The 121,294-nt window shown below is 38.7% G+C and overlaps 4 protein-coding genes across 13 annotated transcripts; 2 read left to right on the top strand and 2 right to left on the bottom strand.

Moving 5' to 3' along the window:
• Positions 1–2,712: 2,712 nt before the first annotated feature.
• LOC576516 (heterogeneous nuclear ribonucleoprotein K) lies at positions 2,713–11,273 on the bottom strand. The gene is made up of 2 exons (XM_776816.5): positions 11,161–11,273; positions 2,713–6,338 (listed from the first exon to the last, which is right to left on the bottom strand). The coding sequence occupies exon 2, from the start codon at positions 6,285–6,287 to the stop codon at positions 4,944–4,946; it is 1,344 nt and encodes a 447-aa protein (XP_781909.1). The 5' UTR covers positions 6,288–6,338; positions 11,161–11,273; the 3' UTR covers positions 2,713–4,943.
• Positions 11,274–16,829: 5,556 nt separating this feature from the next.
• Positions 16,830–81,882, top strand: LOC580601 (cytosolic carboxypeptidase 2). Of its 10 annotated transcripts, none has more exons than XM_030973687.1 (25): positions 16,831–17,188; positions 26,761–26,876; positions 27,502–28,041; positions 28,922–29,023; positions 32,045–32,207; positions 33,233–33,816; positions 54,044–54,236; positions 54,691–54,845; positions 55,696–55,853; positions 57,018–57,204; positions 58,211–58,329; positions 59,055–59,243; positions 60,005–60,145; positions 60,665–60,813; positions 61,526–61,624; positions 62,271–62,395; positions 63,072–63,261; positions 63,873–63,996; positions 64,277–64,321; positions 69,234–69,365; positions 74,375–74,500; positions 76,581–76,649; positions 77,740–77,899; positions 78,763–79,610; positions 80,329–81,882. In XM_030973687.1, exons 3-25 carry the CDS (start codon positions 27,897–27,899, stop codon positions 80,353–80,355), a joined length of 4,230 nt encoding a protein of 1,409 aa, XP_030829547.1. In that variant the 5' UTR covers positions 16,831–17,188; positions 26,761–26,876; positions 27,502–27,896; the 3' UTR covers positions 80,356–81,882. The 10 variants fall into 10 exon arrangements, with proteins under 10 accessions (XP_030829556.1, XP_030829547.1, XP_030829550.1 ...); XM_030973688.1 differs by having other exon boundaries at positions 16,832–17,188; positions 28,925–29,023; XM_030973690.1 differs by lacking the exon at positions 69,234–69,365.
• Positions 81,883–86,945: 5,063 nt separating this feature from the next.
• On the bottom strand, positions 86,946–103,406 carry LOC592705 (nose resistant to fluoxetine protein 6). The gene is made up of 16 exons (XM_030973686.1): positions 103,227–103,406; positions 102,474–102,583; positions 101,368–101,536; positions 100,510–100,682; positions 99,813–99,885; positions 98,892–98,979; positions 97,607–97,944; positions 96,949–97,116; positions 96,152–96,245; positions 95,194–95,473; positions 94,137–94,216; positions 92,910–93,023; positions 91,822–91,966; positions 91,246–91,429; positions 88,702–88,844; positions 86,946–88,214 (listed from the first exon to the last, which is right to left on the bottom strand). Exons 1-16 carry the CDS (start codon positions 103,348–103,350, stop codon positions 88,092–88,094), a joined length of 2,406 nt encoding a protein of 801 aa, XP_030829546.1. The 5' UTR covers positions 103,351–103,406; the 3' UTR covers positions 86,946–88,091.
• Positions 103,407–105,163: 1,757 nt separating this feature from the next.
• Positions 105,164–120,231, top strand: LOC587932 (nose resistant to fluoxetine protein 6). The gene is made up of 16 exons (XM_787639.5): positions 105,164–105,351; positions 107,182–107,291; positions 108,038–108,206; positions 108,823–108,986; positions 109,935–110,004; positions 110,321–110,408; positions 111,318–111,658; positions 112,252–112,419; positions 113,095–113,188; positions 113,871–114,150; positions 115,217–115,296; positions 116,280–116,393; positions 116,839–116,983; positions 117,760–117,943; positions 118,333–118,475; positions 119,059–120,231. Exons 1-16 carry the CDS (start codon positions 105,228–105,230, stop codon positions 119,179–119,181), a joined length of 2,397 nt encoding a protein of 798 aa, XP_792732.4. The 5' UTR covers positions 105,164–105,227; the 3' UTR covers positions 119,182–120,231.
• The last annotated feature ends 1,063 nt before the right edge of the window (positions 120,232–121,294 follow it).

Genomic DNA, 121,294 nt, shown 5'->3' with positions numbered 1-121,294 from the left:
ATCCAGGAAGGTGAATATTCCTTAGCCTTCTTCTGTTCTGTGATGACATCTTGACGACATCTTGACGACATCTTGATGCTACTGTTTTCCAGTCATCTCATCCTCATTGACTCAAGTTGCTAGGAGGCTCCTCGGCAGTGCATAGCGACTGTGTTGGACAGAAAGCTGTAGAAGGCTCCAGAATGCCCATGTCAAATCTGCTGTAGAAATGGGTCATCGTATATTAGGAAGGATGAGAAATATACAGAAAGAAAAAGGATTAGTGTCATGTAGCATCTACCAGAAAACTGTCGAGTTGAACAAGTAATGACCAAATTTGGATTGGTGAGGTAAAGAAATGGCGGATAGAAGAACATTGAATGGCGAGTGAGAGTAACTCACTGAACTGTAGGAGCAGGCATAATGCACATCTCATGGAATACTGTTACTGGAGAAAAACATTTTTCATAAAAATCTATAAAAAGAATTTAAAAAATATATCTCAATTGCCCGAATTCATCCATTAAAAGAACAAACATGTGCAATGCAATCTGGAATATGGGGAAAATCTGAAGAAATAACCAATTTGGGAAGAGGCAGGCAAAATATCACCCCTTATGACCTTCTTATGACCTTCTTCTGAAAAAAGTGAAAAGAGTAGGGGATGACTTTGATAGGGTTGCTGGTCAAATGTAGATGGGACTCGTAGGGGAGAAGAAAATTGTATTTTCTTCCCAGAAGGGTCACTTATGTTGTTAAGGAATATTCTTTGGCTTGGTCAAGTTAAGTACTATTACTGAGGACCATCTTCTTGGACCTTTTGTTGAGGACAACTTGAAATGCTGTTGGAAATAATATCCTCAACTTTTGATGGTTGAATATTTAAGGTATGTACAAAAAAGCTCCCAAGAAGGTGACATTGAAGTGGATTTAAAGTCTATTTGGAACAAAGTATAGGGCATACATACGCATCCAGGGCACGGCAAGTGCAGATGGGCCAATTTTTGGAATGGGCTCATTGGACCGGACTGGAGTGGACTGGACTGGATCGGGTTGGAATCGGACAAGGTCCCAAATGGCATGGACAGGTCCACATGCAGAGAATGAAGGACGTGGACCTGAACCAAATGGTAATCCATGGGAAGGACGGATGGACGCATGGACTGACAGGCGAATGGGTAGATTATGTAGATGGATGGTCAGATCAGACTTGGGCCCCCTCTGTGGTAGCGGAACTTCACAGACCACTCGGCTTGGAGTGAGTGGCCTGTGAATGGACGGACTGGAAGTGGTAGAGCATTGTTTGTTGGACAAGAAGATCACGGTAAGGTTGGACAGTTCAGTGATGACAAGAGTCCCATTAACTGGTAGTTTGTCAAAGGAACCTTTCGGACAACCATAGAGCTCTTAGATGTTTGGTATCATGTAAAAGGAACTCAAGTGGACAGTTATTAAAGTTCCTCATAATTACAAAGACCCTTGGGCCGTTCTGGACCAAATATCCATGTCTCGATTTTAGTTATTGGGTGGAGGAATCAATGGCCTTTGGAAGCATGGAACAGGGTCAAAGAATTTTTCATCGGCTTCACCAAGGTCTGAATGGACGGCGTAGCTACAGTAGCAAAGTTCTGGACTCTGGTTGGAAGGTCGAATGGGTCTCTCTCGGCCTATACTATGGTACATGTAGTCTTGGGACGAACGTTTGGTAGGAAGTCGGTAGTGGTGAACTACCTGGACCACCAATGCTTCAGGTGACTCTGGACCTAGGGGAAAGAGAACCTCCCAACCATCCCCACCTCACCCTCTAGCAACCTTGGACAACTCACATGCATTCACACATTTAATCGTACATCATGCTGCCTCTACCCCAACCCCCATTTCAATATCTATCATATCATCCACCCCCCTAAGCTAAGGTGCAAGTGGGTGTCAGATTATGGTTGGAAGAATTCGTCCAGAAAGAAATTAATGACAAGCAGGGGCTCTAAAGCTATTTGAAAGTTTTGCAGGGTATCAATAAAAATATATGTATCTGACTAATTAAAGATCCCTTCTTTAGGGGGTACATGTAGTTACTCTAATTTTATGTACCGGTACTGTAGGCTCACATAACACACCAATGCATGTACATCACAAAGAACTCCTTCACCACACAATCAGTCAGGCAGTACAGTAGGTCACATCACAAAGGCCAAGGAATATGTAACCCCAAGCAGTTGAAGAATTGGCAAGAATGAACTTCAAGAATTCTGGGTATTCTTTACATTTTGACTCGCAGTGCTTAGTCCATAAGAGTTCAATTGGGTATAAAATAATAGAATATACCCCATGGGAATTAAATAACCCTCACAATGAGGTTTGGATGTTTCTTTTTCAGGTAAAAAGTTCAGCTTAGCTGCGCTGCAGTGGTTAGGCGACAGACGACAGCATAATATCTTTAAACCCGATAGCAGAAGTGGGAAATTCCTCTTACAGAAAGGTGTTGATTTCATCTAAAGGGATGATGATAATGGGCCTTTGACAACACAAAGTGATGAAGTGAAATTACGCATCCTGTACGTGAATTAAACCAGCAGGATTATAACTTCATTATCATAAAGGATAAAATGATAATTTGGGCTTGTATGTGTATGTCCCAAAATTTCTTTTGAAAGGATTTCCTCCCCCAACACAATGTTTTCCCACTTTAATACAGTGGACTCGAGAGTGGAAAGGCACAGAGTGGGAAGGGTATAGCTTGTTAAAGCAAATGGATATTTATTGGATTCAAATGTTTCAATACAAAACAGCAACAAAAACAAAACACATTGGGATAAAATGGATATGGTTATACAAGATGAGGGACTGTCAGCCTTTAAAGGGCAAATTTGTAGTTAAAACTGCTGACAAAGTCTTTGACATTTAGGTACTGGAATTCTGGAATCGTAGATGTTCGTTTCCATAAGTCGGGGCTTCATTTAGATAAGCCTGTACTTCTGCCAGCCGAATCATTCCCATCGAACAATTAATTTAAAGGTTTAAGTGGGATTTACTCATATTCACAATCATGTCACAATAACTATGTCACAGGTAGCAAACAACTGCCCATGTCTACCTTACAATTGGACTCAACAATTTAAAACATGTAACCCATTTTTTAAGCAAGATATTCAACACCAATTACAACCACAAGACTAATTTACACCATCATAGAGAATTCAGAAGGAAATAAACTTGCTGACATCTGCAGAAAATATTTCAATAGTTTTCCTTTTTTTTCCCAACTGTGTTTCAGGATTCCTTCTCATATATATCTAAAGTTTTCTAAACACAACTTTTTAGCTACCGTACTTATGTTTTTAAAACTGTAAATGTAGAATTTCATGAAACTGGATTTAGCATACTTCTAAATTCCAATTCCTAGCTTCCTTCTACGTTTTACTGATTGCATAACACACTACATGTAACATCAAATACCTAGATTTCTAACAATTACATTTTTGAGATGTCAGAATAATGTTTAGTAATGTAAGGAAATATTTCTTGGAATTACTATTTTTTTGTAAAAGAATAAAGTACATGTATATGACAAGCTAATGAGAGCACAGAGCCACGAATGTTAAAGATAAATGCACAGTACTGTTGATTTCCCCTTTAGTCAGGCATGACACCTGCCCTCTAAAAGGAATTGGCAATCTAACCTTTGTATTAAACACTAACACGTCAATTTTGAGAAAGCAGAAAAATGAGAGAAACAGGTTGGTACAAGTACAGTGTCTGAACAAAATCTGAAAAGGGTAAGTAATGTATGGGAACTTTGTAAGTGTGAACTGATCATATAATGTGAATCTGAATCTGAAAGTTTGTTATACGACAGACATGTAACTGGGACAGCTCTAGCATTAAGCTATCCTCAATTTCCAACACTCCTTGTCCTCTAATTATCGTTTCCCTTGGAGTTAAACTCTCTCAAGATATATTGTGGATTGCAACCAATAAAATACCCCTAAAAAAAATCCTGCTCCTACTTGGTGATGCAGTTTTGAAAGATTATATTATATTCTATTGAAAGATAAAGTCGAACTACCCAACAATGCTCGAGATAGACATTACCAAATTTGTAATCCCAAAGTCTGTGATCTAAATTTTGAAAATATTTGAAACTTTATTTTTGTTAATCAGATTTTGTTCAGAATGCAACCAATCTTGTTATATTGATTTTTTATTATTGATTTTTTTTTTTTGCTTTCCTTCAAAGCAACTTGAAATCAAATTGAAATCAAATTGAAATCAAGGATGGATTTCCAATTATCCCAAAAGGCCATGCAGGTGTTGTGTTTCTTCTCTCCAGCTCAAAGAATATTAAGTTTCTGCTTTAAAGAGATTCTTTCTTCAAGTCGGAGATGACACCAAATAAGAAATCCTCATCTCTACATGTACATTCATCAGTCTGTACCATTTTGTTCTGTCAAAAAAATGCTTTTACCATTCCAATTTGTTGGGGGAGGGGGGAGCCCCATTTTTTAAAAGACTTTTGCAATTTAGTTTTGAAAACCTCAAAAATTATGAATTCTAATTTGATTTAAGGAAATACCACGCCGGTCTGCGTGGAAACAGTTGAATTATTAATTATTTACATAAGCATAAAATAACTACAAAAATGTGCATTACTTTTAATTCAAAAGTGTTAATATCTAACTAAAATATTGATGAACAAATTAAATTATTAAAAAATTTAATAGGCACATGGTTTATAAAAGGAAAGAAAGTCCTTGTCAATTTTCAAGTCTTATGCACAAAACTAAAATGCTAGAAAGCAATAAGAATTCCACAGGTAAAAAAGGGTAGATATTAGCTAGGTTCCCCAGAGCAATTTGTGGCATAAAAATAAATGATGTGATTTCACCATCACCTCCACAGATATTTACAGTTTGGACCATAGAGATCCTCTGAGGAAAGCCTTTTTCTAATTATTAATTTTCTGATTACTGAAGTGCTCCTCCACTATTTTGATACTCCTTAACACTATTTTGTAACAAGAACTTGGCATGAGCAATGTCATGTTGCGTACCTGTTATGGTGATGATTCGATCCTTGGCGCCTGAAAGAGGGTCGTCAATCTTGATCTGCGCTCCAGACTGCATACGGATACGCTTGATACGCTGACCTCCTCTGCCGATGATGGAGCCAGCAAGGTCATTGGGAATCGTGACCTGTTGTGACTGGGATGCTTCCCCGCCAGCACCAGCGCCAGGACCGCCTTCAAAGCCGCCAGCACCAGCACCACCACCTCCTCCGCTACCGAAGTTGGATTGGCCACGTCCACCAGCATCCCCACCAAAATCAAAGCCCTGGGCGCCGAACTGCTGATCTCGATCAAAGCGGGGTCTTCCTCCTATGCCGCCACCGTCACGTCCTCCTCGTCCCCGTCCACGGCCACCTCTATCTCCTCGCATACCTCCTCCTCCTCCTCCCCCTCCTCCCAGGTGTCCGCCACCGCCGCCGCCACCACCACCACCAACGTACGGGCTGCGGCTAAAACCACCAAAGTTATCATTCCCACCACTCATACCTCGATCAAAACCCATACGACCTCTGCGACCCATTGGTGGACCTCTGTTCCAATGGCCACCACCACGTTCACCTCCAAAGCCGCCACGTTCACCTCCTCCATGAACCTCCTCTGCTGGATCAAACAGGTATCCCCCGTATTGGTTGTAAAAGTCCAGATCATGGCAAAATGGGTCATAGTCCTGCACAGGTCCCTTGACTGCGGTCTCAGTACAGATCTCGTAGACCTCACGAGCAGCCTTGGCGATTACATCTGGGCTACCGGTGAGTTGGACAACACGGTCGGTGGACTTGGGGCAGGTTTCTGTGTATACCTTGAAATGAGCACCGGTTTTCTCCCTGAGTTCTTTGATCTTAAAACCTGCCCTTCCAATGATGGCCCCAGCATGACTCTGATGTACCATGATCCTGATGAAGGAGTTGTTCTGCTGATCTTGTGAATGCTTCTTCTCACCGACACTTGGAATGATATCCTTGATACAGTCAATAGCATTGTCCACATTTCTGGTACCTATCTTGATGATTCGCTCTGGCCCATTGCAATCTGGAATGGACACCTTGGCATCATAATCAACCCTGAGGCGCTTGATGTTCTCACCACCTTTTCCAATCACCCCTCCAGCATTGATGCTCCTGATCATCAAGCGGAATATGATCTGGTTGTAGTCTCCTCTTGGACGCTTATTTTGGTTTTGCCTCTGATCTTCTGCTGACCGCTTTCCTCCTTCTCCACTCCCATAGTCTTGGTCTTCAGACATCTTGGTTGACTTGAAATACAACTGATCGGCTGATGCAGACGCTCAAACTTTCTACATGTGACATGAAAATAATTATAGGGACAAAATTAATCACAGGAATAAAATTAAGAATACAAAGAAACACCTTAGCCTAGGGGTAGGCAAACTTAGGCTAAATAATTTCATTTGCGCCAAGACTGGAAATAATGCAGTCCAAGTCTTATTATTCATCAAGGACACTCAATTTAAATTTAAAATTTTTCAAATTCTGTATAAGCTGATATTTTTTGCGTACAGATGTTTTTGCGAATGACAGTCTAAGAGACATTTTGTGAGTCACTGCTTTCGCGAATAGCAGACAGCAGAATTAATGAATGGGCATGACGTGTTCACAAACTCTCTCATGCCAACACATACTGTACACACACAGACTCAGTACACGTAAATACACACACAAGTTTGAGCAGCCCATCGCACCACATACAGCGGAGTGCTGTCCCGGCATAGATTAAGAAGGCTGATTGATTTTAAGACAGGTGCGAGTGTAATGCATGGTGATTAAATACCAAGCACATATTCTGATTGTTGACATCGACTAAGGGTTACAAAAGAGTAAGAGACTTTTGAAAAATGATAACTTCCCCCCTTGCTGTTGCGAAATGTGGTATCCCAGAGTGCTACACAATATGCGCGCCCTGTGTAAAGAATGCTTAAAGGTAAAGACCAGTATTGGAAACGCCCCAATTTCAAAAAATGAAATGGAAGCTCTCATTACCATTAACCAATCATGTGAAAGAATATGTTTTGACTAATACACGATGATAAAAAATTTGCTGGGAAACCGCCTACTAATTCATATATTTGGTAAATTTGTTTCTCTCATGGTTTGTGAGAGATATAGGGTAGTCCCATATACATCTTTCTGTGTATAGTGCTTGTAACTTTACGAAGAATGGGCCAAATTTCTTATCATTTTGATGATTCCAGAACCTTGCAGATGCTAGATGCTAGATGATCAACCTTTTCTGATCGATTCCACAACGTTTCTTTCACAATGCAATCGCTTGACAATATAACTGGTCTTTACCTTTAAAGATAAAGACCAGTTATGGTCATGTGACTGCATTGTGAAAGAAACGTTGTGGAATTGATCAGAAAAGGTTGATCATCTAGCATATAAGTATTGGTGTGTACTGCAAGGTTCTTGAATCATCAAAATGATAAGAAATTTGGCCCAGTCTTCGTAAAGTTACAAGCAATGTACACAGAAAGATGTATATGGGACTACGCACACGTGGGCGACACGTGCGTTTATCTCTCACACACCAATAGATAAACTAATTTACCAAATATATCAATGAGTAGGCGGTTTCCCGGCAAAATATTTATCATCACGTATTAGTCAAAACATTTTCTTACACATGATTGGTAATAAGAGCTTCCATTTAATTTTTTGAACTTGGGGCGTTTCCAATACTGGTCTTTACCTTTAATGAACGTGGGCGCGCAAGTACGTACATAGTATTTGCAGTGGCCAAGCAAATGGCGCTGGCTATGGAGATGTGAAATGCATCAAGGAGCATCATCGCAGAATCCTTTTTTCGCATCGTCAACGAGCAGATCGGAAATAAACTCTCGCTGCCGTCAATCTTATCCCTTCTAGTCTACGCCGAAGGCAAAATGATTATGAAGGAAAAACTGTGGTAACGCCATTACGAACGTGTAGATGGCGCACAGTTTTTCCTTCATAATCATTTTGCCTTCGGCGTAGACTAGAAGGGATGAGATTGACGGCAGCGAGAGTTTAACACGGCTTGCAAGATTTTCAACATGGATGTCGATTTTGACCCATAATTTCCTTAAAAGGGACCATTAAACAGATTATTTCAATCAAGTTAGTAAGTGGAACCGATGTATTATAGCCTAGGCCTAATTTAAAATTGGATATGGACGAGGTAAAATGACATTTTGGGGGATTTTGGGGGCATAACAATACGGCCGTGGCAAGTTTGTCATGTTTGTGGGAGGGGCCTAGCGGCTAAAATCTAGCCGTGATATCTTCAACATACGATGGTATAGGCGATCGTTCAGTCTCTATAACCGGAGGTCTAGTGGAGCCAGACGTAGTCTCAGTGGAACAACCGACGATTATAGAGACTGAAGCTTTCGGTCTACTTCAGGATCACAACAGATAAAGGTTTGAATCTCGATTTGAAAAAAAAAAATTGACTTTTTTTGCATGGTCGCGCAATACACGTAGGCTGCATAGGGATGCGTGTAATCTCTATGGGAAGAATTTTAGCACACAACATCGGGTGCGCGATCAGACACCCTACTAATGTACTATTAGGGTGTCTGATCGCGCACCCGATGTTGTGTGCTAAAATTCTTCCCATAGAGATTACACGCATCCCTATGCAGCCTACGTGCATTGCGCGACCATGCAAAAAAAGTCAATTTTTTTTTTTCAAATCGAGATTCAAACCTTTATCAGTTGTGATCCTGAAGGTGATAATCAATGAATGAGGTGTCATATGAAAGAGCAGGTGAATTCCAATATTTCCAAAGGGGCGTAGCCCCCGAAATTCTAAAAATATCTTGGTCAAAACAGCAATTTAAACATTGTGTCCTGGCTAACTCTGAGGTTTGTCACTTTTGAGATATGACGCCCCGATCGATAAGTAGTCCCAGTCCTAAGGAACAATTCTATGTGATTATATTTTCGCTAGCCCCCAGGGATCACAACTGATAACAGTTTAAAAATACCCTTCTCGCTATTTGGTGGATCAGCTAATTAGGGGGCGTGCGCTCCGCTCAGTCCAAACCATGGTTACATCGCGTAACATCTCCGCGCACGAACGAAACCCCAAATTCAAGTGACTGAAATTATGGTTGGAAATTCCCTCGATAAACCCGGAAGTGAATACACGTTATAGTCAATGGCAATATCGCGGAGACAACGTGCGTTGTCTCCGCGATATTGCCATTGACTATAACGTGCATTCACTTCCGGGTTTATTGTGCGACGAACGCCAACCATACTAGTCAATCGCACATGTCGCGGAGACAGCGTAGCTCAAGCTGCAAGTCGCGGATTGGCTTAGCAGCATGCGTACGATATGCATACGCTTGCATATCGCGCGATACAGCTGTTTGGCTAAATTTAGCAAAACAACATCACTCTGCGTGGACGTCTTTTTCGACGATTTTGACCAAAATGATATGAATATACCAGCGTGTTGGAGGGGCTGTAACTTTTGATAGAAACATCGGTGAGACTTGAAATTTGAAATGTATTATTCTGATAACATTTTTTATTCAAATTTCAAACAAAAATGGTGAAAAACGATCCCAAATTGAAAATTGAAAAATCGTTCAGACACCCTAGTACTATGATTATAAGATTAAGAACGCATTTTGTCCACGTTTGTGAGGATATCCTCATTTATGACGATCCTCATTCTCGGACCAGCACCCCTACTGCACATAATAAAGCCATCAACCACACTTCACAGATTACCATTATTGTTAAAATTTTAATTTACAGCATGCAGTAGTAGTAGGGTGTCTGAACGATTTTTCAATTTTCAATTTGGGATCGTTTTTCACCATTTTTGTTTGATATTTGAATAAAAAATGTTATCAGAATAATACATTTCAAATTTCAAGTCTCACCGATGTTTCTATCAAAAGTTACAGCCCCTCCAACACGCTGGTATATTCATATCATTTTGGTCAAAATCGACGAAAAAGACATCCACGCAGAGTGATGTTGTTTTGCTAAATTTAGCCAAACAGCTGTATCGCGCGATATGCAAGCGTATGCATATCGTACGCATGCTGCTAAGCCAATCCGCGACTTGCAGCTTGAGCTACGCTGTCTCCGCGACATGTGCGATTGACTAGTATGGTTGGCGTTCGTCGCACAATAAACCCGGAAGTGAATGCACGTTATAGTCAATGGCAATATCGCGGAGACAACGCACGTTGTCTCCGCGATATTGCCATTGACTATAACGTGTATTCACTTCCGGGTTTATCGAGGGAATTGCCAACCATAATTTCAGTCACTTTTTCGTTCGTGCGCGGAGATGTTACGCGATGTAACCATGGTTTGGACTGAGCGGAGCGCACGCCTCCTAATTAGCTGATCCACCAAATAGCGAGAAGGGTATTTTTAAACTGTTATCAGTTGTGATCCCTGGGGGCTAGCGAAAATATAATCACATAGAATTGTTCCTTAGGACTGGGACTACTTATCGATCGGGGCGTCATATCTCAAAAGTGACAAACCTCAGAGTTAGCCAGGACACAATGTTTAAATTGCTGTTTTGACCAAGATATTTTTAGAATTTCGGGGGCTACGCCCCTTTGGAAATATTGGAATTCACCTGCTCTTTCATATGACACCTCATTCATTGATTATCACCTTCAGGATCACAACTGATAAAGGTTTGAATCTCGATTTGAAAAAAAAAAATTGACTTTTTTTGCATGGTCGCGCAATGCACGTAGGCTGCATAGGGATGCGTGTAATCTCTATGGGAAGAATTTTAGCACACAACATCGGGTGCGCGATCAGACACCCTAGTAGTAGGCCCATCATCACCTATGAGCCACACGCACACGTACTTAATGTAGGCCTACTGAGTCCACACGTACACTGCACAGTACACGCTCGCGAGTCAGGCAAGCTGTTCATGCATGCACCTGTGCACGCCACCCAACCAACATGCCCAAACATATGTTGTCTTTCCCACTCACAACAACTTAAAATATTTAATTTTACAGCTTGATCTGCAACATTTTTATACCTTAAGTCTCACTTAAAATGACCAGTACACTTCATTCAATTCTCATGCAGTATGAAAAAAGCTTTAACTACATTACTTACGATGTTTTTCAACGGTAAAAGTGAACAAGCCAAACAGATATCAACGACAAGTGGATGGGAAATTACAAGGAAGTAAAAAAAGATGAGAAACAATTTGCTAATTTGGTAGTGCTTAAAAGACTTTAAAAATAAAATCAAAGATAAAAATATATTTATCATAACCAAATCTTTTTTAAATATATTTTATTATTTCGAAATTTAAAAATGTGCGCTTACTCATATAATTTATGTAAAAAGAATATTTTGGTTAACTTATCTTTAACTAAACCTAGAAATGCCTGGCGTGGGTTCGACACGCACGCGCACGCGCGTACAGTACGTACGTACGATCTAATGTGCGGTTATTTTTGGTCGCTCGTAATAATAGTAGCTCGTGGAAATAGGGGGCCAGGGGGCCCGTTTCACGAGACCGGTATAAGTCTAACTTCTTGACTATATCACAATGTAACATGTGTCAATGGGATAGTCCAGAAGTTAGACTTGTGACGGTTTCGAGAAATGGGCCCCAGTTTCTCCAGCTATCGCCCAAGAACATGAAAAATGGGGAATCGGCCCACCCCCGCCCCCCCCCCCCCCCCACTCCGGGGATGGAGGGACTGGATTCATGTTCCCCAAAACTCCAGTACTGAAGAGATACTTTTCACGGAACAAAGTCCGGCTCGTAATACACAAAAAATCGGCACGTAATGACTTTACACATCGTCGTCACCGGACTTATAGTAAAAAGTGAGGGAACATGCATACGCGTATTATTATTATATGGCATTCTATGAAGTTCAAAAGAGCATTATTTTAAAGGATGACGGTTGGGAAAATGCGTCTTTTACCAGTTTAATTATGCCATGGTAGTTTAAAGGGACAAGCGTTTTACTCTACAATTAAAGGACACGTACAGTGGCACACTTAGTTAACACCAGGGGCGGCGATTTCTTTTCATGACCGGGGGGGGGGGGGGGAGGGAGGAAATGCGAGGGACGAGGGAGCAGTGGCGTAATGAGCATGAACAAAATTGGAGTGGGGTCCAGGGGTCGGAGCCCCCGGAAGCTCGGGCGTTTTAGGCATTTATTTACGGTCAGATGAGCAACCAGGGGCCCGCCTTCGGGCCCTTGGTGAGGTCCAGGATGCAGAGCCCCCGGAAGCTCAGGGAAATATCATGCCATATCAGCAACATTTGTAAATCACTGGTATCGAATAGAAATAAATAACGTTTAAATTTCTTTGGGGAGGGGGAACTGCCCCCAAAGCCCCCCCCCCCCCCCCGCAAATGCGAGGGAGCAATAGTGAATAAGAGCTTGAAGGTGACGGAAGAAACTACCCCCTCACAGGTTTTTTGTTGCATTGAAAAAATACAGTCTTAGCAAAACTATAGTATAAAAACAAGCAATATACTTTTTTCACACTTCACTTTTCTTGGTATTTACTTGTACATTTTGAAGAATATTATGCGAGGGAGCGTAGCTCCCGAGTGAGAAGATTTGTGCATTTTTATTTGTCTATAAACACTGCGCTCTTGGGCCCTCCAGAGCCTAAAAGTGTGTTGCAGTCTTTAGTCCGATTTGCTATACATTTGTATAGTTGCACTTATCAAATTTTGAGGGGGACGATCCCCCCTAAAAAAAAAAAAAATTTACAAAGGAAAAAGGGCACTTATCTGATGTAAAATTAGGGAAGCTCTCGCACCTGAAAGGGGGCGCTTATAAGAAGGGAAAGAGGGCGCTTGTCGGAGTAAAAGAGACACCTATCAGATTATAATAGGGACACTACAGGGCACTTTTTTACACAAAAGTGGCACATTTGCCGGTACTCGAAAAAGTGTGGGGGCACCGTGCCCCCCCCCCCCCCCCGGAGCGCCGCGTCTGACAAAAAACCCAATATTTTTGATAAAACTGATAAGACTCATTGGAGAGTTTTGTATGTATGCATGATCTATAGATTATGGCCCGAATTCACAAAGGAGGTTTGTCGACAGAGACCAAGGTTCAGACAAACCTTGGTCTGAAAAGCGTCAAAACGCGTCATAATATAGAAACCTACTTTGTGAATTCGGGCCTATATAATTATGTTTCAGCATTCAGATTAAATTCAATTCCCAACAATGTTATTACATGTATCGACTTCATATTCACTGAATTGGGATGAAACCAATTGGGATAAACGTAAACCCCGTTTCCACTTTTTGAAATTCATTTCTGAAATTTTGGCTTCAATGCTCGGTGGCGGATCCAGGGGGGGGGGGGCGAAACGGCCGACCCCCCCCCCCCCCCCCCCATTGGCGGCGCAAAAATAAAAGGAAAAAACAAAAAGAGGAAAAAACAAAAGAAAATAGAAAGGAGAAGAGGAAAAAAAGGAGAAGAGAAAAGAAAAGAGAAGAGAAAAGAAAGAAGAGAAAAGAAACAGAGAGAGAGAGAGAGAGAGAGAAAAAAAGCCCCCCCCCCTCCCATTTCGGGGTCGGAGGGACCGAATTCGTGTTCCCAAAATCTCCGGTAAAGGAGTATTTTTCACGCAACAATGTTCGACCCGTAATACACAAAAATCTGGCCTGTACTGACTTTACACACCGGAGATAGAGGGGTGCTCTCAAAGAGAGGGAACATGACTTTATACGCGTATAGATAACACTGAGTGTGGGGGGGGGGGGGGGAGGGGGGGGGGAGTCGGGTGAGAAAGGTGGAAAACAAGGAAAAGGCGCTTAGTGACAGTAACGACGAATAAGGGAAAACTGTAATCGGGAGATTTGGAGTCATTCCAGAAGGCTTGGGAAACTTTATTAAATAGAGGGGGCCGGCCGCATAAAAATTTCGAGCCACGGATTCTAAAACCATGCAGCCCCTGCGCTACAAGGTCAAATTTTTAATTAACGGAGGGTCCGCTTCACAACTCTTATTTTGCATGCCCTTCATTTGGATTCAGCTCATACCAACTCGCTTGAGCTTGTATTTGAGCTCATGTTAATAGTAATCTTGGACAGGGGCTAGGGGCTTGGATCCTAGGCCCGATAGGGGGACACGTCCCCCAGGAAATTTAGTATGGGTGGGGGGGGGGGGGGGACTGAATTCAGACGAGGAATACGAGTCGAGAATGATACAACAATCGTCTTTTTTCTCTTAAAAAATTAATGAAAGGTCAAAGCTTCCGCGCTTTGCGCGGGCGGGGGAAAACTGAATATTCAGACAATGATTAATAGTCGAGAATGGAACAACGAATCCTCTTCTTTCTCTAATAATTTAATGAAACATCAAAGCTTCCACGCTGCGTGCGGGAGGGGCGGGGCTGACTTCAGACAAGGATTAAGAGTCGAGAATGGAACAACGAATCATCTTCTTTTTCCAATAATTTCATTAAACTATGAAAGGTCAAAGCTTCCGCGCGAAGCGCGGAAGGGGGGAGGGGGACAGATTCAGACAAGGAAAAAGGGTCGAGAATGCTACCACGTATCGTCTTCTTTCTCTAATAATTTCATTAAACTATGAAAGTTCAAAGCTTACGCGCTTTGCGCAGGAGGGGGGGGGGGGGGGGGACTGAATTCAGACAAGGATTAATAATCGAGAATGGCACAACAAATCCTCTTCTTTCTCTAATAATTTAATGAAACATCAAAGCTTCCACGCTTCGCGCGGGAGGGTCAAACTGAATTCAGACAAGGATTGAGAGTCGAGAATGGTACAACGAATCGTCACTCTTTCTCTAAGAATTTAATGAAACGTCAAAGCTTCCGCGCGAGAGGGGGGGGGGGGAACTGAATTCAAACAAGGAATAAGAGTCGAGAATGGTACAACAGATTGTCTTCTTTTTCTAAAAATGAAAGTTTAAAGCTTTCTAATAATGACAATTTAAAGCTTCCGCGCTTCGCGCTAGGGGGGAGGGGGGAACTAAATTCAGACAAGGAATAAGAGTCGAGAATGGTACAACAGATTGTCTTCTTTTTCTAAAAATGAAAGTTTAAAGCTTTCTAATAATGACAATTTAAAGCTTCCGCGCTTCGCGCTAGGGGGGAGGGGGGGAAAACTAAATTCAGACAAGGAAAAAGAGTCGAGAATGGTACAACGAATCGTCACTCTTTCTCTAAGAATTTAATGAAACGTCAAAGCTTCCGCGCGAAAGGGGGGGGGGTGATTGAATTCAAACAAGGATTAAGAGTCGAGAATGGTACAACAAATCGTCTTCTTTCTCTAATAAGTAATGAAAGGTCAAAGCTTTCGCGCTAAAGCTTCCGCGCTTAGCGCGGGCGGGGAAAAACTGAATTCAGGCAAGGATTAGTATTCGAGAATGGTACAACAAATCCTCTTCTTTCTCCAATAATTTAATGAAACATCAAAGCTTCCACGCTTCGCGCGGTAGGGTCAAACTGAATTCAGACAAAGATTAAGAGTCGATACCAAGTCGATACGCTAGCGCCCTGTGGTTAGGCATTAATCCTCATTACCAATTCCCTCGGAGAGGACCATAGAGCCATCGGTCACCGTGCTTGCTGCTTATAGTTAATAATGCTTTCTTAGTAGTCAGGTAAAATGAACCATCAACCCAAGAGTCGGTACATATGACCAGGCGCGTACGCAGGGGGGGGGGGGGGGGGGGGGGAGGGGGGAGGGGTCGAACTCCCTCAATTTTTTGTGTGTGTGTTTTGAAAGAAACCCCTCCCCCTCAATTTTTTTTATTTTTTAATTTTTTTTTCAATGTGCTTTTACCCCCCCCCCCCCCTCCCTGATTATTCAGTGGCTGGCTGAGTCATTACGAAATTTTTGGCGCGATTTTCAAATTTTAACCCCCCCCCCTTCGAAAAAATCCTGCATATACGCGGCTGCATAATTATGACCCCCACCCCCTTCCTCAACTGACCTCAAGAGGAGTTTGCATTTATTACATTCATCAGATATATCTCACGCTCGATGGCCTATACAATCATGGTACAGTTTTATGTAATTTGTGTTGTGAAAATTATGTAGAATTAAAACTTGAACCAAATATAGTGGGGAGGTGCCGGGGGGGGGGGGGAACTCACATATTAGGACATACGGGGGTGTGCCGCTCTAATGGGTCACTTTTTCAAAAAAAAATCCCGAAACATGGGTCCCACTTTCAAAAATACCCGAAAATTGGTCTTTTATAGAGAAAAATGACCCAAAATTATCTTTACTAGACTTCAGCGGCACACGCTGCCCCGTCCAAACCAAATCTTAGTGGGCCGGAGGGGGGTGGGGGGGGGATGTGGCGGAGAAACTTTTCGCTCAATAGGCAATCCAAATCCTAGGGCTGACCTATCCTATCCACAGGCGCCTATTATGCTGCCACACCTTACCCATTAGCGCCGCGGGCACATTAATTCCAGGGTGGGGTGTGGCTAAAGACGTTTAAATATAAGTGTGGCGGCCCGGGGGCTGTATCCCTTTTGCCCAACTGAATATCAGCGATTTTCATATATTTTTAGCAATTAAGTGAGCGAGCAAAATTGTTGACACTCTCTATTTAAAACAACAAACGCAAAACGCAAAAAAATAAAATTGAATGTCGAATTTGCCGATTGGAAAGTCTTTCCTGATCCCCACCATAGCCCTTTCCCCTCCCCTCCCCCTAGCCCTACCCACCATCGCCGCCATGGAAATGAGCTAGGATCCGCCCCAGATAGCTCGATCGCTTATACTTCACTTAGCTAGATTAACTGCACGCGCCATCTAGCGTCTGCTGAAAGATTAGATGTCGAGTGAAGAGATCGACCTAACATTGAGAGGACTAAAATTCATTATAAATTTGTTTATTGTAAGTTACCGGTGTATTTATTCGACGCTTGATCGGTGCTTAAGTGTTTATGTCATGCCGGGTTGGAATGGAGAATGGAGAGTGAGTAATAATATCTAACTCTGCCTGACTCGTCCATCGTGATCGTCATTTTTAGTTTTATGCAGTTTGGACTAGGGTAGATCTAGGTGACTTTTGCACCGGCGGCGTTCCTCAGTGCCTAGCGACCCACCAGCTGACCGACGGAGCGGAGCAACCTACCCTGGCCTGGCCTAGCCTGGGCTGATTTGACAAGGTATGTAGTCCAGTCCGGTATACTCGTTTGTTTCAATCATGTGGTACAAATTAATTAGTTCGAAATGTGTATGGTAGGAAGATTGTATGGATGACACCTAAGGGCAAAGGGAAATAAATTTCTTCTACATTTTACAATGTTGTTAAAAAAGTTGGAACAAATTTGTTGTCGGACTCGGAGCTTGGAATGTTGGAGTCTTCAGATTTCATTAAGTTCAGACAAATATTGCCAATTAAAACAAGTGTTGGCTAATATTTTAAGACAAGTTATGTGCAGTTCAACCACTATGATGCTGATAGAATATTGAATAGTATAACTTTGAATTGTTAATATTTATAAGACAACAAAAATTATGAATGTGTTTGCTAATTAATTCAGACAATTGGGGGTACATGTATGTATGTTCCGCTCAGACTACATGTTACATCTGGCTTCATGAAATGTCTTGGAAGAGAGTGTCGATCGTAATTCTTTTGTTAAATCTTTAAAAGCGCTAAAAACATCAGTCTTTAGGTTGTTTACAGTAACTAATCTGGTTTTTTTATAAATAATAATAATATCCTCAAACTGTCATCAATCTGTTACTTCATTTTATGCTCTTGCCCAGGTAGAATTTCCTTTAAGTGGACATTATTTTGCAGTATCATATTTATTATGGTCATTGATACACATTCCATTTGTGTATGATAGGGGTTGTGTGTCCCAATGCTTGACAAAATATAAAGCCGTCACTTTTTCCTTTGAAGTTAACAAAAATTATGCATAAAACCAACAACAAAGGACAAAACAAAAATCATAAACATATTTATCCTTTTTCATAATATATAACATAAAAATTCATTTTAAAAAAAGACAGAAATATTGCAAATAAGTTTCTTGAAATAACAGATTTAAAATCAACTGTCGGGATAACCAACTTGTCCCGACAAACAATGGGTGTGTATATATTTAATCAGGGTACGGTTTTGACAAGAACTGAAGATTTGCAATCCAGACCCCTGTGAAAAAAAGTAGTGACGTACAAAATGTACATACCGGTACATGTATAGCGTGGAGCACTCGGGCCCTGATATAATAGTACATGTATTTGTAGCAGTATATTAGTGATTGTAATAGCGCTATATAAAAAACCGAGTATTATTATTATATGTAATTGGATTTGAATGAATCTTACAATGAAGAAATGGCCTTATAACTATCATTAATTATGAGAGCATGCTAGGCCATTTCCTAATCATGAACACAGCCTAACAATTCTGCCTTTTACTTTTTTTTAATGTTATTCATGAAAACAAAAATTGATAAAGAGGTTCCTTGAGTGTTTATGTTACCATAGCAACCAAATATATAATGCACACTCCATCTGTAGGCTGTTATTTAAACCGTATAGACATGCACAACCTGTATATATACAATATACATGTATATTGTATATTGTGTAAACGCAATTGCTCTTTGTGTAACCTATTACAGGAATTCAATCTAAAACCTTTTATTACCTATCTAAGACCCTATTTAGGAAGTTATTTGACTTCTCCCTGGGTTTTTTTTTTCTTCAAATCAATCTCTCACAAGAATATAAATAACAACGGTGTGTTCATATAGTATTACTATATGAACACACTGTTGTTTTGTTGGATACACTATTGAGGATAAGGCTACTGGTAGGTTAAATTGAATCCTATTTTCTTGTCTGAATTGAAAACAAAAATAAGGAGTAGAATTGTCCATGTTACATGATATTTGATATTTTCCTCCCTACATTAATAGCACAGGGTTAAATTTCAACTCATTTTGAAAAATTGTTTATGTTCTACAGATGTTCAAATCAAGTTTCAATTGCATATTATGATTTATTGTTTTTTTCTTTATTGTTCAATTAATTCAAATAAACCTTTCTTTAACAATAACAAAGTTATGAATTACCCTAGATCTACAGTGTGATGAAAAAATGGAAGCAGAAGGGGCAAAAAAACTTTTTAAAATTTTGCTTTGAATCCTTAAAGTTAACAACAATATAGTTACCAACATACATCAAAGTAGGTGGATATCAACAGATGTCATTTCTTAAAATACACCTGTTACCATTTTTTGCAATACATACATATTCAATATTATGTTTCATTAAATTCACCCAGTAGCCGAGGGTATAGAAAAGGCGGCTACTTTGTGTCAGCGATGTTAAAAATCAATAGCTCCTATTCACCGGGTCCTAAACACTGTCTGTATCGTGTTCTTCGCCTTTATCCTATTGAGTGTAATGGTGAAGCCCTTTTGTAGCACTTGGTGCGGCTATAAGTCTTTCCCCCACCGGCTACCATCATTCTGTACCTTCTTATCGAATGCACAGCTCCAGACAATACTTGGCAACTCAGTATCGCATGCATTGAAAGTGTATGTCTTTTGCATTGTCGGAGTAGGTGCAATGTAAATGTAAAAACTTTTTCATAGACAAAATTTGACACTTTAATCATACACAGATTGTAATCTAAAACTGTAGGGCCGTATTTCTATATATATTACCCCAGCTTCTTGAAGAGTTAAACTCGGAAGCTATACTTTTAGTTCTCTCATTGATTAATGTCAGGCATATGCCTTACCGGTAGTCTTATTCTTTTTTACAAAATTGTTCATACAAGAGTTTTGTAGTAGAATATGGCATAAATTGATATATTCCATGTAATTTATCACACTAGGTTTTCAGATTTATATGCTATTCGAGATCATATTCAATTTCTTTTTATTGTAAAAGAAATTTAAATTATAAGTTGTATATTAAACTGTACTCATTCTTGTCCAGCCTTTCTTAGATTTGTGATTACATTTAATAATAATACAGCATTTATTATGCGCCATCGATCTAGTAAACTATTCTGAGGCGCAAAGGGATAGAAATAGAATGAGATACATAGAGAAATGAGAAGGCTATTTCACTTGAAGAAGAGATTTCCCCCTCTTAATTATACTTGTACTTTGTACAGAATGCAAATGGTAGTAACTACTGTATGTACAGCTATAAAACTGCAGCATCTATCATAAAGCACTAATTCACAGTGGACCATTTATAGTTTGAGATTTAGTATTGAAGTAGTAACTAGATGCCTGTGGCTATAGGATTTATTTTGGAGTGAGTGAATCCTATTAGGACTGTAACCCTGCTGTGGTCCTTGCGCTGATCAATGAAAAGATTCATTCAAAACTCAAAAGTAGGATTTAGTTTATTTCCATGTGAATGTATGATGCCAAACAATTGAACGAGGGAGATGCCTTGAAAGTGCAGCTTATGAAGAAGGTTGAGTTCTGGGAAGAGGTGAAAAATAATTATCCACAAAGCTACCTACTTTAACAAATTTAGGATACAGCAATGTGCAGCAATATGCTTGCAAGACTTATTGATGCTTGACATATAAGAATTTGAGAATTTAATTAATGTGAGCAAGTGTCTGCTACACTCTGCTCTTTGCTCAAATACATTTATCTTGCAAGTAGAATTCTTTGCACGACTTATTATTTGGCCTTCTTGTTTGATCTGTGTGATTAGCATCTCTGTAATGAAAATTTGTAAGAGATGATGAATGACAGCATCTAAGTGCAATGAGCATGTCAGGTAGGTAGCCTTGGATCACAATCACTCTTGAATGGTTGCATATTCAGTGCCAAATAGATACCGGTAATCATGTATTGTTTACAACCTTTGTTATAGGGTGCGTAGTGGAAAAAGCAATTACTGCATTTTTATGATCATGTACATGTAATACACTGAAAATTGGTTGTAATGTAAAGGTAATGCATCAAGAAAAGTGCATGCATGCACTAAACTACTTTTTAGGTACATCTGAGGCTTTCAACAACATACACTTGTACTATTTCTGTTCAGATTATTTCACTTGAGAGAGAAGTAGTTTACTTTTACTATAATGTGGATCAATGCCCTTAGTTTTTATAAAGTGTGTGTAGTGTGGGGGGGGGGGGGGACCTTGAAGCTCAGGGGCAGCTTTTTCCCCCTTATACATAATTATATGTACAAGAAGGGAGAGATCAAGAATTTGTTGATTACACATAAAATGCTCATCCATCATGGAGAATGATGTACATGTATATCAGAAAATAATCAACTGAATCCGTTCCCTAAGGAAATTTATGGTCACTTAAGTTTCTCCGACATTTAAGTACCGGTACTCCTGAATAATGAATCCCTGTTGGATTTGTTTAGAGATAACTTATGTAGTTATCCACAGGCACACTTTTTTCAGAATCTATTTCAGCTCGTTCAAGCACATTGTAGTCACAACACTTTCCCTCACCTACTGTAGTAGTAGATTGGGGATTAAACCGTGATATTTGTACAGCCTAAGCCTGCCCTTGGTTCCTACCGATTGTCTAAGCCCTAAGTGCGATAGAGAGGGGGATGTTGGTTTTTTCGCTTCCAGTCGTTAATAAGAAGAATCGACAGTACGATTGAAAGACATCTGTTTGCACAGACTTGTGGGTATGTTAAGCATGGGTACCACTTATAAGCTACAGTCTTCTGTGCGATTCAATTAGTGATAGGTATTCTGCAATTGGTCGAAGAAGGGGACGCTTTTGAGTAAGTCTGAATTGATGCTTATGATGGCTTCTTTCCAATCTTTTGATCAATTAATTGATGTGTGTTTGATTGCGTGGAAGTGCCTTGTTTGCAGCAATTGCAGAATTAACCATCACTCTCTGACATCAACTCTAGCATCCATAAAGAAATTACGAAAGTTCAGTTGTTTACATGTATTTAAAAAAAAGTAGACCTCATGACTGAGGCAGTTTATGATCAAAGCATAAATTGAGAATCGAATTACAGAACAAACAGAGAGTGACATTTTTTGTAATTTGTATAAAAATACAAACAATAATTTCCTTGCGGCTCTGTATTTATTCTTTATTCTTTCTATTAGTGATTTATATACATGAAAATAGACTTCACTCATTTTGTAAATTTTAGAATTTTTAGAGGCCTTTGTAGTAATTATATACTACTCTGACTGAATATATATTTATAAACAAAGGTGCATTCATCTTTTTGAAACAAACATAATCTACAGTGTATGCACTTTCTATGTAGGACTACTACACATGTAAGTTATATCATGTTTACAGTGTACATAACCACTTCAAACAAGACTTCAATATGTCAGTAAAAAGAGTACCAGGTAGTTGATTGATTTATACGTCTTTTGGAACACTGAAGGCCTGCTTGTACATTGCACTCTGAATGGTTTGACCTTAGACACCTATTACCATGGTAACTGTATACAGTCCATCTGTGGTCTACTTGTCATGTGAGTAGCCATGCTGTTGCCTTGGTAATGGTACTACTACTATAGCCAAGCCCAAGTATACATGTAATGCACTACCAGAGTCTTGGTAGAATTAGAAAGCAATACAAAATTGACACCTTACATGTATGCAACTTTGTTTCTAGAACACATTATGGGGCATGATGCAGCCATGGAAACCTTGATTGATTCCATTCTTGTAAAAGAAGGAGGGAAAAGGATAGGACCATATACATGTACATGAGAAAAATATATGTGAGAAATGAAAGAGAAAGAGAGAGAGAGAGAGAGAACAACTCTCGTCTATAAGGTTTCTGGAGAAAAGGCTTGAATAAGGGTCTATGTCTATTCAACAGCCAGAAAATCTGTTGTACATGTTGGTAGGTCTTTTAAAGGGGGGGGGGGGGGGGGGGGAATAATGCCTGAAGAAAATGGAGAAAGAAAAATTAAGAATAGTTTGTGGATGGAAGTACATCCAACTTTATGGACTACAACATTAGGGATTGAATAGAATATCAAACTTGATATATTGAAGTACAAAAGCACTATTACTGTACATTTTCCCTCATTTTAAAGAGATGTTGTTATCAAATGCTTGAAAAGATTGGATGCCAAATAAAATGCCACCAGCGTGGTGTGTTTTATTGTGATAAGGAGATGACTGGATAGACAGGATTATGTGATAGAATTTCAAGTTCATTGTTGATCAATGGGCAGAGTGGCAGATATTATGACAAAACATTGTACGTGCCAGAATTTGAAAAGTAGATGAATTAATTCTTCATATGGAAATACTGGTGTTCTTTTGTGAATTAAAAGAGCTGCATGCACTGTACGCATGTACTTTAATATAGGTCTACACTGTACATGTCCATCCATGTCCACAAATTACATCAAAGATATTATTCTGAAATAGCACATGATTCTTAATATGTTTAAATAAGCCTGCACGCCCCCCCCCCCATTCTACTTTAGTTTCCATTTAATTGTAAGCCTACACTGTCTATTACATCAATAAGATTTTGTTTCTAAACAATGAACATTTGTAAAGTCTTTTACTTTTGTTTAATGTAAGTTGAGTCGTGTATTATTAATCCCAACATGTTTCAAACCATTTTATTTTGATTCAAAGGTACTTAACAAATAAATGAAGAATAAATTAAATAAAAAATCACTTGGTTACATGTAAGTAATTAAGAAATAAATTACTAAATAAATAGATTAAAGAAACAATAAATGAATGAATAGATGTGAATAGATAGATAAATAATTAATCAAAATCTAATTGAAAGATTTGATGAAGTAAATTACAAACAAAAGGAATTAGAAATACAGATGAGTAGCTGACAAGTTGAATGTCCAGCTGATTTATTCCCACCTCTAATATTCTTTTCTAGACAGAAATTAGGCGAAATGAATTATGTTTATCTTGCCTTTTTTCACCAATCACCGAAGAATCTTTATATTTATTCTGTGCGCTCATCAAAGCTACACATGGACAAAGCTATTTAAATGGATCTAATCATCATGGTATTTAATAGATGATTGAAATTTAATGGGGTTACGGGAGATTAATGATGCTTTGAAAGTCCCAGCACCCTTCTTCGTTTTGTGGTTTGTTGAACAAGGCTGTGGTTTCTGAACGCTCAAAGCATGTTGATTTCAATTAATGTTGAAAGTTTAAAACCTTGATGTTATTGAGCTTGTTGACTTGAGATCTAACACAAATGATCCTTCCATTGATTTTTCGCCTATTGTCCCATTTTTTTCTTAAGAATGTTACGTGAGTTTGGGACTCTTGTCTCTGGCGAACTCTTTGTCATTGCTCAGTTATAAGACGTCCGTCTTAATCAATATAAATGTTTGGATAATCATGTTCATAAACACATCTTGTTATTGCGAGACCTTGCTTGTGACAATGTACTTTGACTGGGAATTAACCATTAGGCATTGATTTATCGTTCATCAATTGATGATTTGTGAACTTTGTTTCTGACACTTGTCACCGTTAGGCCTAAATTGCTCAGCCTTGTATTAAAGCCATTCTTCAGATTACAATGCAAATTGATGTTTGTGCAGAATTTGAAGGAGTATGTGAGTCAAATGTGGAATACATGTTTATAAACAAGGTTTTGCAGAGCCGTTCAAATGGCTTTTAGTACCTCTGGAAATGTACATTGCACTACCATTAAGATTGCAGAACTTTGTCTTAATATTGCAGTGATGACAAATGAGGGTAAATGTAACATTTGGCAGGCGCGGATCCAGGATTTCTTAGGGGAGGGGGCCCAACTTTTTTTTTTTGCTCCCGAAAATTTGAAAATCGCGCCGGCCGAAAAGTCGCTCAGTGGGGGGGGGGGGGGGGGGGGGGGGGGTAAGCGGACATTTTTTTTTTTTTTGGAGTCCCAAAAAAAATCACAACGAGTCTACGACTCAGCCAGCCGAAATGTCGCTCAGTGGGGGGGGGGGGGGGGGTTATGAGCACAATTTTGTTTTTTGGTCCTCGAAAATTTTAAAATTTGCACCCCCCCCTTGAGCGCCAGGGGGGGGGGGGGGCCCAACCCCCAAAAAGGTAAAAATCGCATGATTTTTTTCTCAAGGGGGGTTGGCCACGCCCCCCGGGCCCCCCCCCCCCCCCCCTGGATCCGCCACTGACATTTGGTATGCCATCTTCTGAACTATATTCTAGACTTGAAAATAACATGAACATGAGAAGTATTTGATAACAACAAATTTGGTTTCATATGTATATGAAAAAACACTTGATTTATATCAAATTACCAAACAATTACCAACAACTAGCAAATATGATTCATTGCGAGTTTGAAAATGATGCACACATGCATGCTTTCATACATACATACATTGTAGCTTACTTGTCGAAATTATTTTTTGGGTCTCAATTAAATGTCAATAGGCCGGTTTATACAGTGCAACTGCAGAACAAAATGGGTATCATTATACAGTGATTATAAAACGTACAGTGTTTATTTATTATGCAAATGTGATTTTTATTAAGTTTGGAGAGCTGTATTCTCTGTATACTGAATTTAACGAACCTTCAGTCATATTAGCTCTACTAATATAACGCTTAAACTATTCCCTTGTGTACAATTTGAGCAAGCTCGTTAAAGACTGGTAGCTTGCTGTACCTTAGCAACCAATTAGCATCTAATCAGCATGAATCAACACTCTATACTTTGTTATGCACATTGTATTAAAGTGGACGCAGGATTGTTGGTTTCAAACAATTATATGTACTACATTTACTTGTGGTGTATGTTTTTTAATTTAATTGTATTGTAATATTTCAGAGGTTTTTTTTTCATGAGCTGTACTATATGCATGTAGCCTTTACAATGTATAAATACTGCACACATTTCACCCATCCTGGTAGGATTGGTTGCCAGTACACTGAGAGAAAGCATACATGCATAGTGTTGCTTAGCAACCAAGTATGTATATTTGCATGCAATGTACTAAATTCCAACATTCTGTTTGCTGTTCTGATTTACAGTATTGCTTATTGAAATATAATGCCACTCATATAGGTGTACACATGATCTTGTGCGAAGCGGCGCATTCAGCACATAGTTTTTCTGATGACTCAATATCAACATGCAATTTGATTTGCTTTATAAGCCCTTAGAGCACCCATTCAAAGTTGGAACATGATGATGGCTGGTATTGTTGTTTAGAAATGCTGGAAGATTGTATTCCATGTGGTGGAACATTTGATATCGAGTCTATCAACCCCCATTGTCCTCAAATACCAACTGCTATTTGCGAACTTCGAATTATCATCTTATCATAGCCTAGCTTGCTTCCGGATGTATTGAAACTCACTCATGTATTATTTATCAGCTTTCCGTTCAAGGATAAATGCATAAAACTCCTTTTTTATTTTCATCTGTTTGTGATCACAAACAGTGTAATGTATATTTGTCATTGTGCACTACTTCTTTGTTATGCATAATTCTGCTGTTTATTGTTCGACCAATGCAGGCGCGGATGCAGGATTTCTTGGGGGGGGGGCCAAATTTGAAATCAATTTGAAATTAAGTAAGCTTAAATTTGAAAATCGTCCCGGCCGATATTTCCCGGGGGGGGGGGGGGGAGGGTCAAGGCTTATAATTGCTAAACCCAGCTCTGCATACACATGTATGTACATGGAAGTTGGACAATATTTCTTAGAAGACAGTACTGTATTTTATTTTTAATTGGTTTATCATTTTTCTTTTCTATTTTCATCTTAATCTACAGATTTTGGAGATCAACAAATCCTATCATCAGAGGAGATGTAACCACCATCTATATTATGTATCCAGCCATCAAGAACAAACCTGTATAAGAGATTAACTGCAGCTTATCCTGGAAAGGTAATAGTCAGACATGTATCTATGTTTTGGAAATACCTGTTGAAAAATCGGTCCTAAATTTCCTCGGCAACAAGAATTTATGTAAATGATAGGAGGTGGAAACAATCTCATATAATTTCTTTTGAAGTTTTTACAGTGTATGATGACTTCAATGGTCAGAGAGTTATTCATATTTTTGTGCAAGTAGAATTACTATAATTTTGATTGAAAATAAACATTAATTATCCCTTACTAAACATTCTCCAATTTTCTTATTCAAATTTCATTATTGGGCATTTTTGTTTTTAAAGAAAATCATGAAATTAAATAATTTTCAGTCACATGATTGCTCATGATTATATTCAACCTGTATCACGAGCGATACAGGTTATTTATACTTTTAAGAAAAAAAACAGAGATTTTAATTTCTTATGTTTTATTCATTCAACTAAAATTGTGATTAAATTGAATATTGCAAACCTTTTTGATGATTTCGAATTCGATATCAGTGTGGTCTTTAAATACAGATTAAATTACTTTAAATTGTTTCATTTTTTAAAACATTTACAGGTATTTTAACTACATGTACATCAGGCTTATGTTTTTGTAATGATTGCCCAACATTTTCTTCTCCTTCTTCTTTTAGGAGTCATCCATCAGGAGCTGTATGAATGCTTTCATGCAAACCTGCCCATGTCATCAAAGATCAAATGTTTATACCAAAAAGTGATCGATCAAAGAATTCATTACAGCAAACTTGCACACATGCTATAATTATTTATTGTCACCAATTGGGCTTTCATTCCATGATGTTCTTTTGAAATGATTACAAAAGTGAATTTTAATGGACAGTATTAATAACATGGTGGACGTCCAAAGCTACTGAATTCTAGTGGTACAAATGTATACCATGTCATCTTATAGTCTGATAATCTGCATGTAATATAAATTTGAGCCAAAGGGAGATGAGAACAAAAATCATATATGATGCACTTATTGCATTGTTGAGTATGAGAAAGTGATCTACATAATCTTCCTGAGATGAAGGAAGATGAGAGAGGAGGAGGAGGAGGAGGGGATGGAGAAGTAGGAGATAGGATGAGCAGTGGAGTGACAGAAGAGCTGAGTGATAGTATAGCAGGGGAGATGATACAGAGCAGAGGAAAGGAAGCTGTTTCAAAACCATGTACAGGTAGTCATTTTTATTTCCTTTTTAATGCTTGTGGAAATGTGGACACCTAAAATGATGCACCTGTGTGCTTATGCTTTTCAATCAGAAAACTTCATAATCTTTTGGTACTCTTTAGTCCTTGAAACCCATACTGACAAACATTGTGTAGAATTGTTTAAAATGTTGCATGTCTTCTCATTGAAGATGAACAGATTTCAGTAGAACAGTTGGATTTTTGTTGAAGCTAGTGTGTACTGTTTTGATATGATTGCATCAGAGGCAGAGCAAAACTCACCAGCTCTTATGCTATGGTCACATTACCCAAAAGTAGCCTGCTCGGCGGCCCGAGCGGCGAGTTTTTAACCAATTCTGCCCGTCGGCTGCCCGGCCACCGAGCGGCGGCCGCCCAGGCACCGCTCGTTTTTAGGGCATCGCTCGGTCGCCGCTGAAGTTTTAGCACGGAGTTAAAATTTGGGCGGCGCCTGCTCATTTTTCACTCGCTGCCCAAAATACGCTCGGTGCCTGGGCGGCCGCCGCCCGGGCACTGGCCTAAGTGCTAGGCGATGCTTAATTCCAGCAGCGACCGAGCAGACTACTGATCGGTCGGTCGCTGCTCTGATTTGTGACCATAGCTTTACATGTTGGTCATATAGGCCTGAACTAGTAGTAAGACAAAATATTTTCTGTTAAGGTTATATAAGCAGTCTTTTATACTAGTTATCACAAGTATGCTCATACATATTTTCTTTATGTGCACTAATACAGAAGTAACATTTCCTGACTTGGAAGCATGGAAACGCCTTGAATTAAAAAAAAATTATATGAATTTATATCAGTTGTATTAGATGTTAACAAATTTTCTGGTATTTGTGCGTGTATTTTCTTTTGTTTTGAGCAGCTAAAGAAAGACCCTACTCCTGCAGAAGTACAACATCCTTGAAAGATGAAATAGAACAACTGTCCAACAAGAAGAAGGAGTTGCTCATGAAAGATAAAGGTAAACCAACTTCATGTCTTGTTTTGTTTTGTTTTTGGGGGGCGGGGGGGGGGGGGGGGCACCCCCTCCCATAGTCTTTCCCTGCTCTGTTACTGTATTTCATCTCAAAGCAGATTCCTAATTTGGTCCTTGAATTTTGGCTGTTTTGTCCTTGGAATGTCTTTATCATCTTTCACCTTCAGAAATATTACTGTGATGAGCTGCTTGTATGTTAGATGCTCTGATTCCTGGGTATTGAATAATCATTATTTACATCATTGTGATAAAGTAGTAAACATACACATGACTTTTATTCAAATCTCCTTTTATCTTGTTCCTCCCTGCTATGTTCTGTTGTCATCAACTACTGATGCCTTTGCAAATTGTAAACTGTAGATGGCGCTGTTGAGATATCTGTCCCTTTTCATCATTGTATACCAATCTTCTTCTTTCTTTTTTTTTTGGGGGGGGGGGGTGAGGTGGTTTCACTGATTTCAATTGTGAGTCTAATTTTCTCAGGCTTTTTATGTACCAATTCTTTTTTTTTTAGAACAGGTTGTACCCCTCTGTCTTTCTTTTCTCAATTTTGTATAACATAAAATTATTGAGTTTGTAGTTATATTAAGGTCATCCAAGCTAGTTAACAAATCTTTTCTATTGTCTCAGTTACAATATGATTAAAATCACTTTAAATCAGTCTTGCAGTGCATAATATGCTCTATTCCATACATATAGGAGAGCACAACTGGCATATATAGCTGTCTATTTACTCCAGGCACTCAGTCTCATTGTCCTTGGAAATGCATATAATTTGGCCCAGAAATAATAATAATAATAGTGTAAACTAATATAGATCGCATACACCGTCCAGGGACGCTCATGGCGTAAGCCCAGCAGCAGTTCTTATACCATCAGGCTACTAGAGTTTAAAGAAGTTTGATGAATGTGACAGTGTATACCTTAGCCATTATATCTATCCCTTCACATTCTTCTGCCTTGGTTTAGGAATGGTCCAGGGCTGGTCTAATCCAACATTGAATCCATTTTATCTCTACTGCTAATCTCTTTCCAAACAGAATGTATACACTGAACAGTCACAGCTCACACAATTTAAGAATCGAAACCTCTTTTCTTCCCTTAACCTCTATTCTTTCCATGACCTGTTCTAATATTGACACTTACTTGACTGACCATCAATGTGGCTTCTGTCTCCTCTGAAACATTGTATCATTCTCTAGATCCAGAAGGTAAACATTACTTGTAGACATGTCAACAGTGGCTTGACTTGCAGTGTTCGTGTAGAAGGGGGGTTGAGAGTTTTGAAACAAACAGTTGCGGTTATGTTACGACCAGAAGGAGATCTGCAAAGGAAGATGATGTCTTTGGTTTTATAACTGTTGAAATGTGTGACCGATTTCAGCATTGATGGACGTTCATGTAGTTTGTGCAGTTATCTGTTTTGTGACATCGGCCTGTCCTGGAAGGATTCTGTATGAATCCCTTATTGTTCAAGTACTTCTAGACGTGTTCTTTAATCTTGTTTTCATTGCTTTGAGTTTGAATCCAGAGTGACTTGATCATCATATATGTTCAGTGAAGTCTTTTGCGAAGGAGTGCAGTTTGTGATGAAATAGCTACAATATTACCTGTGGGTATAATGTGTTTGTTGTGCTAGCTAGGTCTGTAATATATCTTGATAGGACATACATTTACATGGACCTTTAACATTTGATGGACCCGATACCATCAACATCATCAGGAAACACCTCTCTCAACTTTGCAGTTGGCCGCCTTCTAGATTGTCGGAGTAATATATTTGCCTTGCATCTGATTTTAATGCTGTCAGTGTTGTTTTGGTTTCTTCTTCTTCTTCTTCCGGTTAAGTACAGACCGGCGTTGGCGTATTATAGTACTTGTGCTTGTCGAGTGCCCAGATGAATAGTGCAAGTAAAAATCTCACTACACGTTGATACTATGTGGGGCTAAAAAACAGAACATTTGTTGCACCCCCTGCTTGAAGATCACTATTAAAGGACGTGCTGTTGACTATACTCGGTGGGAGGGAGTTAATTCCATAGTCTGATCGCATCAGGATATTGTTGTGAATTATCAAGGGGATTACAGTGTACAACTACAAGATGGAATAATTATTCTTCAAACTATTGCAGTATCTTGTATCTGTTAGATACAACTTTTTGTCATCAGATATATGACTGAATACAATATTTGAGACTTCACAGCTGAGCAAAACAGATCTTCCAAATAGATTTCCGCAGCACACCAGCTACAGTCAAACCTGCTTTAGTAACCACCTGTCTACAAGGACCACATTTTTTGTTTCCCTTGAAAATGGTTTCTCATTGAAACATGTACTAAAGGAACCTGTCTACAAAGACCACTTTTTGTGTTTCCTTTGGGCGGTCGCTGTAGACCGGATTGACTGTAGTTCCTTGATCAGGTTGTTCCAGAACTGATACAGCTGATACAGCTGATATGGCTGCTGACCATACATGCAGTAACTTCCACTCTTGGGATGAATTTGTCACCATTATAGGAGACCTTTCCAGTAAGTTTGATGAACACTGCCACAAAGCTATGTTCGCAATTTGAATGAAAATGGTCTCAATACCAGAAGGTGGATGTTTGCAGGACTTTACGCCCATATTTTTGCATAGAGGGTCCAGGTTGCAGTTTTTAGTTTAAATTTCAATCTTTTGTGAAGGCCTCTGCAAGTGTCAAGCTTTTTTGTTTGATGTCTGTGGAATGAAGTTAAATTGTTTTCTGTTGTGATTTGAATTGATTTATTTGATTTTTAAAGAGTTGAATTTCACACTAGAATTATTTAACCCTCCAAAGGTAGTGCTTAGTACACAAACAACCTGGTTCCTTTGGCAAAGAGTTGATAAAAGCTTCGCAAATGTTCAGACAATTTTACTTGATGTCGATTTACAATACTCTGTGTTAAATTTTCCTCATTTTGTGACTTTTATTTGACTGTGTGATCATATCAATAATCCTTTGTGTGGTTTGTTTATGATTCAGAACCAGTTGTATGGAAGCAGAACATCCAGGAGCAGATTGAGAAGGAGTTGGAGAGGAGAGTCAGAGATGCTCTGGAGACTCCGCCCCTGGAGAGGATGAGGAAAAATAAACATAAAGCTCGTCTCAGAAAACAGCAGCAGAAGAAGAAAGAAGAAGAGAAAAAGTGATATATACATGTATATTGTTTTGTGTTCAAATCTTCCTTATTGAAGGAAGCTGGCTAAAAATATAAATATATTCTTCTATTATAAAGAGGTGGCCATGGTGCTAGAACAAACTGAATTAATCATTGTAATCCTGGCTAAAAGATTGACTCACAAACAATTAGTTTGGGTAAAAACTTAAAACTTAGGGAAAAATAGGAAGAATGGGGAAAATCTGGATTGGACTTCACATTTCCATTTCAAAATAATTGATTTTTCATGTACCCCTTTAAAGTTGCAATTATTTTATTATGCACTATATGTTGGAATTGTTTGTTTGTTTCATTTTTATGCAAAGTTTTCTTGTGATAAGCAAAGAAAAGGCCAACACTGTACAAATTGTGCATCTGGAACTATCCCTTAAGTGTTCAGTAGGGTTTTTGCTCAATATCTCCTGAAAAATACTGTATTGTATTGTATTATTTATTTGGCACTTTCAAGAAATATAACAATAAAACAATATAATCATGGTAATTACAAAATTAGAATGACAAAAACTATGCAAATACAAAGTTTTGTAGCAATATTCTGAGTGCAAAAGATGGCGGCCAGGGAAGAAGAGAGCAAACTTAATCACTGTTAATGTAAAGGTCCCTCCGCCCAACCAACTGATGCACTCAGAAGACTGATTAAAGATAGCATAAGGACAAATAAGAGAGTAACAAATCAAGGATAAACAATAAGAAAATAAAGAAAGGCGAGGCACAAGCAAATGTAACGCCAAAATAGTAATCAAGTACACATTATATATGGGTTGTTTTACAATCAGGGTACACAATAGAAAAAGTCACTTTGATGGTCGTTTGAACAAAAACATGAACAGCCAAGGAAAATTTTCCTTGGTCAACTATTCGGCATCATTAGAACCTACAACAGCAAAGAAATTGTTTGAAACTACTTTTCAAAATATGTAATTATATGCCATTTTTTCGCATAATTTTCACTTTCTCAGTTCATTTTTTGCAACACTGTTTTGTTTCTGCAGATCCCTGTCCCTAGAGGAGTGTGATAGCCATGCCCAAGCCTTGCCATCTCTCAAAGAGAAATTCCCCTGGAACGACGTCAACTCCCCCTTCACCTACTTCGACGACCCCAACAGCCCCACGTGGTTCGAACGCCAGATCTACAACAACCAGTACAACGACTGCGGCAGCGAAAGCAGCGCCGGGTACCTGGATGTCAACGGCAACCACAGGACTCAAGAGGAGAGAGATGCATCGTCTCGTAATTCGGCAAGGCCTCGAACTCGAAGTGCGGGTGTCGCGCTGACCAGAGAAAGGCAAAGAATCGCGGATGATAAAGGTGGGGATACAGACGCGGAAGAGGATAGAACTATTGCGGAGATTAGACGGAAGACCTTCCATCGCTTCACGAGCGCAGGGTTCAAGGAAGCGATGAGGAAAGGCAAAGGGATGCTCAAGAAGATTGGAGACGGAAAGTATGTGGATAAGAACGGAGTGATTCTTTCAGTGGATGGCCCTTTCTGGCCTCAGGAGTGCGGACCTCTGTACCCCAAACCTGACCACATCAAGAAGGTACCGTCTTCTGCAGAACCCCTCTTTGATAAGGGTAAGAATTACTTGATATTGTTATATTTTCTGTGTCTGTGTGCATGTGTTTGTGTTCTTGTCTTTATCTGTGAACAGTGTACGTGTCTTTAAAATGCTTTTATATTTTTACTGGTTTGTGTTTCTGTGTTTGTTCTTTGTCTGTACACAAAACACAAATAGAATAGAAAGTAGATGTAGACTTTGTCATACATACATGTACAGATCTTTTCTTCAGTATATGTACATGTACGTTGTGACCTTGGATGCTCGTTTTGAGGAGAATTTGAGAATCTTTTTTATAAAACCCATTTAATATTAGCAGAGAAATCTGTTTTTTTATCAACTTTTTTTTCAGTTACTAAGCAATTAGGAGATGGAAAGGTATATTTGTGAAGATGACCAATGTTTTGTTTCAAGACAAGGATGTAATGATCAGCGGTCTGAGATACAGAATAGGAGTACATGTACTGGACTGCAGAAAGGGGCTCGATGCCATCAGAATATTAAAGACTGCAGACGAGATGTTACTTGCAAATTCTTGGAAAAGGAAAGACCCCTTTTCTCAGAGTGACAGACAAATGAGACAATGGTTGATTATTAAATGTAAAGAAAGGTTTATTGAAGAAGGTGATTCAGTGACACGTTAAACCTACACTTCCAGATGGCCTCATTGGATAAATTTCAACTATTTAGTAGCTAAAGTACAAAGTTGATCCTATCCAAATAATACTCAATTCCAAGATTTTTTTTTGTTTTATGGCCTTCTCTGGAAATATTTGTGGTTGAGAGAATACACTTGCTGAATTTTGGTTTTCGTGATCCACTCGGTATTGGAACAAAAATAAGTGGTAATTTATTTAACATTATTTTAACATTCCAAAAAGATAAATGTCAATAATATTTCTGGCAATGGCATTCTCAACATTTTCTGAGAAATTTGTATTTTACCAGTGGTTTTTTGATCATGAGCATTGTTCAGAACTTTCCCCTATATACAGTAGCCTTTGAGAACACTAGATAATACATGTTAGATGTGTGTTGGAATATGTGTGGAAAAACTAAGACATATTGGGCATGTTTAGTTATTGATGTACCACTGCACACATTCTCACATTTGGCATCACAGATAAACCCTGAAGAATGTATGGTAAATTGTCAACAGATGGCAGCATTGTAAATATGGTTTAGGACACAGTGAAAATATTCTGATACAAATGACTTATGTCATAAACACTACTGTGTTACAAAGAACAAAAATTAACAAAAACAACAAAATAGAAATTTATAATTATATCTTGGCTTTCTTCGTCACATACATGTGTCTTCTTAAATTAAAATTCACCCAACTGTGCAACTGAACCCCAGACCCAGTGTAATGGATTAGTCCTATGTGAAGTAGCTTGACAAAAAAGTCTTGAAGTGGTGTTTGCAAACACAGAAATTTGTGTTTTACAAGGTTTTTAAACACACACAAAAAACAAATGAATGTACTTTAATATTGCACTATATTAGGCATGGCCTCAATACATGTAGCAGTAATAACTTTGGCATATATATTTCACATGTACATCATTCTCAAACATAACTGGCAGAAAAACCCTGTATTGTCTTGGGGTGTTAAAATCACATCACAAGTGCTTGGCCGGGGCTTCTTTAAAGTAACCTAATGTCCAGAAGCCTCTGACAAGGCGGCTTGACTGAAGAAGAAACGAGAAGTGTTAGAATGGTGTCAGTTTTAGTTTAGAATCTGACGCATCAAGAAGTCATCTGACCAAGCAAACATATATTTTTCTAAGGATTCCCATTCAGTACTTTTGTAAGAGATTCAGCATAACAACTTTTTACTCAGAGCTTTCCCTCAATAACAGAAGGAAGTATACAGATGATTACATGTACATTTCGTGCTTTAGAAGTTCTTCACTGTCACTCTGACTTAATTGTTGCATTTTCCCAATATATGTGATATGCAGTAACACCTGGACGATAGTTCATTTAATATTCCTCTTAAGAAATATGCATTCAACCTTTTCAGTGCACTTCAGAAAATGTGTTTCACTGAATTTGATTACAATAGTCTCTTTTTTCATCAAACAAAATAAAGTTTTTGATTTACACAATTACAGGTCATCTTGATATTACAAACACATGGAACGGATGCTTCATCAGCCCAAAAGATGTTGAATAATTATTGATTGAATATACAGGTAGTCATTTTGTAGTGTATAAGTTGGTCAGTTATCCTGAAAGGTACTTTTTCTTGAAGTTGACAGTACTTGAATGAACCTCTATACAAAAAGTAGCCCTATTCATGAGAAGTGGCTCATACAGTGTATCAAAGCCCACAACTGTTGCGGAGGCAGGCCCCCTATTGTTCAGGAGGGCGCAACGAATAGCAATGGAACTTCATTCATGGTCCGCCTACCGCGAAGCAGAGATGCCTGGTAATGGTATGAGTGGCCCAAGAAGGGAAGGACTGGATTAAGAAGTTCATTTGTAGTAGGACCATTGTGTAAGGTCTCATCACGAGAGTTAGCTGTATGGACAAGGAATTATCATGGATAACTCACTGGTATGGAGTAGTATCAGAGGAGGATTAGAAGTACATGTGCGTGTATGTGTCTGAGCTCATCTTTTGTTGCCTGGATCCATTTCTGAAAAGCTGGAAAGCTCTCCTCTGATAATCTTGTAGATGGCAGCTATCTAAGCTAACAGTGAATGTATTTTGCAGGTATTTAATTGGAGTTTGAAGCTATCAGAAACTGTGTCTCAAGTGATGAACCTCTTTAGCTCTCATGAGGAGGGATGAATTTATGCTTGTGTGCTTAAATAATACTGTATTTGCATCAGTGGCAAACCGAGAGGGGGTATTAGCTCTTTCTTGGGAATGCCTTCTATGTCAGCCAATTCTTTTATGGGAAAGTTTTAAAGGATTTAGCATTTCAATAAGTAGTTGTAAAGCTAGTGGCACTATAGCAATACTTGTACAATGCAAGCTGCTAACAATATGAATATAATTTACAATATTGGAGGCTGAATTTTGTTTTCTTCAAAACCATACGTTTTTTTAAAGGTACAGTCAAACCTGTCTAGCAACCGCCCAAGGGAAACATGCAAAGTGGCCTTTGTAGACAGGTTCCTTTAGTACATGTTTTAGTGAGAAACAATTTTCAAGGGAAACAAAAAATGTGGTCTTTGTAGACAGGGGGGCACTAAAACAGGTTTGACTGTATAACAAAAAACTTATATTATTGTTTCTTTGCACATGTATAGAAAGCAAATATGGACCCAAGGACCATTAGGAAAGTACAGTTTATTTCACATATAAATATCGTCGCTGTTTTTCACGAAGTGACGGTAGTGAAAAAAAATTGCATTCACTTTGCGTTACGATTTTCCTCACTACCGTCACTTTGTGAAAATAGGGACGATATATACAAGGTTGTGGTATATTACTTGAATTTTATGTAGAAATGGACTGAATTTCTAATTTCTTGATGCATGTACAGTGTATTTCAAGCATCATTAGATACTTTAAACCTTTGTTTTGAATTAATTTGAAGAAAGGATTTACATTTATATATAATATCAAATGAACTAACCTAGAATTGAAAGAATAGAACTTCATAGCAGAAACTAAACATGATACAAGTAGGAAAATAAGATATGGAGTCATTAAACAATTGTAGTTCACTTTTGTTGAAGACGCAATTTCAAGCTTTGGGAAAATGTCCCGAGTGGAAATTTGTAATAATAATAATTGATTGCTAAAAACAGAAGTTGATAATGTTTCTGGAACAGAATTTCCTTCAAAGCTGCATTTTCTCAAAGACATACATTTACAAATGTACCTTGTTTTATAACATGTGCACAGAATACTAAGAGACTGTTTGCTGTTAGAACATATCTTCTATTCTTTGTTGCCTCAATTTTGTTTGTCAAATGCTCCTTGAGTATGTCTATAAAACTATCAAAGAGAGCGATATCGGGACAGATACTGTATGTAGAGAAGAATACTGGGGTCTATTGAAAGAACTTCCATTGATTGTGAAATGTGCCTTTCATCTTGAGATATAATCAATCTCTTCTTTTCTTATGTAGCGCCCACACCCCGAGGGAGGGGGCATACCTATTAAAGGAAGACAAAATAAGAAAGGTGTTGACTAGGATGCATGGCAAAACAAAGTCTTTATTACTTAATCTTCTACAATAACAGTCTTTTCTTACAATAACATATATACGATCAAATGGCATAATACTCTTCAAGTATTAAACACAAATAAATCTACCTGTTCGCATACATTGAATTCATTAGCTCTCCGTGTTCTCTTACTATATCACTAAGAACATCATCTGGTTAGTTTCATTACTTTACTATCTCTAAACGAAACTATCCTTACTTCCATGCTTTATGTAAAAGTGCAACTCTTCATCGATCTCATAATCATAACTTGGCTACTAATAAATAACTTAACCCTTATCAAATGTCTATAACATTGCGGTATCAGTCAATCTACTTTAGCTTCTAATCATATAACTCTTCACTTAGCGTCTCTTTCAAGAAATCACATATATAGACCTAATACAAGAATGTTGGCATAATCATCCCTATACTATTGCCTAATAAGCTTTCTACTCTTTACGCTCCAAGACTGAGGATCCACTGTGCACATAGACCCTTAGAATGTAATTCTACTCTCAGCCTTCACTAATCCCTAAATTCACAAGTTACTTCTTGTCTCAGGACTTCACATTAATACTGAATAAACTTATAACTCTTCCTTAACTATAGCTCATGTATTTTCCAATAGTCATCTGCATCACTTTGATCTAATACTATCTTTTTCAGCGAGATTGCTGAGCTTGAAAAGATACATCTTCAACAACTTATAACTCCTTACAATATTCACAGCACTGGCAAATAGTCTTAGTCTGCAGTCTGTACTAATAGCTCTAACAAACTTACAACCAATATTACAAATTCCTCTTACTGTATAATCTCATCTTCACATACAGTTCATATTCTAATTCTAAACAACAACCAATAGTTTTACTAAATACATGTATATTCATTTCATGGTTATAAACAAAGCAAAGTGAGAGTGAAATTAGAGAAAGGGTGAACCATACAGAGAGAGAGAGAGAGAGAGAGAGAGAAAGGGGGAGAGAGAGAGAGAGGGAGATATATATATATAGAGAGAGAGAGAGAGAGAGAGAGAGTAATTCCCAATAACATTTAACATGAATTATCATTCCTAACAATATAATACAATGAATTCCAGACAGTGATTATGCAAGTCTTCAACTACAATATTTCATCAACCCATCCATCACTAGCTAACTTTTAGACAATTTGACCATGTGTTTCTCAACAAGTGTATTCCCCAACTCAAATCCTTTGTCTTCTCATTTTGCTGACTCTACCAAACTTTCATTCCCGCCTAAGATACCATTTCCAGCATGGGTCAAAAACAAACACATTCTATCTCTAACACTTCTCAACATAGCATTTGGGTATAGCATATACTCTATCTACACTGTGTGCGTGTAATGCATTGCAGTGGATGGTCAAGCTTGGGGGAGAGGGGATTAAGAACTCTGATAAGAAGTTGTGTTCACATTGCACGCACTGCCATAACCTAATAACACACTAATATTATACACATGGTGCGTCCACACTCACTCATACCATAATACTGTAAGTTAAAGATAATCTGGACTTGAACAACTCATTTCGCTATTCAAACTGTATCTAACTCGAACTAGAATATATAAAAATGTGCTTTGGCATAATGCATAGTAAATGGCACCATGTCCTTGGCTAAGAATATATATATACACATGAATATCGAGCAAAAGACAAATATACTGACAGTAATAAAGTATATTCTCTTCTCAAAACTTACTTAAAATGTTGTCTAAATCAAACAACATAATCATCAATCTCACATACACACAGTAATAGTTTCCTATCATTACTACAAGTAATTACTATGTACATCAATGACATTATCTCTTCCCACATGGCATCTCTTCCCACATGGCATTTCTTATATTTCCACCCATAGTCCACATGTCATATAATCTAACATCTCATAGCCAAAGACCATTAATATCTCTTTTTATACAGTAATAGAAGATATATGAATAGTGAAGCTATAATAGTTTAGAAATACACATATTATGGAGAACAAGAATATAACACAATTGAATAATAAAAGATTCTTTCTTACCTATTAAAGGAAGACAAAATAAGAAAGGTGTTGACTAGGATGCATGGCAAAACAAAGTGAGAAGCCACTCCTGGTATCCCAGCTGGTGTGTTTAGGTTAGTTGTGGGTGAGGCCACTCTCGCAGGAGGGGGTACCTAATTAACTAAGAGGAGGGACTATATGGGGGCTAGAAATATACTTGTGTCATACATACATAGTCAAAGATATACAAAAAAATAGGGGGGGGGGTATTCTGTGGGGCTCCACACCTTCCCCTCCAAAAATAAATGTCTCCTGGACATTTCAACTTTCAAACATTTTCATCAATAATTCATGATTATAGTATAACATTTTTAACGTTCATATAGTTCTCGTTCAATGTCGTCATGAAGTACAGATGTAATGTATCAACGAAGTCCATGATTGTTTATAGTCCATGTCAATCCTACGCTCACAAATCATCGTGCTCCAATTCCTCTTTGAAATACATGTTGCACATAGAGTTCATCTACGTGTTGCGAATCGGTTTAGCGACCTAATAGGCTCTCGAAGTCTCGGCATTACCTATCATAAAATCATATCATAACTATGTGGATTTTCCTTTCCATACAAATCAACTTTGCGAAACATAAACATCACAAGCAAAATCCATTCCATGGACACATCTGACATACGGTGAGGGTTTCTTGGGAACGTCGCGAGTCATTCCAAAGACTTTATCACTTAGATCAACAGATCACAATCGCGTGTCATCGCTTGTTTGTTTATACTACACCACAATTCCTGAAATGATTCACAACTGGTTTCATCCTAATCCTTCGCGTCACTCCTATATCAGGTTTTACTAAAAAGCACACATGATTCCATAACAAAGCATCTAATGTGGTAAAAAGGGGAATCCGTTTACACGCATAACAAAAATGGTGTATTGCTAGCGTTCTCCTTCGTCATTATCTGTTCAGCATCGCAACTGGTAGGGCATTCCTCGCGGGTCGAATGATTGACTCGCTCGCTGTGAAAAGTGAAGTTGGTCATCCGTCATCTGACATTGGTAGTGAGCTCGCTGCTGGTGGGCTATCGGCGTCTGCATCTGTAGAGGCATTTGATGAGGGTAGAATGGTGGTAGGTGTTGGTATTGGAGGGGTGGCATAGGTGGGTGATAAGTATAGGGGTAAGGTGCAGGTGGCTGGGCTGTTGAAGGTGGCGGCTTGGAGAACCACTGGACAGATGCTTCTTGACTGGGATTTGGTGCATCGGTGGGGTTGTTGCGGCCTTGAACCATGGAAATATTCGGAGTAAGTATGCTAGGCTCACCCAGGGATTCATAACTGAATGTGGTGGGAGCTCTGCGTCGTCGATTCCCTCTCCTTGGAGCATCCTCTATATTGGACTGGGGATCGCTATCTGGACTATTCCCTCCACTCACTGCTTCATCACTTAGTTCTGGGGTTGTTGGTGGTATAGAATGGTCGTCAGATGAGCCGCTAGTTTGGGTGTTGCTGGCCTGTGTTAGGTGGTCAACCTCGCTCACCATTTCTACTCTGTCCGTGTATGGAGTACGAGGCCTCATACCTGGTCTATGGTATGCTGCCCGGAAGTACCCATCCTCGCCTGAAGACGTCTCGTCGTCATCACGGATAGGTGGTTGCCTCTCCCGCATTTTCGTTGGGCGTCTCTTTCTTAGTGTCTTTTTTTCGATGAACTCTTCTGGGGGATCGTCTATGGGTAGGGAGTCGCATGGTAGGAGGTGGTTCCTATGTAGCGTCTTAGTGCGACCTACCCCCTTTTCCGGTGCTACCACATATACTGGAAGCGACTCATCCTTTTGTTTCACCACCTTGTACACTATTTCCTCCCAGTAAGGGTGAAGCTTCCCTGGGCCACCTGGAGGGGCCAGACTTCGTACCAGAACTCTATCTCCTTTCTGTAGCACAGTGCTGCGTACTGTACGGTCGTAATAACCTTTTCTCTTCTCTGCAGCTTGTCCCATTCTCTGTGATGCTAATGTGTAAGCCTGTTGCATCTTACTACGCCACTTCTCTGCATATTCCTTGGGGTCTACTGCAGCTGCATTGTCTTCTGTAGTCTTCAACCCAAATGCAATGTCAACTGGGAGACGGGGCGACCGGCCGAAGAGGAGGAAGAAAGGAGAGAATCCTGTTGAAGTGTGCCTGGTGCAGTTGTAGGCATGGACTACCTTCTGCAAATGATCCTTCCAACGTGTACGCTCCGTGGTGGTGAGTGTTCTTAGCATACCCAGCAACGTCCTGTTGAATCGCTCTACTTGTCCATTCCCTTCAGGATGGTATGGTGTGGTGTGCGATCTTGTAATCTTACTATGCTGGCATAAGCGTTCAAACAATCTGTTCTCAAATTCTCGGCCTTGGTCATGATGAATTCTTCTTGGGAATCCGAAGCGGGGGATGAAGTCGTTGAACAGGCGGTCTGCTGCTGTCTTGGAAGATTTGTTGGTTGTTGCATATGCCTGGGCAAACCTCGTATAGTGGTCCATGATGACAAGTATATATTCATAACCACCTACACTCTGCTCCAGATGCAGGAAATCTAACGATACCAGTTCAAACGGTTGAGTGGTAAGAATTGGGTTCAATGGCGCTTTGGTCTTTTTGGCTGGTTTTCTTTGTTTGAGACAGTGACATGCTGAGGTTGTATATTTCTCGATGTCCTTCTGCATGTGAGGCCAATAGAACCTATCTCTGACAAGGCTGGTCACTCTCTCTGCTCCTTGGTGTCCCATCTCATCATGCAGTTGCTTGAGAATTAACTCTTGGAACTTGGCTGGCAGAACAAGCTGGGAGCGATTCTTGGTGCATCGGTATAAAATACCATTCTCATCTACCTTTAACAGGTTCCATTCATGTAGCAAGCACTTGGAATTTTGACTGAGCTCTTGGCGGTCCCTTCGGGGAGGGATTATCCCCTGTGTTCTCTTGTCCCGCACCGGGCCAATAGTTGGGTCATCTTCTTGGGCCCTTCTTATTTCTGCTTTGGACCATTGGTGGAGGGGTGTTAATACCATCTCGTGTTCCTCAGCTGCTGTTGCAACATCTACTGATGCGGATGCGATCAATATGTCAAGTTGCGGGTTACAATGCAGGATTGCCGCTTGTGTGGCCTTGACAGCTTGTGGGTCAACTTCTTGTGTACAGTCCTGCTGGTACTGCTCCAAATCAGCAGGAATTCTTGATAGGGTGTCAGCCACTCGATTGGTACTTCCTGGTAGGTACCGTATATCAAATCGGAAATCAGCCAATTCACCGACCCATCGTTGTCCAGTTGCGTTCAACTTCGCTGTTGTGAGGATGTACGTCAACGGGTTGTTGTCCGTGTACACAGTGAAATGCTTGGCATAGGCAAGGTAGTCACGAAAGTGTTCAGTAATCGCCCATTTCAATGCAAGAAACTCTAACTTTCCAGAGTGCAGATTGTAGTTGTGCTCCGCTGGAGTTAGTGTTCGTGATCCGTACCCGATGACCTTGTTTTCTCCTTCTTTCATCTGGGTGAGGACTGCACCCAGGCCTTCTTGGGAAGCATCAGTGTACAAACAAAATGGCGCTTGGAAATCAGGGTATGCCATCACTTGAGGGGATGCAAGTGTGTCTATTAACCCATCTAATATATCTTGATGGTGTTCTTGCCACTTGATTTGGGTGCTGGAGGGGACTGAATTCTTCTTCTTGGATCGAGTTGAATTCTTGGGCTTGTCAGCAGTTGGGGCAGGACTCTTGAGTAGCTCATATAAGGGCTTGGCACGTTGGGAGAAGCTTGGAATGTACTTGCGGAAGTATCCGATCATTCCTAGCAGTTGGCGAACGTCACCCACTGTCTTTGGTTGTTTTTCCCTCAGAGCTTGGAGGGCCTTGGTGTCTTTTGGATCTGGAGCATGTCCCTCTGCAGACACTATCTTCCCCAAATACTTGGCTTGCCGTTGGAATAGCTTGCATTTGCTGGGCTTCAACTTAATGCCATGTCTTTGCATTCTCTGCAGTACTTGCTGGATGTGGCTGATATGCTCCTCAAATGTCCTACTATACACAAGTATGTCATCCAAATAGACCACACAGAAATCATAGGCAAGTCCCTCAAGACATCCTTCCATGTGTCTTTGGTAAACGGCGGGGGCATTCTTGAGTCCAAACGGGATACGTTTCCATTGATACAAGCCCCAAGGAGTGACGAAGGCAGTAAGTTCTTGACTGTCTTGGTGCATATACCCCTGGTGATAAGCCTTTCCTTGGTCAAGCGTTGTGAACCAGCAGCTGCCTCCAAGTCCATCTACTACATCTTGTATCCTGGGTATCGGCTGTCGATCATCAATGGTTTTCCTGTTTAGTTCTCTGTAATCAATGCATAGCCTCAGACTGCCATCCTTCTTTCGTACACATACGATAGGTGATGAATATGGGGAAGTGGATTTGGTTACCCAGCCTCTACCAATCAGATCAGCCACATACTCCTTTACCTCAGCATACAGTGGTCTTGGAATGGACATGTATGTCCGACTAACAGGGGTGTCGTCGTTCAAACGAATCTTCATCTGCAAATCTTCTATGCACCCGACGTCTTTATCATCTCTGGCAAATGCATCGCTTTCTTCTCTTAGCATCCTCCTGACTATGGCTTGTTGATGCTTCGTTAGCTCAGAGAGGTCCATGGTTGAGGTAATGTCATCTCCGTCATTATTCTCACTAGAGGTAACTCTCTCATTCTCCTTGTGTACCGACAGTTCGTCTTGGTCTTGTTGATTTTCTTGCACTATTGACTGGAAATGATGTAGTGCACCCAGTACCTTGCAACCAAGAATGACGATATCATGTCCAGTGTTATTGGCAACGGGGATAGTTACCCTACTGGATGTTCCTCTTCGGAGCTTCACAAGACTTGGGTCAATCTCGAGTCCTTCTATTTGGTGAGTACTCTCGGGTTCAAAGAGAGCATCGGTCTTACAGGATAGGGGTCCTGTGTGTACAGTGCAAACCACTCCTACGGTCTTCTTGCTGGGAATCGTGATGGTTGCCCGCCCACTTCGAACTACACAGATCTCGTCTACTTCTTCTTGGCGAAGGAGGTGTATCAGGTCAGAAACAACATGCGTCTGAACCCCCAAAGAATTTACCATGGCCTGCCTCAGCTTTTCATCTCCTATCTCTCCTGGACTTGCTTTCACCACTTCTGTGATTACATTGGTTCCTATTATCGGCATATCCAAGGTATCTGGTGTCACGAGAGTAGGGACCTCTATGGTTTCATCCCCAGTGAGGCTGAAGTGGATACAAACCCATCCAAGGTATGGGATGTCGATGCCGTTGGCCGTATTCAGACTTAACTCCCCTTCCAGCAAGTCGCTAATCGGTAACATAGCCAAATCCGGCACATTTATCCGTCTCCAACATTCTGAGATAATAGTCACTTGAGCTCCTGTGTCATACAGAGCTTCAGTCCATGCTCCGTTAAGAAGGCATTTTATTATACATTTACCTCCTATAAGTTTTGCAATCTTTCTGGCTTTGGTACTTGGGTTGTTCAGTTGTAGGGAACTTATCTTTGCTGCTGTTGTCCGGGACTGTGGGTGTTGCCGGGGAAACCTTCGCCCCTCTCGGATGCCCCTCCGGCGTTTCCCGCTTGAGTTGGTCGGTTATTGCACCCACGTGCGAAGTGTTCACTACTTCCACACCGGAAGCAGTGGTTGCAACTTTCCCCATTTCCTTGGAGGCGGCATTCTCGACAACCCCAGTCTGGTCGACGAGCCCTCCTATACCTCTGCTCAACTGTTGGTGGCGTGAGGGTAGCTTGTGGTGCGGGAGCAACTGCTGCAAGTTCTGATCTGACAATCGTCCTTATGCTTTCATGAATCATCTTCATGTCCAAATTTGCATTTGAGGCTTGGTTGTTGGGGTGACTCTCTTTGACCTTTGTAGTGCTGACCTCGTTTATCTTGGTTCTCTTTGCTGTCCCTTGCTTCAGGTTCCTTTCACTTTCGTTATTTGCAGCAATGTTTATACGCTCAAGTAGAACCTCGTCACTGGTATTAACGTTTTGAAGCAGGGGCTTGAGGTCACTCTTAATGTTTTCACTTGTCACACCTGTCAATAAGGAATGCAGAAACATTCCTTGCACCAACGTAGCGTCATATCTAAAGGTGGCATCGGCTTCTTTTGACGCAAACAAGATCTTCTGGCGTAAAGCCAGCATTCGTAGAAGGAACTCCTGAGGGCTTTCTCTTGGACTCTGGACTGCCCCCGTCAAATCATGGTATAACTCCGTTGCTTCCTTCTCTTGATAGTGACTTCGGAGTAACCGGCGGAGTACCGGCAAGTCCAGTTCAGGCTTACATTCTAGATAAGCTCTGAGGGTGAGGCCCGGAACCATGGCGTTGATGATTGCGTCTACCACCTCCTCCTCAGCGTACCCTCGTGCCACTCCCCTGTCAATCTGGTGGACCAGGCTAGAAAAGGACAGCTTGTCCTTTTGCCCAACCTCTCCAATCTGGCCTTTGATGCGGAACTCCTTACGAAGAAGGGAATCGAACCGAGGTGCTTCCTTCTCTGTGGGGATTGGACCTGCTTTGTCGGCAGTCCAGGCTGGCGTGACCGTAGCTGATTCTTCGGTTTCTGCTGAACCTGTTCCAGCAGCTGCCTCTCTTTTTTCAACTGAAACCACAACCAATCTAGCCTGCACCTTCTTGAACAGTTCTAATCCACCATCTTCCAATCCCTCGACTTCATCTCCTGACAGGTACGACATTAGGAGGCATCTTAGACCCCAAACACCTTTCTGCTCTGCCTTCTTCACTTTCTTCTCGTCAATTCCACTCAGGGTCACTAGGTTACGTAATTGGCTCTCCCCTAGGTGTGGGAGGCTCCCAAAAACTTCCTCGCTAACCTGGGCTAACTCCATTGTCAATTAGGGATGGATCTCACTGGCACTCTTAATTCAGGTCTTCTATCTTTTCATCACTGCACTGCTTTCAGCTTTCCAGTCTGTTCGTGGTTATATAGGACAGCACATCGCACTCATGTCTCTTCGTTGATGGCCGTCCTGGCAAGGTCGCCAAATTTGTAGCGCCCACACCCCGAGGGAGGGGGCATACCTATTAAAGGAAGACAAAATAAGAAAGGTGTTGACTAGGATGCATGGCAAAACAAAGTCTTTATTACTTAATCTTCTACAATAACAGTCTTTTCTTACAATAACATATATACGATCAAATGGCATAATACTCTTCAAGTATTAAACACAAATAAATCTACCTGTTCGCATACATTGAATTCATTAGCTCTCCGTGTTCTCTTACTATATCACTAAGAACATCATCTGGTTAGTTTCATTACTTTACTATCTCTAAACGAAACTATCCTTACTTCCATGCTTTATGTAAAAGTGCAACTCTTCATCGATCTCATAATCATAACTTGGCTACTAATAAATAACTTAACCCTTATCAAATGTCTATAACATTGCGGTATCAGTCAATCTACTTTAGCTTCTAATCATATAACTCTTCACTTAGCGTCTCTTTCAAGAAATCACATATATAGACCTAATACAAGAATGTTGGCATAATCATCCCTATACTATTGCCTAATAAGCTTTCTACTCTTTACGCTCCAAGACTGAGGATCCACTGTGCACATAGACCCTTAGAATGTAATTCTACTCTCAGCCTTCACTAATCCCTAAATTCACAAGTTACTTCTTGTCTCAGGACTTCACATTAATACTGAATAAACTTATAACTCTTCCTTAACTATAGCTCATGTATTTTCCAATAGTCATCTGCATCACTTTGATCTAATACTATCTTTTTCAGCGAGATTGCTGAGCTTGAAAAGATACATCTTCAACAACTTATAACTCCTTACAATATTCACAGCACTGGCAAATAGTCTTAGTCTGCAGTCTGTACTAATAGCTCTAACAAACTTACAACCAATATTACAAATTCCTCTTACTGTATAATCTCATCTTCACATACAGTTCATATTCTAATTCTAAACAACAACCAATAGTTTTACTAAATACATGTATATTCATTTCATGGTTATAAACAAAGCAAAGTGAGAGTGAAATTAGAGAAAGGGTGAACCATACAGAGAGAGAGAGAGAGAGAGAGAGAGAAAGGGGGAGAGAGAGAGAGGGAGATATATATATATAGAGAGAGAGAGAGAGAGAGAGAGAGTAATTCCCAATAACATTTAACATGAATTATCATTCCTAACAATATAATACAATGAATTCCAGACAGTGATTATGCAAGTCTTCAACTACAATATTTCATCAACCCATCCATCACTAGCTAACTTTTAGACAATTTGACCATGTGTTTCTCAACAAGTGTATTCCCCAACTCAAATCCTTTGTCTTCTCATTTTGCTGACTCTACCAAACTTTCATTCCCGCCTAAGATACCATTTCCAGCATGGGTCAAAAACAAACACATTCTATCTCTAACACTTCTCAACATAGCATTTGGGTATAGCATATACTCTATCTACACTGTGTGCGTGTAATGCATTGCAGTGGATGGTCAAGCTTGGGGGAGAGGGGATTAAGAACTCTGATAAGAAGTTGTGTTCACATTGCACGCACTGCCATAACCTAATAACACACTAATATTATACACATGGTGCGTCCACACTCACTCATACCATAATACTGTAAGTTAAAGATAATCTGGACTTGAACAACTCATTTCGCTATTCAAACTGTATCTAACTCGAACTAGAATATATAAAAATGTGCTTTGGCATAATGCATAGTAAATGGCACCATGTCCTTGGCTAAGAATATATATATACACATGAATATCGAGCAAAAGACAAATATACTGACAGTAATAAAGTATATTCTCTTCTCAAAACTTACTTAAAATGTTGTCTAAATCAAACAACATAATCATCAATCTCACATACACACAGTAATAGTTTCCTATCATTACTACAAGTAATTACTATGTACATCAATGACATTATCTCTTCCCACATGGCATCTCTTCCCACATGGCATTTCTTATATTTCCACCCATAGTCCACATGTCATATAATCTAACATCTCATAGCCAAAGACCATTAATATCTCTTTTTATACAGTAATAGAAGATATATGAATAGTGAAGCTATAATAGTTTAGAAATACACATATTATGGAGAACAAGAATATAACACAATTGAATAATAAAAGATTCTTTCTTACCTATTAAAGGAAGACAAAATAAGAAAGGTGTTGACTAGGATGCATGGCAAAACAAAGTGAGAAGCCACTCCTGGTATCCCAGCTGGTGTGTTTAGGTTAGTTGTGGGTGAGGCCACTCTCGCAGGAGGGGGTACCTAATTAACTAAGAGGAGGGACTATATGGGGGCTAGAAATATACTTGTGTCATACATACATAGTCAAAGATATACAAAAAAATAGGGGGGGGGTATTCTGTGGGGCTCCACACTTATCTTTGTGAGAGGCTTTGTACCGGTCAATATCTCCATTTGTGGATGAATCCGTTCGTTCACGTCACTATCAGGACTCTATTCACTCTCGTTTAGCCTTCTACCAATCGTGAATTCACCTAATTGGCCCCTTCTATTTATAGTTTAAATGCACTTTCAAAAGATGGTTCTTCAAAGCTATTACTGTAGAAAGATTATGCAAGGTGATTGTCGGTTAAGGTAGAAATTAAACTGTGAGAAATATATCAGAGAATATATATTGGAACTTTCAAACTTCAAATGTATAGTAACCAGTAATTGTAGTGAGGAATTCCTCCTATGATTTCCTAGGAAGAGACCATTATTGAGTAGGTTTAAACCAGACTGAAGTGCCTCAAAATTTTGATTTAGGATATTCAATATTTCAATTGTTTTTTTCATACTTCTCATATGCTATAGAATGTATTTAATGTAGGCAATAAGTTTGTTGAAACTGAAGTTTGTGCATCTCTCTTAAGGGATCGGGGTGGGGAGATACCGTAATTAAGTACTTTATTTTATTATGCTTTCTAATGTAAATGTGATCAGGAATAAAAAAATAAAAAAAGGAGGGGGTGGGGGGAGAAGATTTAGACAGGGGAAGAAGATGAACAATAAGAGGTGACAACTTCAAGAGCAATAACAAGAGAAATAATCCCCATATCACAACCTCCCAACAAGAGAGAAGAAGAAACACAAGTTTATTGAGGATGGATTTGAAAGGCTAATTCTCATAAACATACATTAGTGAATGGAATTGATGGTACATGCAGCTTTCAACTACATGTAGTAGAAGGTAGAACTTAATTGCAAAGAAGTAAATGAAGCGCAAAATATTGACTCAACATGTTTACAGCAAAAACACACACCCATTCATGTACATGTTATACAAACAGAAAATAGACGCACCTGCATCCTTACCCATATTGCCTACCATATAATTGCTTCACAAACACTCTCCAATGCTGTTGTATTCAGCCAATCAAAATCCGCCATTCATGAACAGAATATGACACCTTTGTCTCCATCGGTTGAAAGTTTTGATCAACTTTACAAACTCTTTATTCAGAGTCCAAGTTTCACTTTAATTTAAGTTTAAGTGACTGAAGAGCCTCACACTTATAATGTCTTTTGATTTAGGTGGATCGTCAGTGTGTTCACAGACATTTTCAAGTAGTTATTAATTTGGAACTTGTTATGTTTTCAGGCTTTATTAAGCTACAACTACAAGCAAACCAATTCAACAAATTTTACATTCTTCCTATAACAATAGTTGAACTGTGAAATTTGAAATATATTCATACCATGAAAATGAAGTGAAGTCTAAAACTATTTATGGATTTAATAAAGCAAAATGTGCTTGTGTGTGTTCAAAGGGGGGGGGGGCGGTTGCAGGAGGAGTTGAATTTGCTATGTTGAGCTCCTGTACATTCATCTCAAACATTTCATAAAATTTCCAATTCCAAGTTGCTTTTCCACCGCCGCAATTTTTCCACCAAAACAGATTGTTTACCGGCTGCATGCATGTATCGGCCTTCCCAATCCCAAAGGAATTTTGTTATCTCCGACAACCTCTTTGCCAACTTCCCGTATTGATTTTTCCTACACCTCATGAGAATAGCGCAAAGATTTCTATGAATGGAGCAAAGATGGCAGCATTATATAGCTATTGACCCTAAGGTGACTTGCTGCTACCCTGGTGGTTGTTAGGTACTCCATATTTGCCCAAATAGCAACCTTAGTAATCACGGATCCCATGTTAGGGCTATTTAGAGGGTACTTGTTAATACTTTTGGCAAACATGTTAATAGACTATTACTATATCAGGAGAGTGCAGGCAAAAAGAGGGCTACATGTAGATAGAGAGAAAGAGAACAAATACCTGTATGTTGTACAGATGCAAGTACTTCTGTCCCATTTCATACAATATACATGTACTATCTATGCTAGGAATTAAATTATTCCTTTTAACATATGTGCTTTAATGAGGCAAAATTAGTTGTAAACATAATGTTAAACTGGAAAACAAAACATACGATCATGATCAATACAATTCTCTCTGGTAGTGGGGGAAGAAAGAGAAAAATCAATATGAAGTTTTAAACTAATCTTTGATGACATATTGTGTATTGTAGATTGATTTCATTGAAATTATATGGAAAACAAAGCTCTCTCTCTCTATATATATATATATGAAAAGTACAAGCAGTTGTATTTAGACCTGTTGATTAATATAGACTTTTGTCCATTGAGTATTTCTTGACAGAAAAACAACACCTTGCAAGTGTTGGATAGTTCATTCAAAACAGGAAATTTCAAAATGAGCTTAAAGTCCATATTTGATGTACACATTAAAGATAATCAGTTATTTTCCTGTACATGTAATGTATGTTTCAATTCCATGAACATTTTGCAATCGATATGATCAGTCAGTTATTAGGCTCTTAGAGATAAGATATATGTAGTTTGAATTGCAAGTACTCTGTACTCCCTATTAAAAGTAAATAACGTGATCCACATCATCTAACAATTATTCACCACAATCTCTTTTGTATTGCATATTCATGTTCTATGAACACAAACATTCAATTGAAAACATGGCCCTATCAATTCCAAATCTGATATGCTTTTTTATTTTGAACTAGAACAAACAGGTGTACATGATCGCTTTATCTCCCTGACAACTAGATTTCCTTTGTATTTTACTTTGACTCAAGTTTGGAGCTAGAAATCTGATCAATTCGATCAACAGAACACACATGAAACCATCGATCTTAGTCGGATCTGATAACGGATGATTTTACATTCATGACCGCGCTCAGGAGCTTGCCCTTTGTGTTTCGGAATTTATACTCGGCCGCAAGGAACTGCCATGTAACACCAAGCCATTGTGCGAAGCGTAGTTAATCAATAATGACATTGGTTTTTATTGTTGTCTTCGGTTGGGTGTATGTATCTTAGACAGTAATGGAGAAGAGTTATATGTGCAGGATGTCATGTTAGGTGTCCAGATCTGTTACATTATGGAACCTTGTGTTTATAGAGAGGTGCATGTACTTGGACTTGTTTGTTGGTACAGTTTAGTTTTACAGTCAGCTCCATCTTCCATCAAGTTGTAGAATGTATTGGAGCTGAGCTAAGGAAGGGAAAAGATCTGATCCACCCTTTCTTAAATGTTGGATGCTGTAACATTGCTTGAATGTAGAAACGTTGTTCTTATTGCCAAATTGTCTTTTGGAATATCATTCTTTATTGTTCCAGGTGCTACAGGTGCTTGCATAATGCTTGCATTTCCTATGATGCTTGTACATTTAGAGCTAGCAGAAGTTGATTTCATTGGGATGTTGAGCCGGTCATCTCCAATTTCTGTACTTACAGAAAAAGGTAAACTGAGGACACTAACCAACCAGCTACGTGTAGAATCCATTTCATGTCATCTTATTTGATACTTGTTCAGGAAATATTGATATTTTCGCTACTCGTTGAAACTTGTTCATTTTTAAAAGTGGCAATCATCAAGGATAGTTCCTGCAACATCGTCTCAAAGACTTCTGAAATGGTTCACATGTAATTCCAAGGATAAAAGAATGATGTTACAAACTCACAACAATCAAGGGACCCATAGCAACATCATGCTTAGAACTCCACATCCCTTGAGGAATACCTTAACGCAACGGTGACCATGAAATCCTCTTCGGAGTCGCCCTACACCCGCAATGGCACCGTCTCGCCATCCCGCTTCCCGTACTACCGCTTCCTCCCTCCTCTCAAGTCCCCGCCCCCTCTCTCAGCCCCGCCTTCCAAGCCCCCATTTCGCGAGGACTACTACGGTGACCAGACCTACACGGCCTACGACACCCATAGGTTCTGGGTCCATGGTCCACACTGGCCAATCTATTTCTTGGGTGAGCTTCTGCCCACTCCTAAACACGTCTTCACGGTTCCAAAGGAACCTGAGCCTCTTTGGCAATATGGTAAGTATTTAGTCACAGAGAATTGATCAGAACAAGACCTGTAGAATCTCAAATGTGTTGGTGTTTGATTGTGTGTCGCATGCTGTCTCAATAGTTTAGATTTTGTGTTTTGTGTTGTATCATTTTTGTTTATTTTTGTTATATTTTGTTTGTTTTGTTTTGTTTTGTCTTTTTTGTTTTGTTAAGTTTTTGTTCTGTTCAATTTTGTCCTTTTTATACAACCATTATGTAATCTATTATATGTACTTTTTTTATCAAGATTCCTTTGCAAACCTTCATGATATGCTGAGAGAATGCATACATTCCAACTTGACTTGATCATTATCATTCATCCAAGTTTTCAATAAAATGACTTTAATAAAATTATTCATTGAAAATTTGGAAAAAACATGTAAAAAGATTTTTATATCATTCCAAGATTCATTGTATCATCTTTTATTATCTTGTCAGGTAACTCTTCATCATTTATCCAGGAATCCATGAAATTTAGACAAGACTATTGAAATAAGAGAACTGTAATGTTTTTATATTTTCACTTTTCTCAAATTAATTTTTGTACATTGTCCCTTTTGTTCATGCTGCAGTCCCTCAGGATGGAAGAACTATTCACACCCAGAAGACCAAATGGTACAGACCGTGGGAAGGCACTCAGAATGTATTCGACTCAGAGAGGACGACTAAGGGGACCATTCCACACACGATACCGGAGGGATGTTGTCCAAGCTTAGTCTTTGAGTCACGCTTTGAGAGCGGCAACCTTAGACAAGCAAGACGAATGTAAGTGATGATATCCCCTACTCTCTCACAGCTTTGACTTTTTGTTTGTTTAAACTTAACTTGTTATGTCTGGTAAGGTCAACTGCCATATTGAAGCATTCATTTTCCCTGATCTTGAACAATACATTTCATACAAAAGGGTATCAATTTCTTTGTGACATTCCACTGAAAGATACTTGCATTTTATTTCATGGTTTGATGCTAAATGATTAGATAACACAACAAAATTTAAATGGATATAAAAGATTGAAAACAGATTTCATTTTTTTTTTAGATAAATATAACAATGTTTGTGTGTCCTTGTTTGTTTTGTTTACATTTGCTGAATTCAAAACTTGAAACTGAAGTTAATTTGTGATGAACTAAGTTAAAAGATTATCATTATTCTTAAAAACTTGTCCTGGAATAAATTCATGCCACATATACATAATTATAATCTCCATTCTTGTTTCAGAGGTCAGTTTGAGTACGATCTTGTTCTAAAGACCGACCTTTACACCAGCCGTCACACCCAATGGTATTACTTCCGGGTGCAGAAGATGCGTCCAGGGGTCACCTATAAGTTTAACATCATCAATTTACTCAAGAAAGACAGCCTCTACAATCATGGTAAGTGACAGAAGTCCTTACCAAAACTTTCCTTAAAATCCTTGCTTCCAGTGGTCAGCAAGAAAATTTAGTTGATATATATATACATTATTTGGAGGACAGTTCCTTCAAATAATGATTGTCATGAAGCTAGCTGTACCATTCAGTTTCAATCTTCAATTTTTTGTTTACATCTCTCTCTGCTGTGTACTTGTGTATGGTATAAATTTTCAACTTTGTTTTTATTTTAAAAAGATGGGCCTGCGTATATTCTAAAAAGCGCTCTTCTAAATTAATAATCAGAATATACTTTGATGCTTGTCAATAATATATTATTTAGTATATTTTGTGAGTATCATTTTTAACAAGCCATTTATGTACTTTTCATGATCCACCCACTTTAGATATTTCATTATTAAATATGTTTGAATTGAAGAATATATAGTTTTGTTTTTATCTTGACGTGGAAATAAATTAAATGAAATTGTTACCCATATTTTTTCATTCTTTTGTTGGTCTATTTATCATATCAAATGTGTTTGATATGTACCTCTAGGTAACTTGAGCTGGAATCAATTGAAAATGTGTGTTAGATCAATTCTTATGTTGCAAGGTAGTAGTCTTATTTCACAATTTGATTTGTTGTTATTATTTTGTAGTCCATATCTTAAAGCATTCCTCCGTTTTTCCGATCTATAAAATTTGTTCAGACTGACGTCTTTCTTGTCAGCTCTTCCAAGGTATAAAATAATGTTCGTAAATATGGAACTCTATGTTGCTCAAGCTTTCCAAAACTTGAAGTATGTCGGTTGGTCAAATCATTTGAAGCAATCCAAAGACTGTCATCCTTTCTTCCACCATCCCTTCACAGGTATGCGACCATTGATATACTCTGAGAAGGAAGCCCAGTCTAGTGGCCAAGGTTGGGTTAGGGCCGGTCATCACATCACATATTCTAGGGGCTACGGTTTCAACAGAAATGGCCTCCTCCATCCTGAAATTACATACCATGTACTGGAATGGCAAATGGTAAGGAAGTGATTGTCTCTTATTTTTTCTTATTTTTTCTTCTTTATCTTGATTTTCTGTATGTTACAATAATAATAATAATGATAATGGTAATGGCATTAGTAACGGTCAGGATAATTGTAATGGTAATGATGATGATAATGGTAACAATAACGGTAATGATAACGTCAATGGTAATTTTAAAGGTAACTGTAATTGTATCGACAATGGTTATGGTTACAATAATTTTAATGATAATGATTAATGATAATGGTAATGGCAGTGGTTATGGTAATGGTATATTATTGATATAAAGTATTTCTATAGTGCATATTTTTAGTGTAGATACAAAATAGTTGTATGTATCATCATTCAACTTTCACCGAGCTCTCTTTGAACTATGATTGCATACTCTCCAAAGCCTTTTTATTTTAGATTATCTGACCAATTATTTAAGAATATAGGGATAGCATTATTTGCAAAAGGAAGGCGTAGATAAAAAGGAAATGAATATAAGAACATAGATTGAAGATAAGTGACATATACTGGTAATGTAAAAAGGTGAGAAGTAAAAGCCCCCAGATTTTGATATAAATCTGCATGATGCATTTGATTTTGTCTATCACATAAAATTAAGGATTCAAGATTATTATCCAAAGCAAAGTACCTTGCTCTTCGTGTTTTGAGACAATTGAAATGCTTGAAATATGAATGTTATGCCAATTAGTTAATTTTGTTGTCGAGCACACCTATCTAAAAAGCAATACATTCTTACCAGAACCTCTGTTAACACTCTGTTTAAAGATAAACTTGAGTTCTGGTAAAAAAAGAAAATGAATTCTCATAGAATCAAACGAAACTTGCACTGAATGTTCAAGATTACAAATAAATGTCATTTGCCAAACAGTTTTGGTAGAAAATGTTTACTGGCTTAGTAATGAGCATAGAAAGATAAGGAAATCAAGGTAAGTAGGCCCGACACCATTTGTGTAGCCCCATATACCATACATCTTTCTGTGTACAGTGCTTGTTACTTTACCAATACTGGGCCAAATTTATTATGATTTTGATGATTCCAGGACCTACATGATCAACTTTTTCTGATCCATTCCACACCTTTTCTTTCACAATGCAATCGCATGACCAGAACTTGACTTTACCTTTAACATTGTTTCTTTGACATAGGAGTTCAAGCACGAAGACGACACATGCTATCTTGCCCACTGCTACCCCTACACCTTCACTGACCTGTGCCAGCATCTAGACGACCTGATGGCCCAGCCGGAGAGACGCAAGACCATGAGACGAGACGTCCTCTGTGAGAGCAGGGCCGGCAACAGTTGCTTCATACTCACCGTCTCAAATTTCAGCGGTAAGATGATGTTCTATCCAAGGCTCTTGCTTTAAAGCCTTTCTGTACTAGTATGGCAAGGGGGATTAGACCACCCATCGAGGTCACTGACAGTTGGCTATCTCATCAACTTGTATCTCAATTAACATTACAAAAAGAGGATCTTGGGGGACCAACAGGCACCGCTTAGGCATTGTTTTCTATATAGAGGGAGCAAGTAGCTACACGTAGTACAGTGGGGCTTTAAACTTTCTGTTTCGTTGCCAGCCAGCAACCCAGAAGATGATTGAGAGGTTGCACAAGATTTGCATGAAATAGTAATGATAGTGACATGGTAAGTTGCATCCTGGGAAATACATGCAGGACATTTAGCTTGCCAAAAAGGATTTAAGGTGGTCTGGCATCTGCCTATTTTGAGTTTTGTAATGTCGCTACTTTTCCTCATCTGTATAATTGTAATAATTGTTTATGCTTTGTCTATTCTTTGGCTATTGCGCAAGGCAAGATGCATGTATTTGTGATGTGTACTTGTAGATTATGCATTGATACTTAATGAAAGTATCAATATTGAATACTCATACGCTTGAATGGAATCTCTTTTCAAAAGAGTCTGCTGAGAGCCAGAAAGTCATTAAACTTTGCCATTATACTTATGTCTTATAGATTTAATGCCCTCCTAGCTTCTAAGCAGAGTATAGCATTTCACTACAAATATGCAGTTCTAGGACAACTACCCCCCGGATAACTACCCCCCGGACAACTACCCCCCCCCCCCCCCAGACAACTATCACCTACGAAAATCATCCTCTAGGACAACTACCTCCCGGACAACTATCCTAGGGGGGTAGTTGTCCTAGGGGGGTAGTTGTCCCGGAGGGTAGTTGACTGGGGGTGGTTATCAGAGGGGGTTGATGTCCAGGGGTTAGGTGTCCAGATATGTAAACAAATTATCTTTTGTCAGATTTATGGCATTTCATTATGAATATGCAGGGAAAAATGAGATCTTTTGTGTAATTTCTGTTTGTAGATCATCGCCCTAAGAAAGGCATTGTGGTGACAGCTAGGGTACATCCTGGTGAAACCAATGCTAGCTGGATGATGAGAGGACTTCTAGACTTCATCACCAGCTCAGATCCTGTTGCCAAGGTAACAACGTCGTCCGTCCCTTCATCTTCTCACATACTCTGTTTCATCATTTTTTCGTCATATTAGTTTGTCAACTGTCATGCTGCTTTTATTTCTTTATTAAACAAATTGAATTATAATCTTCTTCACCTTTGTTTTCCTTTTCTGTTTTTCCATCTCTTATTACGTTTATTTAATTTGTCTTCTTTTCCTTCTCTTCATCTCTATCATCTTTCTCAAATTGTCTTTTCTGCATATTTCACCTACATCATGATTATTCAGACAATGATTGGGCATGTGATATTCAGGGCCCATCTGAAAATGTGGGATTACCCCACCCCAAGGCATCAGGCAAGTGTTTCACAAAGACTAAGATTGACTTAAAGTTGGACTTAACTATGGCAGGCCGCTCATGCCACTGTTTGCTCTCACCATTTACTGGCATTGGTCTCTCAAGAGACTTACAAATCAATGTCACAAATCTACAGAATTGACATTTTCTGATAATTCATTATTGAAGGAAAGAATGTTATCTAATAATCATAATAGTGAGAGCAAACAATGGCATTAACAGCCTGCCACAGTTAAGTCCAACTTAAAGTCGATCTTAGTCTTTGTGAAACACTCCCCTGGCAAGCAGATTTGTAGCACCCTTCCTACTTAAATTGTATATCTGAATTCCTGTGAGATAGATTTTGGAAACTTTCCGACCATATTCACTCCTGATTGCCATGTTATCACCACAGGAACTGAGAAAGTGCTACATCTTCAAGATCATCCCCATGCTCAACCCTGATGGCGTGATCGTGGGAAACTATCGCTGCTCGCTGGCGGGTCGCGACCTGAACCGTAACTATCGCCATCCCAAGAAGGAATCGTTCCCCACTGTGTGGAACACCAAGCAGATGCTGGCTGACTTTGCTGAGGAATGTGAGGTAGGCTAGGTCGTTGCATCGTAGAATAAGTTTTTAAAGCCCCACTGCACTACGTATAGCTACTTGCGCCCTCTCTATAGCAAACCATGCCTAATCGGTGCCTGTTGGTCCTCCATGATCCTCTTTTTCTTATGTTAATTGAGATTTGATGAGATAACCACCTGTCAGTGACCTTGCAGGGAGGTCTAATCCCCCCTGGCCAAACTAGTGCAGACAGGCTTTAAATAAACAGAAGCCCTCTTGTTATAAAGTAATGATAGTGAATAGAAAACTTTGTGAAGAAATGTCGCTTCATTGCATTTTTAATTTCAAATGTTTCATAGTGAAGTCTAGACTTTATTGAGGTTTATAAGTTCATTGGTTGATATAGTTTCAGGTACAGGTATTGGGTGACTTGCCAGGACCAGACATAGTCAAAGATAATGTAAAGGCAAATCTATTAATCCAGGATTAAATTATTTAACTATATTTCTATACAGTTCATTTAGTTTTAATTTTCACATAGTTATGTGTACTTTAAGTTTGATTTAACGATTCAGAAACTAGTAATAATAATATTAATATTCAGCTTTTATATAGCGCTTGATACATCTCGGACGTCTCTATAAAGCGTTTTACAGATATACTATTACCCCGGTCATTGGATTCAGTGCTTGCCCGCATGCACTGTCAGCACAATCTCCACTCCCTTGGGAGCATTCCAGTCAAGCGTGACTTGACGCTCAAAATCTGTTTGACCAACAACATCTTGATATTTACAGGAGATCTTGGTGTACTGTGACATGCATGGTCACAGTAGAAAACACAACGTCTTCATCTACGGCTGTGACCCAGACAAACAAGAGCTGGATATGGCTGCTTTCCTGTGTCAAAGGTTGTTTCCATGGTTACTTTCCCAAAAGGTATATACAAATTTGTGTCAAGCAAGGATTTCTGTTTTAAACAGTTGGATACAGTTGATTTGGTTATAATACATTTACATTTTCCAAAGGGCTCAGCCCATGAATTCTTGGGCTTAGGATTCGTAAGTTATAAAATGATTTTAAGAAATTAAATTTCTGTGCAAGTACTATTTTTTTAATGAATTTAGACAAATAGATAACAATATTGATATCATCATGGTATGCTGGGATTTATATTTCTCACAGCCCTGTGAATCCAGAAACATTTGTTGCATGAAATGGTTGCAAATTTCCAAGTGGTTTAGATTTGTTAAAGTTTCAAAGGGCAAAATAGTTTTAATCACAACTGACACAATACTGCCTTTGTTCAGTGCACAAACTTTGTTGCCTTGAAATGGCTGTTTTTCATAATACAGGAAAGTGCCATGTTTGCATAAGTTTTCTGGTTATACAGTAGATATAGTTTAATTTTTCATTGTATAATGTCTTATAACCACTTTCTTTCACTTACTCCTCCAGGCACCAGACAAGTTCTCTTTCCGTGGTTGCAAGTTCCGGGTGAAGCGATGCAAGGAGGCCACGGGGCGTGTTGTGATGTGGCGGCAGATGGGTATCAGTAACAGCTTCACGTTGGAAGCAACCTTCTGTGGCAGCAAGGACATTACAAGGTAATGATGAATCCTGCCGCAGCAACAAGCAGTGTTTCTGTAGGTGTATATATTCACTCCTTTGAGATTTTTAAAGCCCCACTGCACTACTTATAGCTACTTGCACCCTCTATATAGAAAACAATGCCTAATCTGTGACCATTGGTTGAGAACTGATTTGATGAGATAACCACCTGTCAGTGACCATGCAGGGAGGTCTAATCCCTCCTGCTGCCATTTAAGGGCTCACAGAATGTCCTCTTCCCCTGCAAGCTTTTCACTTTCTAAGTCTTTTTTCTATACAAATAATAAACAGCAGTGAGGGCATTAGTAAGAATTACCCACACAAGGTACCTTTAATACAGTCTAACACGCCCAAGACGATAGCCGAGGGTGTTTGGATTGTTTCAAAGGTACAAAATGATGTGTACTACCGGTATTTGTTTTGTAAGATGTTTTATTTGTTGTATAAAATGATGTTTATAACATGATTTTACTAATGACTGGTCATAAGTACTTACTAATGACCGGTCATTAGTAAAATTGTGTGTTAAGCAAAATAAATGCCTGGTCACGTGTACGCTCTCAACCAATCATGTGATTAGGATCCGCTTCATCATGTTGACCCTTATCTCTCTGTAATCTCATAGTTACTATTGTTTATTCCCTCTACTCTACATGACATTTGCATGTTGTTTTGTAATCATAATTGTTCTGACTTTGTCCTTCACAGTCATGCTCCGAGACACTTCAACCTGCAAGACTTCCAGGACCTTGGGCGCCATTTCTGTGAGGCTCTCCTGGTATATCACCAAGCCCAGGAGAACACAAGGTGAGCTTTGAGAATTTGAAAATGTGAAAGGTAATAATTGACTAGTCTCTAATTCACAAAAAACTGGTCTAGATCTAAACCGTTTAAACCACCAATTAGTGCTTGTAGGCAGCCAAACTGTGTAAACTTAGCATAAAAATTAAGGAGCGCCTAAATGTGGACAGATACAGAGATCATAATTTGTTTTGTGTTTCCTTTGTTCTTTAAGAAGTATTTGACATTTTTTTGTCTGATTATTTTACCAGCAAATAACAAAATTTTGTTGTTGTTCATCTTTCTTCCATGGCCTTTTTGATCACTCACAGTAGAGGAGTGGTTCATGCTCAAATAATGTGCAATCGAAATTAATCGTCACTTAAAGTACTGTACGATGGAAATGGCCTAAAAACAGAAACCTCTTGATGCATTTTGTCTCAAAACACTGAACTACATGTGTCATATGCTTTGATTTCTTTTGTAAATATTTTTCTTTCTCCGGTAAGTTCTTTTTCATAATACTTTTGTGTATGTTATTTGTATTGTTTTTATCCGGGCCCTCAAGGACAGCAGTTTTTTTTTTATCTGAAGAGGCAACCCTGTTTAAATCAAACTGAAAATAAACATATCAGTGATCTAAAAAATGGTTAAAATGTTTTTTTTTCTACAGTCTTCATTCTGAGTTGATTCTAGAGCTGACGAAGGAGATCACGCATCACATCCTCCTCAGCCGTGGTCTGCTGCCCCCAAACATCCCATTCCCAGATCTCTCTTCTCTCAAAGAAGTCAAACATGGTGAGTCGAGGGTCGGTGTGTAACAGCTTTATAGCTTGCTTTTTGACAACGTTCTTATATTTTTGTTTGTGTTTTTGCAATGTGGAACGTGTTATTCTGTTAAAATATGCAAGGAGTAGTCCCTATACATGTATGTAATGCCAATGTGCTCTTTCATAAACATTATTATTCAGTACTATGTTATCTTTCTGGAAGAGTCACAGTTTTAAGGATATGGGTCTTTATTTGTCTATGGTATTCATGTACAGGTCCTTTGAATGAAAGTTTTGAGTGAGAGACACTGTGCAAGAAGAAACTAAGAACATATTTTATTTTGGTCATGTTAAAAGGAACCACCAGAAAACAGTATTCAAACTACTTGCGGGGCTACCCTGTTTGAAGAATACTGAATAAGTAAATAATTAAATAGATAGATAAATAGATCAATAGATAGGTAGGTAGGTGACTAAATAAATGTATGAATAAATGATTAAATATATAAAAGAAATAGAAATAAACCTCTTTATAAGCAAGTGATCTTTCATTACAATTGATCACTAAAACATTTTGTACATTAATACAACCACTTGCATCATATCTGCCCGTGATTTCGCGCTTAGAGACTTCACTGGTAAGCACTTTATAAGCAACGTTTTTAACATTATTATTATTATTATTATTTTTATTTTCTCCCCAGGACAAAAGTCCAAGAAGCAGGGCGGGGCCAAGTCAGACCAGGACGGGTCTGAGTGGGCGGGGCTGGACAAGAGGACCAAGTCCAAGCTGGCAGCGCTGAAGGTGATAGACACGCTGAGCTCCGAGACCATCCAGGGGTGTATTGACCTTCTGGCTGACCTTCACATCAACAAGGAGTTTGCTGAATCAGAGTAAGTCGATCAGCTAGGATGACAGGAATGTGACAAGATTATGAATTACTTTATGGAACATGATCTAGCCACACTATATCAATGGCACTGCATGTAATAATTTGATGAATAATATTGGATAAGAAATAACATGCAGATAGTAAGTAACTAAATGACTTATATAAATAATTTAAATAATGATAATTATAATAATAATAATGACAATAATGATATGCTCATTTTTTTGATAACCTTTCTCATGGTATCGATTGTAGAAGGATGATCAATTTTGATGTTATGTATTGTGTTAATTGTACCAACCAGTGGACATCAAATTTCTTGATATGAACAATAAACTGTATCATTTTACTTATACTTAAATGAAAAAAAAGTGAAGCTCAATTTAATTTACAATATACTTAAAATTATGGTAAATGTCTTCTGAGAGATAAGAAAAGGATTAGAAATGGGTACTAGCGCTCTGACTTAGTTTTAACCAAATCCCATTTGGACGCGCAGATTTTAACAAGTAAGAATATTGTCACTCCTCTTTGACAGGTATGATTATTTCCTCCATCAATTTTTTTGTTGATGTTGTTCTTATTATCTGTGATTCCATTTCATGTGTTTAGCACCAGTGACAGTGACAGTGCATCAGAGTCTGAACTGCCCAAAGGACAGAACGATGAAGATGAGGACAAAGTGAGGAAAAAGAAGAAGAAAAAGAAGCTGAAAGGAAGATCAAAGAGTGAAGAGGTAAGAAGCTGGGATCTTGGTGAGAAACAAAAGATTAGGGAAATGGTGATGCAAAAAATGAGGAAATATGATCAGTAGAAAAAGGGACGGAGAGATGATACAGATCCTGATACAGTATTTTCATGTTAGAACGTCGACTCAGATGTATTCCGCACCAAAGTTGTTTGACATCCAACTTTCAGAGCATAGCATGAAATCTGGTAGTATCCATACACTGCAAACTATACAAATATAACAGGACCAGATTTTAAACAAATTAGTGTAATTGAATTTCTTTCAGGCGGTCCAACCAGATCCAAGCGCGGAGGAGCAATCCAAAAAGAAGGTAAGCTGTCTGAATTCCTGTCATGATGTAGAAAGAGATCCTTCTCGAGTATCTATCTTATCCATACCATTTCATGTACTGACCTGCATTAATTGTTTGCTCTCTTCTGTAGTATTTAATTTAATGTTATAATATTCTGAAGCTGACAATTTTGAACGATAGATTTAGACAGATTGATTCTGTAGCTTGTGACTAATTGACTGACTGGAAAGAATAGTGAAGCAGTGATTAGATTGTCTTTTAATAATTGGCTAGTAGTGTGTATCAAGAAGATAATTCATATTTTAGAATGAACAAGTAACAGATATGTATCGCCGAAAAGCAGTGTATAATAAAGGTATGTCCCAATTGAAAAAAAAATTGTATTTATAACCTCACGAGGGAGCAAATATTTGATGGTACATTGCTTTGTGTTAACCATTTACCAAATTTTTAAGTTCAAGGAGCATCACATCTTTGTAACGTACTTAAAATGTAATCCATAAGGAACAAAGTGTGCTTATGATGTAGAAAGACATTGTTTGACCTATAGTCTTCTCTTTACTTCGTTTAGAAACGGGTCGTATTGTTTGATGTGAATGTGATATATTTAGCATTTATCTTTTAGTGTCGGTTGTCAGCAAACAAAATTAGAATGTAATCGAGCACCGTAACGGTCCGTTACATGTCATTACTTCATGAATTATAACCATATTCATGAGAATGTACATCGTGTATAAACTACTGTAGGTGTAATAGGTAGTGTAAGCAGAATTACAAGCAGTAGCAGGAGTGGTAGAAATTAGTCCTTCTGTAGTTGTGGCAGCATTAGAGAAACTAATATTGGAAATGAATGGGATCTGGAGGAAAAGTTAACATTGAAGCAGAACAATTTCACATGTGTATCCATGCGTTGCTTGAATTTTTCGTTTGCATTTACATGTATAAAGATATTCATTTAAAGCTACTCCTAGATAATGTGCAGCAGAAGCAAAGAGGTGGAGGGTTTGATAACAAAACACAATTATAACTACTTGATGACCCTTTCATATTGAAAGCTTTGCAATGTTAGTTAGTTCTTGTCCATTTTCTTTAAATAAATATTCTGTTGATATTTCAATGATCACTTTATGCTGCGGGACAGAAAGGGGCAGAATCCTTGAAAAGGCCGGCTCTTGTGCCGACCAAAAGTAAGAAGAAGCCGGTTCCAGTAGAAGAAGTGAAAGAGGAGATGAGGGATGTGGTATCGGTGATCGATGATCATTCTACTGACAATCCCTCAGACTCTGGCAGTAGTCAGGTGTGTTTGTTTGTTACGTCCATCCCTTCTTCACTGAGCATCGGTTGCCATGGTTACTGTGGAGCACATCATCTCTCTCTTTTCTTGGATCACTTCCTACACACATATCTTATGTAGTTTAGAACTTGTCAAGTGTAGCTGGGTATATCACTTACGATGGGTTAAATGCAAAGGCTTTGATGACATGAACTCATCATAAGAGTTTTGTGAAATCCCTAATGCAACCCATCGTCCATGGGCAAAGGATGGGTGTAAGCCCAGACGAGAGGTTAACAATGCACCGTAAGCGATAGTGAATCTTTTCTCAAAGCAAATGCCCCAGCCCAAGAAGCAATAAGCCTGACATGTCTTGTAAGAAAACCCTACACTGTACACCGACACAGGTTAATGAGTAGGTTTAACACACTTTCACTCTTTTAGCAACCACGACACAGGGTTTCTTGGAGAATGCTACACCTACAACATCTGCAATTATACATTTGATTCCTCCTTCTTTGAAATTACACACTTCATTTGACCAGTGTAGCTGTTAGTACTTAATGATAGTTTTTACTAATCAGTTAAAGGGCAGGTCCAAGCTATTGTCCCCTCTGGGGGTCAAATTTCATCTTTATATATATTTAACAAACTATACCTCATTTTAAAGCTGAAACTATGAATTTTATGAATCTGATAAAAAATTAAAAAAATTATCAAAATACGAAGAGTGCCAAGGTCACGAACTTCGATTTGTATTAATTAGCGTGACGTACGGGACATTACATTTTTATTTTTGTATCTCATTTGAATTATTTGTTTAAAATTAAATATCTCAGGACATGAAGACCATCATGCTAGAAAATAGAAAAAAATAGAAAAACTTTCAAAATTAATTAATTATGCAAATGAGGTAGGTTCCAAAGTGTGATGTCCCGTACGTCACAATTTGATCATAATTTGTTTAATTTTAATTATGAAAATATTTTTTTTTTTTAAAGATATTCTAGGAAGTTCTAATTTAGATGAATACCTAACAAAAAATAGGTTTAACAAAAATTTCAAAAATTCTGTGTTGATTACATAATCAAATTAAGAAATGTGACGTACGGGACAAGTGTGTGACGTACGGGACAACCCCATATAAAACCAATGCGAGATGTGAAAAAGGAAATGACCAAAAGGAGAATATATACTGTGTTAGGAAACTTGTTGTATTACAGGGATATATGAACATTTCAACTGGGTCCTTAATTTACTTGTTTGTACTTTTGTTGTTGTTTTATGTAATTGTTGTTAATGTAATTAGTCTTCAAGCCAGACCCCTGGTATTATCAACTTTGGTATTTTGCCAGTTGATGTCTCCAACATTGGCAGGATGCTAAATCATAATAGTGTACTCGTTCCTGAAATGAGTCTAATGAAATTATATGGTAGTGGATGCACCAGAAGCTAGCTTTTACAACTCATAGATGCTGCAGGTAAGAATAGCACACGTATGCTATCAAGCTGTCCATGTGAGGTTTTTTTATATTCTATTTAAATGTCATATATGATGGTAAAGGATTACAGCATGCACTGTACATGTTATGGAGCCAGCTCGGGAATTCTGATCTCCTAAAAACTAAATCATAACTTTTAAGGAAGGATAGCCTTTTTGAGTATTTCACACTCTCACCTACTTAAGATTCGTATCACTTTTACACCCATGCATTTTTGTTGAGTTTGCTTTGAATTAATCTTTTGAATTGTGGAAAAGGGTCACACAAACCTTTAGGGTTCTAATTTCTTATATATATGGTGGTGTTAATAAGATGTTTTAATCAATACGAAATACATTCAAGATTTATATTTTTGTATCCATCTTTCACAAACATGTAGGCTACATTAATGTACATCAACATTCTTGAATATATGACAGCAACATATACATGTTGTAATCTGTGATAAAAGGATATAAAAAAGACAATATGTCCAGTATTATCTTTGAATTTCTTCAAAATTCTATGATATTACTATCAAATAATTCAAACAAGCTATGAAGAAAAGACTTCATATTTTTAATGTATCTTTGTTCACAAACACTTAGAACATAAGAAATGTTCTTTGACAAAATATGATGTGCCGAGTGTGCCCCTGTGTTTCAAACAAGTTTAAATAAAAGTTTTCAAGTTCAAGTTCATCTTCTTCATTAATTATTGTTTAAAAATATTTTGCAGTGTTGAATGGAATGGATAAAAGAAATGAGAAAAGAAGCATGACTGCACATGATAGATGGGTAAATGGAATAACAATGGTAATATAGTGTGTATGAATATTAATTCAATTTGTTTTCTTTGTTAAAGTAATATTTGTATTGATTTACCTCATAAATTAACACAGATGATATTAAGTGATGGTCAGAGGATCTAATTGGAATCTAAAACACTCTAATTGTCACTGATTTAAGTTTAAATTGTTCACATTTAACAAATTTTGACGAAAATTCTCCATTTCAATGCATTTTCCCATAGGGAAAAGTTGTCCCGTACGTCACGTGTCCCGTACGTCACATGCACACATTTATGTTTTGGTATATTACATAATAACGAAAGGTCAGAAAAATATGGTATTAGTTGTGATTAATGCTTGATTCCATAATGAATTAAGATATCGTTACCATAAATCTCATAACTTAATAAATTCAGAGAACTTTTATGATGAACTTATTTTTGAAAAAGTCAGAAATTCTCTGGTCCCGTACGTCACGCAGCACATTAATTACATTAAAAATTAATTTATGAATTGGTCAGAACTAAAACTTTCCACAAATGAACTAGCCCATAATAGCCACAGACTCATACCAAAAGATAGTCATATAAATAATTTCATCCATTGTTATTTCTTGCTTAAAGTCTCTGAATGTCCCGTACGTCACAAAGCAAATAGCTTGGACCTGCCCTAAAATAGCTACAATGTTACAATGTGGCTGTAGATATCCTATATCACTTCTATTATATTCCTTTTTTAGTATTTCTTTGAATCTTGGAGGTGTATGTACTTGTTAGGAATCTATCCTTATCCATTGTCATCTGTTTCTCTCCAGTCCCTCATTTCAATCTCATTTTTAGACCTAAGCAAATACATTTAGATTAGTTACTTAAAACACTATCCTCTACAAGGAAATATGACTGTAATATGGTGTAGGTGTTTTGGGAATGCTCTATTTCCCTTGTAGAAGTAGCCCTTTTTTTCTAATAGACCAGGGGGGCGTTTCACAAAACTTGTCATCAACGACAATCACATTTTTTGTTATAAGCTACTGAAATCCTTGCTTCTGATTGGTTATCAGCAGATTTGTCACTGAATTTTGTAATTTGTCATTGAAAAAAGGCTTTGTGAAATGCCCCCCAGCAAGGGCTCATCCCCACTTCACAAATACCTCCTCCTCAAAATCTATAATGAAATTCACAGCTGTATTCAACAGGAAGTTTCCTGTGCAACATAGGTGAACATGCAGGGCAATTCATGTGCCTGTGATGTGAGGTTTTGGGAATCAGTATTTGTGAGGTAGTGGGAAAGAGCCCTGACACAATTAGTGTAGTTCTCCTCTTATCCTCTTCTCCCCTCTCTTCTCCTGTTCCTCTACCTCATTCTCTGCCGCACATCCTATCTCAGAGGTTGGTACGCAGACGCATGTGGCATAATCCCACATTCGTCCAATCCTGGGTGTCGGATGCCATCGAGGAGAATGCAGAAAAGGCGATCAAAGTAGACTCGCCGGGCCAGCCATCGATCTCTAGATTACAGGTTTGCCTGGACTTTCAACATCAGAATTTTTTATACTGCTGTTTGGGTGAATTTTTTACCCCCTCCATTTTCCCTGCTGTGATTTTGCAATGTGGTAATACAGTGATTCACAGTGTTATAAAAAGTTTAGTGTCGGAGAAAACAAATTGAATTCTAAAAGCTGAAATCCAAATGGAAGTTGGAGGATTATTTCCCAACAAGAATTTTTTGACATTTTTGGAATTGGTAGAAAAGTTACAGATAGAGTCCGTGACATTTGGGTAATTTTTCAAACAAAATTTTGTTCTAAACATACATTTTGCTTTTAGCTGGCCTTAGATAATGAGACAGATATGTCCTAATTAGAAGAATGATTTAATTAAGAACACCAACTCTGACTATTTTCCCAATTAGATTGGAAATAAAGATGGACCTCTGTGACATCAGATTGCAATAACTCCATTAGGCATTTTCTCACCCACGCGAGGTTGAACTTTTACCTACATTTTAATAGAGGGTACAACATAATCAGAATGGTTAACTGCCAATTAGTCTGATGCATACATGGTCTATCATTCCTTGATGTAACAGTAATTTGACCAACTAATACCATTTATGTCCTAATTATTATTTTTTTTTTAAATTAAAATTTAGTCCAGTAATTTCTCTCTCTCCTATATTACCACATGAATTATAATTTAGGATCAGAAAATGGGTTTTAAAATCCTGGATAATTAAAGTGTGCATGCATCTTAAGGAAATATGCTTGATACACATTGAATTATGCAGGGGATAAAGTACGAAAAAACAAAAACTACAGGGTTATTTCAGTCTCAGTCTTTGGGTCTGATTAAAGCACGGATAAAGTATTCTACCTCAATGGTGTATGTGAAAATGCCTACGGTACTTGCTAATAGCTTATGTGCAGGATTGCAAAACATTTGCTGTTTTTTCCTCTGGGCTGAGAATCCTACTTGAAAGAAAAATCTGCTGCTGGACTGTTTGATCTATCCTTCTCATTTTCTTTCTTCTCGTTGCACTACGATGGCGCAAAAAAGGTTGAGTGTGTGCTCTTTGATTCTTCTCCATTTTTCCTCTCTTCACCACCATGCAGTGCTAAACTGCAAAGACACCTGCTATGTTTGTGATGGCCTTCAATTCTTCAAACTTCAAAGGCTTTGGTTGCTCTTCCCTTGACTTTAAAGGAGCTTTGTCTTTGTCTTTATCATCCCTACAATAAAATAGAAATCTGTCTTGCTCTCTGTCTTCTATATTATAATGTTTATGCCTTTTTTCTATTTTTTTCCTAAAAAGCTATCATTGCTTTTGTCTTTATTTCATTTGATGAATAACTAAAAATGTATATATCCTACTCCTCAGAGCAATAATGCACTATCCACATCTTTGCTTGGTTTATTCTCTTTCCTTAAATCTTTCCTTCTGAAATGCAATCAAGCTTGACTTCAAAATCTGTTTCCTTTTTGCAGTGTTTTGTTTGCCTTGTGTGCATGCACACATATTTGCTTAGAAAAAGAAAAAACAAAAAGGAATGTCAAATTAGTTTGGGGTTTGTATTAAGGTGTATAAAAAGAAAGAAACTGCATGAAAGCAATTTGCAATTTGTATTCAGGTTCAGCTTGAGTGTGAGGTTTGCTTCTTTTGTGTTCGGTGATGGGTTGATTCGTTATTATTAGTTATTATATCTGTATCCATTCATGATGATTTTCAACAATTAATTGGCTGGGAAATGAGGCCATAGACACTTTGAATGTATGTAGTGATTGCCTTCTGCCCAAGGTAAATCTTGAATTACTTGAGTAATGCATTAGTTTTAGTTAAATGTTATGCATTTATAATAATGATGCAAGGCTGTACTGTGTCAGAATAGCTTTATTCAATGTATGTATTTTCCATTTCCACCATTGCTTGCCATGGATACCGACCCCGCCCACAAACATAATCATAGGATGCTAAAAAGCACCTCAATATAACCTTGAAATCAGAAGGCGAGGCAAAAGTGTTCAACCTCGCCCCTGAATCCAACGCCCTCCGCATCGAAGCCCGGCAGTACGATTTACTACCGATCCACGACACCCGCATGCTAGCCAACTCCGCCCACTCCGCCAACGCAAGCCTGCATGGCCTGCACATGGATGTCCGCCCCTTCCAAAGTACCTACCACGGCAAGAGCAGGTCCGGGTTATTGGGTAAGAAGCTGCCCCAGCTCTACGGGCGTGAGGGCACATCCACCCTCTACCGACTCGTCAAACCCAAGACTATGGAAGTGCCAGGCAGGTTAGGCCGCCAAGAGAGGGACAGGTGCGTCACAGAGCTGGGAGAGGCCAACCAGTACCTCGTCTACGGACCCGAAGCACCAGATGAAAATGTAGAGGACCCTTTTTACGATATTTGACACGTCGAGTGGTGTGGATTTGCACTGAGTGAACTAGCTTGGGCTAACGTGATATGTGTATCTTATTTAATAACTTCTAGTCTTCACAAGTTCACCTTGGAAACCTTCAAAACACTCTGATAGGGAGAATGTATTTAACTTAGTTAACTAAATCAACATGGTGGGTGTTCTATAGATGAAACAATTTAAGCACATTCAAATCACAATTCTATTTTTCTCATGGGTGATTGGCAATTTTGATCTGAATTACTCTTAGTCTTTAGGCCTGAGTTCATGAATAAGGTTTATCTTAAACTGTGGTTCAAAATTCTGGAAGGGTATTATATAGTCCCCATTATTTGCAAATTCAGTGTAAACATTTATTTCAGTCTGTGGTGCAGATATAAATAGATGGTTGTGCTGATTCGAGAAAGTTGAACAATAATTTGTGAACTTCCTTCTTTTCATGATAGTATAGAAGAATGTCGTAGATATGTCCCTGAAAAAGATGGTTCCTCAAAGTCCCTCATTGAAATATGAGAAAATAAATAAAACATTTAGACCACATCATGAAAAATTAAACCTTCATTTTGAATTCTGGCTTTAAAGAGTGTAATTATTTATGTGATTAATCAGTAAATCGAGTGATGTAGATATTGTTTGATCTATTAAAATGATATGTTTATTGCGTAGTTGCTGAATAGAATGTAGACCTATCAGGTTGTGTGATATACATATAGATGATGGATATGTGATTTCAGTAGTTAGATATGATTGATATTAAAATGTAATGATCGAGTGAATTCATTTAATAACTCAACTGATTAATGAATACTTCAATACTGAATAATTCAAGTGAAAGTGTAAAATCCTGTTTATTGATTATGTAGACATGGCATCACTGCTATACATATCTTTCCGATGCACTTTATTTTGGTTGAAAGTAGCAATGCACTAAACCACAATTAACTATAGTCAGTCATCATCATGTGCGGCACTGTTAAAGATAGTAGCATTGAATCGTAAAATAAAATAATGAAATATATTCATGTATATATGCATTAGTCATAATGACAAGAACATCCCTAACTCTAAATTGATGTTATAAAAATTATAGTAATTTGGAATACATTTTGACTTTGCTGCAGTACATGCCTGTACTTTGTGTGTTATGTGATATAAGTTATATAACATAATGTTCATGCTGTCTTGTTGGTTGGTCATATAAATAAATAATAACTTGTAAATAGACAAAAATATTACAGTTGTAGTCTAAGAAATATAATGCAACTCCATGGACAAACTTGTGCTTGCATTAGATATGAAGTCATACGTTGCTAACTACATTTACATGAATTGCTGTAGGGGCTCACATATATCATACATTTCAACATTAGTTCTTTATATAATGGGTATATATATTTAATCAATGCTACCATCTTCAAAAGAATGCTGCATAATGCACACAGTCTATCACTGATTCATCATACAAGCCTAACAAAAGTAACCATTCCATTGAAAATCAGGCTTTGTCTTTAATATAGAGTACTGCAATTGATTAGATTGATAATGCACATAGTTTATGATAGCTGCACAACTAGTGATTTATCCTACCACTTCATACAAGCCTAACAAAAGTAAACATTCTGTTCAAAATCAGGCTTTGTCTTACAGAGTGATCAGATTGATCCTAAAATACAGTATTTGTTATCTACAAAAGTTAATCGATAAGGATCAATTGCGACTCTTTATAAAACAAAACCTTGATCTACTAATCCATTTATTTGAAAAATGCAATGACATTCGAAACTGCAAAGAAATGATGCAATGTCATATGAGTATAAATGCAATTATATTTTTTCACTTAAAAGCTTTTAAATTAATAATATACCATACATGTACTTACATAGCGCATATCACTATTATGCCTCTATGCAAAAGTATTGAATATTAAATAGCTGTATTTTTAATCATAACTTCATGTCAAAAAGCAATTTCTATGCTGTTCCACATTTTAATTGCGAGCAAATGCCTGTATGTTCATATTCTGAATTGAATAATAAAAAAATTAAATGACTTCATATGTCTAATAAAACTAATGTGTGCGTGAGATGGTAACATAATGTATGTATTACAATATGAAGTTAAAAGTACCATGTCTATCATGTATTATTTTTCATCTGCTCCACTTTCTCATTTGATGCTCATCAAATATATAATTGGTAAGCACTGACAGTATTGGAAAAGGAATGAAATTTGATTTTGTATTGTATGCAGGATGGCTATTTCAAAGCAGATAATGTACCATTTTGTAACATTTTTCTTTTCAATACAAATGTATACCTAAAGCCAAATTGAAATCTGTTCTATATGTATTTTTAATGTAGGATTGCTGGTGTTCAAGTTTCTAGTTTAACATGTGATGTTGTAAATGTGAATATAATTCTTAAAAACAAATGTCAAAGCAGTGTGCATAGAGTTTGACCTTGGAAGAAAAAAATTAGCATTTTTCATGTATCTTTTTTCAATTTTTTCTGCTTCCCATGTTGATTCCTCATACCCTATATCATGCAATCCCCGTATTATTAATTATTTTCATGTCTCTCCCCCTTCCCCCTCCCCTTTGGTACACACACAGACCTTCCGAATCGGTAAATGCACACAGGCCCTCAAGAAGCACCCTCCGTTTGTGAACCGCTACGCCAAACGTACCAATCATGGCATCCCCATGTTTTCTCAAGAGAGGATACAAGAAAGGGCCAAGGTACGTCAGATGGAGCTTTATCTTTGAATAATCATTGGTTTGGCCGGCTGTATTTATTTCTGGATGTGATGTGCTATTTCAATGCTCTCTGCAATATTTGCTCCAAGCTTTATCTTGTCAAAGACAGGGATTAGGTTAGGATTAGGCCTGTCTTCATCAGCTCGAGTTTGCCAAATTACCCGCTATTTTCAGACTCGTGATATTATCCCGAAGCTCAAAATTGCGTTTTCACCAGACGCTCATCACAAACTAGCAAATTAGCCCGCTATTTCCCAAATAATGGGACATTTTGGAAATAAGACCAAGATTTCTCAGGATATTTTAATCTACCAAATATCCCTCTTATTGCAACTGCGGGATAGTTAAAATAGCGGGTTATTTGGCAGACTCGAGCTGATGAAGACAGACCTAAAGACAGGGTTTGGGTTAGGATTGGGTTCAGGGTTAGGTTTAGGGTCAGGTTTATGTTTAGTGATAGTGTTGGGTTCTGAGGTTAAAGTGAGGAACGGGTAGAAAATTAATTGGAGAGCTATTGTTGCTAGAGCCTGAGTTTTAGAATCTGTTTAGAATGCTACCCCAAATCCATGGATTGTAAAACAATTGTAAATCAAAAGATGGGTCAGGACAAAAGACATGCTCACTCCTTAGAATTAATTTCAATTTGATAATCTATTTAAATGTGAGTTGCATAAAGAAGGCCTGTAGGCTATTCAACTACAGAACAAATGTGAGTTGATATTTTTGGCATTTACACAAAACCTACATGTACTTGTAAATTGATAGCTACATGTATCTGTCATTTGATTCTGGTTGGAACTATGCTTTTAACAAGAATGAAAGTTATTGGAGCTTCATGTACCCGTATCACTCTCTCCACTTTGTTGTTTATTTGGATCTTTGGAGGCATATTAACTATTCATTTCATGTCGACCTCAAATGGTGATGGTATTTCTAACTCTTGTGTTTGAAAAAACAAAACAAAACAAAACAACATAAAAAACAACACTTCTTTAAACCAATAGAATTAAATGTGTGATAGAGTTAAAAATGTAAAAATGTAAAGCATATTATAGAGTAGATGTGATTAAAAAACAAAAGAAAAATTCCTCCTGTATATTTCGTGATGGCTAAAACATGCGATACAAAGTAGGAAATCAAATGTAGAGAACAAACCAAAGTAAAATGTTTTCATCTTCTTTATTTCGAGGAAAAGCTTTATATTAAACCTCAATTGTTTTATGTGCTGGCAATTATAACTTCACTTTATATCAATCATCAGAAAGCATCTTAAAGTCTTTAAGTATTTAGCAGAAAATATTTTGAATTTGTTCGATGCCAGTTTTTGATCCTCCTTTAACCTCCAGTCAACCCATGACTAATTTAATTCCATTTTTGTTTTTATCCCATTCATCCCTCCTTCCAAATTGATTCGCCCACCGTTTCTCATGCAACCATTTGAAATGAACATCATTCCTTCATGCATCACCACGACAACCACTACCACCACCACCACCACCACTTCCTCACTTGCTCACCAACATCTGATATTACTCCCGATGCTCTGTGAACGTGACATCCAAACCATCCTGTTGTAAAATGTTGTTGTGGCTATTATTACTCTTGCTCCCTTTGCTATTCAATACCAACCATCTATTGCAAATATTTGTGACATTTTCCTACTGAAATGTGCTACCACCATCCATGATTACTGTTGGTGTCTCCATATGGTACCTCCCCACTCTATTCAATCATTGACTTCCTTGCCCTACCATCACCACCATGATTTATTATCCCTGATACCCACCCTGATTATTAATGATGGTTTCCTGTGACCCCTTTCAACATCCACCCGTCACCCCGAATCCGTCACCCCGAACCCGTCACCCCCACCGTTACCCCCCCCCCCCCCCATGTCACCCCCACCCATTACCTCCTTCATATCAACCCATCATCGCCATCATCATCCTTCATCATCTGTAATGCTCCGGCTGCTTCACCACCATACCATTCCATGCACACACCTGTGAAACCACCACCGCTACCATTGGTGCTGTACTCTGGTACCGTTCATACCCTATAGCTACGCATGGAAGCAACCAAGGGTGGTGATCAGGTCACCGGTGGTGGGGATGAAGATACCTTGGACCAGGTAGGCTAACATGATCGACAGGCCATTCTTCACGTCAGTGTTTTGTAATAGTGGGTAGGGGATAATGCATTTGGGCAATATGAATAAATATACATAGATGTATAAAAGAACCTGTCTACAAAGGCCACTTTTTGTGTTTCCCTTGGGTGGTTGCTATAGACAGGCCTGACTGACCTTTGAGGAATAGGACTTGAATGCATAGGTCATAGTTGCTTCCGTATACACACATATATATATATACCTGCATCACCATCAATCCTCGTATATTAAACACAAAACCGTGAAATAAAACACCGTACAAAAAATTCTTGCCTCAAAATGTAGATGTTTATATCAAGCTCTCTTCAGTCTGATAAAATTATATTCAAGCATCAGAGTGACTTAGATTTGAAGAAAAAAAAATTAGTAGTCATGTTGAAATTATATACAAAGACATGTCTTGCTGTGTCTGTTATGTTTGGCTTTTATAGCATTATAAATGCAGTTTGTTTGACTGATTATTTGCTTACAGAAAAATTAAATGCAGGTGTTAATTTTGCAGTGCATATTGCCATCTTCCATTTGTTGCCTTTATATATTTATTCATTTATCTATTTATTGATTTATTCCGTTTTTATTTAAACAGGGTTGCTCCGTCAGTAATCAAAGTACTGTTTTCCAGGGGGCCCTGTAAACGAATGCAACATAACAATATGAATCATTAACCTGCTTTTCTGTTTAAATAAAAATTATTAGACATCATTACAATAACCTATGAGTTCATATACCATTCAAACTATGATTATTCAGCTTTTAATGTTTTATTATACATAGTTTGTAACAGCAGGATAGAGATACTGTCATTTCATTTGCATACTATCTTATTACACATCAATGAATACATACATACATGTACTCTAAGTGGTGTTTTTCACCCCCTCCCCTCCTAATGTTATTCACTTTAAAGGGCAATCCAACCCTTGTAATAAGTTGATTTGTATAAGTAGTAACGTTGTATATTTAAGTATTTTTTATTTGTTTTTTGGCATTTTTGTAGGCAGTTTACTGAGTCGTATGTAGCAAAGTTCTTCTGTTACCTTTGAACTTTTAGATGACTCATGACACGGAATACGCCAAGCTGATTGCCCTGAGTAGAGAGATGCATCGTCAGAACGAGGAAGTGCGCTACAAACTGATTAATCCACCGCCAGAGAGTGCCCTTGAGAAGAGCCTAGCTGGCATGACCATCAGGCACACCTATACACATGGCAGTAAGTTGGTAAACTAAATACAGTCAAACCTGTCTATAGCGACCGCCCGAGGGAAACACAAAAAGTGGTCTTAGAAGACAGATGGTCTTTGTAGACAGGTTCCTTTAGTACATGTCTCAATGAGAAACCATTTTCAAGGGAAACAAAAAATGTGCTTGTTGAAGACAGGTGGTCACTAAAGCAGGTTTGACTGTATTATCAATAAAGGTACAGTAAAGATGTTCAGTGAGAAAGAAACAATTATCTAAAAGGTCCTGAGGGTGGTGCTGAAATTCCTTATGTGCATGATCAGGGCAGTGTTTCACAAATACTAATGCTACGGTCACAAAGGATTGTACGAACGATAATTTTGTACGAATCTCCCTGTTTTTCCATTGTCTTCCTGAATTTCCATTGTCTGAAAATCGTTCGTACGGCGTTCACAGCAGTTTGTAATGGCATTTGTGACCGAGGCTTAAGATCGACTTTAAGTTGGACTTAAATATGGCAAGGCCGTTCATGCTACTGTTTGCTCTCAACATGGGTCTCTCAATTATGATCTTTAGATAATATTTTTTCCTTCAATTATGAATGATCAAAAAATATAAATTCTGTAGATTTGTGACCATGATTTTTTCGTCCCTTGAGAGACAAATGCCAGTAAGTGGTGAGAGTAAACAGTGGCATGAACGGCCTGCCATATTTAAGTCCAACTTAAAGTCAATCTTATTCTTTGTGAAGCACTCCCCAGGAGACAGAGACAGGAGATGGTTGTTTCCATTTGCTATTCTGAATGTTTCATCATTTTGCTTTGTAGATGTATAAGCCACAATGTTTTGTTACTTGCAGATGATAAACCCCAATATTAATTCCTGTTTTCCTAGACTCGATGATGAGGGGGCCTCCACCGTTCATGCTGGACTATGAAAGGTTAGACACGGACGAGATGGCAGGCATGAGCGCCCTCCCCAAAACACCCCCCAGGAAGCTGGATCCCATGAAGGGGGCACCCAACCCACGTAGCAGCAACGGAGGCCTGAGCATCAGCAAGGCAGGGGCACTGAACGGCATCGGCCCTGGGAGTGAGACGGCCAATGGATACGCCATCACCGATGGTCTCCTTGTCGGGTCAGGGATGAGGGATGGGCGTGTCATGAATGGGACCGTTAGGCAGAGCGGTGGTGATGCCAGTAGCCATAGAACTAAAGGTGGTGCGCACCATCCCTCGGGAAACCCCAAAAGGACTTCTGATGAGCAAGCAACCAGCGGGGATAACTCCAGACTGATTGTGTTCAGTGGAAAGGACACCAAGCAAACATCCAACTCTTTCAACTCCTCCTCGTCGACATCATGGGCAACCACAAGCAATGACAAGACCAAAGATCTGTCAGAGCCCAGCTACCACTCCGCCAACGCCGCCCACGACAAGAACCGACATCTCAGAAAAACGCTGGGGCGCGAAAGCACCATGGACCTTATCCAAAGACAGTATGGCCGTTTTCTGTCCGGGGTCAATATAGGGTCACAGGGCAACACTGCCTCATCAAACTCCAAATACCTGGATAGCATAGCCAAGTCAGTGCCTAATGGGAACCTGCTGTCCACGAAGGAGAAAGGAGGAGGAGGAGGAGGTGGGGTTACTAGATCAGCAAGTTTTGTGAATGAGAAGAGAATAGCTCCTCTGAGCAAGATGGGCGACCAGGCAGCCATACTGAAACTGGCAGATGCAAAGGTGAGATATTTAACTCAACTTTCAAGAACTTTTTTAGCTAAATGGTCTAGTAAATACAATGTAGTTTCATTTACTTTCTTTTAAAATTAAAAAAACATTTTGTTGATCTGTAAACGTTCTTTGATAAGAAAATTTACTTACTAGTTGTATGTATTAAACTTTGATAAGAAATAAAGATTTGTAAGTAATTGTTGTTTTTGAGGTATGCTTAATATTGCAAGTAGGCAAGATATTCGTGATCATAAAACCAAGGAGAACAGTTTGGGCATATTTTTCAATATGTGAAATTACAATCAACTTATTCTTAGATTTTTTACTAATTGCTACCACCAGAGAAATGTATCTGTAATCTAAAAATAAAGAATGTAAAGAAAGTAATAACTCAATTTTTCTGCTTGTCATTTAAAGTTTTTTTTCTTTTCTTTTGGTCTCCTCTCTTGCACCACTTGTACTTTCTTTTCTTCTTTATGATGTATCCTCATTTTCTCTTTTCCATCTCCTCTCTTTATTACTCTCTTTACCTTGTCATCTTTAATCTGGTTCTTTCTCTTTCCCTCTCTTTCTTTGGCTCATTTTCTTTATCCCTCCTCTTCATCTGTCTCTCTGTCTTTCTCCTCCCCCCCCCCCCTCTCTCTCTCTCTCTCTCTCTCTCTCTCTCTCTCTCATATTCTCTCAATCTTCCATTTCTCTCTGTCTCTTTGCACTTCATGTGTTATAGAAAAAGACCAATACTCCATCTTCATGACAGTGTTCGACAACGATGCAAGCCAGCGATGAATTCCTCGTACCCTAGCAACCATTGATGCATGCAGTCAACCAAGAGCAAGCACTGATAGAGTCTACCAAAGATCTCACTTTCATGATGAAGTGGTCGGCCTGTGGAACAACTTGCTGCCAGCAATAATACCTCTTGCCCAAGCAGCTACTAATATCTACAACCAAAGATCAAACCCCCCTGATAGCGTATTTGTGCTTCAGAACAGTTCTTCAGGCCAAAACTATTCTTATCACTCTACCAACCACCGATGCAGATCAACAAAAACTATGTGTCTTAGAGCATGTGGCTCCGGAACCTTATTTTTTTTTATCCCCAATGATGATCATGAATTTGAAAAGAATGTGCAGAATATTGTCTCTTTTGTATATTTTCACTGACCTCAGTTGGCAAGAACTCAGGACAAGAAATGTTGATGTTGCCTTTTTGCTTATCATAACTTATATGTTGTTATTGTTGAGTAAAGTCTTTATACAGTGTGATGCAATCATTGTCTGAGTATTGAAGATTTTATTTTACCTGACTGTTGAGAAAGCAAGTATGTGATTGTAGTTAGGTAAACAGGGAGGTTTATATGGAGGGGTCAGTGACACAAAGACGTAACTCCATTTTTGCCCTTTTGAGAAAAAGTGGTTTTGTATCACTTGGCCTTAAGGAGTTAAGTTTATGTTTCACTAGCCATTGACTTCAATGGGGTGTTGGGTGGAGTTAAGTCTTTGTTTTTCCTGGAAAAGCCCACATTTTTCTGAACATTTTGATTTCAAATACTAATTGTTGTCTCTGTGTGTCACTGAACCCTTGATATGGCCTCTATTAAAGTCCCACCTGTATCAGAGGAACTTGGTAATCAAGGACAATTGCCATACCAAACAACACTAGAGCACCCATTTGGTATCGAACCTGGCAACTCGCAATCAGGAGACCAGTGTTATACTGCTGAGTCATTATTCCTATTGAATCAATGATGTGAATAAACAATATCTAAAAATATTGATGATTAAAAAAATGGTTTGAATGGTACGAACGGAGTATTAGAACAAACATTGGAGTATAAGAGCGATGGACAATGAAAATAATACACACATTTACCCGCCGAGTATGCTTGAGTATTAAAGATGAAGGTAGATCCAGAAAATAAATGATCCTGGCCATTTTTTACCAAGTTTGTTATGCAATGAGGTACTCATTTTTTGTGTGAAATATTCGTATGAGTATTTGTTGTTGTTAAATCTGAAATAAGAAACTTGACTATCCTTGTACAGCCTTGAATTTAAATGAACAAAAATGTTTGTAAAGTATTATTTCTGTGTATAACCAAGCACAGCTGTATATAATGTACATAAGTTATATATTGTACACAGTCATCATGAAGCAACTGTTAAGATTTGGAGAGATGTTTTTTGTTGTACATTTAGAACAATATGGTATTTATTAGTATTTATAGAAAAAGGAAAGTTCAGAACAAAAGTAGCAACCAGAATTCCTGGGTATATTATAGATCAAGTATGATTCTCATGCTGCTCTTACAGGTAGCTTTTAGCTGTTTTAATGTATTGCACAAGGCCAATGTTTCTTATACATGTACCGTCTTTTCTTTCATTTTTTGTAAAGGTACTGCTTGTGCGGATTCTGATGCGCATTCCATCTTAGTTTGCTTCCATCAGATACTGTGTAAAATCCCTTATGCATAACAGAATCTCACACACAGCTTGTTTTCTTTAAAACAAGTAATTTTGTTATTTTCTGATAACGTCTTTACTTTTGTCCTCTTTGTCATCATCTTCTTCGTCTACGACATCGCTTTTCTCTTATTTCTCTTAACCTACTGCTACCGCTATGGCTAAAGTTACTCCTAATCCCAAGTACTCTGTCTTTCTTCTGTGTATGCAGCAATAAGAAATAAATACAGTATTTATCGGAACAAAGCAACCAGTCTCATTTTTAAGGGGAAAAATCATGTATTTCTTAAATTGATGCACCATTGGAGATGGAACAAAGCTTTCAGATCAAATCTATTTTGCAGTTGTAAAAGAAGTTACATCTGATCAAATCAATTGCACCTTTTTTCTTTTTATTGTTCAGCAGGTTTGAAAAGTATTCAAATGAAGTAAACCTTGTGTGTTAAAAATGTGATACCGGTACCAGTTTAATAAATGGCTTGGAATGGCTGCTCGGTTGCAAAAAGACTTTTGGTTAAAAGTAATACTGGTAAATGTTTATAAAATCAGTCCATATGTTGTGGATAACAATATTCTAAATTTTCTTATGTGACTACATTTATGATGATAACAGAGTCATGTTCTTACAAGTTAACAACTATTTTCCCCTTACTAAACATTTGTTAAATTAGTTAACAATTTTATTAAATTTTTTTCTCGTACATTCCAAGACATATTTAAAAAAACAACAATGTTTATTGTCATGGCCAAGTCAGAATTTGAAACAGTACCTTGACTATGCAGATGGAATAAATTTGGGCCGAGATTTGTGATAAATTTCAATTTTTTGTATAATGATAATTCTATCCATTCCACTGAATTCCTGGAATATTTTAAGATAACGAACGTGTATGCTCTGATGCAGTAGGCCTAAGTGTTTTCTAACAGTACTTTTTTTTCAAGCAACATGGACATATTACAAAACGTTTATTTTAAAAAGATAGAGCTGTAATCTCATAGATTAAAGGGATAGTTGAGTTCTGTTGCAAAAAATATTTGTTTTGTGAGATAATGAAAAACTGAGTGTCAAATTTGAAAGAACATAATATTTAAATGACAAAATCATCTTTGTTTGATCTAAATCGCTTCAGAGACGGCTGAAATATAACGATTTCTAATACTTATGTACCACAACAAATATTAGATATTTTGAAAAATTTGAAAAACCTGTTGAAAAAAAAAGAAATAACACCTTTTATGTCGTATTTCAACCAATGCCGATGTTGGCTTTTTTGTTGGCATTTTCGTGTTGCTTATATTACCCATAATTAGCCGGCTCATGTATTGTTATTTTTAATTGAATAATTAATTAACGGTCGTCATGTTTTTTGGAAAGTGGAGCTGAATTGGTATGATCGTATTGGCTAAATTTCACACATTTTGGGGTCTAAAATTACCTTCATAGCAATTTTAGGTTCGAAAAGGGCACTAGAAATGTCATAGATAAGAATAAGAGCAATAATCATGCACTTTGAAGGCATTTGTGGTCTAAAAACAGAACTCAACTATCCCTTTAAGACTTTGTTATAAGATAATGATGATTGCACGAAAATAATGGATAATTTGTGTACCTTCATAAATGAAAGAAAAGCTCTTGTCAGTAATAGATATGAGAAATAATGAAGAGAAAACAAAGCTGGAAATGTGTTCCACTGAAAATACGTTTGTCCATGGAATTTTGTTGTGTGGTGAGGTCATTGTGTGGGTTTGAAATTGAAATTGTCTTGATGTTTTTTTTTAATCACGAGCCTAATCTGCTGATGAAAAGACTTTGTTCAAAGTAAGGAAACTGACATACAAGAAGATTTACAGAAGTAAAAGGGAAGAAAATGATGAAAGCTAAAGAAATTCAAAGCAAGAGTGAGAAGGGAGGGAGGAGGGAGGAGAGAGAGAGAGAGGGAGGGGGGGGGGGAAAGACGGACATACAGGAGAGAGAGAAAAAAGAGGGGGTAGAGAAATAGAGAAATGATTGAATACGAATATAGGAGAAGGGGCGACTGACAACAGAAGCTGTTCTACTAGAAACTTTATTGGGAATATGCGACTATTAGTAACAGACTAGGGGTCAAGTCGAGCGACCTCTTGAACTGCGATCTGCAGTGGCATAGCTAGGCAGAGTGCAACATCCCCTCCTTTAATGGGGGAGGGAGGGGGGTCAATGAAAAAGGGAGAGGAGAAAGACAAATTTTACACGATGATACGACTGCCCCAACCTGCCTGTACCCACATCCAATGGCATTTTTTCATAGTTTTGTAGTTCGTCATTTATCCAAAAGATTTGAATAAAGAGAAAACACCGATCTCTACCGATGAGAGGAAGACAATTAAGATACGAGAGAGATACGAGGATTATCATGATTCATTTGTAAATGGAACATACATTGTTGCCCATAGGGATGCCAGTTAGAATTGATCAGAGGGCCCGTGAAATTCACCTAGAATGAGCTATTTTGTACACAAAAAAGCCTAAACTATGGTCTGAAAATAATTCACCAGGGCCTGAATTCAGGCTATTGCCTGAAAACTGGCATCCCTGTGCCCATAAATTTGGTATAATTTTTCTTTTCCTCTTTCCATGAAATGATTATGACAATATGATTTATTTTTATAGAGAAAATGTTATCTTTTCAGAGCTCTATGACTCTTTACATTAAGCAATACAGTTCCGTGAAGATAGAAGCTACATGTATATGTCAAGAATATACATGGATCATATTGTCTCATTCTTTCAATGAAAAGAGGTAAATTAAATTCTAACTTTATAAGAAACGATTCATTTCATGTACAATTTGAATATGTGGCTCTGACCACAATTTTCTAAAATATTGAATCAACTGATCACCTTTTACTCTTTCTCCCTCTCCACTCCTCTCTCTCTCTCTCTCTCTCTCTCTCTCTCTCTCTTTCCTTCTCTATCTCTATCTGTCTCCCCCTCTCTATCTTTTCTCTCTTTTTCTCTCTCTCTCTCTCTCTCTCTCTCTTCCCTTCTCTGTCTTTCTCCAGCGGACTCTCTATCTCTATCACTCTCTTTTGATCATTCACTCTGACTTATCTGTCTACCTCGCTCTCCCCTCAGTCACGCTTTGTGACGTCATAATAATGCGAGCGGCGCAACACGTCAAACTTTCAGCCAATCAACTTGCAGGAACCACCGGATCAAGATATTCGTGACGTCACAATGTTCTAAGGCGCTACGCGCTGGCATTTGTTTACTTTGCATGAAAGTACGTTGCCAATGCTTCATTCTTATCGAATTCCCCCTAGCATTCGGATGTCTGTACATCTTGCTTGCTTCACAATGCCAAATCAATCTTCGAGAAGGCGCCGATTCTTTGGTCGATTCAGAAAGACAGTGACTAAAGGATTTAGAAAATTATGTTGCTGTTCACCAGGTAAAAAAATCTTGGTAAAAAAATTGACTAATTATTCTAGCTCATCACGTAGGCCTAGATGTACATGACTTGTACGCTTTCATGAAATAATATTAGACGATAAGATATGTTTCGGCATAGTATATATTATTTGAGTGTCATGTATTATTTAACATCTTGATTGAGTATGTAATTGTGCTTTATCTTTTGCAATGTAATCGTACAGGTGTACATTGTATATATTTTCACGTTCAACCACTAAGCAGCGATTTCTTTCTCCAGAAGAAACCATCCATCAAAATAGAGAAAAAAAATAATCTTGTATGGCTCAATCACCATTTTGTTTTGAATGGTTAAAATCATTGCGATATATCATTTGTTTTTCAGCATCTGCTGACATAGACAATCGTCCCCGTAGACTGACAGCTGAAGACATTCAATTGGTAAGCCATTTGTGATTGTTTAAAGAATATAACAAAATTCATTCATTTCAAAGATACTTTAGTTATCAATTTGATATCTTGTTAAGGAAATCAATTGAATAATCATTTACATAGATGGTCATTGACATTACATTCATAATGAAATTATCAGTGTAAATTTGAGTTTCAAAGGTTTGTCTATGGAACTGTCTGTAAATGTTATATTTGTTGACTGTAAATCATCATAAACCAAATGCTTGAAAATCAAATAGTCCATTTTTACATATATTTTTTTTTAAAGCAAATTTTAGATGAAACACCTAAAATCCCAGATATTGATGAACATTAAAAGAGCCAAGAATTGCCAGCGTTTCGAAAAAAAAGTAGTTTTACACTTTTAACATGCTAGATCCAACTTTCGACGTTGAACCTGAGTCTTAGAGTTAAAACACGTGCTTTCCATAACCTTAAATTAACAACTTGATTTTAAACTCAAACTCTAGAGAAAACCATTCAAATCGATTCTGACTTGAACTAAAATATCTACAAATAACTGCATTTTCAATTTTCTGTCTTGCAGTTCCACATTGCAAGTGGCGAATCCAACTTGGACTCTGTCGCTTTCGACAGATCTACCTCTGGCCAAGGTAACCGTCTATCTGCCGTCTCCCACGCTCCCGCATCTGATCTGGGTCGCAACGAGGAGAACGACGTCCAATACGTCATTCCTAGAAACATCTCTGCCAACAATGCTGGCTATGATGACGACAACTTAAGTTGGCATTCGAGTTTATCATCCGGTAACGTCAGTGAGTTGGCTTTATTCTTCGAGAGCGACGATGATGACGACTTCATGCTCGGTCGCTTTGATGGAAGCACCACTACAATCGATGTGTCATCTCTGGATTTGTCAGTCACGGAGATCGAAAACGGCGTTGTTAATGACAATCAGACAATCGCTGAAATCATTCTCCTGCATTTACTAAGAGAAGTTGTCTTTAAGAACCATGACACGCACTGAATTAATAAAATCTGATTGGCAAAACACGTTTGTTTATCAAGACACTCATTTATTTGCTTTCTGCTGTTTATTACTAGAACATAGGCCTTCTTGTAATTAATACATTTTCTGTCCCTATGTAAGATTATACAAAAACACTACACAAAAACAAAAACAGGGTTAAATAACATGGGCGAGATGAAGGACAAGGTTTGAATGTAACCTCTGCTTTAAGTTTATTATTTAATTTATTGTCAATAAACAGGTTTGGAGTGATTATAAAGTGGACAGTTATAAAGTTATAAAGAGGACATTTGTGAGCAATTCATTGTTAATCGTTGTATATTTCACAGTAAGCCATGTATATGTGAGCAACAGAGCATCGTTGTTTACAATGTCTAACATAACCGTAAGAGAATAGTATAAAGTACATGAGCATTAATCCATTCTAGGTAAACGACTTTAATGAAATATTATTAAGGTATGAATTCATTGATGCAGTGGAATTTGATTGTACCTTATTATCCTCAGTAAAATGGAACTTAAGTAAAATCTTCTTTAGCAATATCTTAATAATGTGACAAATTATCGGGACAATAAAAATCCGGACAACTATACCCTCGGGCAATTACTCCCTAAGACAGTTATCCTGCGATTGTATCACCTTCGAAATTACCCAAATTACCCTCAGAAAAATACATATAATTGTAAAAAGAGAAAGAGATACCTCTCATGGGGGTAATAGAATAAGCGTATAGTTATCCAATGCTGCTCGTCCGGAATTGGGGGGGGGGGGGTAGTTTTTGTTGGCAGCTCATCTACTTCTTCTTGAATTCTCCGAACATGTCTTTCTCCAGTCCTATGTGTGGACTTTCGAAGACCAAGGACATAATACTTGTTTTTATCATATGATTTAATTTCATACACAAAGTACAAAGAAGGAATATAGTCCTGGGACCCGTTTCGCAAAGCCTTTTTTCAATGACAAATGACAAAAATCAGTAACAAATCTGCTGATAACCAATAAGAAGCAAGCATTTCAGTAGCTTATATCAAAAATTGTCATATGTCACTGATGACCAGTTTTGTGAAACGCCCCCCTGGTGTTTTCAATTATATGTAATGCTATATCTATCTATCCCCCTCCCCGATAAATTTTATCTGCTATAAGAGATTCGTCTTGTTAGCAGATTGTCTACTTCGTCTTGAATTTTCCGAACATGACCTTCTCCAACCCCATAGGTGGACTTTCCAAGACCAAGGACATGACCAAAGCTGAGACGTAAGAGAACACGAGACACCCCACAAAGAAGAAGCTCTGAAAGAAAATGACATTGGGACACATCTTAAATTGAATCTTAGCTTCAAACAAATATCACAAAGTTTCAAATTCTGCATGCAGACCGCTGGCTTGCCGTGTCTTATTGTACCCCTCTCCACTCTTTTTGTTTGTCTACTAACCATACTACCACCACAAGTTCACAACTACAAGATACGTATACTGCTGTGGACCTGTGGTGCTGCTGCTGCTGCCCCCTCTTCCTCCTAATAGTACTATACCACTAGTATCGATGCTGCTGCTGCTAGTACTACTACTTCTACTACTACTACTACAACCAGTACTACTATACTTTTTCTTTTTTCTACATCGAAAATCCCTCTTTTTTTCTTTCATTATCTCCTTTCCTTCTTTTAAGTACGTCGATTTTTTTAAAGTAGTGTTTTTAATACCGTCAATTATAAAAATATAAAAAAACGATAACAACATAATAACACTATTCAGACTGCTTCGTTTGAATACTTACGAGTGACATGTAGTCTATATGGAAGAGGGTCTTGTTGTAAGTGATGGCGCTGTATATTAAGATGGGGTGAATCAGGTAAGCACAGTATGTCAGACGGCCCATGGGAATCCAGAAAGACCAGTCAAGCAACACTCCAATAGGACCTGTAAGCCATTGGAAATGATCGTTGACAAATTCTAAACATGGCGCCATATTATTCAAGTGTGTGTTTGTTTACCCTAGATTGCCGAGTTTAATCATGGTGTTCACTATTGTTAACTTAAGGTACAGTATCTAAACTTTCCTTTACCGTGCTCGCGACGACGATATTATTTAGGAATACTAGCCTAAATATGATTTGAATTTATTTCCGTACAAAAAGAAGTACAATAATCGAGACATTACACAATATGCACACAGACACATACTATAAGAGATAAACGGCCTGATGGCCCTACTCAGCATCCACCAACATGGTGGCGCTGTTCCACCGAGGGGTCCAGAATTTCGTCCCTATTTTCACGAAGTGACGGTAGTGAGAAAAATCGCATACAGTTTGCGTGACGATTTTCCTCACTACCGTCACTTCGTGAAAATAGGGTTTTGATACAGATATTACATAGAAATATGATATCGAAAGTCAGTATACACAAACGAATAATTAAAACAAAAAGACATGTATTACAATTCAATTTAAAGTACCACAACAATAACACCCTAAGTTCACCCTTAAAACAAATATGAAATGGACTTTGTTGTCGTAATTGAAAGTTTATAGTGTGATATTTAGAAGGGGTGTGGCTTATAAACTCTCTGGTTCCATGGCGTAAAGTTACCCTAGAAATGGGGCAAAAGAATTGTTGTTACTTATATTTTCATTGACATAGCCAAATGGACTAGCGAATTCCTCGCTCGCCCACCCATTCAACCCTCGTCAATGGATATCAAGAATTCAAAAAACTTGTCGGCACATTTGAAAGCCGTCTTCAAATCTGCGCCTATTTCTTCCAGATCAATCTGTTGTCATAACCGGTCGGACTCTTCCTCTCGCCCCTCTGCTCCCCGCCAGTGACGTTTATTCCCATAGGAAAGTGAAAAGTATGCCGCAGACCTGCCGCAGACCTGCCGCAGATCTGCCGCAGACCTGCCGCAGACTTTTAGTCTGCGGCAAAGAGTATGCCGAAGTATGCGGCAGAAAGAAATTTTGCTGCAGACTTGCCGCATACCAGTATGCCACAGGAACAGTCTGCGGCAGATCTGCGGCAGGGTGAAATTTTGCTGCAGACTTGCCGCATACTAGTATGCCACAGGAACAGTCTGCGGCAGATCTGCGGCAGGATGAAACTTTGCTCCAGACTTGCCGCATACTAGTATGCCACAGGAACAGTCTGCGGCAGATCTGCGGCAGGATGAAATTTTGCTGCAGACTTGCCGCATACTAGTATGCCACAGGAACAGTCTGCGGCAGATCTGCGGCAGGATGAAACTTTGCTCCAGACTTGCCGCATACTAGTATGCCACAGGAACAGTCTGCGGCAGATCTGCGGCAGGATGAAATTTTGCTGCAGACTTGCCGCATACTAGTATGCCACAGGAACAGTCTGCGGCAGATCTGCGGCAGGATGAAACTTTGCTCCAGACTTGCCGCATACTAGTATGCCACAGGAACAGTCTGCAGCAGATCTGCGGCAGGGCGAAACTTTGCTCCAGACTTGCCGCATACCAGTACACCACAGGAACAGTCTGCGGCAGGTCTGCCACAGGAAATCCCATTAAAGTCTAATAGGGCCAATTGAAACCAATCATCTCATGCATATTCATTATTACTTTACACGTGTGACAGAAAAATACATTTATCATGATTTGTTAAGCAAATTAAGACAATGCACATCATTTTTGTGATTTCTATTTTCCTTTTGCCATTATTAACCAATAGATTATTTTGTCTGATCATGTTACAATTACATTCACGTTTAAGCAATAGATATATTGATTACTAACGAAGAAACTATGATTACTAACCAAGAAACAATATACATATTTAGTATATATATGTGTACGAGCCTGTGACACTTTAAATGTTACTCTTGAATACACTTCAAATGATCAATGTGATGAAGTTAATACAATTGAGAATAGAATATACCTAATTGGTAATATCGATATCTATTGGTATTACCTAATTGGTAATATTGATATTGCCAATATCTATTATGAAGTATCAATCAGTTTATCACTGGTTCTTCTACATGCATACTTTATTGCCATGTACTGGATATGAAAGAGTATGCGGCAGGTCTGCAGCAGGTCTATATGAGATATGAATATTCATGACGAAGAGTCTGCGGCAGGTCTGCAGCAAGTCTGCGGCAGACCTGCCGCAGACTCTTCATCATACTGGAAGAGTATGCGGCAAGTCTGCAGCAAGTCTGCCGCGGTCTGCGGCAGACCTGCCGCAGACTCTTCATCACACTGAAAGAGTATGCGGCAGGTCTGCAGCAAGTCTGCGGCAGGTCTGCCGCAGGAGTATGCGGCAGGCTCATTTCTTTCCTATGGGTTACATACCCCCGTATCCAAGGAGACAAGCGAAGATGATCCAAGCGATGCCGATTCCCCAGGCTAGACGACCAAACGTCAGGTAGATGATGGATTCCCATTGCTCGATGTAGCGATTGAGACAGCCATAAGCACCGTAGATCACAGCAAAGAGGGTGCCGAGAGCACACACCCATCCAACCAGGACGTAGATCTAGAAGAACCGATTTGAAAATAAAGATTCTGTTGATTCGATTTCATCTCAACTTTGCATTCGTAGGTAATGCTGTATGCCCATTGCACACACACGAGGCGTCATTTCGATCTCGTTTTACCTACGCCAATGAGGTACATGGGGTGGGGGAGGGGGAGTACGCACTAATTTTCTTTTTTTGCCGGGGGGCACGTCCCTGTTTGCCAGTACATTTTTGGCGAATTTGGGGCTGATTTTAACATTTTTTGGGCCGGGGGGGGGGGGGGGGGACACGTGCCCCCTGTGTCCCCCCCCCCCCCCCCTGGATCCGCCACTGTCCCTGGATGGGATATGGTGTCTCAGACATTTAAAAGTTAAACCTTTGAATTAAAAAAAAATATGGGATTTCATACCTTCCTAAGTTTGAGTTTCTTTCCTTTGAGTTTGAAGATGATATAACCCGTCACCATGCCAACGAGATAGGTTGGAATTCTGGTGTAAGGTTTGGCGTAGGTGACGTCCTGTTGTGGGTAGTCGGCTAAACGGTCGTTGTATGGCCTGTTATAATGGGACATATTATAAGGTAATATGATCAACACTCATTATTTCACCAACTCCTCTCCATGAACGTAAAAGGAAAGATAGGGCTTCGTCTATAATTATAAACAGTCGTGACTGATTTAAATTGATCACAACTTGTTATCAGTCGCAATGTACTATCAATCTTCACGGGGTCACCATGGATGATACAATAAATTTGAAAAGAGGACGTTGCGTGATTTGTTTGTAATTGGGGGGAAAGGGATGGTGGCATATACTAGCAGCCGAGAGGACAAAATACAATTTCAAGGATTTGGCATGTAGAGAATGCTAGGCAAATTACACTTTGTAACTTAAACGTCTATTTCTCCATTTACGGTCTGCAGGGCTGAATTTGATTTGAATTTGATTCGGTTTATTGAAATAAAAGAACATGCAGCTGGGAAGCTGAAATTATTCAATTCACAAAGTTAATATACAACACAATAAACGATCAAAATATGAATGACTAAAACGTACGACTATAAATCATGCATAATGAAACAAGATGAGAATCAAATATTACATCGAAATCGAAATATATTACAAACATTGAATCAAAATCTAAATATATTACGAATATTACATCAAAATCTAAATATATTACAAATATTAAAAACATTAAAAGCCTTCTGTGTCATCAAAAAAGTAGAGAGAGAAAGAGAGAGAGAGAGAAAGAGAAAGGCGGAACTAAAAAGAGGAATAGAAGGAAAAAGAAAAAAGAAAGAAAAGTTGATCAAGGAATATACGAAAGATTGCAGGAGACGGGTAGAGAGGGACAGAGTAGAACAAGAAAAATAGAAAGAGAGAAGAATCGTACAGTCTTGAGGAATGTTTATATCAAAACCGGAAAAAAGAAAAGCGAGCCTCTGCCAAGTGCACCTCAAGTTGAAATATGATTTAAAAACAAATCAACACTCACTGTTGTTGGTACCATGGGTCCATATTGATACCGTAATAATAGTTGAGACCAGCCAATGATCCCAGCGAGACGATCATGATGGAACCAATAAGAGCCATACCTGCCTTCCAATTCCTTAGAGAAAATGAAATTTAAATAAAAGCGTGTTAAATCGATTAGAACAATCATACTATGATTTCACAGATATTTGGGAATAAACAGTACGCTGTCGAGAGCCAGAAGGTTGTTAATGGGGCTTTTACATAATATACACTCCGGGGCCCGTACGGCGAGTAAAAACAGACATTTTGGGAATTTTCGGCCGGTGTCCGGCCGGCTGCCGTAAAGTTCCTACGGGCTCCGGGACAGTTTTTTTTAAGCCGTACCGGTGCCGTGGTGCTGAGTTGGCTGCTCCCGATTCTCATGGCGTTTTTATCTGACAGTTAGGCCGTAGAAAGCCCGTAAAGGGCCTGTGGGGCACCTGAGGGGTTCCGTGCGGGCTCCGGACGGCCCCTCACGATTTTGTTGGGTAAATTTTCATGAAAAATCTTTACAGGCGCCTTGCGGTGCTCTAGGATGGCGTACGTGTACCCTACGGCACCCTCACGGGCCCCTCAAGAGCCCCGGTGATATGCACAACACCGGGCGTCTGCCGTCCGGGGGCCATTTGAAATTAATATTGACCGTGCGGGCCCCTCACGGCGGCATCTCAAAATGTACAACGCAGCTTTAAATACAGGAGGTGCGGATGTCAGAGTACACATATATCAGTGCCCAGGCGCCTTGAGGACCCCGGCCGGGCCCCGGCAGGGCACCTTACGGGAGCCATGGGTGCACCTGCTCATCGGACGGAGCCCGTAAGCTTACCGCCCGGCACCCTGCCGGCACTCTTACGGGCGACTTGCATTCCACTCAACCAATTTTCACCGGGCACCTCCCGGGCACCGCAGCATTTGTGACCACACATGCCGTAGGAATGAAAATCGGAAGGTTCCCGTACGGTCTCTAAATCCACGACAAGTCGCCGGGTAGGGAAAATCGTACGGGGCCCGGTTTATATGTGACCTAGGCATTACTCGTATACTTTAACACACAGCGAACGCCCTTCTGACTCTTAACAGATTATGGGCTGCCCCTCTCCTGATAATTTTTGTTAAGCTTGATCATAGATCGAGGGTCTCGAATTGGGTACCCATTGATCCCGCCCACATCCCTACGTGTACATCCGTAAATTTGTATTGTACTTACTTGTATAAGATGATGAGAATGAGAGGACTGATGATGTAGAACTGCATGTCATTTGCCAGGTACCATGCATGACCCATACACTAGAGAATAATCAAGAAAAAAGAACGAATATACATGTAAATGTATATACCGTAACGTTTGTTAAATACAACTATACACAATGAAGTGAACAGGCACCCGTTTCACAAAGCATTTTTTCAACGACAAATGACAAAAAACCGTGACAAATCTGCTGATAACCAATCAGAAGCAAGGATTTCAGTAGCTTATAATAAAATCTGTCATTTGTCACTGATGACAAGTTTGTGAAACGCCCCCCAGTTCTCGTTCTCCACGGGGATTGATGCAAAAGAACTCAAGGGAAATCAGTGTCAGTGATCGGTACAAGAAAAATCAAAAAGTGAAGCTAATTCTCCTGGTTGTGAAGAGGAAACCCCCGATTCGGTCGTGGGATAGGACAAACCTTACTATCCCTGGTAATACTTGGCTGGTCGTGTTAGCTACAGGTAGCTGCCAAAGTTGTCTCATCTTCTCGAAATTTGCTCTGTACATGCACTGTTTTTTCATCTTGTTGATGGGTTCATCCATCAGGTCCATAATAATCCATTGACAAAGGCGTTAAGAACTATACCTGATGCTGCTCATAACACCCGAAAACCAAGACGATTCAAGATTCTTTGTCGAGAGACCAGGTGGGACAGCGCTTAGGCACTTTGAAAGAGCACATTATTCAACAAAGTCGATAGCCGGAGGATACTTTAATTTGTTAAAAGCTTCTCATGTGCCACATAAGACTTTTGAACAGAGATTAAGTCTGATAAAACAATAAACTGTCTAAAACCTCCATGACCCCTTTTTTCTACATTATATCTAAATGATAATCATTGTGGAGTGAATGATTAGAAACAACAACAAAACTAGAGGGAAGAAAAGGGGAATGGTCAAAATGTGCAAAAGTTGTATTGGAATATGTTACCAGCAGATTTGTCACTGATTTTTGTCATTTGTCATTGAAAAAAGGCTTTGTGGAACGGGTCCCTGTTGAGGTCAAACTTACAGTTTGCTCGAGATCATTGGGCCAGGGATAGAAGTTATTGATATACAGCATGTGAGCCCACCAGGTCTTCCCGCAGTACTCTCGAGTCATTTCATGGACTTCATCGGTCAATACACCCTGGGCAAAGTGCGGGTTCAGCAAGGCCCAAATGCCTATGGTCGCCATGTACACTGGCGTAAGGCGCCACCAACGATGAAAGTAGAAGACAAACCAACTAAAGGCACTGCCAAGTCGTTTGCTGTCGATCTGCTTCAGTGTCAAGTAAGTGGTGAGGAATCCACTGTGAGAATGAAAGAAAGAGCTAATGTATCAAAATGAGATTTAAAAAAAAAACAGTCATCCATATATCAACTTACTATATGGTTATAATGATTAAAATATTGATTTTTGTTTACCGAAGGCAGCCTAGTCAGCATCAACTTTGTTCTTCCTGAGCACCCTGCATTTATTATTGAAATAATCATGTACTTATTTACACCTGGGTGGAGAGTGGCAAATGTGAATTGATGTCTTTCCAAAGGACGTTAGTGCAGGGCTGGGATTCGAAAACCTCAACCGTTGGATTGAGAGTCAAGTTAACGAACCTTAATACCCCTCCGCTGTTAAACAACCTTGGTCATGTAACCTATGCTAACAGGTAGAGGGTTGTGAATTATGGTCCTAAGGCTACGGCCCGTGGAGGCTGTAGACGAACAGCCCATGTAACCGACAATATGGGTCTTGTAGGCTGTCCAACACTCATCTTCTATTGGAATTTCTTTTGTGAAACCATGCCTATGAATCCATAGGGACTTTTAGATTCTGCGCGACGAGAACGTGGACTGCCCTTTTAAGGCAATGTGACGTCCTTTTAAGGCACCTGCTGGCAGTGACGTCACATTGCCTTAAAAGGGCAGTCCGCGTTCTCGTCGTGCAGAATCTAAAAGTCCTTAATGATAGGCCTAGGTCAGTTACTCACCTGAGGACGAAGAATGTATCCACTGAATAAGTTGAGTTCACGATGGCCAGGTACCCGAAAGATTGTACTTCTTGCCAGAGTTGGCCAGAGTTACCTTTGAAAAGACACACAAAATGTATTGTGGGTAACTATAGTCATTAGAAGTAAAGTTTTATCAAAGATCCCATTGGATTCGGATGGCACGAAATCTAAAAGATGTTTTGTACTTTGTGGGAATATTTGATATGACCATGGGCGTGTCATATAGTGGTCTATTAAACCTATGTTCGTCACTAAAGTAAGTGTAAAGTGAACTACGAACACAACGACCTAAAACATATGGAATAGCCGATTATTCCCCGGGAACTATTGAAGATTAGCAAGAAGACATCGCACGAAACCTGATACGTACTGAATTATTTTTCTTTACATCTGTGTAACTCTGTAATCTGTTACGATCTGTGGATATATCTTGGCTTATTTTGTACCATGTGCTATCTACAGACTGGTATTATGTAGCAGTCCATTATTATGATTACATGTGGTGTTATTGTTAATCATGTCTCGTTGATAGCAGGGGCGGATCTAGCTTTTTTGCCAAGGAGGAGGTTTGACCCAGTGGCGGATCCAGGATTTTCCAAAAATCGCGCCGTTTTACTGTTTTACTTTTTTCCCCTTCTTTTCCCCCCTGTTTTCCCCTTCTTTTTACCCCCCCCCCTTTTTTCTCACTTGGCCGCCCAAGGGGGGGGGGGTTAAACCGCCGACCCCCCCCCCCTAGATCCGCCCCTGGATAGAGTGTCTACAGATTTGCTACGTACTAAGGCGACCAATGTAAAACGACATGGCATGTCCGAGGATGACCCAAAACATGCTGATGACCCTCAGGCCGTTGAGAACTGCCAGGTTTCCTTTGGTTTTCTTGGCACTCAGGATCTTGCTGCAGTTGGTGACGGCCGAGAAGGACATCATGACACCGTCGAGGATAGCTGTGACAGACAGAAACACATTCATACACTGAGTTAAGCTACCAGTGATAATCGCTGATTGGCAACTATTCCTACGCTTTAATCATTTTTTTCCCTTTCTTATGTTTAGTAATCCTTACCGACCTTCCATTTTCCCAGGAAACAATATTCATTGGAATACCGTCATTTTTATTGATTTGCTATGGAAGATAGTAGTCCATGAACCGACGCGATGTCTGTAATGTGTGTTTTCAGTTCACTCCTTACACAATTTTATTTTAATATACAGCATCAGAGAACACGCCAATCAGTGACGCAGATTTACGTCATCGAAAAAATGATGTTTCGTTCGCAATGAGCATTATTGATCACAGTGCGCCATTTTCTACCAAAGACGAGTATATATATCACAACGTTTGTTCTGTGAATCATAAAATAGTAACCCATTTGGTGATGTGATTAAATGAAGAGAGAAGGCCTAAACCAAAGACTATGAACCAGATATTCTTACCCCATTTCAGATCGATCTTGGGCTTCTTCTGCTCCTTCTTCACGATAGCCTCCTCTGTCATCTGCACACGATGTAATTCCCCATTCTTTAAAGCGTCCTCCCCCTTTTCAAATCCTCCATTGTACTTCGCGCCATTTTCCTTGACCTCGGAACCAACCTCGATTACCTCCGGGTCATCGATGGATGTCGTCGACATCTCCGATGAATCAGCTACAGGATCATCTTCTCCCCGCTTGTCCTTCGTTTGCCTTAATACCTTCACCAGTACCATCTTATGAATGTAGAGTTCGTAGAAGGTGCCCGCCACTACCATGGACAGAAAGAATGACATCAGAGCCCTGGAAGACCATGTTAAAGATAGGACTATTAGTTTGGGGATTTTTCAGGTATGTTATATTAAAATAGAACTATGATTGTGGCTTCTTATACTGTATAATAGTACCCATGTCCGTCCGGCCGTGACGTCTCTATACCCGGTCATAATAATAGCTAGTTCTATACAGCGCTTTTCAGGACCGAAGGCCCTCTCAAAGCGCTTTACAGATCATTACCTGGCCGTTTAATAATTTTTTAGCGCTCTGGCATATCGGGTACACATTATACCTGATGGAGAGAGGCAAATATGGATTAATATCTTGCCAATGGACATTAGTGCCGGTTTGAATCGAACCCCAAACCCTGTATTAACAGTCAAATGAAGGCACCACCATATTACCACGACACCTCCATTATCTAGGGCCCCGAATGAGTCGTTTTGAGGCAATGTACCAGTTGATGCATGCCCTGTTCAGAGCATTTCGGACCAGTTATCAAGAACACTGAGAGAAAGAGAGAAGCAGCCCCTATCCCAAAGACCAATGCAGGACCACATCCGTACATTTGTTAAAAACTTGCTAGAACTTTACTTTCTAGAAGTTCAGAATTGTACAATATATATCACAGCCAGAAATGAATTCGATTTCTTTAAACAGTGTATAATCAGTTTTTTTAAGAATGCACATAACTACTTGCTGAGGGTAGAGAAACGTATACAAATTTAAACCCCAGTCACACAGCCACACCGACTTCATACCGATCAACTCTTGGCCATTTGTCGTAATGGGAATTCTTGATCAGTGTACTGTCGGTCTGGCGTCGGTCTCGCTGTGGCGTGACAGAGATGTAACGCACTGCAGCATTGTTCTTCATTTTTTTGATATCTGCTATCCTACGGGAGAATGTGATTATAATTATAGGTTCTATAGCCATCCAAATGAGTTTCATAAGTCTATAATTCATAACTCACAGAAATGCAATATCAGCTGTCCTCCATTCCTCTGGTTCGTTACATTCATAGATAACGAATGGTTCTGATACACCAAGAGCTGTCCATACTACAGGAAAGAGATAAAATGGTCTTCTTTTATTTTCTGTGACCACAGTGGCCTGATCACAGTGGCCTGCAAGAAATCAAAATTGTTCGCGAACATCTCCTTTTTAAAGATCTTCATCATATTATATTATACGCCTTTTTATCATCGTTGCACAGGAGGCGTCATTAGGGACTTTTAGATTCTGCACGACGAGAACATGGACTGCCCTTTTAAGGCAATGTGACGTCACTATCAGTGCCTTAAAAGGACGTCACATTGCCTTAAAAGGGCAGTCCATGTTCTCGTTGTGCAGAATCTAAAAGCCCCTGCTTTGTTGCGTTATCACCTGCTCCAATCAAGCCTATATTACGACAATGGGTGCATGCGATTATTCAACACAATATTTCCACTGTTTATTTTACATTTACTTGTTTATACCATCTCTCTCTCTCTCTCTCTCTCTTTCGTTCCTTCTCTATCCCTCTCTCTATCTCTCTTTCTCTCTCTCTCACTTTAATATGGCGCGTCAGAGGACACATAATGACATGTCCGGCAACATTGGCTTGTGGCGGTTTTCTGCAATGGGTTTCAGCTGATCAATTTTAAAAATTGTGTGTAAAAGAAAAATTAGTGATGACGGTCACGACAGTGATAAAAATGAAGTTAATCATCTTGTAATTTTGGATGATAATAATTGTTTGTGACTGAATTCAATCTTAATTGGTACATACTGCTCAGCTCTTTTATAAGCATGTAGTCTCAAGACTCGTACAACAAAGAAGGGTGATTGATCATGGATTAATAAAACAATTAAAATGTTTTTATCAATATCGGGGCTGGACTGTATTACTTACTTGTGTCGGATACGGCTTGAATTTCTTTAGTGGTGCAAGTATTGGGTGAACATGTACCCCAAGCCATCACACTCTGCAAAATTAAAGGCAAATCATTCAAAGAACAACGGCATCATATTACTAAGTGTTTACCATTTCAAAAAACGGTGCTTCTAATGTAGTTTAAAGTGCCTATTGGTGTAAGATTTCACTTGCACACAGGGGCGGATCTAGCTTTTTGCCAGGGGGGGGGGGGGGGGAGTTGACCCAGTGGCGGATCCAGGCTTTTCCAAAAATCGCGCCGTTTTTTCTTCTTTCTTTTCACTTGGCCGCAAGGGGGGGGGGGGGGTTAAACCGCCGAACCCCCTAGATCCGTCCCTGGCACAGACACGTTTCATGAACATTTTGATTCTATGACAATGACCATAATGGAGAAAAAACATACCTCATGCCTTAATTAATAAGTATATGGAATAGAAATAGCAGATCAGTTGAAAACTTTAAAAAAATGATGTACAAACGTATCTGTTTGATTTGGCCCATATTAAAAAAAGTCGTTTTGGCACCATTACCATTATTATCGCTATCATCATCATCATTACTGTTGTTGTCACTATCATAATTATCATATAAAAGCTTGGACCTCTCAATTCTTTCGACCCTTCACCAGGCTAGACAATGGTTCAATGCGCCCCGAGTAACCGGAACGCCTACTTACTCCGAATGCGAAAGGGATAGAACCTGCACAGTACTGGGCATCGAAAGAGGGCACACCCGATGTCTTGTTGGCTGTGTTGGATGTACAGAGCCATAGGTCGCCATAGTCCTTGATGTTGAAAGTATAGAAAACGTTCGGGGTCTCTGGCAGGATGTCACCATGAGCCGCCCGCACTGCATGGGACAAAAGTATTACATACCATTACCTAGTTCCATTGATTAGGAGAGTTTGGCCAACCCGTTTCGAGTTGGGCACACTATGGCAAACACTGTTTTGTTAGGCAAGCACACAAAAAAGCATATACGCCATCTGAAACCAATTTGGCCAAACTCTGTGAATGATTATCTCTGCCACTATTGGTGACAACGCCCCGAGAAAAACCTAGTGCAGCCCAAGGAATCCATGGACAACAGAATCATGGATCAACTGAGTTACAAGTGAGTTGCATGTCTCAGGCCTAAATATTACAATTGTGTCAATGCAATGATATATATAAAAAGTGCGAGAATTCTCAACTCTGACATGACAACGGGTGTTCCAGAATATGTAGGCGTGAAGAAAATGGTCTAGGAACGTGAGACGTTATATATAATATATGAAAATAAAGTTTTAAAAGCCCCTTTCTGACTACATTCAGAGAAAAGGAATTGTCAGCTGAGTTGTCATGAAATACTCGGCTGTTAGAATGGAAATTTTGAATTATGGTAGGTCGCTAGATAATCTTGGTGTTACACTAATTTCTAAATGGACTAATAGATCTCATATGCCATTAGAAATTAAATAGTATGAATTGAAGTTTAAAAAATAACACATCTCTATTCTCTGTACTAATTTTTTTCTCGGTTTTTATATACTCACTTCTTTGTGCGTAAACTTCCCCCTTGTCTAGATCTGAGAAGTACTGCATGGTGTCCTCGAAACATCTCTCAGATAGGAGACTGTCATCATCTAAACCATACCAGAGTTTGTCCTCCACTTGAACATGCCTCGCACCTTCCACCGCCTCAGAGAGGTGGGTTCGCACGAACTACGGTTCGAAAAAAGAAATCGGCTTTGAAATTACTGTAGGGTCTCACGAGATCACGGAGATTTCTTCAAAGGTTACGTTTACCCTCTCTCCCCATATAGACGTAACAAGGGAAACAAGGGGGCGATGACCCTCCTCCCCATCCACGGAACTTGTGTGTGTGTAACTATGTGACCCTCTGATATGATTTTTGTGTCACCCTGGTCTTCCCCCCATTTCTGTTCAATGTTCAAGAAGTCTGGGTACGCCAGTGTACCTCTCCCGTTGTCTTACATAATCATGATAATATATTTTCAAGGAATATATTGGATTCATTATCCTTTTTTTAAATATTTTTTTGTTAAAATCTTGATTGCACTTTCATATTTTATATTTGTTTGAGGCCTCAATGTCATTGGCACATTTGGGGCACAACCCGCCCATGGTTCTTATAACCCCGATATGGCATACCGTAAGTACAAAAACAAAATATACCCCTAAAAAGACCCTAATCGTGTAGTTAACCTCTTTTAAATTTGAGGGACAAAAGGCTTCTTTTTTTTTTTTTAATTAAATGCCTGCCTGTCAGAGATACTACAGAATTGTGGCCTCTTCTCCTACAGACGCCTAGATCAGCCCCTACAGCCTACACTCTAAAAAGAGTTTGGTAAAATGTATCTACTGTATGTTGTGTAAAAGGGACTATACGTCATATTTTTTCTTGGTGAAACTCATTTCTTAAAAATGAAATGTACCCTTGATTGGGTAAACTTTTACCCAACTCCTTTTTAGATTATTCCTTTGCGGATTCAGCGTTTCGGATGATATAACATCATCATTCTTTGTCAAATACTGCATGAATATGAACAATGTAATGAAGAATGTTTACTTCTGATGCAGTCTGTAGCCAGAATGAGTACTTAGGCCGATATTTAAAAAAAAAAAATAAATAACTAACCTGTGCAAGCCTATGGTTGTCTTTCTCGAGCGATTCGACATAGTCCAAATCTATTCCTCTTTCGGAGAAGAATTCCTTGCGATCCCCCACGGAACGTGCAGCCTCAAAAGCTAAATAGAATGACAAAATTAAGATATACAGAGAAAATAAGCTCAAAGGCCAGATACGTATATCACCGACATTGATAATGATAACTTATGACTATGAAACATGTTATTTAATAAATCGGCCTCCTAAAGCTTTATGTAGAAAACTGTACTTGATTGAGAATCCAGTGCTGATATGAAGTAAGCATAAGTCGCGAGCAACACTGATATCTTGCTACATCATAAACTATAACTATAATTCTCGTTGTTGATATCGGTAAAAGTTGACGTTTTCAACGACTCCAAGTGATTTCAGTTGGGAGTATAATAGCAGATTATGTTTCATGATTCAGGAGGATAAGGCATTTTGCCCTCTTTTAAGACATGAAAGGTTTTTAGTAAACCTGATGATTTGATAACATATATCTATAGCTTGGATCAGACCAAGTAATAATGTTCATGTCAGTTTTGTTCAGCACACTATCTGACTTTGTTTCTCTAAATATTACATTTTAAGATGATATAATGTCTTCAAAGAAAATGGGTAATGGTAATGGTTTTATTAAAAATTCATTTGCAGCCAGATGGCTGAATTGCAGAATTTAAACTAGAAGTGATAATAACATGTTACCCCTAAAATGAAAATTCTTTATGCACAAGAACTTACTCTTTTTCTGTTTTCTCACCAAACTTTCAAACTGGGGGTTCAACTGGCACGTCACATCCTGAAGACACAAAGATATCCATAGCACCACCAGCGCCGTCTTATGTAACCACGGACCCTGCGCCATCTTGGTGCAATAGTTTTGACTAGCACCAGGCGAATGCCAGTATAAGTACTTCAAACCGAGATATTATATATATATTAGCTACATATTAGCTGGTCACAAACTATTGCGGATTTCATTTGATTTTATGACGTAATGAATGCTTAGCGGAGCACTAATGGAAATAATCTGTCACGAGCAAATAATCTTTATCTGTTAAACATTAAGTTGGCATGGCAACGCAGTAGTGCATGTATTTGCGTTGCGTTGAAATCAGCACTTGTATCATTCAGGTAATCGCTGTGATCTTGAACTGTTTAAGATTAAGAGATGTTTCGAAAAGATAGCACCGTGGCAATTATTGAATAGTAATTGTATGTTTTAAAGCTTTGTGAAACAAGTATGTGACAAAGATAGGGTGCGGTGGAAGAAAATAGATGCACAGTGAAGATAATTGATTAGTGTTTTTTTTCTTCCCAATGATAATGTATGTTTGACATTGGAAAAAGGGTGACGATATTGATAAAATACAGCAGAATAATTTTGGGAATATAAGGAGGAAGATATATGGGAGACGATGAGGTCATCCCCCTCCTCCTCCCCAAAGAGGAGTTTGAGAAGGGAGAGGGAGGAAGATGAAGAAGGAGAAGTGACAAATGAAAATAAAATCATAATCAAGTACACATTGGTTATAATCAGTAAAGCAGGACAACATCCAATTTATTTTTCATTTTGTAATCTACTTCACACAAATGTATTTTTCAATATCTTGTAGAAATTCAAATGCATTCGTCATTATGTAACCATTTTATTAGATGAGAATCAAATAGTACTATTTCAAGGGATTTCGTAATATAAACGTTGACGTGATGGTTATTTACTTGGTGTACTAGGAGTGCCGTGACGTAACAATAAATATTGGCACAGCAGAGACAGATAACTGAATTGAATGTCATACTAATTGGGGTCGAAGCTATTTTTTTTTTTTTTTTTTGGGGGGGGGGGTATTGGTTTTGCGAGCATCGCTTAGAAATGTATGTCAAGTTACAAAAGTGTAAAGAAAATGAAGTTTAACTTCATCTTTTTACAGGCCAATCGTTTCATCTTCATCTGTCTCATTCTCATATAGCATAATTATATAGAATTACTCCCTTTACATTAGTTCATAGTCTTCTCCTGTACAGGTCTTTTTAATAACCCCCTTCTGCTGCTCCGCGGCTAATTTCTAAAACAGTTAATTCTTAACGTCAACCCTTTCCATAACCCTAACCTTAAACCAATTTACAGCCTATAATCCCTCGATCTTACACCTCTAACAATAATGAAACATAAACAAACACACAAACAAACATTACAACAAAAAACGAAACAATAACATACAACAACAACACCAAATTAAGAAAACAGTATGGAATAAAATGTCGCCAGGGCAAATTTGGGATGACCTTTCTTTCCACCCTTCACTTTTTCATGATTCTTTCGCTTTTCGATCACCCTATCACACAAGAACATCGAGACCCGTTATGCCCTTGGCGCATAAGGCGCCCAAGTTTGCTGACGTAAGGTTGCGTCGGCGACTAGCGCCATTTTTGAAGCGCCATGACATGAACAGTGCAAAATACATGATAAAGTGCCGTCATAGGCTCGATTGGCGTAAACAACATGTCGCCATCGAAATAACTCCTCGAGTGCAACGAGCCAAATAGCCGTTAATGTTTAACTAATTATGTTCTATTTCTATCCATTCCCTCATCACATTATCTACCTTGTTGTCAGATGAGATTAATTGAAGCTACCTTACTATATAATAAACTTAACACAATTGGTAGCAACTTCTGCTACTGAAAAGCAGTCGAGAGTCACTTTGGGTTTCCCAGTGTTCTTTTCACATTTGCGTCAAAATGACGCAGATACGGAGGCTACAAAAGGCGCTACTTGTTGGGCTATGGTCTTCACTGTGTTTTCAGTATGTGGCGTGTCAAATTAATCCCGCCTTTGGAAGCTTAGTAAGAAAACAGAAACAAGGTAAGTTAGTTGTAAAGAACTATTGTAGAATATATGTTACATTTATCACAGCTACCAAGCATTAATGCCTAGGTCACACTTGTTCTACGGCTAGGATACGGCGGCCGTACACCCCCGAAATCGAGAGATAGTTGTGGCGGCCGGAGAGAATCTGCGGCGGTCACAAGGTCACCCTAGGGCGTATCCATATCTTTACATGCCGTACGGGTCGCCGTGGGATTATAACGCGGAGCTAAAACTGTCTTCATTTCTAGGTTCGCCGTAGTGATTAGAAATGCCGTAGCCATGCCATAGAGCGGTTCCATGGCGACCGTACGTAGGGCGTACGATGGACTTGTGTTTTATATACTCCAGGGGTGAAGCTGTAGCATCGTCTGGCCGCACGGTTGCCGTATAGTCACCTTTGGCCGCCTTGTGGGCACCTTGCGGCTACCTTGCGGCTACCTTGCGTCTGCCTTAGTATTTGTCAAAAACCTATGGCCACCGCGGGGACACCCTAAAGCGACCGTGCGTCATCACTTCAAAGGCTGTACGGCAGCCGCAGATTTTCTGTCTCCACAAATTCAAAATACGCCACGCGGCAACCCTAACATAATATGTGACCGCTACCATATGTGACCGTGAGAATGATGCGGCGGCCCTAATTGCTATTGGCCGTAGATATTTTAGACCGCACGGCTGCAGCGGCAGATGTGACATAGGCATTAGTGTAAGAGCACATTTTTTTTTGTTTTGCTCCTGAATATTGGAAAATCGCTCCGGCCGCAAATTCGCTCATTGTGGGGGAGGGGGGAGGGGGGGGGGGGGGGTGCGCACTATTTTTTTGTTTCTTTGGCCGGGGGTGCACGTGCCCCCTGTGCCCCCCTGGATCCGCCACTGAGCCATGTCGGACTTGCCAAAATCAAGACCGTTTCAGTCGCAATTACAACAAACCAGGGGATCTTACATTGTTATCATTTCTGAAGAAGAGAATGTACATTGCATGCAGTTTAGCGTATATCATTTTGAATCCTTTGCTTTGAAAATGCAAATGCATTTCATAATCTGTATATATGATTTAAGGCGATTCCGTGCCCCGTACGACATATTCCTTTTTTTTTAAACCGGCAATTTATCAAAAAAATGAGATTGAAAAAAATAAATATTATGTAGTCATTAATTAGATGAGAATCAAATTACTATATTCGGTGATTTCATAATATAAACTTTGACGTGGTAGTTATTTTTACCTGATGTACTGGGAATGCCGTGACGTAACTATACATATTGGCAGAAACAGATAACTGAATTGAATGTCATACGGATCAGGGTCAGAGCTACATGTTTCTTTTTGTTAGAGTATTGGTTTTGCGAGCATCGCTGACAAATGTACTTCAAGACAAAATAGTGTAAATAAAATGATATCTAAATTTACCTTTTTACAGGCTAATATTTGCATCTCCATCTTTCTAATTCTCATGTGGCATATGAAATTTGAATTCACTGCTTTGAAAATGCAATTGCAAATGCATTTCCGAATCTGTATATATGATTTAAGGTGGTTCGGTGCCCCGTAGGGCATATTACTTTTTTCCATCCAATTTATCAAAAAATGAGATTAACAAAAATATGTATATTGCCATTGCTTTATTATAGTGATACCCGAAAGAACAACCACAAGTTCATGGTTATTATCATTAGATTATTCATTTTTGAATGAAATACAGGAATAAATGATGCACACGACTCATTACACGGCATTGCCAATTCGTTTCATAATAAAGAAATTGTGTTTTATATCGAATATACACTGGTTTTTTTTAATATTATTGTTCTCGATGTTTTATTTAGCTGCCAAAGCGGGACTTTCCATTTCTGATTACAAAGGATTGCTTTCTGAACGAGGTATAGATGTTGATAATGTGGAATCGCTTCTCCATGATGACCATAGGCTTGCGCAGGTTCGTATTATAGTCCATCCAAGGGCGTCGGTTAGCAGTGAAAAAGGGATCTCAATCTCTGAAGAAATTTAAAGTTTGACATTTTGCTTCTTTGAAATACTTGTGCATACTTGTATTCTCTTGAACTTTTGCCCTGGATCGCTGTTCATCACATTAATGCCCCTTCGCCATATATTTTTATGAAAGAGAATGGCATTTGTGTTGGGGGAATTGTACATAACTAAAGGATGTATAGTAAAATCTGCTTCATCGACCACCTCTACAGAAAATTAGAACGACCTCCTGTCTATAAAGACCACACTTTTGTTCCCCCTCAACAGCCAACCTCTTTTAATGTGTATGAAAGGAGCCTGTTCATAAAGACCACTTGCACATTTAGGGCAATTTTCTTATCTCCTTTGGCCATAAGCAGGCTTACAGAAGCTGGTTTAAGAAAAGTGCAAAGAGGATCTACACGAGAAACAAAGCGGAAAATTAGAAATCTGGGAGAAAAATTTCACGCACGATCATAGTTCGTGCAGACACATCTATCCGATAATGTAATTGGGAATAGCATTATTGATAAAGGGAACGCACACATAGATATATTGATAGCTTTATCAAACATTAAAATGAAAAAGGATATTGGAAAAAAAGAAATTTAAGGATAAAATCTCTCATATTTCATTTTTTTAAATAAAATCAGTACGTTAGGGTGCATCTCTAAGAAAATAAAAAGATTTCAAAATTCATCGTAAACCTTACAGTTCGTACGGACGCATCTGGCCGAGGCGGTGGAAGGTGCGAGGCATGTACAAGTGGAGGCCAAACTCTGGTATGGTTTAGACGATGAAAGTCTCCTATCTGAGATCTGTTACCGGGACACCATGCAGTACTTCTCAGATCTAGACAAGGGGGAAGTTTACGCAAAAAGAAGTGAGTATCAATATTCAGCTCCATTAATTATAGGGGAGGAGAAAAGTTTAATGATAGGGACTTTTAGATTTGCGTGGACTGATAACGTGTGATGTCCATTCAAGGCAGTGCATTAAAAGGACGTCGATCGTAGCAATCCACGTTGTCGTTGTGCAAATCTAAAAGGCCCTAATAAAGCTCACTTGTTATACCTCAGCCACGCCGCTAATCCGACTCCAAACCATCTGATTTCTACTAATACATTATTTGGCTAGGTCTGTTGTCGGTTTGAATGATATTACATTGTATGGGGGCAAACCCGAAGTATGTTGCAAAGTCTCGGCGAATTGAATTATGGACTGCAGTGGCATTAAAAATAACAATCATTTGATATGTTGTCTGATTCAAGGTCTAGTCAGCTAGTAGGACCATCACCTAGATATATTCATCAGATACTGACACCTTATATTTGGTCCGTTACGGACAAAGTTCGAACTTGCCCACATTTATTTACGCATTTACGCTGAAATTTGTATTTCGATGTATTTTTTTAATGCTCATTTTTTTACTCTGTAAATATTTCCACAAATCGGCATGACGATAAAAATATACCAACGAATAATCATTATTTTCACAGTGCGTGGGGCACATGGCAATGTCATACCAAAACTCGAGACAGCTGAGTATACGTTGAACTTTAAAGACTTTGGCAACCACTGGCTCTGTACATCCAACACAGCCAATAAGACTTCCGGTGTGCCCTCTTTCGATGCCCAGTATTGTGCCGCTGTTGGATCCTGGGTAAGTGGAGCTGATTGTTCCTTTTCACATTTGCCACTCTCCACCCAGGTGTTAAATGGGTACCCAGTATAGGATGCGAAGGTTTAACGTGGTTTGATGAGCAAGTGTGCGCTTGTAAAATGACGCCTGGCTGGAATGCTCCCCAGGGAGTGGAGAAATGTGCATACTTTGAGTGCGGGTAAACCTGAATCCGATGACCGGGGTAATAATATATCTGTAAATCATCGATGTATTATGCACTTTATAAAGGCGGAATATTATTATTATTATTATTATTATTATTATTATTATTATTATTATTATTATTATTATTATTATTATTATTATTATTATTATTATTATTATTATTATTATACCTTTCAAACCAATGCTAAAGCTTTTATTATACGGGTTTGACAGGATTAACAGAGTTTCTTCTTTTCCGTGATATTTACTTTTTGTTACTTTTTTTTCTGCAACCCAATGAGATGGGCAAGCAACGAGCGATATATGGAGAATCAAACCGAACAATTTAGTTTTTTAAAGCTAATCCTCACCTAAACTGCAGATAAAGTCTATTTAATTGTAATACTCTGTGATACGTCAACTATCAACTCAGTATTTTGCAACAACAAAAACACACAAATGTAGCAAGAGAAAGTGTAGGAGAGAGAGAGAGAGGGGGGGGGGGGGGCTTTGTGGATGGTTGATACACATTTGTTTATTAAAAGAATTTCGGCTATTTTCAGTGTTGAGGGATTACGAAAATTAGTCCAATTGATGGTTACAAAACGCTATTTTTGTTTAAATGGCTACTTTCCCGAGTTCAACGCTTACACGAATGTATGTATTCCTTTTCTCTTCTATTCCTTTTTATTTTCATCAAACATCAGTTTTCTTAAAATGTTATTATGTGAGCTAGATGAGTTAGAATTAATGTCTTTGAATGTTCAACATTTTATTCTTCAGTTTGTGGTTTGGGGTACATGTTCACCCAATACGTGCACCACCAAAGAAATTCAAGCCGTATCCGACACAAGTGAGTATTGCCCGAGTGTATTATACAGCCTTTACAACAACAACAATTAAAAAATGGAGCAACACAAGTGGGGATTTAGCCTCTAAAACAAGTCAATGTATATCGCAGTAAAATAATCTACTCCATTTACACGATGTTGGCTATACACAACCCTTTAATCTAGAATAGGCCTTTCCTACAAGAAAGAACTATACAAATATATAGGCCTGTATTTATTTCCATTTGGGGGCACCGGTAGCATTCTCGTCAGTCTTTCCTCATAAATTCAATGAATTTTATGATCAAGAAAATAAAATGGTCTGTCTCCTTCTTTTAGTATGGTCGGCCCTTGGTGTAACAGAGTCACCCGTCTATTACGAATGCAATGAACCAGAAGAATGGAGGACAGCTGACATCGCTTTCCTGTGAGTTATGAATGTAGCGTAGGGGGGGGGGGGTGATGTAGGATTACATTAGCAATTTTATACATATATTTTCTAATTATATTACAGAGCACTTGTAACTTTTTTTTATAATTCTTAAGGGGTCTATAAAATACAAGCCATGCTTTTTTAATAGACTCCTCCAATATGTTTCACCACTGTGCCAATCTTAAATGATTTATTTGAATAATTTGTATAATCATTTGTCGTATCTTTGGTTTATATTATGTTATTGAATTTGTATATATTGCATATTCATTTGATCGCGTTATATTATGTGGAGACAAAAAAGAAACCTCAACCTACATTTGATGGAGGGTCAGATTCGACATAACTGCTTATATTACATTATCGATTTCCATGAATTCTTAAGAAAATTAATCAGATGGTAGTTATCTACAATAACCTTATTACACAAGGAGGGACTGACGCCTAGATCTATGTGGTATTTTCCCAGTAATTAAAGGCTAAATTTCTACTTTCATAATTATGCTTTGAAATACTTAGAATATTTCCTTTACTTAAGGCTATGGCTTTGATACTACTTCCCTGGTAAATGTTTTAAGAACAAAGTCTCATTTGAGAAGAACGTCCGTTGTATAAAACGTAATGATAATTTCTTTATATACCTCTATATTATGGTATTAACATAATGGATTTGGGTTCACTAGCTTTCTTCTACACGAAATATGCTGAATATATCAACAAATGTTTAGTTAAACATGATTAGAACAGGATACAACTAATATCATGCTTGTGCTATGTACCAAAGTGAACGTTTTACCGAGTCACCAAAGTGGATATCTTAATTCTCATGTTCACTCCTTATCATAACATTGTCTTGATCCTATTTTACGATTCATTTCATACATGTCAACCGTATTTTTGTAGGGCTTTGATGTCATTTTTTCTCGCCATGGTAGTGGCCGGCACCTTCTACGAAATCTATCTTCATAAGATAGTTCTGGCAAAGGTATTGAAACAAACGGAAGTCAAACAGAGAGAGGACGATCCCGCAGCTGATGACAAACCTAAGATGAAGACGACATCCGTTGATGACCCGGAGGTATTCGAGGTTGGTTCCGAGGTCAAGGAAAATGGCGCGAAGTGCAATGGAGGATTTGAGAAGGGGGAGGACCCTGTAAAGGATGGCAAAGAACTTCATGTGCAGATGACAGAGGAGGCTATCGAGGAGAAGAAGCAGAAGAAGCCGAAGATTGATCTGAAATGGGGTAAGAATATTTGTCGCAGTGTTTGGTTTTTCTTCTTTTGAAATAAAATTTGGTTAATGCCAATAGAGTGTGAGTAATTACAGGGCAGATCTCCGCGATAAGGCGTAAACTGACAAGACTTTAAGTTCCTGGTAAATGTGACTTTCTCTTCGACAATTCAATCAAACAGTTCTGCCAATTCAACAAACTTAAAGATAAAGAGCAGTTATGGTCATGCGATTGCATTGTGAAAGAAATATTGTGGAATCGATCAAAAGAGTTTGATCATCCAGCATATAAGTAGTGGTGTGTACTGCAAGGTTCTGGAATCATCAAAATGATAAAAAATTTAGCCCAGTCTTGGTAAAGTTACAAGCACTGTACACAGAAAGATGTATATGGGACTACGTGACACGTGCGGTATATCTATCAGGTCCAAATAGATGACCAAATATATCAAGTAGTAGGCGGTTTCTCGGCAAAATTTGTATTATTACGAATTGGTCAAACATATTCTTTCACATGATTGGTAATAAAAGCTTCCATTTCATTTTTTGAGAGGGGGGCGTTTCCAAAACTGGACTTTATTTTTAATGTGTCTTTATTTGTAACAGCTGTCCTGGATGGCGTCATGATGTCATTCTCAGTTGTGACCAATTTGCCAAAGATCATGAGCGCCAAGAAGACTAAGAGCAACTTGGCTGCTCTTAATGGCCTGAGGGTCATCAGCATGTTCTGGGTCATCCTCGGACACTCCTTTCAATTCCAGCTTGGTCACTTGGGTAAGTAACATGCAATAGACACCCAATAGAACATCATTAAACCGGTTAAGATGCTCGAATAGAAGAAATGTCCCGAGTTTTTGAGTTGTAGACAGTAACTTCATCATCGAATTAACTTCCTATGATTATTGTATACTACTGTCGAAAAGCCTTTCAAGAAATTAATGAAAGGGCATTTTTGATAAAATTTTAAAAATATATATAAAAATTGTATTGCCTATAAAATATGATAGAATCAGATTATAGAACATGTCACTGTAATATTTGCACATCTTAAACGGTGATGGACTAGGCTATTGAAACGGACTGAAGTTAACATCTTGAACATGCTTGTTCAAACCAAACATGAGTGGAGTGCAGATGGAGTGTTGATAGGGGTAGGCGATTCCAGATTCTGTGTTTCTGTTTTGGGGTGAGCGGTGTGTGTGGGCGTAAAGTGTGCGTGTACATAATATGTGGGAGAGGCGGATCGACGGAAGCGAGTTCTGTGCAAGGCAAAGCACTGATATGGTATTGAACATTCACTTATGTTAATCTGACAATTAAGTTGACTTAAAATTAATGGAACATACTTTAAATTCAACAAATTCTTTAAACAAGCATTCATTATTTGAGCTAAGATATTTTTTAGAGTGATATAACTGATCCAAGGTCTTTTTATGTTGTTATTTAAAGATAATTTCAGTGAGGCATACGGCAACGTTCAATCTTTTGCCGGATTAGCCATCGTCAACGCAACCTATTCCGTGGATACATTCTTCGTACTCAGGTGATTATCAATGGATGGTGACTAAATTTTGAGGGCGCACTGCACATGGACTTGCACTTATTTTAAATCAGTCCGACATTAGGGACTGATCCCCATTACTCAACAATGTGGGGCAATGATACAATAAAATACTACCTAAAGTGGTTGGGAGTTTTATTTTTAGGATATTGATTGCCTCAATGGACGACTATGGTCGTTGGGGTTATCTAGACAGCAGTCATGTAATTATAATGAATCTTCACCCATAACGTTTTCATCGTTTGCATTTTGAATTATGGTTCTGCAGATTAGGCCTAAGGTAGAAAACACAGGCTGTTCAAGAGTCGATATGTGTAGGCAATTTCATGACATACAATTATTTTCGCACGGGAATAGGCACATTAGTCGATTTTAACATGTGCTTTAATTCTGAAATCTTCCAATATTTGCTCCTATATGACACTTGCTCCAGGATTTTTGTTTTGTATCGTCAAAGATAAAGGTTTAAGGCTAGGGTTGACTCGGGTTTTAGATTATTTTTAGTCCAAGATCAGGACTAGGTAGGTATATAGTGAATGTTTGGCCTGATGTTTGGTCTAAGGGTGGAATTATAGAAATTCGGTTAGTGTAGGAAATCGACCTCGGTGCCATTGGCTCTCGTACAACCATCTCTTTTCCCCGACGCCTCCATTTTGTACTACAGTGGCTTCCTTGTGACGTACATGACACTGAAGCAGCTTGAAAGTAAACGACTCGGTAGCGCCGGCAGCTGGTTCATGTTCTACTTCCACCGTTGGTGGCGCCTTACTCCGGCCCTCATGGCGAACATCGGCATTTTCGCCTTGCTGAAGCCGCACTTTGCCCAGGGTGTACTGACCGACGGCTTCCATGAGCAGGTTCGAACCAAATGCGCGGAAACCTGGTGGGCTTACATGCTGTATGTCAACAATCTCTTCCCGTGGCCAAACGACCTCGGCGAAACAGTAAGTAACACTCGTTAGCTTCACGCGACATCTCTCGTATTCTCTAATTTGTTTGTACTGCGGTCAAAATTTCACAAGTTGATTTGTAGTTTCTATTTCTTCCATCTTTCACGATTCCCCATCTTTTTTCTTCTCCGTTCTTTATCAGTTCACGATAATGTAGCCCGTACCCGGACACTTACCCCCTGGACAACCTTTACCGGGACACCCCCCCCCCCCTTAGGAAAAAACCCTCTAGAACAACTACCCCCTAGGGCAACCACCTTCTAGGAAAACTACCCCAACAAATACCCCCTAGGACAACCACCATCTAGGACAACTACCCCCTGACAACTACCCCCAACACAACTACCCCTTAGGATAACCATCCTCCAGGACAAGTACCACCAGTCAACTACAGTCTACAGCCCTAGGGCAACCGCCCTCTAGGACATATATCTCCTTGACATCTACCACCTATGGTAACTACCACCTAACTACCCCTGGACAATAACAACTTAGGGTAATTATCAATCGGGGGTAATTTTCCTAGAGGGTGGTTTTCATAGGGGGTAGTTGTCAGGGGGTAGTTAGCTAGGGGTAATCATCTTAGAGGGTAATCGTCCCGGGGATAGTCGTCCTAGAGGGTGAATGCCCTAAGGGGTAGTTGTCCTAGGGGGTAGTCCTAGAGGGTGGTTATCCGGAGGGTGGTTGTCAAGGGGGTAGGTGTCCTAGAACAACTGTAGTCAGCGTAGAATGAAGTTCGCAAACGTCCCCTCCCGTATGAAGGCCCGAGAAAAAAAAATAGTAAACAATCCTTATCACTAAGTTCTAAGCGGGATTGTAATTTTACCCTTCCTATAATGATGTCCTAATGTTGCATCCATTTAAATCAGAAAAAAAAATGTTTCCACCTTTGTTTCTTGGTGTACGTAACAAAAATTTCACGCCTTGGGTTATTCGGTTTTAAATAATTTTCTTTAAAAAAAAGAAAATTATATTTATATTTATATTTATATTCATATTTATATGTATATTTATATTTATATTTATAATAATCATATTTATTTACATTTTTATTTTGCAGTGTTTTGGCCATGCATGGTACCTGGCAAATGATATGCAGTTCTACATCATTAGTCCTCTGATTCTCATCATCTTGTATAAGTAAGTGTATCTATAAAACTTTGTAATGGCTTAAAAACACATGATAGACTTCACTATAAGTTTTGCAATAGTATATATTTGTTGTAAAACCATGTGCTCTTTGTATACTACCACCCCCACAGTCTCTAGTGTTATCATATTATACCATTCATTTAAGAATCATGGAAGGCAGTAGCAGTTTTATTGTAGGGCTTTACCAAAGATATTGTCATACTTTTTCTAAAGATGAAATGGCTCTTACTGCGAAATTGTCTTTCGATTGTGATAAAATTAGGATCGCACGAATCGGTCCTTGAAATATGTGGTATGAGCAAAAGTGATGATAGTGAATATACAACGTATGGGGGAAATGGATACTGCATTCATAAAGAGGCCTAAAAAGTCGAAAGAAAGTGAATGCACATTTTAACAGCCAAAAGATAGGCCAGGTTATAGGGTTAATATTAAGGTAACTCTTTCTAGGAATCTAATGATAAGAAGTTATTGTACCAAGGGAAGCCACACCAGCATCAGTGCTGGCCCCGTTTCACAAAACTTTTCATCAGTGACAAATGACAGATTTTTTTATAAGCTACTGAAATTCTTACTTCTGATTGGTTATCCTCAGATTTGTCACTGATTTTTGTCATTTGTCGTTGAAAAAAGGCTTTGTGAAACGGGTCCCTGTTCCTCCTGAGGGGCCTTGCAATTATCATTACTCCAACACTAATTGCCAGGTATCCATTTACACCCCGGTGGAGAGTGGCAAAAGTGGAAAATGGGTTGCCACAGGACGTTAGTGCCTTACTGGGATTCGGACCCTAGACCCTTAGCTTGAGAGCCAAGTGAATGAACCACTATACCACGACATATCCACTGTATACTGGTCGTACTATGTAGTGTCCGTAAACATGGTAACCATTATCCAATGAGTGTGCATTTCGTAGTTAATAACACGTTTTTTTGTTACTGATTCTTTTGTGTTACTGTTTCTTTCTCTGTAGGAATGTTAAAGCAGGGATGGCTCTTATTGGCTCCATTATGGTCGTGTCTTTGGGATCCTTGGCAGGTCTTAACTGGTACTATGGAATCAACCTCGATCCGTGGTATCAACAACCGTGAGTGCTTCACAATCTACACCAATGATTATGATGATGATGAGGATGAATATGATGATGATGATGATACTACTAACTACTACTACTACTACTACTACTAATAATAATGATAATGATAATAATGATGATGATAATTATAATGATAAGAATAATAATAAGAAGAAGAAACAAAATAAAAATAATAGGAGTAACACCGTACTTTCAACGATGAAAATAAAATGATAACAATGACTTTAAAAAAAAAAATCAACTTACGACAGTTCAATAGCCAGTAAACTGTGCGCACGGTACAACGGCGTACATGACTGTAATCCGTTATCCAGCATGATTTCAATAGGACATTATGCCATAGGAGTTGGTCTTTCGAAAGTCTTTTCGACCATGTTTAAGGATGCTATTTCATAATCATTTCTTTTCTGATCTAAAAAAAACTAAAAAACTACAGGGCTTACAACGACCGTTTAGCAGACTACCCTGACCAGGATGTGACGTACGCCAAACCTTACACCAGAATTCCAACCTATCTCGTTGGCATGGTGATGGGTTATATCATCTTCAAACTCAGAGAAAAGAAAGTCAAACTAAGGAAGGTAACAAAAGAAATAAATGATGCTTTACAATTGTTTTCCAACATTTTGCTTTCTAAAATGCTTGCATCCTCGTGGAAAGGGGTTTTACCCACATTTGTCTCTCTTGACCCAGGGTTATGAAATGAATATGCGACAATGCTGGGGTAATAATAAAGGGAGGACTCTCACAAGGAGCTCGGTCAATGTGGATATGCGTATAGTATTTTGTTCAGGCCCTTGACTCTCATAACCGAGGTCACGGGGTCGGTCCTTGCCCGGTGCTTATACATCTTTGGACAAGGTGTTTTACCTAAATTTTCACCCCCCCCCCCCTCGAATTCCGACCCACGTGGGTACCTGGCTTTGCTGTTAATATAGCAGTATGAAGACTGATAAGGCTACCGGCCTGGGTAAATAGGACTATATCATTATTTCTATCTATCTTTCTTTTTAACTATCTATCTATATTTGTCTATGTTCCATAACTTGGAGGCTGTTAAGGCGGCAATGAAATAGACATTGAGACCCGTGTTCTCTAAGCTATCATTCCATCTAGTTACATGCCCAAACCACTACAGCTGTCTTTTTCACAATAGTGATGCGGTGACCGTGTTCCCCCATATAACTCTCCCATTTTCTCTCTCACCATCTTAATTTTTGGTGTAGTGTAGAAGTGGTGAGAAATGTAGTGTATAGAAATAGCCAACTCATACAAAACAAATTCAAAAGCATCAATACTTACTGGTTCATTTATTCTTGACTCATTATTCTCTTTAATTCGCCACCGGTTCTTCTAGATCTACGTCCTAGTTGGATGGGTGTGTGCTCTCGGCACCCTCTTTGCAGTGGTCTACGGTGCTTATGGCTGTCTCAATCGCTACATCGAACAATGGGAGTCCATCATCTATCTGACGTTTGGTCGTCTAGCGTGGGGAATCGGCGTCGCCTGGATCATCTTCGCGTGTCTCAATGGATACGGCGGTACGTATTAAACCAGTATTGTCTCGTTTTCTATAAGAGGAGGAGGGCAACGGCTTATTCAAGAAATTGAATCTATTAACACTTTCTAAACTGTCCAGTTACTCATGCAACCGTAACTCATAACTATCAGTTCTTCCAATGGCCTTTTCTGCGTCTCTTTTGGTCCTCATTCTAGTTTTACCTCTGTACACGTTCGGCATTGTCTAACCAAAGAAGATGAAGTGGAATAGTGAATGGTTCGGGTAGTAGTCTTTCCTTCTTTCTTATTTCGAGTAGAAAGAAAAGCTCGTCAACATTAAAAAAAATGTCCCGTAAGAAGCAGATTGTATCATACGTTTGGTATCGTTTTTGTCAAATGTTTCTTTTCTCCCTTTTCCCGCTTCCAAAAGGTCCCATCGGGTTGCTGCTTGACTGGTCTTTCTGGATACCCATGACCCGCCTCACCTACTGCGCCTACCTACTCCACCCCACGTGGATCTTCAGCGTTGTCACCTTCAACAAGACTCCCTACCATATGGACATCCTGTCACTTGTAAGTTCATCCATGACATTAGCGACTTTTAGATTCTGCACGACGAGAACGCGGACTGCCCTGTTAAGGCAATGTGACGTCACTGCCAGTGCCTTAAAAGGACGTCACATTGCCTTAAAAGGGCAGTCCACGTTCTCGTCGTGCAGATTCGAAAAGTCCCTGATAACGCCCGGTGCACACGTGGCATAAGCTCGATTGCGTCATTTACCTGCCCCGATTAAGCCTGTGGAGGAAATTAATCTATCAGCAAGTAATTCAAAGGAACGTTCGCGCTCTTCCATTACGCATTCAATTTTCGTGCGTCATAAATCTCATTAGGCGTGTCAAAGACCGTGTCAGTCACTGACGCAATCCTACGTCAAACTAATGACGCCTCGTGTGTACGTGCATATGTGTGTATTTTAAGGAGACGTTGTACCAGTTTATGTCGACGTGTCTGTTATGTATGTTCGGGACAGTCTTCTAGAAAAACTGTTATACTATTTGAAACTTTAATTTTTAGTTTACATTACATGAACTTACAAGGCCCAGGATAAGGCCCATTCTTAAATTAATTTCTCAATGCTTCTTTTCTCTCTTTCAGAGCTACTTCTATGTGGGCAATCTCGTCTTCTCTTACGTCTTAGCTTTGGTAATGTCCTTGGTCTTGGAAAGTCCATTCATGGGGCTGGAGAAGGTCATGTTCGGAAAATTCAAGACGAAGTAAACAACCGGCTATCAGAACGAGTCACTGGGATGTCGGCGAACCTAGCTGTACTGACGATAGTTTTGTGAAAAGATGCCCAGATTGCTAAAATAATAGAGATGAAGGGGGGAGGGTGGTAATAGATGGACATGATTTTAACTCAATTGCTAACACCAGTAATAATTCGAACAATTTCTTTATTCTTTGGTTAGAAATTGAATGATTTGATATTGTCTTCTTTTTACGTATAATCATGATCAAATATGGACGTCTTTATTAGGGTTTTAACAAGTTGGCCTTGACGATCCACTTATTTTAAGAAAAATACTTCGTATTTAAATGATTTTAAAAAGTTGTCTCAATGACTTATTTATAATGACGGTTTGTGTGCATACTAATTAATTTACACCTTGGCCAGGGATATAAATTCATTTCCTTTTAAAGCAAAATTAGGTAATTACTTCACAGTAGTTTAAAATTATTATCTTGTTATACTTTTAAGAAGGCCTACAGGACATCCATTTATAGTTTCAATAGTACTGATTTGCTTTCAAATATTGTAGTATTGGTGTTTGTGTTGTATACTTGACCTACAAATTAAGAGAATGTTAGAAGATAGAATACTCAGTTCAGAAGTAGTGGTAGAGGTACAAACGTTTTATTGTTACTGTGTAATAACATGAGATGATAATTGCACTTGTTGTGGCCTCATGTCCACACTTTGACAACCCAAATTGAGTTATTTAATCATTAGTTTGCTTAAAAGAATATAGAATCTTCACCTTTTTTAATACGAATGTTAATATTAACAATAACAGCAATTTACTAGATGGGAGAGCTAATCTGTGTCAACTGAGAAAGTAAAACCTTCACAAAAGTTACACTGTGGATATCGATTTCTATCATTCGCATAAGTCATTGTATTTTACCTAAGTTTTTAACACAAAGTGTTGTGTGCAAAAATGAGAACATGCGGTATCCAACACTGCATGTAAAGGTTGAATCTTGCATGTTAAAAGTGTTAATCTCACAATCTGTAAAAGTGGTTACTCCTCCGCCCTTTTAAAGTAATGGTGATTTAACATTTCATTTTTAAGAGTGTGCGTGTATGTGTTACAGGATTGTGCTGTGTTTACCAGGTTAGCAGTACTAGTGGTTTAGTATCACATTCAGGTAAATTATGGTGGTGTTGTTTTTTTACCCGGTGACAACAGAAATTATCATTTCAAGTCTAATTCCAAAATTCCAGAAAATGGTTCCTTAGAGTATTACACAAATGTTGAATTAATTTCTCCACCTGATTATTATTCAACGACAAAAGAGCTACCAAATTAAAAATGTTATTTCACATAACCTAAGACCTGCCTCCAGAGGCATCAGATTTCAGGATGAATAGAGTACCATGATTAGCGGAGTTTTGCCAACAAGGTTCGAGTTAGGCACAATGATTATGACGAATACTGCTTTGTTGGGCAAGCACAAAACAAAGGAATACTCGCCATGTATTGACAAACTGAACCAATTTGGCCAAACTATGTGCATAGATGGCTCTGGCATTCTCAATCACACAATACCCCCTATATGCCTCAGTGTACTGGCGAATATGGTTCCGTGACGAATCTGGTTATACTGGCACAAACTTTGCCAGCAGATAGCTGACGGTCACTTACTAATTTGTATCTATAAAAAAATGATTTGTTAATTATTCATTACATATCTAATTAATCATCAACAATAATTATAGCACCAGTATTCCAGTAACATTATAACATATGTGAACATATTACAGAACAATTATAAACATAAAGTTACAAGAATATTTCATAACGAAAAAAACAAGAAGAATAAGTCAATTCAATTTTGGTCCCAGGAAACGACGAATATGTTTTGATCGCACTTGTCTAAGGTATGAATCTGGTTGCACTTAAATATTAAACATTTCAATGGAGAGCATGTCTTTACTGACCCTCGAATGCCCGAGAACTGTTACGCCTGTGGTACGCAGGGCTGCGTTTCGACAACCCACGTACATTCGACACCCTGTTTGTCGATTTTCGAATTCAAAAGTCGGGTGACATCCAAATATAAGTTGATTCCTGTTAATGTGCAGGGCTGCATACAACCCATATATCGT

This window comes from Strongylocentrotus purpuratus, unplaced genomic scaffold (assembly GCF_000002235.5).
Source record: "Strongylocentrotus purpuratus isolate Spur 01 unplaced genomic scaffold, Spur_5.0 spur5_scaffold_7, whole genome shotgun sequence".
Lineage (NCBI taxonomy): Eukaryota > Metazoa > Echinodermata > Echinoidea > Camarodonta > Strongylocentrotidae > Strongylocentrotus > Strongylocentrotus purpuratus.
The sequence above is the reverse complement of the archived record's forward strand: the minus strand, read 5'-3'. Positions and strand labels throughout refer to the sequence as shown.

Excerpts from the sequence above, each read along its gene's own strand:
- LOC587932 (XM_787639.5), top strand. The coding sequence starts at position 105,228 with ATGACGCAGATACGGAGGCTACAAAAGGCGCTACTTGTTGGGCTATGG. Across the intron at positions 107,292-108,037 it reads ATGACCATAGGCTTGCGCAG|TTCGTACGGACGCATCTGGC; the intron begins GTTCGTATTATA and ends TAAACCTTACAG. Across the intron at positions 113,189-113,870 it reads GATACATTCTTCGTACTCAG|TGGCTTCCTTGTGACGTACA; the intron begins GTGATTATCAAT and ends TTTGTACTACAG.
- LOC580601 (XM_030973687.1), top strand. The coding sequence starts at position 27,897 with ATGAAGGAAGATGAGAGAGGAGGAGGAGGAGGAGGGGATGGAGAAGTA. Across the intron at positions 28,042-28,921 it reads GGAAGCTGTTTCAAAACCAT|CAGCTAAAGAAAGACCCTAC; the intron begins GTACAGGTAGTC and ends TTTTGTTTTGAG. Across the intron at positions 60,814-61,525 it reads GGCAGCAAGGACATTACAAG|TCATGCTCCGAGACACTTCA; the intron begins GTAATGATGAAT and ends TGTCCTTCACAG.
- LOC576516 (XM_776816.5), bottom strand. The coding sequence starts at position 6,287 with ATGTCTGAAGACCAAGACTATGGGAGTGGAGAAGGAGGAAAGCGGTCA.
- LOC592705 (XM_030973686.1), bottom strand. The coding sequence starts at position 103,350 with ATGGCGCAGGGTCCGTGGTTACATAAGACGGCGCTGGTGGTGCTATGG. Across the intron at positions 102,584-103,226 it reads GGTGAGAAAACAGAAAAAGA|CTTTTGAGGCTGCACGTTCC; the intron begins GTAAGTTCTTGT and ends CATTCTATTTAG. Across the intron at positions 93,024-94,136 it reads ATTCTCATCATCTTATACAA|GAATTGGAAGGCAGGTATGG; the intron begins GTAAGTACAATA and ends ATTTTCTCTAAG.